The 144179-nt window shown below is 46.6% G+C and overlaps 3 protein-coding genes across 3 annotated transcripts; 2 read left to right on the forward strand and 1 right to left on the reverse strand.

The window, feature by feature from the left end:
* Positions 1-39279: 39279 nt before the first annotated feature.
* On the reverse strand, positions 39280-85713 carry GMPR2 (guanosine monophosphate reductase 2). The gene is made up of 10 exons (XM_075319005.1): positions 85622-85713; positions 61042-61134; positions 56979-57098; positions 54477-54560; positions 54193-54366; positions 54031-54112; positions 53130-53236; positions 49368-49410; positions 40071-40230; positions 39280-39982 (listed from the first exon to the last, which is right to left on the reverse strand). Exons 2-10 carry the CDS (start codon positions 61126-61128, stop codon positions 39796-39798), a joined length of 1044 nt encoding a protein of 347 aa, XP_075175120.1. The 5' UTR covers positions 61129-61134; positions 85622-85713; the 3' UTR covers positions 39280-39795.
* Positions 85659-100456, forward strand: NEDD8 (NEDD8 ubiquitin like modifier). The gene is made up of 4 exons (XM_075319013.1): positions 85659-85766; positions 93626-93673; positions 96617-96699; positions 100190-100456. The coding sequence occupies exons 1-4, from the start codon at positions 85749-85751 to the stop codon at positions 100272-100274; spliced, it is 234 nt and encodes a 77-aa protein (XP_075175128.1). The 5' UTR covers positions 85659-85748; the 3' UTR covers positions 100275-100456.
* Positions 100457-111447: 10991 nt separating this feature from the next.
* Positions 111448-131993, forward strand: TM9SF1 (transmembrane 9 superfamily member 1). The gene is made up of 6 exons (XM_075319021.1): positions 111448-111517; positions 125144-125460; positions 128944-129544; positions 129632-129817; positions 130601-130874; positions 130978-131993. The coding sequence occupies exons 2-6, from the start codon at positions 125146-125148 to the stop codon at positions 131369-131371; spliced, it is 1770 nt and encodes a 589-aa protein (XP_075175136.1). The 5' UTR covers positions 111448-111517; positions 125144-125145; the 3' UTR covers positions 131372-131993.
* Positions 131994-144179: the final 12186 nt, after the last annotated feature.

The following is a 144179-nucleotide window of genomic DNA, read 5'->3' on the forward strand; positions in this document are numbered from 1 at the left end:
GGGGGATGGAGCACAATGGGGGGTGCGCAGCATGGGGGATGGAGCACAATGGGGGGTGCAGCATGGGGGATGGAGCACGATGGGGGGTGCGCAGCATGGGGGATGGAGCCCGATGGGGGGTGCGCAGCATGGGGGATGGAGCACGATGGGGGTGTGCAGCATGGGGGATGGAGCACGATGGGGATGTGCAGCATGGGGGAAGGAGCACGATGGGGGGTGCGCAGCATGGGGGATGGAGCACGATGGGGGGTGCGCACCTCCCCCCAAAACACACACACCGCCACACGCGCACCGCACAACACACCACACACACACTGGGAACCACAAACACCGCCCTACACAGACACCCACACACACACAGACAACACTGCACACACACAACATCCAACACACAAACACCGCGGCATACATAAATATACGCACATACCGCGCAACACACACTGCACAAAACATACCTCCCCCCAAAACACACACACGCACTCCACACCCACACAAACCGCGCAACACACACAGCACCACACACACAGAACGCTGCAGACACACAGCGCTCCACAAACAACGCAACACACACAACGCAACACACATACAACACCGCTCTCACACACTCCCACACCCAGACAACACCCAGAACATTTATAGCGCCCTACACAAACACTTGGTAACTACACACAACAACATCTATATATATATATATATATATATATATATATATATATATATATATATATATAAAACAAAAATCATACATTAACTACACAATACGTAAATTCTAGAATACCCGATGCGTTAGAATCGGGCCACCTTCTAGTTTAATATAATTGTCCAATTACTTTTGGTTCCTTTAAAAAGAGGCAGCTACATGTTAAAGAGCTGTAATTCCTAAACTCTTAAGGGGGCTTTACACACTACGACATCGCTAATGCGAACTCGTTGGGGTTACGGAATTGGTGACGCACATCCGGCCGCATTAGCGATGCCGTTGCGTGTGACACCTATGAGCGATTTTGCATCGTTGAAAAAACATGCAAAATCGCTCATCGGTGACATGGGGGTCCATTCTCAAAAATCGTTACTACAGCAGTAACGAAGTTCTTCCTCGTTACTGCGGCAGCACACATCGCTCCGTGTGACGCCGCAGGAACGAGGAAGCTCTCCTTACCTGCGTCCCGGCCGCTATGCGGAAGGAAGGAGGTGGGCGGGATGTTACGTCCCGCTCATCTCCGCCCCTCCACTTCTATTGGGCGGCGGTTCAGTGACGTAGCTGTGACGCTGAACGAACTGCCCCCTTAGAAAGGAGGCGGTTCGCCGATCACAGCGACGTCGCCGGGCAGGTAAGTACGTGTGACACGTCTGGGCGATGTTGTGCGGCACGGGCAGCGATTTGCCCGTGTCGCACAACAGATGGGGGCAGGTACCCACGCTAGCGATATCGATACCGATATCGCAGCGTGTAAAGCGGCCTTAACTCCAATTAGGATGTGAATACCCTCAAATTAAAGCTGAGAGACTGCACTTAAAAACACAAATTAATTACATAACTGTATATTGAAAATGTTTTGGTAAACAGATAAAATACCAAAATTTGTGTCACAGTACAAATAGTTCTGTACCTAACTGTATGTAAATAACATCAAGTATTTTCCTATACTACGACTTTATCTAGAAAAGAAAGAGGAGATAATATAGACTTAGCCTACTACCTGTAAACATACAATTTCACTAGCCAGGCCTATAGAAACATTTTTTCTTTTTTACAACTATGTTGTAAAATACTTCAGAGTGATTCTCTCAGTGAGATCTTTCAAGTTTTTACTATGATCATATACCATATTATTTGTTCATATGTGTGTGATAACAGTGCCACCAGTTGGCAATTAGTGGTAAGTGTCTGTTACTACATAATAATATTCAAATTGTCTCTCCAGTAAAGGAGACAAACTCTAGCACAGCGCCACCTATTGGAAGTAGCGATCCTAAAAGTCACAAGTGGATTTTCAACAATCCATTGCAATATGACTCAGGATATATAAGCCAGATCAGAATCCCAATTTGCAGACACGGTGTTTCGGGGTGCTTGCCCCTCGTCAGTGCAAAGTATGGGGGTGTCTGATCTGGCTCATGAGAAAGCTATGTGGGGACCACGGGGGAACACTATTCTCCTTAAGGAGACTTTGCAAGCCAGTCTGGCTGCCAGGTAAGGGGACTTATAGCTGCAATGCCCCTCTGGGAAATATTCAAATTGTCTCTCCAGTAAAGGAGACAAACTCTAGCACAGCGCCACCTATTGGAAGTAGCGATCCTAAAAGTCACAAGTGGATTTTCAACAATCCATTGCAATATGACTCAGGATATATAAGCCAGATCAGAATCCCAATTTGCAGACACGGTGTACATAATAATAATCATTTTATTTATATAACATCTACTTTACAATTGGGGGAACATGTACAGACAATAAAGACTAACACATAGTTGAAAAGTTACAGGAGGAATGAGAGCCCTCTCTCCCAAGCTTACAGTCTATAAGGAAATGGGGTTGGGGGACACAATAGGAAGAACGTGCTTGTCAAGTATGGTCCAGCCATCATTATAATAAATAGGGTTTATGATATAAAGCTTCATGAGCCGTCATCAGCAGGTATCTGTCTAAGTACAGTTAACAAGTTCTATTCGGTGCATGGAGGATGTAAAGAGGAACCAGATTCTGAGGAAAAATTAGAAGAGGGAAGAGTTAGATTAATGAAGTGAGGTAATAGGCCTGTATAAAAAGAGATGTGTTTTTAAAGCACACTTAAAAATGAGTGGGCTAGGTATTAATCAGATCGCCTGGGGTAGTGCATTCCAAAAAACTGGCGCAGCTCAATAGAAGTCTTGGAGACAGAAGTGGGAGGTTCTGATTAGAAAGGATTAAGTTTTCGTTCAGTTCCAGAATGAAGAGAATGGGTAGGGTGATAGACACAGATGAGGGAGATGTATGGTGATGCAGAACTGTGAACAGCTTTGTGAGTGAGAGAGATAAGTTGGTATTGCACTCTGTGGCGGATGGGGAACCAGTGGTTTATTGTAATTTATCTTCAATTTGAAAATGTTGGGATTTTCCCTTTTTAAGACTTATTAATAAAGTATTGCATTTTAGAAGTTTTTTTGCCTTAGGTTTATACACTTGTACTTCTAAGCTATTTTTTTTTGAGTTATTGCACTCTGTGGCGGATGGGGAACCAGTGCACTGACTGGCAAAAGGTGGAGGCATCAATGTAACGGCTGGAAATATGGTCCTGGCTGCTGCATTCAGGACAGATTGGCGTGGAGCACGCTTAGTAAGAGGGAGACCAATCAGTAAAGAGTTGCAGTAGCCCATATCAGAATGAATCAGTGACTGTAAGAGTTTTTGCGGTTTCAAAGGTGAGAAAAGGTTGCAATCTGGGGATGTTTTTTAGATGCAGGTGACATGAGTGAGGGAGTGATTAAATATAGGGAATAAAGGAAAGCTCTGTATCAAATATTACCCCAAGACAGCAAGCATGCTGCTTGAGGGTTATGGTTGAACCACCTAAAGAGATTGATATATTGGGTATAGATAGCTCAGTAGAGGGAGGGGGGAGAACAAATAGAAGTTCAGTTTTAGAGAAATTCAATTTCAAATAAGGGGAGGACATAATGTTAGAGGCAAGGCTGTGGAGTCGTGGAGTCGGAGTCGGTGTTCATTTTGGTGGAGTCGGAGTCAGTTTAAAATGGACGGACTCCAACTACTAAAATATATAATACATTGGGTACGGTAGCTCAATGCAGAATGTGCTGAGTATTTTTTTCATAGGAATTTGGGAAAGTTATGAAATGTCCTACAAATGGTTCTATTCCTGATCTAAGGCTACATTCACACACAGTGTTTTTGCTGCGTTTTTGAGGATACGTTTTTCAGCTGCAAAAGCAGATCAGCTTTTTAAAAAACCCCATCACCTGAAAGGTTTTTGAGCCCATAGATAATGTTTTCAATAGCAAAAGCAATTAGAAAAAACGCCACACAAACTGACATACTCTTTCTTTGTGAGGATCTGTTTTTGAGCCCAAAAACGGATCCTCACAAAACGATGTGTCTGAATGTCATATCTTGAAACCCATTGACTATGCTGGGATGCCCAGAGTCACTGCATTTCATTTAAAAAAACGCTGTGTGTGAATGTGTGTAGCCTGAAGATCTAGGCTTTGTCTGAGCTGAGATAAGGCTGTGCTGCACTTGAGCACCAATGAAGCTCCTCCTCTACAGGCAAGGGTAAAAAGTAACCACACTCAGAAAGAAGGAAGGCTGCACTCATCTCAAAATTGCTAGAATGAACAGGATAACAAGATTAAGAGAATTACTTTTTAAAGCATATTTAAACTCTCAATAAACTGTGCATAAATCAATAGTCCAGTATAGTGTATGTTCTCTCTCTATGCTGGATGCTTGTTTTTTCTTTGAGCTCATGTACGTTTGGGAGGATAGCTTCTTTATAATAGACATACAATATACAGGGAATGTGCAATACAGGGTAATATTGGTAATAATTAGTCTCAGTAATTCATTTGTAATTTGTCTGAAGAAGGAGCCTTTGTGCTCTGAAAGCTTGCTAATATAATTTTTCTGGTTAGCCTATAAAGGTATCACTCCTAAAATACTTTTGTCATTCTTGGGACATAGTATTTCAATTAATATACAGGGAAAATACAGCAACAGGGTTGATGAGGACTTATATGAGGACTTGTATAGGTATAGAAGCCAAAACATCAAGTTATTAGTTCTGTTATCAGTTTCTTTGTTCCTGGAGTATGACACACAACAAACTTGCTCCCGCCCTCTTCCCCTCTTCATAGACTGAAGCAATCTTATGGGAAACATTTAGTGATCTGTACCTAAGAAAAGCCTGAGATTGGAAATTCAAAGTAAAGCTATCTAATGACATATTTTACAAACTTTATATTTGTCATCCATACTATTGATTTCTGTAAAGTTTGTTTTATTTCTATCTAAAATTATACAGTGGGGAAAATAAGTATTTGATAAACTGTCGATTCCCACCTACAAAGAATGGAGAGGTTTGAAATTTTTATCATAGGTACACTTTAACTGAGAGAAACAGGATCTATAGGAAATGTCTGACCTCTGTAATTGCAAACAAAGGTTTCTTTACCAAATATTAAGTTATCTTTTTCTAATGTAATATAACTTTTAATATATATCACTAAAAAATTAAAACACACACACAACATATATACAGTGCCTACAAGTAGTATTCAACTCCCTGCAGATTTAGCAAGTTTACACATTCGGAATTAACTTGGCATTGTGACATTTGGACTGTAGATCAGCCTGGAAGTGTGAAATGCACTGCAGCAAAAAAGAATGTTATGTCTTTTCTTTTTTTTTTTTTTTTTTAAATTGTGAAAAGTTTATTCAGAGGGTCATTTATTATTCAACCCCTCAAGCCACAAGAATTCTGTTTGGTTCCCCTTAGTATTTCAGGCACAAAGAACAATGAGCTTCACATGTTTGGATTAATTCTCTCTTTTTCCAGCCTTTTTTGACTAATTAAGACCCTCCCCAAACTTGTGAACAGCACTCATACTTGGTCAACATGGGAAAGACAAAGGAGCATTCCAAGGCCATCAGAGACAAGATCGTGGAGGGTCACAAGGCTGGCAAGGGGTACAAAACCCTTTCCAAGGAGTTGGGCCTACCTGTCTCCACTGTTGGGAGCATCATCCGGAAGTGAAAGGCTTATGGAACTACTGTTAGCCTTCCACGACCTGGAAAGCCTTTGAAAGTTTCCACCCGTGACGAGGCCAGGCTTGTCCGAAGAGTCAAGGCTAACCCAAGTTCAACAAGGAAGGAGCTCCGGGAACATCTCATGGTAGTGGGGACATTGGTTTCAGTCAACACCATAAGTAACGTACTCCACCGCAATGGTCTCCGTTCCAGACGAGCCCGTAAGGTACCTTTACTTTCAAAGCGTCATGTCAAGGATCGTCTACAGTTTGCTCATGATCACTTGGAGGACTCTGAGACAGACTGGTTCAAGGTTCTCTGGTCTGATGAGACCAAGATCGAGATCTTTGGTGCCAACCACACACGTGACGTTTGGAGACTGGATGGCACTGCATACGACCCCAAGAATACCATCCCTACAGTCAAGCATGGTGGTGGCAGCATCATGCTGTGGGGCTGTTTCTCTGCCAAGGGACCTGGCCATCTGGTCCGCATCCATGGGAAGATGGATAGCACGGCCTACCTGGAGATTTTGGCCAAGAACCTCCGCTTCTCCATCAAGGATCTTAAGATGGGTCGTCATTTCATCTTCCAACAAGACAACGACCCAAAGCACACAGCCAAGAAAACCAAGGCCTGGTTCAAGAGGGAAAAAATCAAGGTGTTGCAGTGGCCTAGTCAGTCTCCTGACCTTAACCCAATTGAAAACTTGTGGAAGGAGCTCAAGATTAAAGTCCACATGAGACACCCAAAGAACCTAGATACCTTGGAGAAGATCTGCATGGAGGAGTGGGCCAAGATAACTCCAGAGACCTGTGCCGGCCTGATCAGGTCTTATAAAAGACGATTATTAGCTGTAATTGCAAACAAGGGTTATTCCACAAAATATTAAACCTAGGGGTTGAATAATAATTGACCCACACTTTTATGTTGAAAATTTATTAAAATTTAACTGAGCAACATAACTTGTTGGTTTGTAAGATTTATGCATCTGTTAATAAATCCTGCTCTTGTTTGAAGTTTGAAGGCTCTAACTTATTTTCATCTTATCAAACCTGCTAAATCTGCAGGGGGTTGAATACTACTTGTAGGCACTGTAATTAGTTGCAAAGCAACCAATATATAGGATAGTAGAATATGGAGAGGAACTTGCTAGACAAATATCACAGTGACCTCTCCATCAGTGGCGTAACTAGAGTTTGATGGACCCGGTGCAAAGTTCGGACCTGGGCCCCCCCTCTACGTACACCGACACTTGGGGTATGGGACAATGACACTGACACTCGGGGGATGGGATAATGACACTCACACTTGGCTCTTAGGCCGGCTTTGCACACTACGACATCGCAGGTGCGATGTCGGTGGGGTCAAATCAAAAGTGACGCACATCCGGCGTCACTAGCGATGTCATAGTGTGTAAAGCCTTTTTGATACGATGAACGAGCGCAAAAGCGTCGTTATCGTATTATCGGTGTAGTCTCCGACATTTCCATAATGCCGGTGCAGCGACAGGTACGATGTTGTTCCTCATTCCTGCGGCAGCACACATCGCTGTGTGTAAAGCCGCAGGAGCGAGGAACATCTCCTACCTGTATCCCGGCTGCTATGAGAAAGAAGGAGGTTGGCGGGATGTTTACATCCTGCTCATCTCCGCCCCTCCGTTGCTATTGGCCGCCTGCCGTGTGACGTCGCTGTGACGCCGCACAGCCCGCCCCCTTAGGAAGGAGGCGGTTCGCCGGCCAGAGTAACGTCGCAGGACAGGTGAGTGCATGTGAAGCTGCCATAGCGATAATGTTCGCTACGGCAGCTATCACAAGATATCGCATGTATGATGGGGGCAGAGACTATCGCACTCGACATCGCAGCATTGGCATGCGATGTTGTAATGTGCAAAGCCAGCCTTACCTCAGCACCCAGATTTTCCATGATCTGAAATCCCTCTATTAGCACCCAGCTTTCCTATGTTCTGATATCCATCTTGTCCTCGGCACCCAGCTTCCCCATGCTCTGTTATTCATCTTTCCCTCAGCACCCAGCTTTCCCATATCAGAACATGAGAAAGCTGGATGCTGAGAGATGTATAGCAGAGCATGGGAAAGCTGGGTACTGAGGGAAAGAGTCCTTTTCCCTCAGCACAAAATGTTCCCATCCCATGCTTGTATCTTTGTCCCCCCTTGTATATAGTTCTCCAAATACTATAATGGCCCCCACATAGCCTTCCATATTGTATAAAAGGTCCCACATAACCCTTCATATATTAGAATGTAGCTTCATAGTCCTCCATGTATTATAATGCATTTCCCATAGTTCTCCATATATTGTAATTCACCCCATAGTACTCCATGTATGATGCAGCCAGCCCCCTATGTATAATGCTGGCAGCCCCCATGCTCCATGTATAATGCAGCCAGCCCCCCATGCTCCATGTATAATACAGTCAACCATGCTCCATGTATAATGCAGCCCCACATGCTCCATGTATAATACAGGCCACCATATTCCATGTATAATGCAGCCAGCCCCCCATGCTCTATGTATAATGCAGCCCCCCATGCTCCATGTATAATGCAGCCAGCCCCCCATGCTCCATGTATAAGGCAGCCAGCTCCCCCATGCTCCATGTAGAATGCTGGCAGCCCACCATGCTCCATGTATAATGCAGGCAACCACCCCATGCTCCATGTATAATGCAGGCAGCCCCCCATGCTCCATGTATAATGCAGGCAGCCCCCCATGCTCCATGTATAATGCAACTGTATAGAACTGTGGAAAAAAAGCGCAGATAGGGTATTACCCCAATAATATGGGGTGAGGGATGGGGAGTGAATACTCACCAGATGGAGTTGTGCAAGTCACAACCCCTTTGACAGCATGAGAATCGTTGATCCAGGCAGCAGCCACCCGACGGCAGATAACAGAGAACAGTAGAGATAGGTGATAAAGCCGCGCCACAGATCACTTCAGGAACAGTAAGATTAACGTATCTTTATTGGCATAGGTCTACGCGTTTCAGGAGCCCCGCTCCCTTCCTCAGGACCGTGAAGAACCAAGAGACATCAAAACTAATGATAATTAGTTTTAATCTTAAAAAATAAAAAAAAACAAAACAAAAAAAAAAACTGTATAGAACTGTGGAAAAAAAGCGCAGATAGGGTATTACCCCAATAATTTGATGTCTCTTGGTTCTTCACGGTCCTGAGGAAGGGAGCGGGGCTCCTGAAACGCGTAGACCTATGCCAATAAAGATACGTTAATCTTACTGTTCCTGAAGTGATCTGTGGCGCGGCTTTATCACCTATCTCTACTGTTCTCTGTTAGTTGCCATGTATAATGCAGGCAGCCCCCCTTGCTCCATGTATAATGCAAGCCCCCCATGCTTCATATATAATGCTGGCAGCCCCCCATGCTCCATGTAAAATACTGGTGCCCCCCCATACCCCCCCGGCTTCTGGCCACCGTGTACGCACTAATTCTTTAAAAAAACAAACAATAAACAAACAAGTTCTTACCTCTCTCCTCCGTTCTCCCGCTGTTCCGTCCTCCCCTCTCCTTGTTCCCCTGCTGCTGCAGTCGGCGTCCTCCCGTCGTGCGCTCTGAGCACAGCAGTCACACAGGAGTGACGTCACCACGCAGGCACAGGGGGAGAATGATTTAGCGTGGAGCTGCACGGGCCGCTCCATGCTGCATTGTTGCTGTGTGTGATGACGGGAAAAGAGGGCCCGGTGCTGCCGCCGCTGACAACAAGCAGGGGGGCCCTATATCAGCGGCGGTATCGGGTCATATGGCGGCCTCGTAGTCTGCGCCAGAACAGCGCAGCTCCTCTCTCACAGAAAGGAGCTGCTTGCTGATATGCAGAGCGGGCCCCTAAGCTGCCGGGCCCAGTCGCAGTCGCGACCTCTGCGACCGCGGTAGTTACGCCCCTGCTCTCCATTAGTTCCACAGATGAGAAAAAAACACAAAAGGGGGAAAAAATACCAATGGTTACAATCAATAAATACCAATGGTTAGGAATAATAAATACCAAAGACTGTGTTGTCCAAAAACAGGGGGGGGGGCAATTTTTCAGCCTCACAGTACCCCTTAATGGCAACACTCTGACCTTATATGCTCCTGGACCTCCCGACACGTTTCATAATTCATATAATCATCAGGGGACAGTGGCCAAGGGAGCAGAAACGTAATAATCATTCATAACGGACCTCCATGAAATGATGATCGGGCATATCAAAGTGCTTCGGATTCTCAATGTCTGGACATTCAAACACATGAATATGCATTGATATAAATCATTCCATTGTAGCTCTGACACTATGTTTAGAGTTGTTATACTGTCGGCAGAGGGTAAACCTACACCCCAGTTAAGTCTGTTGCAGCGGCCTCTAACAGGTTTTCCTCCAGGATTGCCTAGTATTTAGCTCAATCCATCTTCCCATCAACTCTGTCCAGCATACTTGTCTTTGCTCTACAGCATGATGCTGCCACAAGCGGCCCTGATGGTGGTGGCACAATAGCTATTAAAGGGGTTAATACCAGCTTTGTATTCTCAGCTGGTACTAAGCCTGAAATTCAAGGTGTCATGCCAAATTAGACATGTTTACCATGAATTTCTAGTAAACAGTAAAAAAAAAAAACCCACAACACAAAAAATTCTTTTTTTATTAGAAATAAAACAAAAAAAAATTTAGAGACTCCATCTTTATTATAACAAAATCCTTAGTCCGACGTAGTCCACAGGGAGAGTAATGTCAGCTCTGCTTTATCGCTCTGTATAGACAAGCGTCTCTACAGAGCGAGAAGCAGGCTGACACTGAGGGTGTGATTCCACTTGAGTATTAGGGTATGTGCGCACGTTGCTTTTTACCTGCTTTTTACCTGCTTTTTTTGCTGCTTTTTCTTCTGCGCTGTTTAATGCCAAAATGGATGTGTTCTTCTATTCAAGCAAAGTCTATGGGAATTTGGGTTTCTTGTTCACACTATGTTGTTCAAAATGCTGCCTTTTTGTGGCAGAACTTTGGTCAAAACCTCAGCTTTTCAAAGAAGCAACATGTCAATTGTTTTTGCCATTTGGGTTTTGCACTGCAAAGCTGAGTTTTTGACCAAAGTTCTGCCACAAAAAGGCAGCATTTTGAACAACATAGTGTGAACAAGAAACCCAAATTCCCATAAACTTTGCTTGAATAGAAGAACACATCCATTTTGGCATTGAACAGCGCAGAAGAAAAAGCAGCAAAAAAGCAGGTAAAAAGCAGGTAAAAAGCAACGTGTGCATATACCCTTACTCCTGCAAGTCTCGCATCGGTATCACCCAGCATGGCACAAACTCTCCTTATAGGAGCGCCTCAGTTGCATATAAATAAATACAACCGACCATTGCACGGTGTGCACCGTGCCGGGTGATACCGATGCGAGACTCGCACAGTGACAGTCAAAGTTCAAACGAGTCCATGGCTCATGGACTCGGGTGAACCCTGATGTCACTGCGAACACGCCCGAAAAAAGCCAAAAACTGCCGAGTGATGAGCAGTGCAGTGAATACCGCCAGAAGTTAATGATCGGACCTGTAAGCAGAAGCGGCCGGGAGATAGAGTCTGCAGGACGCGTCACAGGACCTGTAAGTATAATCATAATGTTTTTTAATAACCTGCTTTTTTTTTTACAGCCCCTGGACGAGAACTGGACCCGAACTGTAACACAAGTTTCCCAGGAAAACTCGTGTTTGGAACCGTGTGCACGAACACTGTGTGTTCAGTACGGACCCTGAACTTTACAGTTTGGGTTCACCCATCACTAATCCCAATACTTTATTTAACTGTTCATTTTGCATTTTTCATGTCCATGTTCTGCATGCTCTCCGTGCACCTGACTGCTGCGCCTGTGCCCACATGTATACCCGGACGAGCGAGTTTAGAGGGTCCATGCCACAGTGTGAGCCCAACTCACGTAACAATATTATGGAGTAGATTAATTATGTATAATATATTATTACTAGCTGTAGTACCCAGGCGTTGCCCGGGATAGTAACTAGAGATGAGCGAACCGGCCGTGGTTCGGCTCGAGTTCGGTTCGTCGAACGGAGGTCTCGTTCGAGTTCAGTTCGGCGAACGTTCGACGAACCGAACTCGAACCAATAGGAAATAATGGGAGGCAATCACAAACACATAAAAACGCATTATAAATGTACACATACAGTTAATAAACATTGCCATAACACTTACCGGTCCCCGCGATCCCTCCTGCACTCTGTCTCCTGCCGCTATTCCATCCGATGATCGCTGAATCCTCCCGGTGACCAGCACTGTCAGCAGTAATGCAGGACCTATCGTGACGTCAAAATAGCCATGTGACCAGTCACGTGGCTATTATCTCATTGGCTACAGACTGGTCACATGGCTTTGACGTCATGTCCTGTCCTAGGTCCTGTCATTGCACTCTCCGGTACACGGTGCACATTTGTGTATCGCCGTGTACCGGCGACATGCTCTAGCACACGGTCGACTCCCCGTTCCGTTAGGGACCGGCTGACACAGCCGGTCATTAACGGAGATCACCGTTGCCAGAGCAACGCAGTTAGCGGTGACGTCATGATCGGAGCACCATTGCTATGGTAACGCGTCTGTCAGCGTTACCGCTGTTACCGCTAACAGCCAGCAGCACTGATCACTCACGGAGTGAAGGCTGCACGCTGCTTCCCGTGCAGCCTTCACGGAGTGAAGGCTGCATGGGAAGCAGCATCTTCCCCCATGCAGCAGTGATGGAGCAGAGCTGCATTTGTTGAACGAGAAAGACAGAAGACCATGGATCGTGGAGGGCTGACAGGGGGTAATAAAGATGGAGTCTCTAATGTGTCTGTGTATTTATTTCTATTAAAGTATTTTTTCTCTGTGTGGTGTCTTTTTTTTAACCCTTTATTGGAGATTCTTAATGGCCGGGTCAAACGTGCCTGACATTAAGAATCTCTGGCTTAATACTAGCTAGTAAAACAAAGCTAGTATTAATTCATTATTACCCAACAAGCCACCCGGCTTCAGGGCTGTTGGAAGAGTTGGATACAGCGCCAGATGATGGCGCTTCTATGAAAGCGCCATTTTCTGGGGCGGCTGCGGACTGCAATTCGCAGCAGAGGTGTTTTTTAAATATTTCATGAAATAACTGAAATAATTAAAAAAAACGGGCTTCCCTATATTTTTGGTTCCCAGCCGGGTACAAATAGGCAACTGGGGGTTGGAGGCAGCCCGTGGCTGCCTGCTGTACCTGGCTAGCATACAAAAATATGGCGAAGCCCACGTCATTTTTTTGGTGGGCAAAAAACTTCTGCATACAGTAAAATAATTAGAAAACAAATGACGTAGGCTTCGCCCCATTTTTGTGTCCAGCCAGGTACAACTAGGCAGCTGGGGATTGGAATCCGCAGCACAGGTTGGCCTGAGCTTTCTGGGCCCCACTGCTTCAATTGAAGTCTGCAGCCGCCTCAGAAAATAGCACTTTCATAGAAGCGCCATTTTCTGGCGCTGTATCCAACTCTTCCAGCACCTGCCTGCTATACCTGGCTAGCATACAAAAATATGGCGAAGCTCAAGTTATTTTTTTGTAGTTTTTTGGCAAAAAAAAATAAAAATGCTTCCCTGGATTTTCCATTGCCAGTGAAGGTAACACCAAGCAGTGGGGGTTAGCAGCCAGTAGCTGCTTGGATTACCCTTAGCTAGCAATACAAAAAATGCAGCGGGAGCCCATATATATTTTTTTTAATTATTTATTTAAATAACTAAAAACAAAATGGGCTTCCCTGTATTTTGATTGCTGGACATCACAGTGCTGTAAAAATAAATCTTTAAAAAAATGACGTAGCGCTCTGCGGTATTTTTGATTCTCAGCGCAGATAAAGCAGACAACTATAAGTTGCCACCCCCATCTGCCTGCCGTTACCTTGGTTGGCAATCAAAATATAGGGAAGCCCATTAATTTTTTCTATTTAAAAAATAGTTTAAAAAAAAATGACGTTGGGTCCCCCCATTTTTGATAGCCAGCTAGGGTAAAGCAGACGGCTGTAGCCTGAAAACCACAGCTGGCAGCTTTACCGTGGTTGGGCATCCAATGTTGAGGTCCCCCCAGGCTCTTTTTTTATATTTATTTTATAAATATTAATAATTACACAAAAAAAGTAGGCTCCCCCCCAAATTGGATCACCAGCCAAGGTAAAGCGGACAGCTGTGGTCTGGTATTCTCAGGGTGGGAAGATCCATAGTTATTGGGCCTTCACAGCCTAAAAATAGCAGGCCGCAGGCACACCAGACGTGGCGCATCCACTAGATGCGGCAATCCTGGCGCTTCACCCCAGCTCATCCCGTGCCCTGGTGCAGTGGCAAACGGGGTAATAAATGGGGTTGATACTAGCTGTAAAGTCACCTGAGATCAAGCCCAGCAGTTTGTGATGTCATGGCGTCTATTAGATACCCAACATCATAAACTGTCAGTACTAACAAAAAAAAATCGACAAAAGAAATTTATTTAAAAAAACAGTCCCCAAAACATTTCCTCTTTCACCAATTTATTGTAAGGAAAAAAATAAAGGGGTCCCACGATGACTCTGGACCGTCTAGAATATGGGGGGGAGACACTCACGGAACGTATCCCCCATTTTCTAGGAGTGCAGACCCTTCATGTGAGGAGTGTGGGTGCAATGAATCTGCACTCACTCTCCCCGGGTCCACAGCAGCAGAGTCCATGTCGTAATGGTTGCTACCAATGCTGCAATGCCCTGCTCATGAGGTAAGGGCATGCCTAATCAGGAGAACTATTCTACATTTCCAAATATTGGTATTTGCTGATATTATTGCTATTCCACCTACTATATATTGGGGATAGGATCTTGGAGATGGAATACCCCTTTAAGTCCAGTTATCCAGCTGAATGAATACTTAACAACAGAGCTCGCTATTTAGATGTGTTTTCTTGTGGCGTATAACGGACTCTCATGTTTGGTAGTCGTTCAGCAGGGAAACTATAAAACCAAATCCCTCCATTTGGAAATGTAGTATATAGCTCTCCTGATCAATTATGTTCCTTACCTCATGAGCAGGGCATTGCAGTAATAATAATACTTTATTCATTTATATAGCGTTATTAATTCCATAGCGCTGTATGTCTTTGGAGTGTGGGAGGAAACCGGAGTACCCAGAGGAAACCCAAGCAAACACGGGGAGAACATACAAACTCCTTGCAGATGGTGTCCTTGGTGAGAATTGAACCCAGGACCTCAGCGCTGCAAGACTGCAGTGCTAACCACTGAGCCACCGTGCTGCCCATTTAGCTTACAGATGCATAACCACCACTCACTGTGTCTGAACACAGGAAGCTGAGCTGACAGCCGCTCTGTGCATGCGGAAGCATCTATTGTGAAGGAGAGGACCGTGGGGGGATCAACGCTGCACAGGTACCGTGGGACACCGGGGAACACCGGTGGGGTTATAGGGGGTGACCTGGTAGGGCCTGGGGAGGAGTTTTCTGTCGCATGTGTCATGGCACATGCGACAGAAATCAGAGGAGTAGGGTGAATGCGGCCGGCGCGCTGCAGTGCGCGCGGCCATCTTGGATTTCTGGGAGGGCATCAGGGGGGGCACTTTGGCGACACCGGGGGACCGGAGGGGACCGGGGAGGAGATTTATCATGTTTGTTCATGCCAGATGGGAGATAAATAATTTTTTACCGGCGCTGTCATTTACTGTAACGTGATCATCGGTGTACGGTGTATACCTGTGATCACGTGAGCGGGGACCGGAAAAACCGTCCTGAATCATGATCTCTAGGGTCTCAGCTAGCCCTGAAACCCCGGAGATTTTCTGACGCTGGGGGGCGCTATTCACTTATTTCTGCCTGCTGTTTATAAACGGCAGATCAGAATAAGGCTACATTAACACGACCGATCCATTTTTGCGGTCTGCAAAAAACAGTCAATTTTTTTTCACGGGTGCATCTGTGTGGCATCCGTTTCCGTTCTGTAGACGGTCCGTATGTCATCTGTTTGTCATCCGTGTGCCTTCCGTTTTTTTTGTGTACTGCAAAAAAACTGAAGGAGGGAAAATACATAAATTTACCCAGGATCCATAGCTTCATCCTACATGAGGCGGTCACATGTTCACTCCAGTGCCATTTTCTACTGCTTTTCACAGCGTAGAGCGCTCTGGTGATTTTCCTGTGCTTGTACACTTCATATCAGTCTTTTCTGTTATTATAATGGCAGAAAGACACATAATGTCCCACTCTCCTGCATTTTGTAATTTTGCACCCTTTGGTGCCTTTCATGTGGCACTAAGGGGTGCTTAGCTTTGTATTTAGCCAAAAAAATGAAAAAAATTAAATGACGTAGGGTTCCCCCTATTGTTGTAGCCAGCTAGGGTAAAGCAGACGGCTGCAGCCTGCAGACCACAGCTGGCAAACTCACCTTGGCTGGTAATCCAAAACTGAGGGCACCCCACGCTGTTATTTTAAATTAAATAAATAATTAAAGAAAAAAAACACGTAGGGGTCCCCCCAAAATTGGATCACCAGCCAAGGTAAAGCAGACAGCTGGGGTCTGATATTCTCAGACTAGGGAGGTCCATGGTTATTGGACTCTCCCCAGCCTAAAAATAGCAGGCCGCAGCCACCCCAGAAGTGGCGCATCCATTAGATGTGCCAATCCTGGTGCTTCGCCCCAGCTCATCCCGTGCCCTGGTGCGGTGGCAAACGGGGTAATATATGGGGTTAATACCAGATGTGTAATGTCACCTGGCATCAAGCCCTGGGGTTGGTGAGGTCAGGCGTCTATCAGATACCCGACATCACCAACCCAGTCAGTTTTTTTTTATTTGAAAAAACACTCCCCAATACATTTCCTCTTTAACCAATTTATTAGAAAGAAAAACAAATCCAGGTCTGGTGTAATCCAAGGGGTTCCCATGACGATCCACACTGTCCCAGTCAATGAAGAGCAGGATGTTCCCCATTGGCTGGGAGAGCAGTGCAGTGACCTGAGCTAACATCAATGGGTCAGCCCAGGTCACTGCAGGGGATGACAAGTGCTGCTGTCAGCGAGGTACATTACCTGCGCTGATCTCCTGCACTGCTGACAGCACCTGTCACTGAGTTCAATGACCGCCGCCTTCACAGCCAAGTATCGCGAGCGGCCCGTGACGTCACCGCTAGTCAGTCTCGGGTCGGAAGCGAGAGAAGGTGATGTGACAAGCGGCGGCCATGGAGGACAGTGACAGCGCTGAGGTCGGGACTTCATCACCGCAGGTAAGCCGAGCGGGACCATGTGTGCAGAGTGCAGGTGGGCGGAGCCATGTGTGCTGGCAGCGGAGTGCGAAGCGGGTGGCGCTGAGGACGTCAGTGTTGTGGACTGCTTGGCTGGGGACAGGTGAGTGTGAGTGTGTGTGTGTGTGTGTGTGTGTACATGCCGCGTGCAGGAGGGGGCGGAGTGAGCTGAGCGGGGAAGTGTGGGCTTCCTGCACGTAACTAGGATAAACATCGGGTTACTAACCAAAGCGCTTTGCTTGGATACCCGATGTTTATCTTGGTTACCAGCTTCTGGCAGGCTGCCAGCGATGGCTCCTGCACACTGTAGCTGTAAAAAGCCCTGCTTTTTGCTGCTAGAACCGTTCTCGAACGTATCTAGAACTATCGAGCTTTAGCAAAAAGCTCGAGTTCTAGTTCGATCTAGAACAGCCCCCAAAATTACTCAAGCCGCGAACTAGAGAACCTCGAACCGTGAACCGCGCTCAACTCTAATAGTAACTATCTCTCTTCGAGTTTCTGTCTGTCTCTGTCTGTCTGTCTCTGTGTGTCTGTATCTGTCTGTTTCAGTTTCTCTGTCTGTCTCTCTCTATCTCTATCTCTGTGTATCTCTCTTTCTCTGTGCCTGTCTGTGTCTGTCTGTCTCTCTCTGTCTGTCTCCTTCCAGGGCTGTCTCTTTCCCCTTCCAGGGCTGTCTCTTTCCCCTTCCAGAGCTGTCTCTTTCCCCATCTGTCTCTTTCCCCGTCTGTCTCTTTGCCCGTCTGTCTCTTTCCAGGTCTGTCACTTTGCCCGTCTGTCTCTTTGCTCGTCTGTCTCTTTGCCCGGCTGTCTCTTTGCCCGGCTGCCTCTTTTCAGGGCTGTCTCTTTCCCGGATGTCTCTTTGCCCAGTCTGTCTCTTTGCCCGGACTGTCTCTTTGCCCAGCTGTCTCTTTGCCCAGCTGTCTCTTTGCCCGGTTGTCTCTTTGCCCAGCTGTCTCTTTACAGGTCTGTCTCTTTACAGGTCTGTCTCTTTCTAGGGCTGTCTCTTTCCAGGTCTGTCTCTTTCCAGGTCTGTCTCTTTCCCGGTCTGTCTCTTTCCAGGTCTGTCTCTTTGCCCGTCTGTCTCTTTGCCCGTCTGTCTCTTTGGGCGGCTGTCTCTTTGCCCGGCCGTCTCTTTTCAGGGCTTGCCGGGTTGTCTCTTTGCAGGGCTGTCTCTTTGCAGAGCTGTCTCTTTCCAGGGCTGTCTCTTTCCAGGGCTGTCTCTTTGCCCGTCTGTCTCTTTCTAGGTCACATGGAGTGTCTGTGCAAAATTTTGTGATTGTACATGCGACGGTGCAAATTCATTTAGCGGACATACACACATACACACATTCTATCTGTCCCAATCTCTGTATCTGTCTGTCTCTCTCTCTCTCTCTGTCTTTTTGCCCGGCTGTCCCTTTGCCCAGCTGTCTCTTTGCCCGGCTGTCTGTTTCTAGCTCTGTCTCTTTCCTGGTCTGTCTCTTTCCTCATCTGTCTCTTTCCAGGTCTGTCTCTTTCCAGGGCTGTCTCTTTCCAGGGCTGTCTCTTTCTAGGGCTGTCTCTTTCCAGGGCTGTCTCTCTCTAGGGCTGTCTCTCTCCAGGTCTGTCTCTTTCCTGGTCTGTCTCTTTGCCCGTCTGTCTCTTTGGGTGGCTGTCTCTTTGCCCGGCTGTCTTTTTTCAGGGCTTGCCGGGCTGTCTCTTTGCAGGACTGTCTCTTTCCAGGGCTGTCTCTTTCCAGGGCTGTCTCTTTGCCAGTCTGTCTCTTTCCAGGTCTGTCTCTTTCCAGGTCTGTCTCTTTCCAGGTCTGTCTCTTTGCCCGTCTGTATCTTTGCCCAGCTGTCTCTTTGCCGCCTGCCTCTTTTCAGGGCTGTCTCTTTCCCGGATGTCTCTTTCCCGGATGTCTCTTTGCCCGGTCTGTCTCTTTGCCCGGCTGTCTCTCTTCAGGGCTGTCTCTTTGCCTGTCTGTCTCTTTCCCCGTCGGTCTCTCTGTCTTTTTCTGTCTCTCTCTATCCGTCTCATCATGGACATCTTTTTACCTCACACATAAGCTTTGTATACTAACAGTTTATTTTGTTCCTATAGCAACCACTGACAGTTGCTATTTATAGCCTATAGCTCCCAGCTCCATTCAGTTTAATGGCTGCAGGATTTTTGTAGAGTAACTGGAAAGAACGGGGTTAAATTTTCCCGCCCAAACATAGTCTATTATGTTCCCTGAGTCACATGGAGTGTCTGTGCAAAATTTCGTGATTGTACATGTGCAAATTCCTTTAGCAGACATACATACATACACACATTCTCTCTGGCCCCCTTCACACATCCGTGAAAAACACGTGCGTGTCTTACTTGCCGTTTTTCGGGTTCGTATTCCGCCTTTTTTGTCCGCTTTTCTGGTACGTGTGACATCCGTGTGATTGTGTATGCTAGCCGTGTGTGCGTGTAGAATGTCCGTGTGTGTGTGAGATACGCAAGTGTAATGTCTGTGTGTTTGTCTGTGTGAAATGTTCTGTGTGTGATGCACAATGACGTTGTTATATGCCGGCTGACAGCAGACAGACAGCGTCGCGCGATGAGAATGAACTCGGGTGACTTCACCCGACTTCATTGTCATCCTGCGGCTCTGTCTGTGTTGCGTACTGATTAGCGGACACCCGTGAAGGAATCACCGGTGACTGCTAATCCCCTGAGTGACTGAAGTGAGCAGCGCGATAGAAGTAGAACACCGACGCTCCTGTCAGCTCCACGCAGCAACTGAGGTGAGTAGCGCGATTAGCGCTGCTGTCACGCGGGTAACCTGAGTGACATCATCGCTGATCGCGCTACTCACCTCAGTTGCTGCGTGGAGCTGACAGGAGCGGCGGTGTTCTACTGCAGCTCCTGTCATCTTCATGTAGCAGAGCTGAGAGCGTCGCGGGACCTCCGTGGATTACGCCGGAGCTGGAGGGGTTTTCGGGGCTTCAAAAAGTGCTGAAAGAGGGTGTTTTTTTGTTTATTATTTCAAATAAAGGATTTTTCGTTGTGTGTGCTTATTTTCTTTAACTTACAGGTTAGTCATGGAAGGTGTCTCGGGTGCCATTAACTCCTTATTACCCCGATTGCCAACGCACTGGGGCAAATCGGGATGAGCCGGGTACAGTCCCGGGACTGTCGCATCTAATGGATGCGGCAATTCCGGGCGGCTGCTGGCTGTTATTGTTAGGCTGGGGGGCTCCCCATAATGTGGAGCTCCCCATCCTGAGAATAACAGCCTTCAGCCATTTGGCTTTACCCTGGCTGGTATCAAATTGGGGGGACCGCACGTCGTTTTTTTTTAATTATTTATTTTTTTTACTGCTCGATATTGACACGCCTACCGGCGGCTGTGATCGGTTGCAGTGAGACAGCTGTCACTCAGCGTGGGGGCGTGTCTCACTGCAACCAATCATAGGCACTGGTGGGCGGGGAAAGCAGGGAATACGAGATTGAATAATGAGCGGCCGGCTTTTTCAAAATAGTAAAAGCCGCCGGAGTTTTTTGAACAGCTGTGCAGCGTCGCGGCAGTGATCGGGGAACGGTGAGTATGAGAGAGGGAGAGACTGACCGACGGACTGAGAGAGGGACAGACAGAGAGAGAGACCGATCGACGGACTGAGGGAGATTGACTAACATACACAGAAAAAAAAGATTGACCGACATCGCTTCAAAAAAGCACAAAATGTACACGGACCATACGGAGATGCATCCGTGTCACGTACGTGTGCTCACGGACCCATAGACTTTCATTGGGTGCGTGTTCCGTGCAGAAAACGGACATGCATCCGTGTTTTACGGACAAACAAACGTATCACGCACACGGACACACGCACCTTATGGAAAAACGCACGTGTAACTCCATACAATGAATCACATTGGAGTATGTGTGTCCGTGTCTCCGGTACATACGGAAACGGACCTATCACGTACCGGAGACACGGACGTGTGAAGGGGGCCTCTGTCTGTATTTGCATCAGTCTGTCTCAATCTCTGTATCTGTCTGTCTCTCTCTCTCTTTTTGCCCAGCTGTCTCTTTGCCCGGCTTGTCTCTTTGCCCGGCTTATCTCTTTGCCCGGCTGTCTCTTTCCAAGGCTGTCTCTTTCCAGGGCTGTCTGTTTGCAGGGCTGTCTCTTTGCAGGGCTGTCTCTTTCCAGGGCTGTCTCTTTGCAGGGCTGTCTCTTTCCAGGGCTGTCTCTTTCCAGGACTGTCTCTTTGCCCTGTCTGTCACTTTGCCCTGTCTGTCTCTTTGCCCATCTGTCTATTTGCCGATCTGTCTCTTTCCCCGTCTGTCTCTTTCCCCGTCTGTCTCTTTCCAGGTCTGTCTCTTTGGGCATTTGTCTCTTTGGGCATTTGTGTCTTTGCCCGGCTGTCTCTTTGCCCAGCTGTCTCTTTCCAGGGCTGTCTCTTTCCAGGGCTGTCTCTTTGCCCGTCTGTCTCTTTCCAGGTCTGTCTATTTCCAGGTCTGTCTCTTTGGGCATTTGTGTCTTTGCCCGGCTGTCTCTTTGCCCGGCTGTCTCTTTGCCCGGTCTGTCTCTTTGCCCGGTCTGTCTCTTTCCAGGTCTGTCTCTTTGCCCAGTTGTCTCTTTCTAGGGCTGTCTCTTAGCCCGGTCTCTCTCTTTATCCGTCTCACCACCGACATCTTTTTACCTGACACATCGGCTTTTATACTAACAGTTTATTTTGTTCCTATAGCAACCACTGACAGTTGCTATTTATAGCCTGCAGCTCCCAGCTCCATTCAGTTTAATGGCTGCAGGATTTTTGTAGAGTAACTGGAAAGCACGGGGTTAAATTTTCCCACCCAAACATAGTCTATGATGTTCCCTGAGTCACATGGGGCGTCTGTGCAAAATTTCGTGATTGTAAATGCGACGGTGCTAATTCCTTTAGCGGACATACATACATACACATATACATACTTAGACACATACACTGAGCTTTATATATCAGACTGGCGGTAGTACCCGGGCGTTGCCCGGGATAGTAATTGTCTCTCTCCCAGTCTCTGTCTGTGTGTCGCTGTCTGTCTGTCTCTTTCCCCGTCAGTCTCTTTCCCCGTCTGTCTCTTTCCAGGTCTGTCTCTTTCCAGGTCTGTCTCTTTGCCCGGCTGTCTCTTTCCCCGGCTGTCTCTTTCCAGGGCTGTCTCTTTCCAGGGTTGTCTCTTTCTCCGTCTGTCTCTTTCTCCGTCTGTCTCTTTCCCAGTCTGTCTCTTTCCCCGTCTGTCTCTTTCCCTGTCTGTCTCTTTTCAGGGTTGTCACTTTCTAGGGCTGTCTCTTTCCAGGGTTGTCTCTTTCTCCGTCTGTCTATTTCTCCGTCTGTCTCTTTCTCCGTCTGTCTCTTTCTCCGTCTGTCTCTTTCCCCGTCTGTCTCTTTCCCCGTCTGTCACTTTCTAGGGCTGTCACTTTCTAGGGCTGTCTCTCTCCAGGTCTATTTCTTTCCCCGTCTGTCTCTTTCCCCGTCTGTCTCTTTTCAGGGTTGTCACTTTCTAGGGCTGTCTCTTTCCAGGGTTGTCTATTTCTCCGTCTATCTCTTTCTCCATCTGTCTCTTTCTCCGTCTGTCTCTTTCCCCGTCTGTCTCTTTCCCCGTCTGTCACTTTCTAGGGCTGTCACTTTCTAGGGCTGTCTCTCTCCAGGTCTGTCTCTTTCCCCGTCTGTCTCTTTCCCCGTCTGTCACTTTCTAGGGCTGTCACTTTCTAGGGCTGTCTCTCTCCAGGTCTGTCTCTTTCCCGGTCTGTCTCTTTCCAGGTCTGTCTCTCTGCCCGTCTGTCTCTTTGCCCGGTCTGTCTCTTTGCCTGGCTGTCTCTTTTCAGGGCTTGCCGGGCTGTCTCTTTGCAAGGCTGTCTCTTTCCAGGGCTGTCTCTTTGCCCGTCTGTCTCTTTCCAGGTGTGTCTTTCCAGGTCTGTCACTTTGCCCGTCTGTCTCTTTGCTCGTCTGTCTCTTTGCCCGGCTGTCTCTTTGCCCGGCTGCCTCTTTTCAGGGCTGTCTCTTTCCCGGATGTCTCTTTGCCCGGTCTGTCTCTTTGCCCGGACTGTCTCTTTGCCTGGCTGTCTCTTTCCAGGGCTGTCTCTTTCCAGGGCTGTCTCTTTGCCCGGTTGTCTCTTTCCCCGTCTGTCTCTTTCCCCGTCTGTCACTTTCTAGGGCTGTCACTTTCTAGGGCTGTCTCTCTCCAGGTCTGTCTCTTTCCCCGTCTGTCTCTTTCCCCGTCTGTCACTTTCTAGGGCTGTCACTTTCTAGGGCTGTCTCTCTCCAGGTCTGTCTCTTTCCCGGTCTGTCTCTTTCCAGGTCTGTCTCTCTGCCCGTCTGTCTCTTTGCCCGGTCTGTCTCTTTGCCTGGCTGTCTCTTTTCAGGGCTTGCCGGGCTGTCTCTTTGCAAGGCTGTCTCTTTCCAGGGCTGTCTCTTTGCCCGTCTGTCTCTTTCCAGGTGTGTCTTTCCAGGTCTGTCACTTTGCCCGTCTGTCTCTTTGCTCGTCTGTCTCTTTGCCCGGCTGTCTCTTTGCCCGGCTGCCTCTTTTCAGGGCTGTCTCTTTCCCGGATGTCTCTTTGCCCGGTCTGTCTCTTTGCCCGGACTGTCTCTTTGCCTGGCTGTCTCTTTCCAGGGCTGTCTCTTTCCAGGGCTGTCTCTTTGCCCGGTTGTCTCTTTCCCCGTCTGTCTCTTTCCCCGTCTGTCACTTTCTAGGGCTGTCACTTTCTAGGGCTGTCTCTCTCCAGGTCTGTCTCTTTCCCCGTCTGTCTCTTTCCCCGTCTGTCACTTTCTAGGGCTGTCACTTTCTAGGGCTGTTCTCTCTCCAGGTCTGTCTCTTTCCCGGTCTGTCTCTTTCCAGGTCTGTCTCTCTGCCCGTCTGTCTCTTTGCCCGGTCTGTCTCTTTGCCTGGCTGTCTCTTTTCAGGGCTTGCCGGGCTGTCTCTTTGCAAGGCTGTCTCTTTCCAGGGCTGTCTCTTTGCCCGTCTGTCTCTTTCCAGGTGTGTCTTTCCAGGTCTGTCACTTTGCCCGTCTGTCTCTTTGCTCGTCTGTCTCTTTGCCCGGCTGTCTCTTTGCCCGGCTGCCTCTTTTCAGGGCTGTCTCTTTCCCGGATGTCTCTTTGCCCGGTCTGTCTCTTTGCCCGGACTGTCTCTTTGCCTGGCTGTCTCTTTCCAGGGCTGTCTCTTTCCAGGGCTGTCTCTTTGCCCGGTTGTCTCTTTGCCCGGCTGTCTCTTTACAGGTCTGTCTCTTTACAGGTCTGTCACTTTCTAGGGCTGTCTCTCTCCAGGTCTGTCTCTCTCCTGGTCTGTCTCTTTCCCGGTCTGTCTCTTTCCAGTTCTGTCTCTTTGCCCGTCTGTCTCTTTGCCCGGTCTGTCTCTTTGCCCGTTCTGTCTCTTTGCGCGGCTGTCTCTTTTCAGGGCTTGCCAGGCTGTCTCTTTGCAGGGCTGTCTCTTTGCAGAGCTGTCTCTTTCCAGGGCTGTCTCTTTCTAGGGCTGTCTCTTTGCCCGTCTCTCTCTTTCCAGGTCTGTCACTTTGCCCGTCTGTCTCTTTGCTCGTCTGTCTCTTTGCCCGGCTGTCTCTTTGCCTGGCTGCCTCTTTTCAGGGTTGTCTCTTTCCCGGATGTCTCTTTGCCCGGTCTGTCTCTTTGCCCGGACAGTCTCTTTGCCCGGCTGTCTCTTTCCAGGGCTGTCTCTTTGCCCGTCTGTCTCTTTCCAGGTCTGTCTATTTCCAGGTCTGTCTCTTGGGGCATTTGTGTCTTTGCCCGGCTGTCTCTTTGCCCGGCTGTCTCTTTGCCCGGCTGTCTCTTTGCCCAGCTGTCTCTTTGCCCGGTCTGTCTCTTTGCCCGGTCTGTCTCTTTCCAGGTCTGTCTCTTTCCAGGTCTGTCTCTTTGCCCAGTTGTCTCTTTCTAGGGCTGTCTCTTTGCCCGGTCTGTCTCTTTGCCCAGCTGTCTCTGTCTGTCTCTCTTTATCCGTCTCACCACCGACATCTTTTTACCTCACACATCGGCTTTTATACTAACAGTTTATTTTGTTCCTATAGCAACCACTGACAGTTGCTATTTATAGCCTGCAGCTCCCAGCTCCATTCAGTTTAATGGCTGCAGGATTTTTGTAGAGTAACTGGAAAGCACGGGGTTAAATTTTCCCACCCAAGCATAGTCTATGACGTTCCCTGAGTCACATGGGGCGTCTGTGCAAAATTTCGTGATTGTAAATGCGACGGTGCAAATTCCTTTAGCGGACATACATACATACACACGTACATACATAGACACATACACTGAGCTTTATATATCAGACTGGCGGTAGTACCCGGGCGTTGCCCGGGATAGTAACTGTCCCTCTCCCAGTCTCTGTCTGTGTGTTGCTGTCTGTCTGTCTCTTTCCCCGTCAGTCTCTTTCCCCGTCTGTCTCTTTCCAGGTCTGTCTCTTTCCAGGTCTGTCTCTTTGCCCGGCTGTCTCTTTCCCCGGCTGTCTCTTTCCAGGGCTGTCTCTTTCCAGGGTTGTCTCTTTCTCCGTCTGTCTCTTTCTCCGTCTGTCTCTTTCTCCGTCTGTCTCTTTCCCAGTCTGTCTCTTTCCCCGTCTGTCTCTTTCCCCGTCTGTCTCTTTTCAGGGTTGTCACTTTCTAGGGCTGTCTCTTTCCAGGGTTGTCTCTTTCTCCGTCTGTCTATTTCTCCGTCTGTCTCTTTCTCCGTCTGTCTCTTTCTCCGTCTGTCTCTTTCCCCGTCTGTCTCTTTCCCCGTCTGTCCCTTTCCCCATCTGTCACTTTCTAGGGCTGTCACTTTCTAGGGCTGTCTCTCTCCAGGTCTGTCTCTTTCCCCGTCTGTCTCTTTCCCCGTCTGTCTCTTTTCAGGGTTGTCACTTTCTAGGGCTGTCTCTTTCCAGGGTTGTCTATTTCTCCGTCTATCTCTTTCTCCGTCTGTCTCTTTCTCCATCTGTCTCTTTCCCCGTCTGTCTCTTTCCCCGTCTGTCACTTTCTAGGGCTGTCACTTTCTAGGGCTGTCTCTCTCCAGGTCTGTCTCTTTCCCCGTCTGTCTCTTTCCCCGTCTGTCACTTTCTAGGGCTGTCACTTTCTAGGGCTGTCTCTCTCCAGGTCTGTCTCTTTCCCGGTCTGTCTCTTTCCAGGTCTGTCTCTCTGCCCGTCTGTCTCTTTGCCCGGTCTGTCTCTTTGCCTGGCTGTCTCTTTTCAGGGCTTGCCGGGCTGTCTCTTTGCAAGGCTGTCTCTTTCCAGGGCTGTCTCTTTGCCCGTCTGTCTCTTTCCAGGTGTGTCTTTCCAGGTCTGTCACTTTGCCCGTCTGTCTCTTTGCTCGTCTGTCTCTTTGCCCGGCTGTCTCTTTGCCCGACTGCCTCTTTTCAGGGCTGTCTCTTTCCCGGATGTCTCTTTGCCCGGTCTGTCTCTTTGCCCGGACTGTCTCTTTGCCCGGCTGTCTCTTTCCAGGGCTGTCTCTTTCCAGGGCTGTCTCTTTGCCCGGTTGTCTCTTTGCCCGGCTGTCTCTTTACAGGTCTGTCTCTTTACAGGTCTGTCACTTTCTAGGGCTGTCTCTCTCCAGGTCTGTCTCTTTCCCGGTCTGTCTCTTTCCAGTTCTGTCTCTTTCCCCGTCTGTCTCTTTGCCCGGTCTGTCTCTTTGCCCGTTCTGTCTCTTTGCGCGGCTGTCTCTTTTCAGGGCTTGCCAGGCTGTCTCTTTGCAGGGCTGTCTCTTTGCAGAGCTGTCTCTTTCCAGGGCTGTCTCTTTCTAGGGCTGTCTCTTTGCCCGTCTCTCTCTTTCCAGGTCTGTCACTTTGCCCGTCTGTCTCTTTGCTCGTCTGTCTCTTTGCCTGGCTGCCTCTTTTCAGGGTTGTCTCTTTCCCGGATGTCTCTTTGCCCGGTCTGTCTCTTTGCCCGGACAGTCTCTTTGCCCGGCTGTCTCTTTCCAGGGCTGTCTCTTTCCAGGGCTGTCTCTTTGCCCGTCTGTCTCTTTCCAGGTCTGTCTATTTCCAGGTCTGTCTCTTGGGGCATTTGTGTCTTTGCCCGGCTGTCTCTTTGCCCGGCTTTCTCTTTGCCCGGCTGTCTCTTTGCCCGGCTGTCTCTTTGCCCGGTCTGTCTCTTTGCCCGGTCTGTCTCTTTGCCCGGTCTGTCTCTTTGCCCGGTCTGTCTCTTTCCAGGTCTGTCTCTTTCCAGGTCTGTCTCTTTGCCCAGTTGTCTCTTTCTAGGGCTGTCTCTTTGCCCGGTCTGTCTCTTTGCCCGGCTGTCTCTGTCTGTCTCTCTTTATCCGTCTCACCACCGACATCTTTTTACCTCACACATCGGCTTTTATATTTATTTTGTTCCTATAGCAACCACTGACAGTTGCTATTTATAGCCTGCAGCTCCCAGCTCCATTCAGTTTAATGGCTGCAGGATTTTTGTAGAGTAACTGGAAAGCACGGGGTTAAATTTTCCCACCCAAGCATAGTCTATGACGTTCCCTGAGTCACATGGGGCGTCTGTGCAAAATTTCGTGATTGTAAATGCGACGGTGCAAATTCCTTTAGCGGACATACATACATACACACATACATACTTAGACACATACACTGAGCTTTATATATCAGACTGGCGGTAGTACCCGGGCGTTGCCCGGGATATTAACTGTCTCTCTCCCAGTCTCTGTCTGTGTGTCGCTGTCTGTCTGTCTCTCTCCCAGTCTCTGTCTGTGTGTCGCTGTCTGTCTGTCTCTTTCCAGGTGTGTCTCTTTCCAGGTCTGTCTCTTTGCCCGGCTGTCTCTTTGCCCAGCTGTCTCTTTCCCCGGCTGTCTCTTTCCAGGGCTGTCTCTTTCCAGGGTTGTCTCTTTCTCCGTCTGTCTCTTTCCCCGTCTGTCTCTTTCCCCGTCTGTCTCTTTCCCCGTCTGTCTCTTTCCAGGGCTGTCACTTTCTAGGGCTGTCTCTTTCTCCGTCTGTCTCTTTCTCCGTCTGTCTCTTTCTCCGTCTGTCTCTTTCCCCGTCTGTCACTTTCTAGGGCTGTCACTTTCTAGGGCTGTCTCTCTCCAGGTCTGCCTCTTTCCCAGTCTGTCTCTTTCCAGGTCTGTCTCTCTGCCCGGCTGTCTCTTTTCAGGGCTTGCCGGGCTGTCTCTTTGCAGGGCTGTCTCTTTCCAGGGCTGTCTCTTTCCAGGTCTGTCTCTTTCCAGGTCTGTCACTTTGCCCGTCTGTCTCTTTGCTCGTCTGTCTCTTTGCCCGGCTGTCTCTTTGCCCGGCTGCCTCTTTTCAGGGCTGTCTCTTTCCCGGATGTCTCTTTGCCCAGTCTGTCTCTTTGCCCAGACTGTCTCTTTGCCCGGCTGTCTCTTTACCCGGCTGTCTCTTTCCAGGGCTGTCTCTTTGCCCGGTTGTCTCTTTGCCCGGCTGTCTCTTTACAGGTCTGTCTCTTTACAGGTCTGTCACTTTCTAGGGCTGTCTCTCTCCAGGTCTGTCTCTCTCCAGGTCTGTCTCTTTCCCGGTCTGTCTCTTTCCAGTTCTGTCTCTTTGCCCGGTCTGTCTCTTTGCCTGGCTGTCTTTTTTCAGGGCTTGCCGGGCTGTCTCTTTGCAGGGCTGTCTCTTTGCAGAGCTGTCTCTTTCCAGGGCTGTCTCTTTGCCCGTCTGTCTCTTTCCAGGTCTGTCACTTTGCCCGTCTATCTCTTTGCTCGTCTGTCTCTTTGCCCGGCTGTCTCTTTGCCCAGCTGCCTCTTTTCAGGGCTGTCTCTTTCCCGGATGTCTCTTTGCCCGGTCTGTCTCTTTGCCCGGCTGTCTTTTCAGGGCTGTCTCTTTGCCCGGCTGTCTCTTTCCAGGGCTGTCTCTTTGCCCTGCTGTCTCTTTGCCTGTCTGTCTCTTTCCCCGTGGTTCTCTGTCTTTTTCTGTCTCTCTCTATCCGTCTCATCACGGACATCTTTTTACCTCACACATAAGCTTTGTATACTAACAGTTTATTTTGTTCCTATAGCAACCACTGACAGTTGCTATTTATAGCCTATAGCTCCCAGCTTCATTCAGTTTAATGGCTGCAGGATTTTGTAGAGTAACTGGAAAGAACAGGGTTAAATTTTCCCGCCCAAACATAGTCCATGATGTTCCCTGAGTCACATGGAGTGTCTGTGCAAAATTTTGTGATTGTACATGTGCAAATTCCTTTAGCAGACATACATACATACATACACACATTCTCTCTGGCCCCCTTCACACATCCGTGAAAAACACGTGCGTGTCTTACGTGCCGTTTTTCGGGTCCGTATTCCGTTTTTGTGTCCGTTTTTCTGGTACGTGTGACATCCGTGTGATTGTGTATGCTAGCCGTGTGTGCGTGTAGAATGTCCGTGTGTGCGTGAGATACGCAAGTGTAATGTCCGTGTGATGTCCGTGTGAAATGTTCTGTGTGTGATGCACAATGACGTTGCTATATGCCCGCTGACAGCAGACAGACAGCGTCGCGCGATGAGAATGAACTCGGGTGAGCTTCACCCGACTTCATTGTCATCCTGCGGCTCTGTCTGTGTTGCGTACTGATTAGCGGACACCCGTGAAGGAATCACCGGTGACCGCTAATCCCCTGAGTGACTGAAGTGAGCAGCGCGATTAGCGCTGCTGTCACTCAGGTTATCCACGGCTAGCTGTATCCTCCACCCGAGACCACAACTCACCTGTGACTTCATCGCTGTCACAGTTGGAGGATCCAGCGGTGGCCACGGGTAACCTGAGTGACATCATCGCTGATCGCGCTACTCACCTCAGTTGCTGCGTGGAGCTGACAGGAGCGGCGGTGTTCTATTGCAGCTCCTGTCACCTTCATGTAGCAGAGCTGAGAGCGTTGCAGGACCTCCATGGATTACGCCGGAGCTGGAGGGGTTTTCGGGGCTTAATAAAGTGGTGAACGAGGGTGTCTTTTTTGTTTATTATTTCAAATAAAGGATTTTTCGTTGTGTGTGCTTATTTTCTTTAACTTACAGGTTAATCATGTAAGGTGTCTCGGGGAGACGCCTGTCATGATTAATCTTGGACTTAGTGGCAGCTATGGGCTGCTGCCAATAACTCCTTATTACCCCGATTGCCAACGCACTAGGGCAAATCGGGATGAGCCGGGTACAGTCCCGGGACTGTCGCATCTAATGGATGCGGCAATTCCGGGCGGCTGCTGGCTGTTATTGTTAGGCTGGGGGGCTCCCCACAATGTGGAGCTCCGCATCCTGAGAATAACAGCCAGCAGCCGTTTGGCTTTACCCTGGCTGGTATCAAAATTGGGGGGATCGCACATCGTTTTTTTTTAATTATTTATTTTTTTTACTGCTCGATATTGACACGCCCATCGGCGGCTGTGATTGGTTGCAGTGAGACAGCTGTCACTCAGCGTGGGGGGGGTGTCTCTGGTGGGAGGGGAAAGCAGGGAATATGTGATTGAATAATGAGAGGCCGGCTTTTTCAAAATAGTAAAAGCCGCCGGAGTTTTTTTAACAGCTGTGCAGCGTCGCGGCAGTGATCGGGGAACGGTGAGTATGAGAGAGGGGGAGACTGACCGACAGACTGTGAGAGGGACAGACAGAGAGAGAGACCGACCGAAGGACTGAGGGAGATTGACTAACATACACAGAAAAAAAAGATTGACCGACATCGCTTCAAAAAAGCACAAAATGTACACGGACCATACAGAGATGCATCCGTGTCACGTACGTGTGCTCACGTACCCATAGACTTTCATTGGGTGCGTGTTCCGTGCAGAAAACGGACATGCATCCGTGTTTTACGGACAAACAAACGTATCACGCACACGGACACACGCACCTTATGGAAAAACGCACGTGTAACTCCATACAATGAATCACATTGGAGTATGTGTGTTCGTGTGAAGGGGGCCTCTGTCTGTATTTGCATCAGTCTGTCTCAATCTCTGTATCTGTCTGTCTCTCTCTCTCTTTTTGCCCGGCTGTCTCTTTGCCCGGCTTGTCTCTTTGCCCGGCTTGTCTCTTTGCCTGGCTTGTCTCTTTCCAGGGCTGTCTCTTTCCAGGGCTGTCTCTTTCCTGGGCTGTCTCTTTGCAGGGCTGTCTCTTTGCAGGGCTGTCTCTTTCCAGGGCTGTCTCTTTGCCCTGTCTGTCTCTTTGCCCATCTGTCTCTTTGCCCGTCTGTCTCTTTGCCGTCTGTCTCTTTGCCCGTCTGTCTCTTTGGGCATTTTGTCTTTGCCCGGCTGTCTCTTTGCCCGGCTGTCTCTTTGCCAGTCTGTCGCTTTCCAGGGCTGTCTCTTTACCCAGTTGTCTCTTTCCAGGGCTGTCTCTTTGCCCGGTCTGTCTCTTTGCCAGTCTGTCGCTTTCCAGGGCTGTCTCTTTACCCAGTTGTCTCTTTCTAGGGCTGTCTCTTTGCCCGGTCTGTCTCTTTGCCCGGCTATCTCTGTCTCTCTTTAGCCGTCTCACCACCGACATCTTTTTACCTCACACATCGGCTTTTATACTAACAGTTTATTTTGTTCCTATAGCAACCACTGACAGTTGCTATTTATAGCCTGCAGCTCCCAGCTCCATTCAGTTTAAAGGCTGCAGGATTTTTGAAGAGTAACTGGAAAGCACGGGGTTAAATTTTCCCGCCCAAACATAGTCTATGACGTTCTCTGAGTCACATGGGGCGTCTGTGCAAAATTTCGTAATTGTAAATGCAACGGTGCAAATTCCTTTAGCGGACATACATACATACACACGTACATACATAGACACATACACTGAGCTTTATATATCAGACTGGCGGTAGTACCCGGGCGTTGCCCGGGATAGTAACTGTCTCTCTCCCAGTCTCTGTCTGTGTGTCGCTGTCTGTCTGTCTCTTTCCCCGTCTGTCTCTTTCCCCGTCTGTCTCTTTCCCCGTCTGTCTCTTTCTCCGTCTGTCTCTTTCTCCGTCTGTCTCTTTCCCCGTCTGTCTCTTTCCCCGTCTGTCTCTTTCCCCATTTGTCTCTGTCTGTGTCTCTGTCTGTCTGTCTTTTTCTGTCTCTCTATCCATCTCTCCACCGACATATTACCTCACACATAAGCTTCAACTAAGGGGGGCTTTACACGCTGCGACATCGCTAGCATTTGCTAACGATGTCGAGAGCGATTGCACCCGCCCCCGTCGCACGGCCGATATGTGGTTATCTCTGCCGTAGCGAACTTTATCGCTACGGCAGCGTCACATGCACATACCTGCTCTGCGACGTCGCTGTGACCGGCGAACCGCCTCCTTGCTAAGGGGGGGAGGCGGTTCGTTCAGCATCACAGAGACGTCACAGCAGCGTCACTGAACTGCCGACCAATAGAAAAGGAGGGGAGGAGATGAGCGGCCGGAACATGCCGCCCACCTCCTTCCTTCCTCCTTTTCTGGTGGAGGAAGGTAAGGAGAGGTTTGTCGTTCCAGCGGCGTCACGCATAGCGATGTGTGCTGCCGCAGGAACTACAAACAACATCGTACCTGCAGCAGCACCGATATTATGGAATTGAACGACGTGTCAACGAGCAACGTTTTTTCACGTTTTTGTGCTCGTTGATCGTCGCTCATTTGGTTTACACGCTGCGATGTCGCTACCGGCGCCGGATGTGCGTCACTAACGAGTCGACGTGACCCCAACGATATATCGGCAGCGATGTCGCAGCGTGTAAAGTACCCCTCACAGTTTATTTTGTTCCTATAGCAACCACTGACAGTTGCTATTAATAACCTACAGCTCCCACCTCCATTCAATTTAATGGCGGCAGGATTTTAGAGACTAAAGGGGGCTTTACACGCTACGACATCGCTAATGCGAACTCGTTGGGGTCACGGAATTGGTGACGCACATCCGGCCGCATTAGCGATGCCATTGCGTGTGACACCGATTAGCAATTTTGCATCGTTGCAAAAACGTGCAAAATCGCTCATCGGTGACATGGGGGGTCCATTCTCAAAAATCGTTACTGCAGCAGTAACGAGGTTATTCCTCGTTCCTGCGGCAGCACACATCGCTCCGTGTGACGCCGCAGGAACGAGGAAGCTCTCCTTACCTGCTTCCCGGCCGCTATGCAGAAGGAAGGAGGTGGACGGGATGTTACGTCCCGCTCAGCTCCGCCCCTCCGCTGCTATTGGACGGCCGCTCAGTGACGTCGCTGTGACGCCGTACGGACCGCCCCCTTAGAAAGGAGGCGGTTCGCCGGTCACAGCGACGTCGCCGGGCAGGTAAGTATGTGTGACGGGTCTGGGCGATGTTGTGCGGCACGGGCAGCGATTTGCCCGTGTCGTACAACAGATGGGGGCGGGTACCCACACTAGCGATATCGGGACCGATATTGCAGCGTGTAAAGCCCCCTTAACTGTAAAGCACAGGGTTACATTTTTCTGTCAAAACAAAGTCTACAATGCTCCCTAGGTCACTTGAGGCGTCTGTGCAAAATTTCGTGATTGTAAATGCGACGGTGCGGATTCCTTTAGCGGACATACATACATACATACACTCAGATTTATATATTAGACTAGCTGTAGTACCCGGGCGTTTCTCGGGATAGTAACTGTCTCTCTATCTCTCTCCCAGTCTCTGTCTGTGTGTCGCTGTCTGTCTGACTCTCTGTCTGTGTCTTTCTTTGTCTGTCTGTGTCTATGTCTCTGTCTATCTGTTTCTATCTCTCTGTATTTGTATCAGTCTGTCTCCATCTCTGTGTCTGTCTGTCTCTATCTCTGTGTCTGTCTCTATATGCGTGTCTGTCTGTCTCTCTCTTTCCCCATCTGTTTTTGTCTGTCTCTTTCCCCGTCTGTCTCTTTGCCCAGTCTGTCTCTTTGCCCAGTCTGTCTCTTTGCCCAGTCTGTCTCTTTGCCCAGTCTGTCTCTTTGCCTGTCTGTCTCTTTCCAGGTCTTTCTCTTTGCCTGTCTGTCTCTTTCCAGGTCTTTCTCTTTGCCTGTCTGTCTCTTTCCAGGGCTGTCTCTTTCCGCTGTCTCTTTCCCGGTCTCTTTCCAGGTCTGTCTTTTTTCAGGTCTGTCTCTTTTCAGGTCTGTCTCTTTTCAGGTCTGTCTCTTTTCAGGTCTGTCTCTTTTCAGGTCTGTCTCTTTTTAGGTCTGTCTCTTTACCTGTCTGTCTCTTTCCAAAGCTGTCTCTTTCCAGAGCTGTCTCTTTCCAGGGCTGTCTCTTTCCCCGCCTGTCTCTTTCCCCGTCTGTCTCTTTCCCCGTCTGTCTCTTTCCCCGTCTGTCTCTTTCCCTGTCTGTCTCTTTCCCCGTCTGTCTCTTTCCCCGTCTGTCTCTTTCCAGGGCTGTCTCTTTCCCCATCTGTCTCTTTCCCCATCTGTCTCTTTCCCCATCTGTCTCTTTCCCCATCTGTTGCTTTCCAGGTCTGTCTCTTTTCAGGTCTGTCTCTTTTCAGGTCTGTCTCTTTTTAGGTCTGTCTCTTTTCAGGTCTGTCTCTTTTCAGGTCTGTCTCTTTACCAGTCTGTCTCTTTACCCGTCTGTCTCTTTCCAGGGCTGTCTCTTTCCAGGGCTGTCTCTTTCCAGGGCTGTCTCTTTCCAGGGCTGTCTCTTTCCAGGGCTGTCTCTTTCCCAGTCTGTCTCTTTGCCCATCTGTCGCTTTCCAGGGCTGTCCCTTTCCAGGGCTGTCTCTTTGCCCATCTGTCGCTTTGCCCATCTGTCTCTTTCCAGGGCTGTCTCTTTGCCCATCTCTCTCTTTGCCCATCTGTCGCTTTGCCCATCTGTCGCTTTCCAGGGCTGTCTCTTTCCTGGGCTGTCTCTTTCCAGGGCTGTCTCTTTCCCCGCCTGTCTCTCTCCAGGGCTGTCTCTTTGCTCGGCTGTCTCTTTGCCCGGCTGTCTCTTTGCAGAGCTGTCTCTTTGGCCGTCTGTCTCTTTCCACATCTGTCTCTATCTGTCTGTCTCTTCACACATAAGCTTCTTAAACTAAGTTTATTTTGTTCCTATAGCAACCACTGACAGTTGCTATTAATAACCTATTGCTCCCACCTCCATTCAGTTTAATGGAAGCACGATTTTGGAGATTAACTATAAAGCGCGGAGTTAAATTTTTCCATCAAAACATAGTCTATGACGCTCCCTAGATCACATGAGGCGTCTGTGCAAAATTTCGTGATTGTAACACTCCTCATATACTACTCGACATCTTGAAAAATGACATGCTGTTACAATGCCATATTCTGGAGGTACTCAGTATTGCTTATGGGTTAAAATGGCTTTGTGACATACAGAACATACAAATGCAAAGCCTTCAGCACACAGCTCAACAATACATACATTCTATACATATAGTGTAAAAATTACAAATTTGAAGGGTGAATGCAGAATAGAAAGAAGTGAACAGTTTCACCAGGTTTTCAAATCTGCAATTTTAAATTCTTTCAATGATCGATTTAATTCTACTATTATTTTCTTAATACCTTAAAGTTTTTTAAAAAGGATTTCCAAAATGCTGTTACAATCTTACAACTCTTGCAATAAACATAGGCACTGAAGAAAGTACATTGTATGGTGAGGGCAACTAAAAGAACGGCCCTGGGCACTACTCAACTTAAAGGGAATCTGTCAGCAGGTTTATGCTCCCCCATCTGAGAGCAGAATAATGTAGTGACAGAGACCCTGATTCCAGCGATGTGTCACTTACTGAGCTCTTTGCGGTAATTTTGATAAAATCAATGTTTTCTCTGCTGCAGATCTAGCAATTATACAGAGCGCAAGAATATGCTAGACTACCTGGCAGAGGCCAAGTACTCCTCTAATGATAATCTACTGCTGATTAATCAGTGATTTTATCAACACTGCCCTGAACAGCCCAGTAAGTGACACACTGCTGGAATCAGGATCTCTGCCCCTGCGTTATGCTGCTCTCAGATTAGGTAATAAACACCTGCTAACAGATTTTCTTTAACCTCAAAATGGAATTCTTCTTTAGCAATGCTCGATCACTCAAACAATTAAACTTTATCAAACTTTTTAATATACTGTATTGTGTGTTTACATTTTAATCACCCTTTGCAAGTCACTTTTTCAAGTTGGTGAATGAGAACTTTATTCACCTCCATGGATTAGAAACCTGAACTAGAGATTATAAACTCCTGTTAAGGCCCCGTCACAAACAATGAGATTGCTAACGAGATCGTTGCTGAGTCACAGTTTCTGTGAGGTAGCAAGGATCTCGCCAGTGATCTCGTTATGTGTGACACCTATCAGCGATCAGGTCCCTGCTGTGAGATCGCTAGTCCTTGCTGAATGGTTGGGACCATTTTCTTCAAAGGTGATGTCCTGCTGGGCAGGACACATCGCTGTGTTTGACTCTTACCAACGACCTCCTAACAGGGTCCCAATGCCCGCCGAGGTCGTTATACAGGTCGCTGATCGTTACTGCGTCGTTGGTAAGATGTGACTGTGTGACATCTCACCAGCGACCTCCCAACGACTTACCAGCAATCCTTATCAGGTCGCATCGTTGTCGGGATCGCTGGTAAGTCGTTGTGTGTGACTGGGTCTTTAGGCTATTTGCACACACTGAATATGTGGTTGCAAACATTTCTGCACCAAATCTGCATCTCCTGGCAGGAAAAAAAAAAACGTGCATTTTTGTGGCATTTTCGGTGCATTATTTGCATACGTTTTTTCCATGTGGAAAAATACAGGCAAAAACGCTGAAAAAATTGACATGCTGCAGATTATTTTCTGCACCAAATCTGCAAGGGAAAAAAAGCAACATGCGCACAACACTTCAGAATTCTCATTGACTTTGCTGGCATAAGGATAGGTATGCAGTTTAGTGACAAAACTGCACCCAAGAACGCATCAAAAACTCAGTGTGTGTACATAGCCTAAAAGAGTTTTCAACTTTAAAAAAGTGGTCCACAAACTAATGGAAACTTCTAATAGAAGTATTCACACCGCCTCCCTACCGCTACTCTGATCTCTGTTTTGGCTGCAGCGGTGACCTCACAAATACTGCACCATCACTACTTCAGCCAATCAATGGGCTGATGCAGAGAGCAAGAACCCCCGAGCTCCATGATTGGCTTCAGTGGTGATGTGCACTGTAGTTGTATATCACTGCTGCAGCTAAAACACAGAGACAAAAGGAGCACCAGGAGACCAGCAAGGAATCGAGAGGGGAAGAAGAGGGGGGAACTGAGCAATAATTGTGTGTTTTTTGTTTACAAGTGTCCCATGGTTTGGGAACTACTTTTTAAAAAGTAGAAAACCCCTTAAAGCTGGCCCTGGTTACATCACTGTGTGACATTATTCTGGATGACAAGTCACGTGGCCAGAAAGTACGGTAAACACGGAGGAGATCCAGAGAGCCCAGTAATTTGGAATTAAGGGGATTTTTAAATTAAGTAATGTATGGCAGTATATCAATATATGACGTATTAGATTTAATAAAAAATGTGCCTTAAAATACAAAAACTTTTAAATACAGTATAACTACTAGTCATTGCAGTGGCACAAAGGACATTTGCTGAATTAAGTTATTTTTTTTTCAGATAATTTCCTTTTCGTGCACTGAAACAAACACTACAGGCACCCTCTTTGAATAAAGGTGGTGTCACACACAGCGACTGCGACAATAACGTTGCTGCTATGTCACCATTTTCTGTGACGTAGCAGCGGTGTCCCGTTGCTGTCGCTGTGTGTGACATCCAGCAACGAGCTGGCCCCTGCTGTGAGGTCGCTGCTCGTTGCTGAATGTCCTGCTTCATTTTTTGCTCGTCGCTCTCCCGCTGTGAAGCACACATCGCTGTGTGTGACAACGAGAGAGCGACGAACTGAAGCGAGCAGGGAGCAGGAGCTGGCTTCTGGCAGCCTGCGGTAAGTTGTAACCACGGTAAACATCGGGTAACCAAGAAGCCCTTTCCTTGGTTACCCGATATTTACATTAGTTACTAGCACCGCGCTCCCCCGCTGCCAGTGCCGGGTCCCTGCTCCCTGCACTCCTAGCCAGAGTACACATCGGGTTAATTACCCGATGTGTACTCCAGCTACGTGAGCAGGGAGCCAGCACTGGCAGCGTGAGAGCACATCGCTTAGCGCTGGCTCCCTGCACACGGAGCTGGAGCCAGAGTACACATCGGGTAATTAACCCGATGTTTACCCTGGCTAGGAGAGCAGGGAGCCAGCGCTAAGCGGTGTGCGCTGGTAACCAAGGTAAATATCGGGTAATGGTTACCCGATATTTACCTTAGTTACCAAGTGCAGCATGGCTTCCACAGCGACGCGTGTCGTTATGATCGCTGCTGCGTCTGCTGTGTTTAACAGCTAAGCAGCGATCATAACAGCGACTTACCAGGTCGCTGTTGCGTCACAGAAAATCGTGACGTAACAGCGACATCGTTGTCGCTGTCGCTATGTGTGAACCCAGCTTAAGGCTCACATCACACATAACATTCAATGTTTGCCAAGATAGGCACTGAAAATATCTATAGGCCCCATATGACCTGGTGTATGCAGAACAGTAGACTTTAAGGATAAAACATGCTGGTATAATATTCCATGCAAAAATATACAGTGAAAAAGTAATAACTTGCAATATAGGGTTTTCGTTTTGATTATTTTACAGGAACCTATTATTATTATTATATTATTAGCCCTTTGTTTGTCTACACAGTATAATACACGGCATCGCAGGCTTCCGATATAGTATTATAACGGGAGATCCTCCTAACATATACCTTTGATGTGGTGCTAATCAAGACTAAAGCCTGCTTTACACGGGACGACCGATTGTGCAATTTCACAATCGATCGTACCCGCCCCCGTCGTTTTTGCGTCACGGGCAAATCGCTGCCCGTGGCGCACAAACTCGTTTAACCCCCGTCACACGTACTTACCTTCTGGACGACCTCGCGGTGGGCGACGAACATCCACTTCCTGAAGTGGGAGGGACGTTTGGCGTCACAGCGACGTCACACAGCCGCCGGCCAAAAGAAGCGGAGGGGCGGAGATGAGCGGGACGTAAACATCCCGCCCACCTTCTTCCTTCCGCATAGCCGGCGGTAGCCGCGGGACGGAGGTAAGCTGCTGTTCATCGTTCCCGGGGTGTCACACGGAGCGGCGTGTGCTACCCCGGGAACGATGAGCAACCGGCACCAATTTAATTAAAGATTATGAAACCGAGCGACGAGTACACGACTCACGATTTGTGAGCAATACTGCGTCGCTCGGAGGTGTCATACAGCCCAACGTTGCAAGCGATGCCGGATGTGCGTCTTAAAAACCGTGACCCCGACGATCTATCGCACAATAGATCGTCTCGTGTAAAGCACCCTTAAGATGACTAATTTGGGCTCCTTGTTGGTGGAGCTGCATATATGCATCTATGGAAAATGTTCAAGCAAAGTAAAAGAATTTAGTAATGAACTGTTATTTTTAAATGTTTTTAATTAAAACATAGTCTTAAATTAATTTTAAGATTTAAAGCACATAAACAATACATACTGCTGGGATAATAATCAGCAGTATGACATTGGCCCCTGCACAGAAATGTTACATGTAAAACATACAATGTAGATCACCTTATGGAAATGTGAGCCTTTCAGACCAGAAGTGGAATGCAATGAATAGGCAGCAATAGGCATAGATGTGAATTGTAAATAGCATCATATACTGTATATGATTTGGTTAAAAGACTTAATGTGAACTTTGCACATTGAACATGGTGATCTATTTTCTGGGCAAATTCATACCTTGTGAGAAAACATTCAGTAAAACATGCAACTTAATGATTTTCTCACTAATGGTTAAGGAGTCCAGTGGATAGTCCTATTCAGTCACATTTATTCAGGAAGATCATCCACTAAACTCAGAAGCAAATAGAACACCAAGTTCAATGTAATCGGTTCTCTTGAAATTAAGAACGACCTACTAAATAAATTACACTCATGGGTTGCTAAAAGTGGGGTTAAGTTGTTGGGTCACTCTGATGAAGGTTGTTCTTCGGCTTAGTTCCTTTAGTTTGCCAGCACCTACGTAGGTGCAGGTGGAACGAATTCCACCAAGTATGTCTCTAACGGTCTCTTCCACATCTCCTCGGTAAGGGACCTCCACGGTTTTTCCTTCAGAAGCTCTAGATTCAAGCAAACAAAATTAAGGGTCTTATGACTTTTGGGTTCTAGCGTAAAATCACACTGGTAAAGGAATGGCAAACTACCTACCTGTACTCTGCCACTCCGCCAGCATGCTTCTTCATTGCCGTTTCTGAACTCATACCATAGAATAATTTATACTTCTTCCCATTCTTCTCAATGGTTTCACCTCCAGATTCAGTGTGACCTGAGAACATGCCCCCCAGCATGACAAAGTCGGCTCCAGCACCTACAACAAAAATAGGAACTTTTTTTAGTCTTTATGCAGTATATATTAGACATGTAGACCTCACTGGAGGCAAACGTGAACCCCTTCAAGGTTTTTTTTCCATTTTTGTGCTTTTTTTTCCTCCCCTTCTTTCAAGTGCTATAAGTTTTACATTTTTTGGCCATATAACCATATGAGGGTTTGCTTTTTGGGGGTCGAGTTACAGTTTTGAAAAACACAATACAATTTATTTGAAAACAGGGAAAAAAATCCAAGTCCTGTGAAAAAACCCACAATTCCACCTAAAATGGCCAATGTGATTCTTTTGCTACACCAAAATTGTATTTGTTGTTATTTTATTGGTGAATTTTCTTTGAAATTTTAAATAAATTAGCGACAAATAGTGTATAATTGATCAAGAACTTGACGGACCTATGTCTTTTCTTCCACCTATGTAAAAAAAAACCAAAAAAAACAACATTTGGTGTGTGTCACCATATTTTGGGACATTTTCATTTTTCAGTTGATAAAATTGTATGAGGCTTGTGTTTTGCTTGGCAGACTGACTTTTATTAGTATTATTGCAGATTATATGACGTTTTGAATGATTTTTATTGTATTTTTTGAGGAAGGTGCATCAACTAAAAAAAAAGTAATTTTGGTGTGTTCATCTTTTTTTTTTTAACGGCGATTACTGTGTGTTAAATAATTTTATAGCTTCATAAATTAGACTTTTATACATGTTAAAAAAAATTTCTTTTTTTTTTACTTTTTCTTTAGTTTCTATAGAGAAGTTGAATCTGCGATTGGTTGTTTGATTGTTCCTTATATTGCAATGTCACAGGCTGGGTTTCACAAGAGTACTAAGATGGATGCCATCATAACCCATCAACACATCACGTCCTTCCCCCAGATCACACCCCTATACGTTCTATGTCACAAAGAGGTTAATGGATGTGGTTAAAGCAGTATGCTCATTTGAAAGCATATTATGCGTTGCACATAAATTTTATAGTCAGAACCTGAAATTCCAGTTTTATTAGTGGATGCCGACCGTGATAAACTTAGAAGTCATGGTCAATAGTAAACAGTCAGACAGATATAGGAAATAGATATAGGAAAGCCCCTCTCACCCCATCGCCCTCTTTGCTACCAAAAATCAATCGCAAGGTGCCAATGGGTTGTCATAACAGCTAGGTGTCTACTGAAGACATCTTTGTACTACTTAACCCCTTCAGCCCCAAGCCTATTTTGACCCTAAAGACCAGGCCATTTTTTGCAATTTTGACCAGTGTCACTTTATGAGGTTATAACTCTGGAACGCTTCAACGGATCCCGGTGATTCTGAGATTGTTTTTTCGTGACATATTGGGCTTCATGTTAGTGGTAAATTTAGGCCGATATTTTTTGTGTTTTTTTGTGAAAAAAACAGAAATTTTGCAAAAATTTTGAAAATTTTGTAATTTTCGAACTTTGAATTTTTATGCTCTAAAATCAACGAGACATATGACACAAAATAATTAATAAATAACATTTCACACATGTCTACTTTACATCAGAACAATTTTGGGGAAAAAAAAAAAATTAAGGAAGTTATAGGGGTTCAAGTTTATGAGCAATTTCTCATTTTTTTACAACAAAATTTACAAAGCCACTTTTTTTTAGGGACCACATCACATTTGAAGCGATTTTGAAAGGTCTACATGACACAAAACACCCAAAAGTTACACCATTCCAAAAACGGCACCCCTCAGGCTACTCAAAACCACATTCAACAAGGTTATTAACCCTTATGGTGCTTCACAGTAACTAAAGCAATGTGGAAGGAAAAAATGAACATTTTACTTTTTGCAACAAAAATGTTAATTTAGCCTCAAATATTGCATTTCACAAGGGTAGCAGGATTAAATGAACCCCCAAAATTTGTTGGGCAATTTCTTCTGAGCACGCAGATACCTCATATGTGGCGAAAAACCACTGTTTGGGCGCACGGCAACACTCGGAAGGGAAGGAGCGTAATTTGACTTTTTGAACAGAAAATTAGCTGGAATCGTTAGCCGCACCATGTTGCATTTGGAGAGCCCCTGAGGTGCCGAAACAGTGGAGCTCCCCCACATGTGACCCCATTTTGGAAACTAGACCCCTCATGGAATTTATCTAGATGTTTATTGAGCACTTTGAGCCTCTGGAGGCTTCACAAAAGTTAATAGAGTTGAACCGTGAAAATAAAAAAAAAAATTTTTACCACAAAATTGTTACTTCAACCAGGTAGCTTTTTGTTTTCACAAGGGTATCAGGAAAAATTGCACTATAAAATGTATGGTGCAATTTCTCCTGAGTACACATATACCTCATATGTGTTGGAAATCAAATGTTTGAGCGCACAGCAGGGCTTGGAAGGCAAGGAGCGTCATTTGACTTTTCAAACGCAAAATTGTCTGGGATAATTAGCGTATTCCATGTTGTGTTTGGAGACCCCCTGAGGTGCCGAAATAGTGGAGCTCCCCCACATGTGACCCCATTTTGGAAACTAGACCCCTCATGGAATTTATCTAGATGTTTATTGAGCACTTTGATCCTCTGGGAGCTTCACAAAAGTTAATAGAGTTGAGCCGTGAAAATTAAAAAAAAAATTTTTTTACCACAAAATTGTTACTTCAACCAGGTAGCTTTTTTTTCACAAGGGTATCAGGAAAAATTGCACCATAAAATGTATGGTGCAATTTCTCCTGAGTACACAGATACCTCATATGTGGTGGAAATCAAATGTTTGGGCACACAGCAGGGCTCGGAATGCAAGGAGCGTCATTTGACTTTTCAAACGCAAAATTGTCTGGGATAATTAGCGTATTCCATGTTGTGTTTGGAGAGCCCCTGAGGTGCCGAAACAGTGGAGCTCCCCCACATGTGACCCCATTTTGGAAACTAGACCCCCCCATGGGATAGAAAAATAAAACAGGGCGCACGCACGAATGTTCTGCAAAAAAGGGGGGGGGGACTAGGTGGGATGGAAAAAAGTCCTGTCCAAAGTCGAGTACGACTGCAGGACGCTTGCTGATCAGGTACCTAATTGTTCAAGTTTTTTTTTTTTTTTTTATTTGGGGTGCACAAAAAAAGCAAAAACTAGAGCAACAATTACGTACCTGATCAGCCAATCACGTAGCTGATCAGCACTTGGCGGCAAGCGGGTGGGGGAGGAGGGGGGGAGAGGGAGTGGGAGATGCGATTGGGGATAGTTAGAAAAGAGCCACGAACAATACTTACAGGATGGATCAGAACAGCGGCAGATGGGGGGGGCAGCGCCATATAAAGGGAGCATCTGTGATTGTGAGACAGAGGCGGCTGGGATAGGGTGGGGGCGGATGGGAGAGGGCGCAGTGGATGCAGGAGCGGCAGAGGATGGGGTGAAGGGGGGATGGGGAGTGGGAGGTGAGATTGGGGATAGCTACCTTACAGGATGGATCTAGGCAGCAGGATCACAGGAGATGAAGGAGGCAGCAGATCGGGGAGGGTGAGAGGTGGGGGAGGGAGCGCAGCGCAGATCACGGAGGAGACAGGTGAGCAGAGCACAGATCACAGGGGTGAGAGGTGAGGGAGAGTGGACAGCAGATCACGGGGGTGACAGGTGAGGGAGCACAGATCACGGGGTGACAGGGGAGGGAGCACAGATCACGGGGGTGACAGGGGAGGGAGCGCACATCACGGCGGTGACAGAGGAGGGAGCGCACATCACGGCGGTGACAGGGGAGGGAGCGCACATCACGGCGGTGACAGGGGAGGGAGCGCACATCACGGCGGTGACAGAGGAGGGAGCGCACATCACGGCGGTGACAGAGGAGGGAGCGCACATCACGGCGGTGACAGAGGAGGGAGCGCACATCACGGCGGTGACAGGGGAGGGAGCGCACATCACGGCGGTGACAGGGGAGGGAGCGCACATCACGGCGGTGACAGAGGAGGGAGCGCACATCACGGCGGTGACAGGGGAGGGAGCGCACATCACGGCGGTGACCGGGGAGGGAGCGCACATCACGGCGGTGACAGAGGAGGGAGCGCACAGCACGGCGGTGACAGGAGAGGGAGCGCACATCACGGCGGTGACAGGGGAGGGAGCGCACATCACGGCGGTGACAGAGGAGGGAGCGCACATCACGGCGGTGGCAGGGGAGGGAGCGCACATCACGGCGGTGACAGGGGAGGGAGCGCACATCACGGCGGTGACAGGGGAGTGAGCGCACATCATGGCGGTGACAGGGGAGGGAGCGCACATCACGGCGGTGACAGGGGAGGGAGCGCACATCACGGCGGTGACAGGGGAGGGAGCGCAGCGCAGATCACGGGGGAGACAGGTGAGCAGAGCACAGATCACGGGGGTGAGAGGTGAGGGAGCACAGATCACGGGGGTGAAAGGTGAGGGAGCACAGATCACGGGGGTCAGAGGTGGCGGGAGAGCGGACAGCAGATCACGGGGGTGACAGGGGAGGGAGCACAGATCACGGGGGTGACAGGGGAGGGAGCACAGATCCCGGGGGTGACAGGGGAGGGAGCACACATCACAGGGGTGACAGGGGAGGGAGCACACATCACGGGGGTGACAGGGGAGGGAGCACACATCACGGGGGTGACAGGGGAGGGAGCACACATCACGGGGGTGACAGGGGAGGGAGCACACATCACGGGGGTGACAGGGGAGGGAGCACACATCACGGGGGTGACAGGGGAGGGAGCACACATCACGGGGGTGACAGGGGAGGGAGCACACATCACGGGGGTGACAGGGGAGGGAGCACACATCACGGGGGTGACAGGGGAGGGAGCACACATCACGGGGGTGACAGGGGAGGGAGCACACATCACGGGGGTGACAGGGGAGGGAGCACACATCATGGGGGTGACAGGGGAGGGAGCACACATCACGGGGGTGACAGGGGAGGGAGCACACATCACGGGGGTGACAGGGGAGGGAGCACACATCACGGGGGTGACAGGGGAGGGAGCATACATCACGGGGGTGACGGGGGAGGGAGCACACATCACGGGGGTGACGGGGGAGGGAGCACACATCACGGGGGTGACAGGGGAGGGGGCGGGTAGCCGATCACGGGGGTGAGAGGTGGGGGGGAGTGGGCAGCACATCACGGAGGGGAGGGGGCGCCAGCCGATCACGAGGGGGAGTGGCGGGCAGCGCATAACGGAGGAGAGGGGGCACGCAGCGCATAACGGAGGAGAGGGGGCGCGCAGCGCATAACAGAGGAGAGGGGGCGTGCAGCGCATAACGGAGGAGAGGGGGCGCGCAGCCGATCACGAGGGGAAGGGGGCCGGGCAGCAGATCGGGGAGAACGGTGACACTGTGGCAGACGGAGGAGGGCAGCGGCGGATCGGGAGGGGTGGGGGTACAGGCAGCAGATCACGAGGGGTGAGGGTGCGGGCAGCAGATCGGGGAGACAGGTGGCAGATCGCGGAGGGCAGCGGCGGACCGGGAGGTGGGGGGGTGGGGGTGCGGGCAGCAGATCACGAGGGGTGGGGGTGCGGGCAGCAGATCGGGGAGACAGGTGGCAGATCGCGGAGGGCAGCGGCGGATCGGGAGGTGTGGGGGTGGGGGTGCGGGCAGCAGATCACGAGGGGTGGGGGTGCGGGCAGCAGATCGGGGAGACAGGTGGCAGATCGCGGAGGACAGCGGCGGATCGGGAGGTGTGGGGATGCGGGCAGCAGATACGAGGGGTGGGGGTGCGGGCAGCAGATCGGGAGACAGGTGGCAGATCGCGGAGGGCAGCGGCGGCGGCGGATCGGGAGGTGTGGGGGTGAGGGTGCGGGCAGCAGATACGAGGGGTGGGGGTGCGGGCAGCAGATCGGGAGACAGGTGGCAGACCGCGGAGGGCAGCGGCGGATCGGGAGGTGTGAGGGTGTGGGCAGCAGATCGGGAGACAGGTGGCAGATCGCGGAGGGCAGCGGCGGATCGGGAGGTGTGGGGGTGAGGGTGCGGGCAGCAGATACGAGGGGTGGGGGTGCGGGCAGCAGATCGGGGAGACAGGTGGCAGATCGCGGAGGGCAGCGGCGGATCGGGAGGCTTTTCGCCGGTTTCATACAGTGCAATGGCGGCGCGGCAACTTTCGGGTACCATGCTCCGGTTACATAACAGCAAGGGACCGGAGCTTGTCGCCCTGCCATTGCACTGTATACACTCACTGTGCTGGCGTGCTGCAGGGACGACAAGTGACGGTGACGGTCACCGGCAACAGGTCCATGGCAATTGGAGAGATCGGTCACAAGGCCGATCTCTCCAATCAGAGCTGCTGGAACTGGGGGAGGGTGATCCAGTGAGGTCACCCAGCTCCAGCCAATGGCCAGTGCTACAGCTGCACTGGTCAGGGCTGGATTTCAATGTTTCAGTCATTTTAAATGGCTGGAACATTACAGTGGCTGTGATTGGTTGAGCGGCGTTCGTCAGCCAATCACAGCCTCCGTAGGTCCGGGGAGGAGGCACCACCCCTCCTGAGGTCAGGTACAGGTCCCCTCCTCCCCGAATCTGCGGTTTATGCTAACTTTTCGCAGTCACCGGAGGCTCCGGTGCCGCGATTACACCATGACGGAAAGATCCGTCCTTGGTCGTTAAGGCCCAGGGCACCATGACGGATCTTTCCGTCCATGGTCGTGAAGGGGTTAAAGGACCAAGCAATGCATTGTGGAACTTGCACCAGTGATCAGTTAATCACTCGTTCTCGTCTCATAGGGAAAATAAAAAAAAAATCTAAAAAATTTTAAAAATATTTTTGAAACAAATTCAAAACAAAAATGCAGTTAGATTTAAATTTCCTCCTTTTCTCTTCCCTCATGAACTATAAATTGACTCATGATTATAAAACAAAAAATACCCTACCAGAGGAAAAATGTAATCCTTGAGACTGCAGAGATTCTGAATCATTCTAAGCTGTTTATATATATATATCGATTAATGCTCAAACACCTGAAAGCATTCACTTCATGACTGACAGTCTTGTTAATAGACACTATCGTACAGAGGGAAGACTGGGAATTGTTAACCCCTTCAGCACCCAGCTCGTTTTCACCTTCAAGGCCAATTTTTCAATTCTGACCAATGTCACTGTGAGGTAATAACTAGAGAGGCGTGATCCCATGGAAGTTCAGTTCAGCGCATGCAGACAAACCATATCTCCACGTGTACAGACTTTGCCTGATCCACAATGGAAGTCACTAATTGGCAGTGCGGGTCTCCGCCCACATGCAGCCAGCCATAAGCAGATTACTTCTGGGGGAGAGTGGGCAGGGTTTTTCCTTTTTTTTTTTCGGGGGGAAAGGGGGGGGGGTTTACACTACATCCGATAACACTGTTGTTACCCCCAGCGTGAGTCACTCAACCACTGCAAGCGGCTCACACTGGGCAGAGCACCGAGAATACCGAGCACAGAGATGCTTGCGTGCATGACTCTCATACGTAAATCATCCGAACTCTGTTTTTTTTAAAGAAGTCGGTGTTCGGCCGAAAGACGAACCTCAGGTTCACTCATCTCTAGTAATAACTCTGGAACCTTCAATATATTCAAGTGATTCTGAGATTATTTTTTCATGACATCGTACTTCATGTTAGCGGTAAATTTAGGTTGATATTTTTTGCGTTTATTTGTGAAAACATCAGGATTTTGGAAGACATATAAAAAAAAATAGCAATTTTCAAACTTTTAATTTTGATGCCCTTAAGCAATTTACCACATGTTTACTTTACATCAGCACCATTTTCTTTTTAAACATCTTTTTTTGTTTTTAAAAAGTTAGAAGGATTAAAAGTTTATCAACAATTTATCATTTATCCAACAAAATTTACAGAACAAATTTTTTTTAGGGACCACATCAAATTTGAAGTGACTTTGAGAGGCCTATGTGACAGAAAATACCCAAAAGTGACACCATTCTAACCCCATAACGACCAGCGACTTACCTATATGTCCTGGCTGGGAAGGAGTTCCCGACCAAGGATGTATAGGTATGTCAGAGGAGCAGTGCCTGATACTATCGGAAATGGGGACGCGGCTTTCACGACAGCCGAAGCCCGGTTCTGCGCCGTCCCTGGCTGTTTAACCCCCTAAAAATGCCACGATTGATACTAATCGCAGCACTTAGGGGATTGGGAGAGGGATCGCACTCTCTCTCCCCTCTGATCGGCGCCCCTTCTACATGATCACAAGGGATCGATCATTACCATGGTGACCCGGGGTCGTCAAAAGCATTGCAATGGATTATACCTGTCAGTGTTACACTGACATAAACCATTTAGACAATGCTCATGGGATGGTCTAACAGGCTACCGTAGCTGGCAGACATGGAGGTCATCCTGATGACCTCGAATTGCCATGAATTCCATCAGGCCCTCACGATGACTTTGTGGGCGTCCCGATCGGATGGGTGAGAGAGAGCACTCCTGTTCCCAGCATCCTAAATGCTGCTATCGATATTGATCGTGGCATTTAGGGGGTTACAACAGCCACAGTCAGTGTGGGGACCATCCCTGGCCAAGACATCCGGAGCTCAGCTATCCCTTAAGCTGAGCTACTGGTGGCAATCATGCGGGCACAGCTACTGTGCCCCGCGCGATAACCAAGACATACCTATACATCATCGGTCAGCAACCCGTTTGACCATGACGCATAGGTACAGGAAATGTCGTGGAGAGGTTAAAAGGCTGTTTCATGAAGACAACCTCAGCCCATATATCCTACTAAAACAAAAGGACAACTAGGAGCTAAAAGCACTGTCCCATAAATGAAAATGAAGACTCCAACAGATAAAGCAATGTTTGCAAACATTTGGGTGTAAAACTACTTGAAATGTTGTCAAATTGTTGCGGGACTCAAACATTTTGCAGCTTTGGTGTTTTTACACCACTTGTCTACATTGATTGAAAATGGCATACAAAATGCCAGTTTTAATGAATTGGGACCTAAGATTGCATTACACTGAAAGATTATTATAACTATGAGTTCCTATAAGCAATAATTTAATGATAATCTGACAGTATAAACCAGCTGCAATCACCTGACAAAACAAGCAAAATCATTCATTGGGTAAAATGATCGTTTGTGCTACACAAAAGATCATCACTCTCAGCAGCGCATCGTCCTGTGTAAACAAGTTTAGAAACTCACCAAAGGCCTTTGCCACATCCCCTGGACAAGTGCAGCCACCATCCTGAAAAGAGAAAATGTCATGCTCTTTAGAATTCAGTATAGCTTTTTACCCAACTGCAATTAATAACGTTTATTAAAGGGGTTACTCAAGATATTATTTATGTGTCCCTCAGCTTTCTCTGCAATGTAGACAGTATATCACAAAAGTGAGTACACCCCTCACATTTTGATAAAAATTTCATTATACCTTTTCATGGGACAACACTGAAGATATGACACTTTGATACAATGTAACGGAGTCAGTTTCAAGTTGGTATAACAGGGTAAATTTGTTGTGCCCTCTAAATAACCCAGCATACAGCCATTAAGGTCTAATCCACTGGAAACACAATTGAGTACACCCCTTAAAGAAAATGGCCAAATTTTGCCCAAAGTGTTAATATTTTGTGTGGCCACTATTATTTACAAGCACTGCCTTAACTCTCTTGGGCAAGGAGATCATTAGAGCTTCACAGGAGCCCCTGGATTCTTCTTCCATTCATCCATGACATCACGGAGCTGGTGGATGTTAGAGACCTTGCGCTCCTCCACCTTCCATTTGAGGATGCTCAATAGGGTTTATGTCTGGAGACATTTTACACTCAGTTTCTGTAGCAAAGCAGTAGCCGTATTGGAGGTGTGTCATTAACATGTTGGAATACTGTTCTGTGGCCCAGTTTACAAAGGGAGAGGATCATGCTCTGCTTCAGTATGTCACAGTACATGTTGGCCTTCATGGTTCCCTCAATAAACTGTAGCTCTCCACAGCCGGCAGAAATCATGCAGCCCCAACCCATAATACTTCCACCATCATGCTTGACTGTAGGAAATACAAACTCTTCTTTGTATTCCTCACCTGGTTGTTGCCCGACACGCTAAACACCATCTAAACCAAATTTGTTAATCTTGGTGTTATCAGATCACAGGACATGGTTCCCGTAATCCATGTCTTTAGTCTACTTGTCTTCAGCAAACTATTTGCGGGCTTTCCTGTCCATCATCACTAAGAGAGGCTTCCCACTGGGATGACAGCCATGCAGATCAATTTGATGCAGTGTGCGGTATATGATCTGAACCTTGGCAGGCTGACCCACCCTACCCCTGTAATCTCTGCAGCTATGCTTTCAGCACTCATATGTCTATTTTGAATAGACAACCTTTGGATATGACGCTGAGCATGTGCACTCAACTTTTTTGGTCGAGGCCTGCTCTGAGTGGATCCTGTCTTGTTAAACCGCTGTATAATCTTGGACACTATGCTGCAGCTCAGTTTCAGGGTGATATCAATCGTTTTATAGCCTAGGTCATCTTTATGTAGAACAACAATTCAATTCTTTTTATTCAGTTACCAGTATGATAGCATGTCTAAGTGATAACACCAAATTTAACAAATCTGCTCCCCATTCACACCTGAGACCACGTAATACTAATGAGTCATATGACACCGGGGAGGGAAAATGACCCGATTCCCCTCATGCACTGTCAGCATGCAGAGAAAGTAGAATATTGCATGGACACTGTTTTAGGGCTTGTTGTAATTCCTCTCAGGTCTTGTTCTGATTTCCCTGCACGCCCTCTCCAATTGTAATCATCTCTGCCTGTCAGGAGTCCAGTATCAAGTGAGAGTATGGGGATTGCGCTCCTTACTCATTCATTTATGTCAGAAAAGTGATGCACACCAGGATGGCGCTGAGAAAAGCATATACTGCATGATGAGGCTCTATATACAATGTCTGAGTGAAGCAGTGTACTGCAGGATGGTGCTGTGGTAACAGAGGCTGATAAAAGCAGTGCTTTGAAGGATGCGGCAGAGAGGGGTAATGTACTGCAGGAATGGAATATATATGAAGATGGGTGCTGTACTTCAGGATGGGTCCAACTTCCATAGGTGGACAGAAGTGGTAAGAAGCAGGAAACTGAGAAAGGTGTATTGGAATATCAGTTTTAGACAGCAGCAGAATGGTGCAGATCCTCACAGAAAATGTACAGAGGTTGTACTGACACAGGGAACACACAGAGGGAGTTTCAGCAGCGGTGTGAGGTCAGAGGGCTCAAAGGAAAATACTGATTGAAAAAGTAGTGTGTGAAGACAAGGGAACACGTTCATTACCAGGATGTAAACCAACAAAAGAGAGGACTGTCTTTACCTGCAGAGAAAGATTTTCCAGCTATATAATGTCACGGATGTGTCTGGACCATCAGGTACTGCTACTGGGACCAGGTGCAGAAGGGCCCGTCGATCGTCCAGACATTAATGGATGCTGTCCCTTTAAGTTTAGGGGTTTTTTTCTGTTCCTTGCCAGGTTGGAGGAGCCTTTCCTCCAGCTGGTGATTAAGGCCACCAGTGTGGGTTATACTCTTCACTTGGAGAAGTTGCTTGCTCTGGTGTGCATATTGCTTCAGACTTCTGTATTTTCTGAAGATTCCCTCTCAAAGATAAGTTGCTGTTTTTTCCTTTTTCCCCTTTTGCTGGTTATTTTTGTGTTTGTTTTTCCCTCCGTTGATTGGTGAGTGGTGGGATTTAGTCCTAGGGACTGGCTAGGAGACAGGAGCACGTTGGCGGGCCACACCTCCTAACCATTACAGGTACCTGTGGTTTGAGGGTAAGCGCAGGGACCCCCTGCAGGAGCCCTTAGTCCCCCCCCATTCTTTGTGTTACAGCCTCCCTTATTCCTTGGAGTCCACTTGCTGGGTGTCTCTCCCCACACCCAGCGTGACATATATAAATTTAGAAAGCAGAACTACTTATGGAGATTATAGGCATTTTGAAGATTTTTCATGGATTTTGGGTTCCGAAACCCATCTCAAAATCTAAAAATATCCAAAATGCCTAAATAGATAGTTTTCCTTTGATTATTTATGAAAATCCTTCTCTGCATGGGAACACAGTCCACTCCTTTGTTGGTTTATATCCTAAAAATGGACGTACCTTTGTCTTCACAAACTACTTTTTCCATTAATCTTTTGTTTCTCTGATCGCTCTCAACTCTCCTCACCCACAAACTTAAGGTACCGACACACTAAGCAACGCTCCAGCGATCCCACCAGCAACCTGACCTGGCAGGGATTGCTGGAGCGTCGCTACACGGGTTGCTGGTGAGCTGTCACACAGGCAGATCTCACCAGCAACCAGTGACCAGCCCCCAGCCAGCAGCGACGCGTGGAAGCGATGCTGCGCTTGGTAACTAAGGTAAATATCGGGTAACCAACCCGATATTTACCTTGGTTACCAGCGCACACCACTTAGCGCTGGCTCCCTGCACTTCTAGCCAGAGTACACATCGGGTTAATTACCCGATGTGTAGTCTGGCTATGTGTGCAGGGAGCAGGGAGCCGGCACTGACAGCGTGAGAGCGGCGGACACTGGTAACGAAGGTAAATATCGGGTAACCAAGGAAAGGGCTTCTTGGTTACCCGATATTTACATTGGTTACCAGCGTCAGCAGAAGCCGGCTCCTGCTGCCTGCACATTCAGTTGTTGCTCTGTCGCTGTCACACACAGCGATCTGTGCTTCACAGCGGGAGAGCAACAACTAAAAAATGGTCCAGGACATTCAGCAACAACCAACGACCTCACAGCAGGGGCCAGGTTGTTGCTGGATGTCACACACAGCAACATCGCTGTTGTGTCACAAAAGTCGTGCCTCAGCAGCGATGTTGCTAGCGATGTTGCTTAGTGAGACGTGGCCTTTATATTTCCTGTGTAAACAAATGGATAAATACAAGTATATTTCTACTAACTGATATAATATGGCCATTTAGTCCATGAGCAGCATCTGCACACTCAATCACGGCACTCAGTTGTGGATATCCAACTCCTGTCTTCTTGCGGGTGGTGCAAACAGAACCTAATGGAAGGTAAATTGTTATATGTGAGGCACTGATACAATACTGTTATTCTAACACCATGAGAAATGAAGGGGTTGTTATGTAAAGATGCCTCCTGTCTACATACCTAATTACAGCATATGAAAGTCTTAGGGACCTTCCTGTATGAGCCAGAAAGTAGATCCACTGTTCAAGAGCAGCTCTCACTTTAGCATATTAACCAATTCACGCATTACATGGATCGTCTATCTACTTGTGTATAGTCATATTCTAATGTGTCCTAATTACCTAATATAATCCATGGTCTTTTAAAAGTCAAAGAGGATTTCCACGCAAAATGGAAAAAATACATTGCTAAATCAGAAGAGTAAGAAGCAAATGCTGATACAAGACCATAAAATGTCAAAAGTATATGAATTCTAAGACATGTGACATCATTTCTTATGATTGTGGAGTTTAAATATCTAATCAAAAGAAATGATTAGATGCGAGAATAATATAAATTCAATTCACATACAATTAGGTGAATAAATACATCTTCAAAAGTGCCAATAGTTATTAAAAGGAAATAAAATATTGCAGTTTAGTGTATAAAAGATAGCATCTGAATTTCTCCAATCCTCAACGTTTGTGGCAGCCACAGGAACCTAGGCAGGTTCTCAGATAATGCAAGTCGTAAATTTCAAGGAAAAAAGAGGCAATGTGTGTGGGTTATTCTTCTCCGCACACCATTGTATTTATTTCTTGGAGCGTCAAGTTCTTCTATAGCTACTAATTTCACTTTTTCATCATTAGAACATTAAACAGACAGTACCTGGCCCTATTCCGACCTTGATTATATCTGCGCCTGAAAGGATTAGCTCCTCAACCATTTCTCCAGTTACGACATTCCCAGCCTGCAGACATAAATGATATGTCAGAAAATGGAAGGCTAGAAAAACAAACGGACAGGAGAGGACACACTGTATGTTCTCACCATGATTGTGTGCTTGGGGAACCTTGCTCTCACATCTTTTACGTGCTGGACAAACTGCTCAGAATATCCATTAGCAACATCAAGGCAGATGTAACGTATCTGAGGGACGGCCAATAAAACCGCCTCTAAATGCTGGAAGTCGTTTTGGCCAGTGCCAGCGCTTGCAGCCACATTCTACGAGGTAAGCAGGACATTATGTTAAGAAAATCAGAGGTTTAGGAGACCACTATTAGTTTTCTTGAGTTCACTAGAACTCCTACCAGCGCATTTTCTCTATTACTTACATCAAGACATTCTGGAGAAGCGGCAGCAAATTCCTTCCATTCTCCAACTGAGTAGTGCTTGTGTATCGCTGTGAAGAGAGAAAACTGAAAAAGAATATAAAATTAGAAATAAACTTATAATCTGCTTATTCAGAATTAAAGGGAACCAACCACCAGGATTTTCCTATATAACCTAAAGCCAGTGCTATACTGGCACTATCAGGCTGATGCTATACATACCCTTAGTTGTAAGGTCGGATGTATACTTTCTGAAACACAGGCAAGTAAAGTTTGTGAAATGCACTGTTATTTGATTGATAGAGGTTGCAGAATATCTAATAGGTGGGTTGGATTTTGCTAATTATTCCTGCCCTTTCTGCCTGCCTGTCCCCCCCCATCCCCTGTAATGACTAAGACAAGGGGAGGAAAGACAGGCAAGTAAAGAAGGTGGGAATAACTAGCAAAACCGTCCCACCAATTAGATATTCTCCAACACCTATCAATCAAGTAATAATGTATTTCACAAACTTTACTTGCCTGTGTTTCAGAACTATACATCCGATCTCACAACTAAAGGTATGTATAGAATCAGCATGATAGCGCCAGTATAGCACTGGCATTAGGTTATATAGGAAAATCCTGGTGATTGGTCCTCTTTAACAACATAACTTCAGAACTCTTCTGCTGTGTCATATAGATTTGCTAGTCACTAAACAGCAGCTGACTGGTTGACCTGACTGTCAACTTGCTGTACATTGCTGCAAGATCTCTGCTACCTTAAGTGAATGAAATACTGAAACTCAAAAATGGAAAAATGAAGTAGCCACTCCAGCAATAAGCACTGAATGCTTGGCTAAGGTCATAAAAGGGAATCTGTCAGTAGGATCAACCCTACTAGGTCACCTATATGGGTATCTAGGTCATAAGAAGCTGAACGCCTTGATATCTGCGATCTGTTGTCTTATTTCAGAGAAATTCCAATTTTTAATATATGTAAATGAGTTGTTCCAGGCCGTGGGCCAGAAACTGATCTGACTGAGCAGGGCCGGTGTCAGCACCCAGCCAAGTGCCGGGGCCCTGGACCGCTGGGGGGGGGGCACTCGCCATCGTCAGTGGCGGTGATCATTTCTGCGAATTCCTGGAACTTCAGTTTTCAGGTCTGCATCCGCACTTTCCTGGCTCCCGGCCCTGCACTTGCTCCAAGTATTAATTGCTGAACGCTGGGAGCATGTGTACAGAAGTTCACCTGTGGGCGGAGCTAGAGTGCCGTGCGCTCCTGTCCCACAAATGAAGAAGAGCTGCAGTGCAGCACCAGACATCTGGCCCAAAGCTGTATATGCCCTCCCACCCACTTCCTCCCTTAGCTGTATGGCCCCACCCCCTCATAGCTGTATGTGCCCACCACCCCCGAGTTGTATGTGCCTCCCGAGAGCCATGAACCCTCCCTCAGAGCTGTATGTGCCCCCCCGCAGAGATGTATGAGCCACCCCCAAAGCCGTATGGGCCCCCCAGAGCCGTATGAGCCACCCCCCAAAGACCTATGGGCCCCTCACAGCTGTATGAGTCACCCACCAGAGCAGTATGGGCGCCCCATAGCTGTACGAGCTACCCCCCAGAGCAGTATGGGCCCCACAGAGCTGTGTTGGCCCCCTTGAGCTGCGTGAGCCACCCCCAGAGCTGTATTTGCCCCGCTTCAGAGCTGTATGGGCCCCTAGAGCTATATGAGCCACCCCCAGAGCTGTATGTGCCCCCTGAGAGCTGTATGACCCCCCCAGAGGAAACGAGGGACAAAACACAAAAAGAAGTGACATGGTGCATCTTGGCTCCGTCTTCAAAAACGCAGCCTAAAAAAGATGCACTGTGCAGACAGCAAATAGAAATCTCATACACTTTGCTGGGGGAAGGAAATACACGCATTTTGGTGCTTCTTTGTGATCACAAAACTTCATTAAAAACCCAGTAAAAGACACAGCATGCACATATAGCCTTTTGCATGCATAAAAATCAAATCTCCAAATGAACATGAATAATAATCATATCCATAGAAGAACATGTTTTGCTTGTTGTCTGGGTGATTACCAGCATATTCACATCAGCAGAAAATTGTGAACAGGTGTTCCAAAAAAAGTCGACTGTTGATTTGCATCAAAGGGTCATTAGGTATGTGCACCACCCACTGACATCGATGTAAGGAGTTCTCAAAAAGAGAGCGATGTCCAGGAGATAACAACCATTAGTAAAGGGATGACCGAGTAACAGGTCATGGCGTATTGGAGATGGCAGTCAGTTCAGTATCTGAAATATGTAGTAACAAAAAATAAGGGAGTAAAACAAAATGTAAAAGTAGGGAACAAACACTGGGCAACAGTTTATAGTCCTGATAATGGTGTAAATATGTAGGACCCATTAATCATAAGAAACGAATAACATTTCTGACCCTGATGACAATGTGTTAGTTTCACATCTTCCAGTATAACAAGACTCTCATCCATATTTCTGTTTATGGGTGTAAATATTTTTCACCTTGCACAGCGCTCTTGCCATATCAAAGGTGCCCACTGTGTCCATATTTGCAGCAATTATTGGAATCCCTTGATAGCTTTGACCTGAGTTCCTGAATGTAAAGGAACGAGAAAGTTCCACCTGGAAACAAAAATCTAATTTACAATTTGGTTCACATGACTACATCGCCCACAGTAATAATGATACAAAGAAATAATGTATCTGAAATGAACAATTTGGCACCAACTACTCAAGACCGGTGATTATCTCACTAATCCTGAAGAGGGTGAGTGTTGGTGTCCTGATTCATTAAAGGGAATTGGTCAGCAAGGTTTGACAGTATGCTGTAAGGGTTAACACACAGAGTTCACGCATGACTCTTATCACGGTCCATGGTGTTGTTTACTTGCAATGTTTGTTTAAGCACCAAGAGCTTATCATTGCTGGGACTAGCTGACAGACAGGCACTTGTACGACTCTGCCCCCTTATGTGATTAAACACCAATAGTTAGAGGATGAAATCCATACCACACTAAGACCATTAATAAATATTAGATATTAAATATAAAAATCAATAAATATTTTCACAAAGTGTATGGATATAGGATCAATAGGACCATTCGGAATTAAAGTACTATACGAAAAAAGAAAAACCGAACAAGAGTCACTGAATATTATATCTTTATTAATACATGATTAAAATGCACACATAATCAAAACACAGCTATTGACTGGAAAAAGGGGCGTCAAAAACCTGCATAGCATGTATAAATATGGTACAAAATATATGAGGCAAAGGGGTTAGTGTTAAAGGATTCAAACAGGATGAATAAATAAGTAAACACAATACACAACTAAAATGTCAAGTGCTAAGAAGTTGTGGCCAAAGGTCATGCCACAAGAATGATTATTCAGCTGATAGTAACCAGCAGGGTAACCATCATAGTAAAAATCCACAGGACACTAAACCTGAAGCCTCAAAAGCAGGTAGAATGCAAAAGAGGAGACGGCTCAAGACAGTGTCAACCAGTAGGGGAAAACATATAATTGAAAAAGTGTCAGAATCGCCACAGAGTGACACTAAATAGTGGTATAATGATATTCACCTAATAGGTAAGAGAGCACGGCGTCCTCAGAGTAACGAGACGCCTTCCCCGACGCGCACACGTTTCGTCTTCTTCAGGGAAAGACGAAAGACGACGCAACGAAACGTGCGCGCACTGGGGAAGGCATTGCGTTACTCTGAGGAGGCCGTGCTCTCTTACCTATTAGGTGAATATCATTATACCACTATTTAGTGTCACTCTGTGGCGATTCTGACACTTTTTCAATTATATGTTTTCCCCTACTGGTTGACACTGTCTTGAGCCGTCTCCTCTTTTGCATTCTACCTGCTTTTGAGGCTTCAGGTTTAGTGTCCTGTGGATTTTTACTATGATGGTTACCCTGCTGGTTACTATCAGCTGAATAATCATCAGCTGATCTAAGGGTACCTTCACACTTAGCGATGCAGCAGCGATCCGACCAGCGATCTGACCTGGTCAGGATCGCTGCTGCATCGCTACATGGTCGCTGGTGAGCTGTCAAACAGGCAGATCTCACCAGCGACCAGTGAACAGCCCCCAGCCAGCAGCGACGTGCAAGCGACGCTGCGCTTGCACGGAGCTGCCGTCTGGAAGCTGCGGAGACTGGTAACTAAGGTAAACATCGGGTATGGTTACCCGATGTTTACATTAGTTACCAGCGCACAGCTGTGTGTGCAGGGAGCAGGGAGCCGCGCACACTGAGCGCTGGCTCCTTGCTCTCCTACCATAGCTACAGTACACATCGGGTTAATTAACCCGATGTGTAATGCAGCTACATGTGCAGAGAGCAGGGAGCCGCGCACACTGCTTAGCGCTGGCTCCTTGCTCTCCTAGATGCTGTACACATCGGGTTAATTAACCCGATGTGTACAGCAGCTACATGTGCAGAGAGCCGGAGCCGGCAGCACAGGCAGCGTGAGAGCTGCAGAGGCTGGTAACTAAGGTAAATATCGGGTAACCACCTTGGTTACCCGATGTTTATCTTGGATACAGCTTACCTCAGCTGTCAGATGCCGGCTCCTGCTCCCTGCTCGCTTCATTTGTCGCTCTCTTGCTGTCACACACAGCGATCTGTGTGTCACAGCAGGAGAGCGGCTTTGAAGAAAACGAACCAGGGCTGTGTGTAACGAGCAGCGATCTCGCAGCAGGGGCCAGATCGCTGCTCAGTGTCACACACAGCGAGATCGCTAATGAGGTCACTGCTGCGTCACAAAAAGCGTGACTCAGCAGCGATCTCGGCAGCGAGCTCGCTGTGTGTGAAGCACCCCTTACTCTAATTCTTGTGGCATGACCTTTGGCCACAACTTCTTAGCACTTGACACTTTAGTTGTGTATTGTGTTTACTTATTTATTCATCCTGTTTGAATCCTTTTACACTAACCCCTTTGCCTCATATATTTTGTACCATATTTATACATGCTATGCAGGTTTTTGACGCCCCTTTTTCCAGTCAATAGCTGTTTTTTTATTATGTGTGCATTTTAATTATGTATTAATAAAGATATAATATTCAGTGACTCTTTTGTTCGGTTTTTCCCCTTATGTGATTAGCAGATCACTATCTACAGATATTGTATAAAGAGAGCATGGTGTGGGCAGGGCCAGCTCTCTGAGCACTGCTGCATTGGTAAATCTAAAACTTTTGATTGTCTCAGAGCCCAGTAAACTAAGTGGTTTGGATTCAGGATCTCTTTGCCTACATCATACTGCTGTCAGGTGAGGTAGCAAAAATCAGCTGACAGATTCCCATTAAGGGGCAGCTATTATTTTCTGTACTACTGAAATAGCATTCAGGATAGTGGAATGGATGATCTCTGAAAAAACAAAACAGATTACTGCCAGCAACTGGCACAGGAGCAGTAGCTGCAGGACATTGTACTTATAACATACCTATATCTGCTGACAAGACTTGTACCTAGGGTCTGAGATAAGAGAGGAGTGGTCCAACCATTTGTATTAAACTAGTTAATTCTTGGGAGCTTTTCAAGTAACTTTCACAGCTTACATATCGTCCTTGTCAGATGAGAGTCTAGTCTGTGTGCCTAAATTCTAGTGCTAATCCATATTACCAAGCCATCCCTTTACATTTAATTAAAGGGCTTATCTGGGACTATTTTAATTTTTTTACTATGTGCCTATGAACTAACAGGCAGGCACAGAGCAGGCACAGAGCAGTCACAGACGGCTCCTGCTGGTGATCCTGCAGCTTCTGCTGATCACGTGGAAAGAAGCTGCATCTCTTCCCCTTTACACTGTGGATGGGGCGAGACTGCCGACGTCATGCTGACAGCTGGCTCCCCGCTGCCTAACTACAGGGAATCAACAGTCCATTTGCATGACGTCGGCAATCAAACCTCGTGGACAGATAAGCCCGGAAGAGGAAGTCAGCCAGATATGATCTAAACTATTTACCTGCAGATTATCATTATATTCTGCAGGTGAATAGTGTTTTTGGAAGTGACAGGTTCCATTCCCATTAATATCACTGTCAATCTCTGACAGCAGCATTTAAGTGGCACAATCCGGATGGGTGCATCTACTTGGGTGCCCACACCGCAATGGCAGGGTGCCGAAGGACTGCCATTGCAGCAGGAGCCTGCTAAAGGTCCCTGTCACAGCCATCCTGATACTACTTTGAAGCCCTAGCTACAGGTTGGGCTTCATAGGAGACCATGACTGTCACCTTATACTATAATACGTAAAGGGAATCTGTCACCAGGTTTTTGCTCCCCCCCCCTCTGAGAGCAGCATACTGTAGAGACAGAGACCCTGATTCCAGCAATGTGTCACTTACTGAGCTGTTTGCTGTTATTTTGATAAAATCAATGTTTTCTCTGGTGCAGATCTAGCAGTTATACAGAGCTCATGAATATGCTGGACTACCTGGCAGCAGGCCAAGTAGTAGTCCTCTAATGCTAATCTACTGCTGATAAAACAGTGCATGGTTCGCACAACATTTTCAGGAATATAAAAAAGAAATGAATCTGAAATAGGCTCACCTCACTGCGAGACTTCAAAGTACTTCTCTTTGGTCTAAGTAAAACATCCTTAAAATCCAGCTTAATATCATTGTCTATTCGTGGCATGATTACCTGTAAATGAGCAAAGACATATATAAACCTGGAGATTTAATGAAAGTAGGAAGATATCTGAAAACAAGAGGATGTAAAACACAAAAAGAATATGTGGGTTATTCAGTATGTTTAGTAGGTAGGCCCGTTCCATAATTGTCTTAGACCCTTTATTTTCTGGAGTAAAAATGGTTCAAACAGCGACTTTTATGATTGCATTTCTCATCTTAATGGATGTGCCACTTTCCATTAGGATATGAAAAGTCACTGAATCTTTACCCTAAAATCATGATCCCAGGTGTGCAGCTGCCTATCAGCATATAGTTGCCCCTGCTAGCAAAGAGAATTGAGCATTTTCAGTGTTTACAGCAGCTCAATTAACTTTTTACATGCCGTGTTCAATAGCGACCGATGCATGTAAGGAGTGTGACAGAAGGAGATCACTCCCCCTGTCACTTCATTGGCTCACCACAGAGCGAGACGTTAGCTAGGGCAACTGAAAGTCTAACAACTGTCTTCCTGTCCATCATAAAGTCTAATAGATTGTGTCTGAGCCATGGTCTATTGGGCAGCGTCTCAGTAGAGAGTGTGATCGTACTGCGTATTTTTTTTCTGGAGATCAAAAACATGTATTTTTCAAGCAGAAGATGCTTTAAAATAAAAAATAAAAAAAAAAAAAAATCGATCCTGCTCCTTGACATTTTGTTCTCTTGAATTGTTGTTTGGGGGTTTTTTGTTACGGTTTATTGGTCATTTGCTGAAGCACTTTTGTTAATGTTTTTTACATCCGTTTTTGGCTAACATTTTTTCAGTGCTTTAATTGGTGTTTTTCTGATGGCTTTTGTAATCCATTAAAGAAGCACACCCATTAAACGTTTTTATCCATCATATTACTGTGGCATGGTGCGTGGCTCAAAACTTGCCATGTGCCAGAACTACATCTGACACTGTTCACACAGCAGTCGGACATTCCACATGATGCTGCTTTTGAGCTGCACAGACAGGCTTGGCGTCGACCTGCTGTGCTCTTGTCAGTAACTGGGTTTGCAGGAGTTAGTTTCTGCTAGACTGTGAATTACTGCTTGAGAAACGTGCAGAGATCTATCACAGTCGCCTCCACCCTTTTAAAGATAGTAGAGCCTGGCCTCCCATGCCAATGATAGCTTATGCGATCCCGGTCATCGTGCTTTGTTATCGTGCTGCTGGTGAGCTTCTGTGTGCTGTTTGGTGTGTTGTGGAAATTCTCTTGTTTGATTATTTCCTCCCTTCCTTTAGTTTCCTCCTGAACACATATTGTCGTATTGTGAGTGATTGCTGTCAGTTTGAGTTTTGGTTTCGCCCTCTGTTTATTTGTGTATTAACTACTCCTGTCCCGGCCCTTTCCTGGGTGGAGGGAGGGGGACCACTAGACCATGGTTGTTCAGGAGCTAGGGTTAGGAAGGTGGCCCAAACATTGTCACCATCAGACGTATCTTTATGGTTCCCCTAGCCTGAGGGCCAGTTTAGGCTCCCCTGTTCCTAGTGATCCCATCACACTCTGTAACAATTATATAACAATGTCTACTTACAATTGCTCATTTTGCCCTTCTACCCAGTTAATTCTTCTCTTTTCCATTGTCTATGACATCATGTAATTAAAAAATCACTAGTTGAATCCCTTTAGGCGCTATGTAGAAACAAGAAGTCTCTTTTTCCTACATCCTATCTCTTCAACTCCTGGCCCTGCTCCTCCTCCTGCCAGGAACTTTGCAGTAATTACTCATGCAGGGAAAAAAGACTTCCTGACTCTACGTAGAGCTTAGAAGGATTCAGCTAGTCTGTTTTTAATCACCTGATGACATAGACCTAATGGAAAACAGAAGAATTAACTGGGTAGAAAAGCAAAATGAGCAATTGGAAGTGCTTATACAGTGCTGTATAAGATGATGATTGCAAAATATTAAGAGGACATAAATTTTGATGGGAATGCTTATTTAAGCAATGATTAAATTGGTAGATATTTTTGTGGAAGCAGCAATAACAAAATGCTCAGAAAGATGCCCAGGCATGACAGAGACATGTTTTAAGCCTTCCCATTGACTTGTATTGTCATACAGAGTGACACATAGAGAGTGACTGCAGACTTGTCATTATGGACCGAACAACCCATTTAGAAACCTTTTGGAATGGACTGAGAGTGAAGTTTCAGACTTTGCTAATGACACAAAACGATGCAGGATAATAAAAACTGAGTTTGATTGTATAATATTAGAACATTATCTGCATAAGATGTCTATATTGCCAAACACTTGGCAGATGAGGTTTAAAGGGAACCTATCACCAGGTTTATTCCTTATGAGCTGCAGCCACCAATAGTAAGCCCTTATGTACAGCATTTTAGAATACTGTATTTAAGAGCCTTAGGGGTACTTTGCACGTTGCGACATCGCATCAGCTAGCGATGCCGAGCGCGATAGTACCCGCCCCTGTCGCACATGCGATATGTGGTGATTGCTGCCGTAGCGAACATTATCGCTACGGCAGCTTCACACGCACATACCTGCTCGGCGACGTCGCTGTGACTGCCGAACTATCCCTACTTCAAGGGGGAGGTGCGTTTGGCGTCACAGCGACGTCACCAATCGGCCGGCTAATAGAAGCGGAGGGGCGGAGATGAGCGGGATGTAACATCCCGCCCACCTTCTCCCTTCCGCATTGCCGTCGGGACGCAGGTAAGGAGATGTTTGTTGCTCCTGAGGGTTTACACACAGCGATGTGTGGTGCTGCAGGAGTGACAAACAACATCGTACCTGCGGTCGACCCGACATTATGAAAATGACCGACGCTACACAGATCACCGATTTTCGACGCTTTTGCGATCGTTTATCGGCGCATCTAGGATTTACACGTTGCAATGTCATTACCGGCGCCGGATGTGCGTCACTAACGAAGTGACCCCGACGATATTTCGGATGCGATGTCGCAACGTGTAAAGTACCCCTAAGCCGCTATATAACGTAAAAAACACGTTTAAAATAGTCACTTAGGGGCTGTCCGGTCCAATGGGCAACAGTGGTCTCGGTCCGGCATCTCCTCCATTTTGTGGTGCAGTCACCGTCCTCCTTCCCACTACATCATCCACACAGGGGCCTTCATTATGCTCCTGCATAGCACACTTTGAAATGCCCTGCTGAGGGCAGATCAAAGTATTGAAGTACACATGCACGGGTGATCTTTGACCTCTCCTTGCGCCTACGCATTACAATACTTTGCAAGGGCAGATCAAAGTGCACTGGAGGGCAATGGCGGACTCTGTGTGGATGACATAGGATGCATCACCCACATGGGGTGGGAAGGAGGACGGCAATCACACAAGATGGAGGAGGCACCGGACCGGAGAACAACACCACCCATCGGCCCCAACCACCCTCTAGGTGAGTATAATAAAGGTCTTTTTTATGTTCTACAGAGCGGCTCTTATGTACAATATTCTGTAATGCTGTATATAGGGGACAAATCTGGTGACAGGTTCTCTTTAATGTTGATAAATATAGAGTAAAGGACCCAGGATGGCGTAATCCTATTACTCCATATTCATGGAAATAAACTCGGGACTACAGAACAGAAGAAGGACTTGGGTATTCTGGTTAAAAGTATGCTGAGTAGCAGTACTCAATGTCAAGTAGCAGCTGCTAAAGCAAACAACATATTAGGGTATAAAAAGAGCTAAAATCCTGTGATTCCAATTTATTATTATCTCCATTATTACTATAAATCACTCGTAAGGCCACATCTAGTTTATAGGATCCAGTTTTGGGCCCAACGTTTTAAAAAAGACATTCGGACATTAGGCCACGTTATTTGCTGACTTTTTACCTCAGTATTTGTAAACCAAAAGCAGGAGTGGGTAATAAATGTAGAAGTGGTGCCCGTGTTTCTATTAGGCCGGGGCCACACGGGGCACTAGTGCGATGCTCGCATGACACTCGGCTCACGCTGGCAGCGCAGCAGGAGCCGAGTGTCATGCTAGTATCCCTGCGACTGAGTCCGACTATGCGATCGGACCTCAGCTGTGGGGAGTGGACCGGCGCTGCGGAGGGGCGGGCCGGCACGGAGGAGAGGAGGGATTTATCTCCCTCTCTCGTCCGTAGCCGGCTATTGCGATTCTCGCTCTGCACGCGCGGTACACCGGTGTACCGCGAGTACAGTGCGATTTTTCTCTCGCCCTATTCACTTGAATAGGTGTGAGAGAAAAGAGTCTCGCATTCCAATCGCAGCATGCTGCGATTGTTTTCTCGGTCCGATTAGGGCTGAGAAAATAATCGCTCATGTGCGCTGACACACAGGCTAAAATTGGTCCGACTGGAATGCAATGTTTTATCGCACTCCACTTGCACCGATTTTCTCGCCGTGTGGCTTAGGCCTTATACTTTTCCTCTCATTGTTTCTGGTTTTGGCTATAAATACTTAGGTGAAAAAAAATCACCAGCTTCACAATGTGTGAACATGGCCTTAAGTCACTTTTCTTTTTATGTTTTGTTTGCATCAAATTCTTCAAAATGGCGCTTGTGGTTTATAAATTTTGTTCAAAAAACAAATGCTTAATTTCTATTTTCAATCTTTGTCACTTTTCTAGCACAAAAATATTCATGTTGCACTAAAATATTGCACGATATATTCAGTAATCACTTGTAGGCCCTGTGCGCATGCTGCGGTTTTTGATGCAATTTTTTTTTAAAATCTGCACAAAAATCTGCATGTTTCTCCTGAAGCCAGCAAAGTCTATGAGATATCTGAAGTGCTGTGCTGACGCTGTGCTTATTTTCCTTGAAGACTTGGTGCAGATTTTGATGCAGAAAAAAATCTGCAAGATGTCAATTATTGGTCCGGATTTGCAGCGTTTTTTTACCCATTGACTTCAATGTTGTGATGAAAAAAATGCTTCAAATCCACAAGTGTGTTCACACAGTGAGCTTTTGGTGCAGATTTGCTGCCTTTTTGCAGCATTTTTTAACACAAAAAAAGAATGGTTAAAATCGGATGTGATGTCATCAGGATCAGGACAATGTAAAATTAAAGGGGTTATCCGGCTTATTTTGCCGATTTTTTTTTTTTTTTATTTCACTATTGGGCTACATTGGGGCAGGGAAGTAGATAGCAACTACCTACCTGCGCTGCTGTCATCCTCTCTTCCTCGGCTCAGAGCCGTCACGTGACCACTCCTGCCGGGATTTTGCTGCTTCCTGTGACGTCACGTTGACAGGGGCAGGACCTTGTTGATGGGCATCATCACAGCCGCATCATGTTGCTGCCCAGGTACAGTGCGACGGAGCCCCCGCCCCTCCTCACATTCTGTACTCTTCCCCCGCCCCCTTTGCGCTGTTATCTGTGAGTGCACTGTCTTCTCCCCTGCACTGTATGTGCCAGGGCCCTTGACAAACAGGGGGCCCACCGTCAAGACTGTTTCCTGACAGTGTCCCCAGGCCTTTATGATGTATGGGGCCTGGGTAACTGTCTCTCTGCACTATGTGATGAGCGCGGCGTCCTGAGCTCCTGGCTTTTGAATACTGCCGGGAGCAAAGACCAGGGACACCACCTGACACCAGCGGTCAGCAGCACTGATCTGCATCTCTGGGACACCGTTTAGCTGTTAGGACGCTGCGCTCATCATGAGGGAGAAGAGAGAGAAAGGAGTGAGAGACTGGACAGGGGAAGAGAGACTACGCTGGGTGGGGCAAAGGAGACAGTGCAGGGGGGGAAGAGAGATCACGGGGGAGAGAAGAGAGGCCGCAGGGCGGAGAAGAGAAACTGCAGGGGGGAGAAAAGAGTGCACGAGGGGCGACTGTATTACATAACATTCTATAACTCCAGGTGTGTATGTGTGTGCATTATATATATATATATATATATATATATATATATATATTGTGAGGTAGCGCGGTCGGCTGCGCAGCAGAAGACACGGGATCCAGGCATATAGGTTCACAGCACACGGTGTTTAATGTCCAAACAAAAATCCACAGCAATATACATGTCTCTCCAGCAGAGACTCAGGGAGTTGTGATCACTCCCTCACACCCGGCACACCTGCCCCTCGTTCCTGTTTCCATTTAACCCTTCCTTCAGCCTGTAGGGAAACAGCATTAACCCTAGAGTGGATTTACTTTCTATCATGGAGTGAGCACAACCGGGGCGAGACATACCGGCCGTCATAGATAACCCCGGTCACAGTCTCACATACCCCCCCCCTCAGTTCAAGCGTGCGGGGTTGAACTCCCGCCATCAAACACGGGCCGCGGGACAAGGCATCGGCGTTGACCTGCAACCTACCGGCCCGGTGTTCAACCGTAAACCGGAAGTTCTGCAGAGAAAGGAACCACCGGGTAACCCGGGCATTCCGTTCCTTGGCGGACCTCATCCAGACCAGCGGAGAGTGATCAGTCACCAAGCGAAACTGCCGTCCCAGCAGGTAATAGCGTAGGGACTCCAAGGCCCATTTAATCGCCAGGCACTCCTTCTCCACTACGCTATAATTCCGCTCGGGAGGGGTGAGCTTCCTACTCAAGAAGGTGACGGGGTGTTCCTCCCCCTGAACCACCTGAGACAGCACTGCCCCCAGGCCGACCTCAGAGGCGTCAGTCTGTACTATGAACTCCTTCCGGAAATCAGGGTTGACCAGAACGGGTTGTCCGCACAGGACCCCCTTCAGGGCCCGGAAGGAGTCCTCGGCCTGCGGAGTCCAGCGCACCATGACGGACTTCTTGCCTTTGAGAAGGTCCGTCAAGGGGGCTGATAGTCCCGCAAAATCTCTTACAAACCTCCTGTAGTACCCCACGATACCCAGGAAGGCCCTAACCTGCTTTGTGGTCAGGGGTCTAGGCCACTTCTGGATCGCCTCAACCTTGTTAATTTGGGGCTTTATCACTCCTTGGCCTATCACGTAGCCCAAGTAGCGGGCTTCCGTGAGTCCCAACGCACATTTCTTGGGATTGGCTGTCAATCCGGCTGTTCGAAGCGCGTCCACCACCGCTTGTACCTGTTCCAAGTGGGTCTGCCAATCGGGGCTGTAAATAATGATGTCATCAAGGTACGCTGATGCATACGCCTGGTGGGGTTCCAGCACTAAGTCCATCAACCTCTGGAACGTGGCCGGAGCGCCATGTAACCCAAAAGGCAAGACAACATAGTGGAAGAGACCCTCCGGCGTAACAAAAGCGGTTTTCTCCTTGGCGGACTCCGTCAGTGGCACCTGCCAGTACCCCTTGGTCAGGTCGAGCGTGGTAAAATATCGCGCCTGTCCCAGCCTATCAATCAGCTCATCCACCCGGGGCATGGGGTAGAGATCGAACTTGGATATTTCGTTCAATCTCCGGAAGTCATTGCAGAACCTTAAGGAGCCATCGGGTTTTGGTATTAGGACAATGGGACTAGCCCATTCACTCCGGGATTTTTCGATGACCCCCAGGCGTAGCATTGTCTTCACTTCTTCTGATATGGCTTGTCTTCGAGCCTCCGGCACGCGGTATGACTTCAGGCGTACCTTCAGGTGAGGCTCGGTGACAATGTCATGTCGTATCAGACTGGTCCTACCCGGCAACTCGGAGAAGACATCGGGGTTCTGCTGAACCAGCCGTCTGGCCTCTCGCCTCTGTTGCTTGGTGAGGGCTTCTCCGATCTTTACTTCCGGTTCGTCCTCTCCGGAGGTCGCTGAAGCCGGGAGTGAACGACCCGAAGAGGAGGGAGATGGGGGAAACTCAACCATCAGGCTTTCCCGTTCCTGCCACGGTTTTAATAGGTTGACATGGTATATTTGTTCAGGTTTCGCCTACCGGGCTGCAATACTTTATAGTTGACCACCCCGACTTTTTCCTTTATCTCGTAGGGGCCTTGCCACTGAGCCAGGAATTTACTCTCCGCCGTGGGGATTAATACCAACACCCGATCCCCGGGTTTAAAGGTCCGCACGGTGGCTTGTCTATTATAGCGGCCGCTTTGCGCGGCCTGAGCCTCCTGTAAATGCTCCTTCACAATTGGCATGACCGCGCTTATGCGGTTCTGCATTCCTAAAATGTGTTCAATCACACTTTTATGGGGGGTGGGCTCTTGCTCCCATGTTTCCTTTGCCAGGTCCAACAATCCCCGGGGATGTCGCCCGTATAACAATTCAAAAGGCGAAAACCCCGTGGATGCCTGTGGCACCTCTCGGATGGCAAACATCAAATAGGGAAGCATCATATCCCAGTCCTTCCCGTCTTTGGAGATCACCCTTTTTAGCATGGTTTTCAGGGTTTTATTGAATCGTTCTACTAACCCATCCGTCTGAGGATGATACACAGACGTACGCAACTGCTTGATCTGGAGTAGCCGGCATAGTTCTTTGGTCACTTTAGACATGAATGGGGTCCCCTGATCCGTAAGGATCTCCTTGGGCAACCCCACCCGGCAGAACACAGAAAACAACTCCCGAGCTATAAGCTTCGCCGCAGTATGTCTGAGAGGTATCGCCTCTGGATACCGGGTGGCATAGTCAACGATCACTAGGATGTGTTGGTGCCCTCGAGCAGACTTTACGAGGGGCCCCACCAGATCCATCCCTATCCGTTCAAAAGGGACTTCTATAATGGGTAACGGCACCAACGGACTGCGAAAGTGGACCAGTGGTGCGGTAAGCTGACACTCCGGGCAGGTTTCGCAGAACCGTTTTACCTCCCCAAAGACCCCGGGCCAATAGAACCTTTGCAATATTCGCTCCTGCGTTTTCTTGACCCCTAGGTGGCCACTCATCAGATGTTTATGAGCCAAGTCGAGGACCCGCCGGCGATACGGCTGGGGCACCACCAACTGCTCCACCCCCACGCCCCGTATTTCATCTACCCGGTAGAGTAAATCCTGTTTAAGAGCGAAATGGGGGTACCTTACCTGGGCACCGGGCAGCTGGGCCACCCCGTCAAGTACTAACACCCTATTCCGGGCATGTATTAACGTAGGGTCCTGGAGTTGGGCTGTCCCAAACGCATCCGGGGATGCCTCCAAGTCCGGGATGGGCTCGACCGTCTCAGCCTCTCCTGCCAATACCTCTAGGGGCGACCTATCGGGTTCACATTCTGTCCCTATCATGGGGACCCCTACGGCAGGTGTCCCGGATTCAGGATTGTAGGGCTCAGGCCCCGGACTGACCAATATCGGAGGGGACCTAGGGGTTCCCTTCCATAAAGTCCAAAAATAGGGCAGATCCCGTCCTAGGATCACGTCATAAGGAAGAGTGTTAAGCAGTCCCACCTCATGTTGCACCTGACCGCAAGGTGCTGTGATGGTGACAATCCCCGTGGGATAGTCTCGGCGGTCCCCATGTATGCAAACCACCCCCACGGTACGTCCTGTGGCCTTTACTTTAGCCCTCAAGGTGGATCGCACAAGGGTCACTAAGCTTCCGGAATCCAACAATCCTGTAACCGGACATCCATTCACCTGTATTTGGCACAAGTGGGGCTCAGTCTCTGGGGGAACCAGGTCAGCGGTACACACCACCTGAGCATACATTGAACCCCGCCGGGTAACCCCACAATCCATGGGCTCCGTGGTCAGGGGACACTGGGCTTCCATATGTCCCACCCGCTGGCACCGCCAACATCTAATAGGGAAGGAAACCCCCTTGACAAGTTGTCGTTTAGGGTACATGGCCTTCCGGACCTCAGGAACGGCGGGCGCGGCCTCAGCCAGGATGGTAGCGGACTCCTGTACCGGTGTCGGCGGTGGGTCCTTGGCCCTAGGCTTGGAGGGGCCGGACCGACGGGCGGTACGCAAAGTCTCAGTGTCCCGTATCAAGTCCTGCGTAGCCACATGCCGCTCTACCAGGGACACTAATTGGTCCAGGGTACTCGGGTCACCCTGTCCTACCCACCGTTGAACGGTGACGGGTAAAGTGCGCACAAAACGATCCACTACTACCCTTTCCACCATTTGCGCCGGGCTCAGAGTGTCAGGCTGCAACCACTTTTTTACAAGATGTAATAAGTCATAGGCCTGGGAGCGTACGGGTTTGGCTTCCTCATAGAACCACTGATTTACCCGCTGAGCCCGTACATAGGTATTCACCCCCAACCGAGCCAGTATTTCGGCTTTCAGGGTCACATAGTCAATGGCGTCCTCGGTACCGAGGTCCAGGTACGCTTTTTGGGGTTCCCCCGTCAGATAGGGCGACAATACCTCAGCCCACTGGGGGGTCGGCAGCTTTTCCCGCTCGGCCACCCGCTCAAACACTGCCAGGAACGCTTCCACATCATCCCCCGGGGTCATCTTTTGCAACGCTTGTCTCACCGCTTTCCGGACGCTGCCGTCGTCACCCGGTCCCGGGGTTGTTGCTGCCGGTCCGGCACGGATTGACTTGGCCAGGAGAACCATCTGTTCTTGGTGCCTTTTTTCCTGCAATTTCAAGGATTGCTGGTGCTGTTGCTGCTGTTGCTCCAACGTCCGGAGCAGGTGGGTATTCACCTGTTGTTGCTGTGCATTAGCCTCTTGTTGTTGTGCATTAGCCTGAGCCAAATGCCTTAGTATGTCCTCCATGGCGTCGCTGGGTTTGGGCCGTAGTATAGCTGCTTGAATCCAGGACATGTGCTACCGGATCACCAGAAAAGGAAGTACACCTCACCGGGCTGGCATGCCCGCATTCTCCACCATATGTGAGGTAGCGCGGTCGGCTGCGCAGCAGAAGACACGGGATCCAGGCATATAGGTTCACAGCACACGGTGTTTAATGTCCAAACAAAAATCCACAGCAATATACATGTCTCTCCAGCAGAGACTCAGGGAGTTGTGATCACTCCCTCACACCCGGCACACCTGCCCCTCGTTCCTGTTTCCATTTAACCCTTCCTTCAGCCTGTAGGGAAACAGCATTAACCCTAGAGTGGATTTACTTTCTATCATGGAGTGAGCACAACCGGGGCGAGACATACCGGCCGTCATAGATAACCCCGGTCACAGTCTCACAATATATATATATATATATATATATATATATATATATACACGTACATACATACATAAACATACAGTGATGGCCAAAAGTATTGGCACCCCTGCAATTCTGTCAGATAATACATAGTTTCTTCTTTAAAATGATTGCAATCACAAATTCTTTGGTATTATTATCTTCATTTGCTTGCAATGAAAAAACACAAAAGAGAATGAAACAAAAATCAAATCATTGATCATTTCACACGAAACTCCAAAAATGGGCCAGACAAAAGTATTGGCACCCTTAGCCTAATACTTGGTTGCACAACCTTTAGCCAAAATAACTGCGAACAACCGCTTCCGGTAACCATCAATGAGTTTCTTACACTGCTCTGCTGGAATTTTAGACCATTCTTCTTTGGCAAACTGCTCCAGGTCCCTGACACTTGAAGGGTGTCTTCTCCAAACTGCCATTTTGAGATCTCTCCACAGGTGTTCTATGGGATTCAGGTCTGGAGTTATTGCTGGCCACTTTAGTAGTCTCCAGTGCTTTCTCTCAAACCATTTTCTAGTGCTTTTTGAAGTGTGTTTTGGGTCATTATCCTGCTGGAAGACCCATGACCTCTGAGGGAGACCCCGCTTTCTCACACTGGGCCCTACATTATGCTGCAAAGTTTGTTGGTAGTCTTCAGACTTCATAATGCCATGCCCACGGTCAAGCAGTCCAGTGCCAGAGGCAGCAAAGCAACCCCAAAACATCAGGGAACCTCCGACATGTTTGACTGTAGGGACCGTGTTCTTTTCTTTGAATGCCTCTTTTTTTTTCCTGTAAACTCTATGTTGATGGCTTTTCCCAAAAAGCTCTACTTTTGTCTCATCTGACCAGAGAACATTCTTCCAAAACGTTTTAGGCTCTCAGGTAAGTTTTGGCAAACTGCAGCCTGGCTTTTTTATTTCTCGGGGTAAGAAGTGGGGTCTTCCTGGGTATCCTACCATACAGTCCCTTTTCAGACGCCGACGGATAGTACGGGTTGACACTGTTGTACCCTCGGACTGCAGGGCAGCTTGAACTTGTTTGGATGTTAGTCGAGGTTCTTTATCCACCATCCGCACAATCTTGCGTTGAAATCTCTCGTCAATTTTTCTTTTCCTTCCACATCTAGGGAGGTTAGCCACAGTGCCATGGGCTTTAAACTTCTTGATGACACGGCGCACCGCAGACACAGGAACTTTCAGGTCTTTGGAAATGGACTTGTAGCCTTGAGATTGCTCATGCTTACTCACAATTTGGATTCTCAAGTCCTCAGACAGTTCTTTGGTCTTCTCTCTTTTCTCCATGCTCAATGTGGTACACACAAGGACACAGGACAGAGGTTGAGTCAACTTTAATCCATGTCAACTGGCTGCAAGTGTGACTTAGTTATTGCCAACACATGTTAGGTGCCACAGGTAAGTTACAGGTGCTGTTAATTACACAAATTAGAACAGTGCCAATACTTTTGTCCACCCCCTTTTTTATGTTTGGTGTGGAATTATATCCAATTTGACTTCATGACAATTTTTTTTTTCATTGAAGACAAATTAAATGAAGATAATAATAGCAAAGAATTTGTGATTGCAATCATTTTCAAGAAGAAACTGAGTATTATCTGACAGAATTGCAGGGGTGCCAATACTTTTGGCCAGCACTGTATATATATATATATCTCACAATCATTGGAAAAGAAGAGGGGAGGGAAACATATCCAGCACCATGTCTTTAAAAAAAAATTCAAATTTATTACTTTCAAGTAAAAAAAAATGTTCTTATATGGACTAAGACAATCTCTCCATATGCCTTATAGCACCTTACATGTTTCAGAGAAGAACTCCTTAATCATAGGCAAATGGTATTTTCCTATCCATTATCCATGTACATGAAAGAATGAATGGGGCCATGTATCGTGAGATTTTGAGTGCAAACCTCCTTTCATCAGCAAGGGTATTGAAGATGAATTGTGACTGGGTCTTTCAGCATGATAATAATTAGTGATGAGCGAGTATGCTTGTTACTACTCGGTACTCGCACGAGTATCACTGTACTCGAGCTACTCGGCGGGTACCGAGTAATCTCGCGATACTCATGCTGTACTCGTGGTCTTCATCCCTGCATGTTGGTGCTCTTTTAAGAGCCAGCCCTCATGCAGGGATTGGCTGGCAGACCACTGCAATGCCACAGCCCTGTTAGATGTGGAATTGCAGTGATTGGCCGGCCCGCACAGCGTGACCGAGCCTTTATACCGGCGGGCGCGCTGTGCTCTGCACACAGCCATCTCATATTCCCTGCTTTCCCCGCCCACAGGCGCCTATGATTGCTTGCAGTGAGACACGCCCCCACGCTGAGTGACAGGTGTCTCACTGCACCCAATCACAGCAGCCGGTGGGCGTGTCTATACTGTGCAGTAAAATAAATAAATAATTAAAAAAACACGCGTGCGTTCCCCCCAATTTTAATACCAGCCAGATAAAGCCATACGGCTGAAGGCTGGTATTCTCAGGATGGGGAGCCCCACGTTATGGGGAGCCCCCCAGCCTAACAATATCAGTCAGCAGCCGCCCAGAATTGCCGCATACATTAGATGCGACAGTTCTGGGACTGTACCTGGCTCTTCCCGATTTACCCTAGTGCGTTGGCAAATCGGGGTAATAAGGAGTTAATGGCAGCCCATAGCTGCCAATAAGTCCTAGATTAATCAGGTCAGGAGTCTCCCCGAGATTCCTTCCATGATTAATCTGTAAATTACAGTTAAAAAACACACACACCCGAAAAATCCTTTATTAGAAATAAAAAAACAATAACAAAGTCCCTCATCACCAATTTATTAACCCCGACAAAGCCCTCCATGTCCGGCGTAATCCACGGACCTCCAGCGTCGCGTCCAGCTCTGCTGCATGCAGGTGACAGGAGCTGCAGAATACACAGCCGCTTCTGTCAGCTTCACACAGCAACTGAGGTGAGTAGCGCGATCAGCTGCTGTCAGGTAGCTCACGGCCACCGCTGGATCCAGCGGTGGCTGCGATTAACCTCAGTGACAGCTCAGCTGATCGCGATACTCACCTCAGTTGCTGCGTGGAGCTGACCGCTGCGGCGGTGAGTAGCGCAATCTGCTGAGCTGTCACTGAGGTTACCCGCGGCCACCGCTGCATCCACCGCTGGATCCAGGTAACCTCAGTGACAGCTCAGCTGATCGCGCGGCTGTCTTCAGTTGCTGTGTGAAGCTGACAGGAGCGGCGGTGTATTCTGCAGCTCCTGTCACCTTCATGCAGCACAGCTGGATGCGACGCTGGAGGACTGTGGAGTACGCCGGACATGGAGGGTTTGTCGGGGTTAATAAATTGGTGATGAGGGACTTTGTTAGTGTTTTTTATTTCTAGGATTTTTCGGGTGTGTGTGTTTTTTAACTGTAATTTACAGATTAATCATGGAAGGAATCTCGGGGAGACGCCTGACATGATTAATCTAGGATTTAGTGGCAGCTATGGGCTGCCATTAACTCCTTATTACCCCGATTTGCCAACGCACTAGGGTAAATCGGGAAGAGCTGGGTACAGTCCCAGAACTGTCGCATATAATGTATGCGGCAATTCTGGGCGGCTGCTGACTGATATTGTTAGGCTGGGGGGCTCCCCATAACGTGGAGCTCCCCATCCTGAGAATACCAGCCTTCAGCCGTATGGCTTTATCTGGCTGGTATTAAAATTGGGGGGGACCGCACGCCGTTTTTTTTAATTATTTAATTATTTATTTCACTGCACAGTATACACACACCCACCGGCTGCTGTGTTTGGGTGCAGTGAGACACCTGTCACTCAGCGTGGGGGCGTGTCTCACTGCAACCAATCATAGGCGCCGAAAAGCAGGAAAGCAGGGAACATGAGATTGTTAAATGAACGGCCGGCTTTTCAAAAGAGGAAAAGCCGCCGGAGTTTAGTGAACAGCTGTGCAGCGCCGCGGCAGTGATCGGGGAATGGTAAGTAAGAGAGAGGGGGGAGACTGACCGACAGACTGTGAGAGGGGGACAGACAAGACAGAGAGAGACCGACAGAGCGAGACCGACCGACGGGAGATAGAATGAAAAAAAAAATGACCGACATCGCTAGTAAAAAGCACAAAACGTGCGTTTTGGACATCGGAGAGACACACAACGTTTTACGTAAAATCTTTCATGTATTAATCTCAAAAAGTAACATACACCAGCTCTATCTCACTATTGGGTATGTGCCCTTAACATTTCCGCCATGAAAAGAAGGGAATTTTGTTTACTTACCGTAAATTCCTTTTCTTCTAGCTCCAATTGGGAGACCCAGACAATTGGGTGTATAGCTATTGCCTCTGGAGGCCACACAAAGTATTACACTTAAAAGTGTAAGGCCCCTCCCCTTCTGGCTATACACCCCCAGTGGGATCACTGGCTCACCAGTTTTAGTGCCAAAGCAAGAAGGAGGAAAGCCAATAACTGGTTTAAAGACCAATTCAATCCGAGGAAACATCGGAGAACTGAACCATACCACATGAACAACATGTGTACCCGAAAAAACAGAAAAACCCCGAGAAAACAGGGCGGGTGCTGGGTCTCCCAATTGGAGCTAGAAGAAAAGGAATTTACGGTAAGTAAACAAAATTCCCTTCTTCTTTGTCGCTCCATTGGGAGACCCAGACAATTGGGATGTCCAAAAGCAATCCCTGGGTGGGTAAAAGAATACCTCATGATAGGGCCGTCAAACGGCCCTCTCCTACAAGTGGCCAACCGCCGCCTGAATGACTTATCTACCTAGGCTGGCGTCTGCCGAAGCGTAGGTATGCATCTGATAATGCTTGGTAAAAGTAAGTAGACTCGACCAGGTGGGTGCCTGACACACCTGCTGAGCCGTAGCCTGGTGCCGTAATGCCCAGGATGCACCCACGGCTCTGGTAGAATGGGCCTTCGGCCTTGAGAGAACCAGAAGCCCAGTAGAACTGTAGGTTTCAAGAATTGGTTCCTCGAGCCCCCGAGCAAGGGTGGATCTGGAAGCTTGCGACTGTTTACGCCGACCAGCGACAAGGACCGTGTCTTCCACCCACATCAGAACCTGCCGGACTTCCTGGAAGGCTTGCCGGTTGCGCGTTCTTCCTTGGTGGTTGATGTATGCCACCGCTGTGGAGCTGTCCGACTGAAGTCGGATATGCTTGCTTTCCAGCCGCTGTTGGAAGGATTGTAGGGCAAGATACACTGCTCTGTGTTCAAGAACATTGATCTGAAGAGTGGACTCTTGCTGAGTCCACGTACCCTGAGCGCTGTAGTGGAGAAAAAACTGCTCCCCACCCTGATAGACTCGCGTCTGTCGTAACTATCGCCCAGGACGGGGATAGGAAGGACCTTCTTTTTGACCAAGAGGTGAGAAGAAGCCACCACCGTAGAGATTCCTTGGCCGCCTGAGAAAGAACGACGACTCTGTTGAGGGACGTCGACTCCTCGTCCCATTGGCGGAGAATGTCCCATTGTAGTGGACGCAGTAAAACTGCGCGAAAGGAACTGCCTCCATTGCTACCATCTTACGTAGGAAGTGCATGAGGCGTCTCAATGTGTGCGACTGGTTCTTAAAGAAGAGCTTGCAGCCCGTAGTGAATGCTGTTTGTCTAGCGGCAGCTTCACTATCGCTGAGAGAGTAAGAAACTCTATGCCTAGATTGTTATCGATAGGGTCGGGGTCGGATCTGACTTTAAAAAGTTGATGATCCACCCAAAACTCTAGAGAGTCTCCAGCGCAACGTTCGGGCAGTGTTGGCATGTTTCCTAAGAGAGTGCCTTGACAAGTAGATCGTCTAAATACGGGACCACAGAGTGACCCTGAGAGTGCAGGACTGTGACTACTGCTGCCCTGACCTTGGCGAAGACCAGTTGGACTGTCGCTAGCCGGAAGGTAGAGCTACGAACAGAGGGTGTTCGTCTCCTATAACGAAGCGTAGAAACGCTAGTGCTCTGGATCAATCGGCACGTGTGGATAAGCATCCTTGATGCCTAATGATGCTAGGAAATATCCTTGGGACCTTGAGGCGATGACATGGCGGAGGGATTCCATCCGGAACCGCCTGGTGTCCACGAGCTTGCTGAGCATTTTTAGATCCAGAACGGGACGGAACGGCCCGTTGTTATAGGTACCGCAAAGAATTTGGGGGTAAAAACCGTGACCTTGTTCCTGAAGAGGAACGGGGGTCATCACTCTTTCTGCCTATAGAGTGCACCCTGTTTGCAGAAGAGCAGCGGCCCGGCCGGGAGGTGGAGAAATTCTGAAGAATCGAGTTGGAGGACGAGAAGTGAGCTCTATCCTGTACCCGTGAGACAGAATGTCTCACACTCAATGGTCATTGACCTATGGCAGCTAAATATCGCCAAGGCGGGAGAGCCTGCTACCGACCGAGGCCGCAAGTCATGAGGAAGCCGCCTTGGAAGCGGGTTTTCAGACTGTCGCTTTTTTGGGCGAGACTGAGCCCGCTAAGTTAGCTCCTCTGATCCTTTTGAGTCCACATTGGACGAGGAAAAATGGGACCTGCCCGAGCCTCGAAAAGGCCGAAAACCCCGACTGCCTCTTGCTCTGTTGGGGTTTGTTGTGTCCGGGCTGAGGAAAGGATGAATCCTTACCCCTGGACTGTTTGATGGTTACATCCAACGCTCACCAAACAGTCGGTCTCGCGTAAGAAACAAATGCAGACATTTGAGAGGTTAAGGATGCCACCTGCGGCACAGATGTACGTGTAACCGTGTCAATCTGTGTAAGACAAGCTGAAATAGCTTGGAGTGCCCCAAGGGAGAGAATGCCGGAGCCAACGGTGCGCCGACAGCCTCATAGATGGCTTTCGACCAGAGATCCATCTGTCTGTCAGTGGCATCTTTGAGTTTGCAGTTCCATCTCCCACTGCAACTATGGATCTAGCTACAAGCCTGGAGATTGGAGGATGCCGCTCGGGACATTGGGTCCAGTCCTTGACCAAGTCAGGGGACAGGGATAACGTGTATCCTAAGCCGTTTGGAGAAGCGCATATCTGGATAAGCGTGGTGTTCCTGGACTGCCTCTCTGAAAGCAGAGTGGTCCAGAAAAATACGTGAAGCTGACTCCTCCACTGGAGGAGCTGTGAAAAATAACCCACATTCTATAGATGGACGCTATAAGATTATTTACTATGGCGTCACAATCAGGTGTATCCAGATTGAGAGCGGTCTCAGGATCAAAATCCTGAGCCGCTACTTCCGCCTCATCACACAGCGAGTCCTTCTGTTAGGACCCTGATGAAACCGAGGCCGCTCATAGCGAGCCCACTTAGGCTGTCTGGGACTGACGTCCGTGCAGAGCCGTGACTCTGGGATGCGTGTGACATTCCCGGAGCTGTTAGTTATTCACACTGAGGGGGGCCATGGATCAATGATTCAACAGTGCCCATATTGTGAGAGACATGTCCGGACTGCTAGGCTTCTAGTATCATAGCCATAGTCTCAGAAAAACTGTCAGTAAATACTGCAGACACCGTCCTCGTCCCATGGCCATTAGTGCATACAATGGGAGTCTATGTACCTGCCGGCCGTATAGCCGTACATGCTGTACCAGCTGTATAGAAAAACATGTGGTTCTGCACCTTTGTTTTACACAGAGAATATGCTGATAACTCCTCCGCATAATCCAGGAGGGTATATACAACGTGCGACCAAACAGTGCAATGTATATAGTATAAGCATATCTATAAGTGCACTTCTGCACTAGTGGGGTTAGCACCACAGGTGCTGCTTAACGCCTGTTACAGCGATTGTGTGACTATCAGAATGCCAGGGTCTTCCACACTTGTCTCTGTATCGTACAGAAACTGACACTAATGGCTGCCGGTGTCCTTGTAGAGAAGGAAGCCGTGGGCGTGCCTGAGAAAGTGCGGGAATCCGGATTCACAGTGCACACAGTGAGAGGGGTGGAGTATGCAAAACATACTCCAGCTCTCAGCTCTGCTCTATGCAGCGTCACGCCCCTACCCTGACTGTCAGGGCTGTGGGCGGTAACGAAGGGAGACTAGGCCCAGAAGCCGGGGACTCGAGTTAACAGCGCGGCCGCCGTAAAAGCGCGGGCCGCGCTGAAGTCCCCGGCGCACTACAAGTGCCAGCCCCGCCGCAGTTCCAGCGGCCGGCGCGACCGATTCATAGAAGTGGCCAGCGTCCCGCCCCTCTCCTGACTGGCAGGTCTGGGGGCGGGAACGAACGGAAGCAGGCCGCAAAAGCCGGGGACTCTAGTTATCAGCGCGGCCGCCGTAAAAGCGCGGGCCGCGCTGAAGTCCCCGGCGCACCACAAGTGCCAGCCGCGCCGCTGCCAGCGGCCGGCGCGACCGATTCCTGGAAGTGGCCAGCGTCCCGCCCCTCTCCTGACTGGCAGGTCTGGGGGCGGGAACGAACGGAAGCAGGCCGCAAAAGCCGGGGACTCTAGTTATCAGCGCGGCCGCCGTAAAAGCGCAGGCCGCGCTGAAGTCCCCGGCGCACTACAAGTGCCAGCCGCGCCGCAGTCCCAGCGGCCGGCGCGACCAATTCCCATAAGTGAGCCTGCTTCAGCAAAGCTGAATGAGGCCATGGCACAGGCGCCGCAGCGCTGATGTCCCCCGGCGCACTACAACACCCAGCATGCTGCGGTGTGAGCGCCAAATGCACGGGGACACAGAGTACCTTAAGGAAGCAGGGCCATGTCCCTGATGTACTCCGCTCCATCCAGCATCTTCTCCAGGGGCTGTAGATGGAGCACGGTCTCAGTGCCTGGAGACCGGTAAATCCCACTTCACCCAGAGCCCTGTAAAAAGGGATGGGGAAGGAATCAGCATGTGGGCTCCTGCCGCCGTACCCGCAATGGGTACCTCAACCTTACAAACACCTCCGACATACAGTGGGGTGAGAAGGGAGCATGCTGGGGACACTATATGTGTCCTCTTTTCTTCCATCCGACATAGTCAGCAGCTGCTGCTGACTAAAAAGTGGAGCTATGCGTGGATGTGTTGCCTCCTTCGCACAAAGCACAAAACTGGTGAGCCAGTGATCCCACTGGGGGTGTATAGCCAGAAGGGGAGGGGCCTTACACTTTTAAGTGTAATACTTTGTGTGGCCTCCAGAGGCAATAGCTATACACCCAATTGTCTGGGTCTCCCAATGGAGCGACAAAGAAATTCATTTTGGTGTCATTTTGGAAGGTTTTCTGGTGAGTCCGGAAAAATGGCGTAAAACTCGGACAAAACTGTTCACAGCTGTGACTTTTGAGTGATAAATGCTTCAAGGGGTCTTCCCCATGCTGTTGCCATGTCATTTGAGCACTCTTCTGAGACTTTTGTGACATTTTTAGGGTTTCTACATGCTGCCGGGGGTCATTTCAGAAAAATACTCGGGTCTCCCATAGGATAACATTGGGCTCGGTGCTCGGGCCGAGTACACGAGTATCTTGGAATGCTCAGCCCGAGCCTCGAGCACCTGAGCTTTTTGGTACTCGCTCATCACTAATAATGATCCCAAGCACACTGCCAGGGCAAAGGGTGGGCTTTGTAAGAAGCATATGAAGGTCCTGGAGTGGCCTAGCCAGTCTCCAGATCTCAACCCCATAGAAAACCTTTGGAGGGAGCTGAAAGTCCATGTTGCCCAGTGACAGACCCAAAACATCACTGCTCTAGAGGAGATCTGCATGGAGGAATGGGCCAACATACCACCAGCAGTGTGTGCCAACATTATGAAGGCGTACAGAAAACGTTTGACCTCTATCATTGCCAACAAAGTATATATAACAAAATATTGATGAACTTTTCTTATTGACCAAATACTTATTTTCCACCATAATTTGCAAAAAAATCTTGCCAAATGAGACACAGTGATTTTCTGGATTTGTTTTCTCATTTTGTCTCTCATAGTTGTGGGCTACCTATGATGTCACTTACAGGCAAATCTCATCTTTATAAGTGGGAGAAATTGCACAATTGGTGGCTGACTAAATACTTTTTTTCCAGTTTTAATTACACAGTATTCATTTATCTATAAGGTGCTGGGGCAGATTACTGACAGGCAGTGAGTGTGATAAGAGTGGGGCTGGACACTGAAGCTGGGCGGTGCCAGCTCTGACTGTGAGTTTGGCAAACAAGCATAGGAAGATTTCATGTTTGGTTGAGCTGCAGGTAAATAAAGCGGCTGCAGAGAATAAAGTGATAATTCAAGAGGAACAAAAGTTAGAAAACAAAAACAAATAATGTAGGGATGTTTTATATGACAATACAGCACAGATTAGCTTAAACAGTTTTTGGGTTTTGTACAACTTCTTTAAACAGAAGAACGATTGAAACAGGAAATGACATCAACAAAGCTTCTTTTTTCTTAGGCTGCTTTCACACCTCCGGTTTTAGCAGAGCCGGCCAATCCGGCTCTAAAACCTATGCAACGGATAAGGTGACAAAACCGCATCCTTTGCATACGTTTTTTTACATGTGGCCCGTCCGATTTTTGCCGCTTGCAGCACGCTACTGAGCATGCGCAGTGGAAAAAAACGCATGCGGCGTCCATAAGCATGCATTGCAAATCGCGCCACATCGGCCGGATGCGGCGCAATGCGTTTTTTTTTTTTGCCGGACAAAAAAAATGTGCCAGGCAACGTTCCATCCGGCCGCCGCATCGGCTAAATCTGCCGCATGTGACAAAAAACGGACGGAACGCAAGGCCATGCGGCACAATCCGGCACTAATGTAAATCTATGCAAAAAAAACGCAACCGGCGGCAAAAAAAAACGGTTGCGTTTTTTCTGCAGAGTGCCGGATTGTGCCGCTCAGGAAAAACCGGATGTGTGAAAGCAGCCTTACCTAGCTTTATTGTCTTTTCCTTGTTGCATGCAAAAAAACGAGCTGCAAAAACAACAATTTTCAGTACCAAATCTGTAGCGTGCACACATAGCCTTAAGCTGCGGCCATTGCCCGTGAGCTCTTATACACAGCATTCCAAAATACTGCATATAGGAGTACAGGCCACTCTGTAGAACATAAAAAATACCTCTATTATACTCATGAAGGGGGCGGTTTGCTCCAATGGGTGTCACTGCTCTCGGGTCCGGTCGCCCCTCTATCTTGTGTGATTGCCGTCCTCCTTCCCAGCCTCGTTTGGATGACACAGCCTACATCATCCACACAGAGGCCTCCACTGTGCTCCTGCGCAGGCGCACTCTCTCTACCTTGCTGAGGGCAGATCAAAGTATTGTAGTGCGTATGTGGTCTTTGACTTTTCCTCGCACCTACACATTACAGTACTTTTTTCTCCCCATCTAAGGCTATGTGCGCACGTGTGCGCTCTGCACCGCACACAAAAGGTCCGCTTCAGAGCGCAGCTGAAAAGCTCCGTTCTGAAGCGCCTGGTGCCTGCAGAATTCGTGCGCTCTGGATGCTGCCTCTCCCTATAGACAGCATGCAAACCGCACGGAAGAAGTGAAATGTCACTTCTTAGAACGCACGCTTCGGGCAGCAGCCGAATCGCTGCTTTCTAATACGCCACGTGCGCACGTCTCATGTACAATCTTCATAAATTGTGCTGGAGCCGCAGGGCGCATGCAGTTAAGCATGTTCTGCACCGCAGCGTAACTGCATGCAATACGCACACGTGCGCACATAGCCTAAGAGCTGCATAATGTAGAGACAGAGACCTTAATTCCAGCAATGTGTCACTTACTGAGCTGTTTGCTGCATTTTGATAAAATCACTGTTTTCTCTGCTGCAGACCTAGCAGTTATACAGAGCTCATGAATATGCTGGACTCCCTGGCAGCAGATCAAGTAGTAGTCCTCTAATGGTATTCTACTGCTGATTAACAGTGATTTTATCAAAACTACACTAAGCAGCCCAGTAAGGGACACATTGCTGGAATTAGGATCTCTGCCACTACACTATGCTGCTCTCAGAGTAGATAGCAAAAACCTGGTGACAGATTCCCTTTTAAAAAGTCACAATTGATGAATAAGCCAAAAACATATGGAGACTCAAAACTCCACCCAAGATAGTTACCGTACATAGGTTGAAAAAAGACCTAGGTCCATCGTGTTCAACCTTCCTCCACTAATTATACATTTTGTCACTAAGTCATTTATAACTGACAATGTTGTGTGTACTGAGGAAATCATCCAGCCCTTTATTAAAAGCTGTTATAGTATCTGCCATTACTACCTCTTGTGGTAGGGCATTCCACAGTCTGACTGCTCTACCTGTAAAGAACCCTTTCCTCTTTAGATGACAGAATTGATGACAAACATAAAAACTAAAAAAAAAGACAAACACATAACATTGATTTCAAAAAATGAAAAACTGGTGAGAACATAAAATAAATACATGTGTAAATGCTTTAATGAATCCGACCCAGAAAGATCTGGCCTTAAATGAAAACAACAAAAATGGTAAAACCTTATGTGTGAATAAATCTTGACGCCTGATTTTCAGTGTTGTGGCTGTACACCCATGTGGCCAGGTATGCCCAGAAGACTACCCTGTAATTAGCTTTTGGACAGCCCTTAGGTTCTGAGTTGTAGTAGATGGCAGTTTGTAGTAAGATTCTGAGTTCCATCAATGTCACAGGTACAACTGCCATCTGTGACGCTGCGGGCAACTCTGTCTACACATCATGATTGCTATGGCTCCATCCAAACCTCGCCATCACTACTGTCTCCTATGTCTGCAGCGTGACGCTGCTGAACAAGGAGCACCAGCATGGTCCCCACTTATAATAATGTAGAAATTACTGACCAATCCTCAACATGTGCATGTTCTATTTACTGACTTCAGTGGTAACTTCACAACTACTGCGTTCGCCACCGCTGCAGCCGATCGCTGAACTCAGTAGCTGCTGCTGTCTACATTGACACTGCCACTGAGCAGTGATTGGCTGCAGTGGTCACACACGCTGTAGTCATAGCGTCACCACTGAAGCCAGTGGACCCAAGCAGGGTGTGCAATCGCTGATTTTTTTATTTTCACCCTGCATAGCCTCCTATAGAGGATACTGGAGACCACAGAGTTCTGCAGTGACTCTCATCTCTTGTACGGACATCAATGTGTGTGAACAGAACCATAAACGCAGTTCGGACTTGTACCATTCTAGTGTATTTTCAGGAAAAACAAATAATATAATACAGTGCATGGGACTGGGTGTGGGGGGTCCTTATGAAAACATTTGTAGGAATCCGACTGACTTGTGTTGTGGAGCATGCTGGGAGTTGTAGTTCACAATGCAATGAGAGTCATAGGTGCAGTCCACTGTCAGATATAGATATATATATATATATAGATATCTTTATAAATGTCATATAGCTTTAGTGTCACGCTAAAGAGACCAGCAAACATATAATGTCGCACAGGACAGAGAGGAAAAGGCGCATTATATGAAGAGAGAATGTCAGGAGAAACTGACAGCCTGAGGAAGCAATGAAAGAACAGAAAGATGGCAGCCTAATACCAGCACTGGCAGGCGCGAAATATGGCGGAGGAAGCAGGACGACAGGGAGATGTGACAGAGCGGAGCCGTTATACACACCTATGGAGCGGACGAAGTGACGTCAAGCCTCTGTCACCGCTCACTTCCTGGCAGCTGACCTTCGGCCCCGGAAGTGATAGCTGGAAGCCCGGCTGCTGCTGCTGCGAGAGATACAGACGCCGCCAGCATGCTCATTAAAGTGAAGGTTGGTCGGAAGCCTAGTGTTCACAGCGGGCCTGGGCATCGCCGGCCAGGCGGATAGCACACTGAGGACGGGGAGTCACACCGGGGGAATGGAAAGTCATACGGGGAATGGTGTCTCACACTGAGGATGGAGAGTCACACTGAGGATGGGAAATCATACGGGGGGATGATGTCTCATACTGAGGATGGAGAGTCACACGGGGGAGTCACACTGAGGATGGGAAGTCATACGGGGGGATGATGTCTCATACTGAGGATGGAGAGTCACACGGGGGAGTCACACTGAGGATGGGAAGTCATACGGGGGGATGGTGTCTCATACTGAGGATGGGGAGTCACACTGTAGTGGGGGGGTGGATGGAGAGTCACACTGTGGAGGGGGGGGATGGAGGGTCACACTGTGGAGGGGGGGGATGGAGAGTCACACTGTGGAGGGGGGGGATGGAGAGTCACACTGTGGAGGGGGGGGATGGAGAGTCACACTGTGGAGGGGGGGGGATGGAGAGTCACACTGTGGGGGGGGTGGATGGAGAGTCACACTGGGTGGGGGTGGATGGAGAGTCACACTGGGGGGGTGGATGGAGAGTCACACTGGGGGGGGTGGATGGAGAGTCACACTGTGGGGGGGTGGATGGAGAGTCACACTGTGGGGGGGTGGATGGAGAGTCATACTGGGGGGGTGGATGGAGAGTCATACTGGGGGGGTGGATGGAGAGTCATACTGGGGGGGTGGATGGAGAGTCATACTGGGGGGGTGGATGGAGAGTCACACTGTGGGGGGGGGTGGATGGAGAGTCACACTGTGGGGGGGGGTGGACGGACGGAGAGTCACACTGTGGGGGGGGTGGACGGACGGAGAGTCACACTGTGGGGGGGGGTGGTCGGACGGAGAGTCACACTGTGGGGGGGGGTGTGGACGGACGGAGAGCCACACTGTGGGGGGGGGGGGGTGGACGGACGGAGAGCCACACTGTGGGGGGGGGTGTGAACGGACGGAGAGCCACACTGTGGGGGGGGGGGGGGTGGACGGACGGAGAGCCACACTGTGGGGGGGGGGGGGGTGGACGGACGGAGAGCCACACTGTGGGGGGGGGGGGAGGTGGACGGACGGAGAGCCACACTGTGGGGGGGGGGGGGTGGACGGACGGAGAGTCACACTGTGGGGGGGGGGTGGACGGACGGACGGAGAGTCACACTGTGGGGGTGGGGTGGGAGGACGGACGGACGGAGAGTCACACTGTGGGGGGGGGTGGACGGACGGAGAGTCACACTGTGGGGGGGGGGGGGTGGACGGACGGAGAGTCACACTGTGGGGGGGGGTGGACGGACGGAGAGTCACACTGTGGGGGGGGGGGGTGGACGGACGAAGAGTCACACTGTGGGGGGGGGGGGGGGTGGACGGACGGAGAGTCACACTGTGGGGGGGGGGGGGGGGTGGACGGACGGAGAGTCACGCCGAGGGATCCAGTCTGTGCTTTCTGTGCAGCACAGCTCTTTACATCTCTGCTTTCAGTGAATGGGAGCAGTCTGTGGGCACAGTTGTCTCCAGGCTGGCCAGTGTTCACATGTGCGCTGTAGTCACTACGGCCCTGATTCATCCAGGAATGACCATGTTCCCACCACTCTTGATGAGGGGGGTCTCTACCTAATGAGCCAGAGGTGCTTTGTCCAGTTCCAGGTTCCAGTAGGATTTGTGGCTCATCGTGACGTAGAGACGTTGTAGGAAGGAACCATGGCAGGAAGTGCTGTTTTAGAAACTCCACATAGATTATGAAGTTCATCTTTACCCCTTCAGGGATCCTAAAGGGGCCGACAATCTCTCTCCCCATGATTCCAGCCCAAAACATTACTCCACCTCCTCCTTGTTGGCGCCTTAGGCCGGAGTCACACTTGCAAGTGCCTCGCTTGTAACTCACGCGAGTCTCTGATTGCATCACCCGGCATGGCTACATACTCTCCTGACAGGAGCATCTCAGCTGCATAGAGATACATGCAACCGACCCGCTCCTGTCAGGAGAGTATGCAGCCATGCCGGGTGATGCAATCAGAGTCTCGCGCGAGTCACTTGCAAGTGTGACTCCGGCCTTAGCCGTGTTTTCATGGGGTGTCCATCAACCAGCCATCCTCCACTCCATCCATCTGGACCATCGAGCGTTGCACGGCATTCATCGGTGAATAAAACAGTTTGGAAGTCGGTCTTCATGTATCGTTTGGCCACTGGAGCCGTTTCTGCTTGTGTGCAGTGGATAGACGTGGCGACAGGATGGCTTACGCACAGCTGCAAACCTCTGAAGGACCCTGCATCTTGTTGTTCGGGGGACGTTTGAGGCACCAGCAGCTTCAAACACTTGTCTGCTGCTATGACAAGGCATTTTAGCAGCTGCTCTTTTAACCTGACGCAATTGCCTGTTGGAAAGAGTCCTCAATTTCTCCTTATCAGCACGCACACGTGTGTGCTGTGAATCAGCTACATACTTCTTGATTGTGCGATGATAACGATGAAGGTTCTTGGCAATGTTGATTGTAATCATGCCTTGACCTAAATACTCCACAATTTGTTGCTTCTCAGCAGCCGACACATCCTTTTTCTTTCCCATTTTGGCAAAAAATGTAGGCTGCTTAATAATGTGGAACAGCCTTCTTAGGCTATGTGCGCACGTTGCGTAAATTCATGCAGTTACGCTGCGCTTTGCAGCGCAGCGTAACTGCATGCGTCCTGCGTCCCCTGCACAGTCTATGGAGATTGTGCAGGGGCCGTGCGCACGTGGCGTCTCAGAGCGCAGCGCTTCGGCTACTGCCGAAGCGCTGCGCAAAAAGAAGTGACATGTCACTTCTTCCGTGCGCTTTGCCGGCAGCTCCTGCTCTGTCTATGGCAGGAGCTGCAGGCAGAGCGCACGTTCTCGCCGGCACCATGCGCTTCAGAACGGAGCTTTTCAGCTGCGCTCTGAAGCGCACCTTTTACGGTGCTGGGCTAGTACGCAACGTGCGCACATACCCATAAGTAGTCTTGCCGTTATTTGGACACACCTGCCAAACTAATGTGCACAGGTATCTGCAATTGCTTTCAGTGATATGAAGAGCCCTGACACACATCACCACCAATGAGTTTAAATGACAAAACATTTCTAACCTTATCACTCCTAAACTCTTTTTGCATAATAATTTGGAACACCGTGTAAGTGGCTGATGACTGAGAGTATCATATACATGGGGTCGCATAGCCGCCATCTAGCAAGTGAAATCCCGCAGAATCATGACAGTGTGCACAATGTATGCTGTCAGCATTCAGCAGACTTTAGTCCTAAGGCCCTGTGCGCACTAGAAAATGGAATTTTCTTAAGAAAATTCCGCAGGTTGCGGGAAAGAACCGCAAAAAATTCGCACCAAAATCCGCATGCGGTATTTTGCGTATTGGTGTGGATTTGGTGCGGAATTGCCGCAGGTTGTTCCCTGCGGGATTTCACAGTTCTCCCTGCTCCTGCTGTCTGTGGTACTGAAGTCTCCGGGCCGTGCTTTTGTCCCGCTCGGCTGCCTCTGGCGCTCTGCTACTTACGGGTCGGCTGTGCACTGCATATGCGTGAGCCGGCCTGGAAGCAGGAGAGCAGTGTCCGGAGGCAGCCTCGCAGGAGAAGGTGAGTATAAGATCAGCGGTGACTTCAGTCAGCTGATGTGCAGTCCTCCACCTGTCACTGCAAAGCACATCAGTGAAGTCACCGCTGATCCCGGCGACTCACTTCACTTGCGTCCTGACCCTCACAGTGAGCAGTCATGGTCTATGGCGCTCACTGTGAGTGCCAGGTGTAGCAGAGCTGCAAGCGTCGTGGGACATCTTGTGGATTACGTCGGACCTGGAGGGCTGTTATTAGGGGTTAATAAAGTGGTGAAAGAGGGGGCTTTTTTGTCTTTTATTTCAGATAAAGGATTTTTGGGGTGTTTGTGCTTATTTACTTTCACTTAGTTTAGTGATGAGGGGGCGTCATATAGACGCCTGCCATCACTAAGCTAGTACTTAGTGGCAGCTATGGGCTGCTGCCACTAACTCCTTAATTACCCCGATTGCCACCGCATCACGGCAACTGGAAGAGCCGGGAAAAGTCCGGGACTGTCGCATCTAATGGATGCGGCAATTCCGGGAGGCTGCTGAGTGATATTTTTAGGCTGGGGGGCTCCCCATAACATGGGGCTCCCCAGCCTGAGAATACCAGCCCCCAGCTGTGAGGCTTTATCCTGTCTGGTTATCAAAATTGGGGGAGACTGCACGCCGTTTTTTTTTTATTTATTTTACTGTACGCTATAGACCCGCCCACCGGCGGCTGTGATTGGTTGCACTGAGACAACTGTCACTCAGCGTGGGGGTGTGTCTGCCTGCAACCAATCACAGCCACCGGTGAGCAGGGAAGGAGTGAATAAGAGATGAATAATGAGCCAGCTCTGGAAGATGAAAGAGCCGCCGCGGGAGCAGTGTGAATATGAAGCACTTGCTCCTACCCCTTTGGGCTAGATTCTGTTCCCCATAAACTTTATATGGGTAGCAGCATCTGGCCAGATATCGGGGATCAATCCTCCGCCGACCCAGAGTCAGCGGGTGATTGATCTGCCAGCCCTCGAAACTGCAGGGACCTGCGGAAAAGAAGTGACATGTAATTGTTTTTGCTGCGGGAATCCCACAGCAAAACATGCAGCTGTCAAAATCCGCATAGTGTGCACAGCATTTTTTTTCCCCATAGGATATGCTGGTGAATCACTGCAGAGATGTTCTAAACATTTTCTGCAGCAAATCTGCGGGAAATCCGCGGGAAAAACCGGCAAGTGCGCACAGGGACTATAAGGCTATGTGCGCACTGGGAAATGGAATTTTCTTGAGAAAATTCCGCATGCTCTCAAAGATTACCGCACCCGCGGTAAAAAAAACGCGGCAAACCGCACCCGAAAACCGCATGCGGTTTGCTGCGGTTTCACCGCGGTATTGTTCGCGGTATTGCCGCGGTTCTGCCGCGTGCGGGTTGGGATGTGCTTTATTGCATTCAATGCAATAAAGCACATTGAAAAAAAAAAAATAATAATTTAATTCTGAGATAGTAGATAGATAGACAGAAGAATAGATAGAGGGATAGATAGATAGCTAGAGGACAGATCGCTGCATTTCCCACGGTCGGCAGTGAGTTCACATTACTGGCGGTGGGAAATGACTGGTAATTACCTCTGCTGTCTGCTGCTTTCATTCAGCGCTGTGTCTGTGACAGTCGCGGCTGGATGTAAGCAGCGCAGGACGTTAGAGCTGTGGATTACGCCGGAGCTTTGGTGCGGGAGGGGTTAATAAAATGGTGAACGAGGCTTGTTTGTTTTATTTAAAATAAAGGATTTTTCGGTGTCTGTGTTTTATTCACTTTACTTTCGGGTTGATCATGTCAGCTGTCACATAGACGCTGCCATGATCAAGCCTGTAGTTAATGGCGGTGATCCCCCACCATCATTAACCCCTTGTATTACCTTGCTGCCACTGCTACACGACAGCAAGAAGAGCCGTGGACACGCCGGTGCTGCCGCATAATGTATGCGACAGTGCCGGGACAGCTGCGGCTGATATTCTCGGCTGCGGGAGGGGGAGTGAGGCGGGGGACATTAACCCTGCCCCTCTCCCTCCCCAGCCTGAGAATACCGGGCCGCCGCTGTGTGCTTACCTCGGCTGGACGGTAAATATGCAGCGGAGCCCACGTTTTTTTTTTTCTTTTTTTTCTATATTTCCGTTTTGTTTCTATGTGTGTTGTGTGTTCTATGTGTCAGTGTTCTATGTCTGTGATGTCTGTGTGTGTGTGTGATGTGTGTGTGATTACTCTCTGCTCCGCTTCCTCTTCCTGTAATGACATCACTTCCCTGCAAAACCGCAGACAGGTGATGTACATTACCGGAGGTAAACCGCGAAATACCGCAGGGAATAACGCAGGAAAACGCAGTGAACCGCACAGAATTTGCTGCCTGCGTTATTCCCTGCGGGATTTTCCGATTACATTGGAGTCAATGGAGTGAAATCCCGCAGCGACGTGCGGAAAAGAAGTGACATGCAATTGTTTTTGCTGCGGGAATCCCGCAGCAAAACATGCAGCTGTCAAATTCCGCCCAGTGCGCACAGGATTTTTTTTGCCCATAGGTTTTGCTGGTGATTCACTCCAGAGATGTTATGAACATTTTCTGCAGCGAAGCATGCAGCAAAACCGCAAAAAATTCGCGGCAAAATCCGGTAAGTGCGCACATAGCAGACTGGACAACCCGTTTTAAAGAGGACCATTCACAAGCTGCTACAGGGAGTTTTTGCTCTTATTTTATTCCCACTGCTCATCTGAATATTCCGTTTTTTTGTTTTAATCTGTCACAGTTGTATGGATTTGAGGTTTTACATTTATTGCTACTTTCCTATGGTTTTGTGGCTTATAGGGACGTTGGTTTAGACTTTTACTCTTAGGGTACCTTCACACTTTAGCGATGCAGCAGCGATCCGACCAGCGATCTGACCTGGTCAGGATCGCTGCTGCATCGCTACATGGTCGCTGGTGAGCTGTCAAACAGGCAGATCTCACCAGCGACCAGTGAACAGCCCCCAGCCAGCAGCGACGTGCAAGCGACGCTGCGCTTGCACGGAGCCGGCGTCTGGAAGCTGCGGACACTGGTAACTAAGGTAAACATCGGGTATGGTTACCCGATGTTTACATTAGTTACCAGCGCACATCGCTTAGCTGTGTGTGCAGGGAGCCGCGCACACTGAGCGCTGGCTCCTTGCTCTCCTAGCTACAGTACACATCGGGTTAATTAACCCGATGTGTACAGCAGCTACATGTGCAGAGAGCCGGAGCCGGCAGCACAGGCAGCGTGAGAGCTGCGGAGGCTGGTAACTAAGGTAAATATCGGGTAACCACCTTGGTTACCTGATGTTTATCTTAGTTACCAGCCTCCGCAGCTGCCAGACGCCGGCTCCTGCTCCCTGCTCGCTTCATTTGTCGCTCTCTCGCTGTCACACACAGCGATCTGTGTGTCACAGCGGGAGAGCGCCTTTGAAGAAAACGAACCAGGGCTGTGTGTAACGAGCAGCGATCTCACAGCAGGGCCCAGATCGCTGCTCAGTGTCACACACAGCGAGATCGCTAATGAGGTCACTGCTGCGTCACAAAAAGCGTGACTTAGCAGCGATCTCGGCAGCGAGCTCGCTGTGTGTGAAGCACCCCTTACCCTGTGAGCCACATCCCCTTATAGGAACACAAAAAATTAGCATACAAATAGAAAAGCCTCTATCTCTGCAACACTATGGGGGTTATTAAAAAAACAAAATCTGGAGCAGCAGGACTAAAAAGGGCAGAAACTAGGCAATTTTGTCATAACAAGCTAAAGCGTCAATTGCAGATTTGGGCAAATATAGTTGTCGGTAACACACCATGCTTCTTTGTTTTGTCCTAGAAATTGGTGAAAACCATAACAAACCATATGTCCCCACATTTTTCTTAGCAGGGTCTGATGGGCGCCCCGGTTTAGTCAGTTTTCCTATCATAGAGCAGAACAATAGACATGAAGACCAGTGTTGTGAAGTGATCTCAGGGGAAATGGCTCGCACTCCAGGCAGTTACTGTAGCAAAATCTCAGCTGTGAGCAGTGTGTTCATCCTCTCAATGTAAACTATGTCCTCATTCACTGACAGCAAGCAGACTGCAAGCGAGATGGGACTTGTCAGACGTTTTCGTACTGGTTGATCAGATTTCCTTTAGAGCTGACGTTTCTCACTATAATCTCCGGACACATTACTAACGCTTACATTTTATGCTCCTATGTCTTTCTGGCCATGTGCATAATGGTTTTATATTTTTTCAATTCTAGACGCTGACCGGGAAAGAGATAGAAATTGATATTGAGCCCACTGACAAGGTATTGTGCTTAGCTTTACTCGAAAAATATTGTTTGCCATTTATGTGTCTTTCTGGTGCATGTCACCCATATAATGAAGGTGATAAAGTAGAATAGAGCCTGATCACTGCATGGTTATTGAAGTGGAGTATGAAAATTCTTCTTGTGTTAAAGGGGTTGTCCAGGTTTATCACAAATGACTGCAGTTACTTTGTGACTCCACACTTGAGTGGTCCGGTCACCACAAGTATATATTCATACTCCAGGCCACATTCCAACTAGACGTGCGCTGCCTCACTCCATTCACTTGTATTGAGCAAGACTGCACAAGTCTAGTTGATATGTCACTGTTTGCATACTTGTGATCACATAAATGGTCAGTCTCATCGCGAGGATTCACAAGTCTGCAGTCACAGAATGACTGCCGACTTTTGTGATAAACCTGGACAACCCCTTTGAGATCTTACATGAAGATATGATCTTCTTGTACACTTATTACAATGGTGACCTAAGGATATTTAGAAACTATAAAGTCCCAAACAGTGGTTTGGGATACACATGATTACATATAACTAGTGATGTGCAAGCACTACCAAGATCGGGTGTTCGAAACAAGCAGGTTGAACAGACTCAAGTACAGAGAATAATGGAATTCAAATGGGAACTTAAGTATTTTTCCTGAAGATCTTTTGGAAAAATGCTTGAGTTCCCCATTGACTTCCATTATACTCGCAACAAGCCCATCAGTGTCTGACTGCCCTTAACGACCGCGTGCAGTAATAGTACGTCCTAGCGGTCATAGTGTTACTGCCTGCGGTCTGCTGTCGGAAGCTTGCAGCGATCAGCGCACATCTCAGCTGATTTTTACAGCTGAGATGTGTGCCTGCCAAGCACGGCGGTAAACATTTACTCACCGGCCGATACTGGAAGCTGGAAGTCACATGACATGATCACGTGACTTCCGGTGGTTTTCATGGTAGCACAGGGTCATGTGATGACTCCTGTAGCTCACATGACTTGCTTTCGGTTTCACCCGGCCCTGAGCTGGGTGAGGCAGAAAATGAGCATATCGGCTGTTTATAGCTGTGATCAGCAAATATGGCAGAACTATCAGACTGCTGATCCATATAGTCTCCTAGGGGTACTAGTAAAGTTAAAAAAAAAAATAGTTTTAAAAAATGTAAAAAACCCTAACAGTTCAAATCACCCCCCCCCTTTCGCCCCTTTGAAAATGAAAGGGTTAAAAAAATATAAAATCAATTAATCTGATTGAATTTTTTTGCCGCTACGCCGTTTACCAAACTCAAAGTTGTTTTTGGATCGCCACAAATTTTGCGCTAAATGAAATAACAGGCGCTCAAAACATAGCATCTGCGCAAAAATGGTACAGTTAAAAATGGCAGCTTGAGACGGAAAAAATAAGCAGTCATTGAGCCATAGATCCTGAACAGTTTGTTAGTACAATAAACCTCATTTCAATCCAGAAATATTACTCAGTCCATCAGTTATTAGATATAGGAAACTGAAATAGCTGTTGCAAAAACCCAAATTGTTATAAAGAAAAAAGGTTAACATTAATAGGGGTGCCCAAACTTTTTCATATGACTGTATATTAATGTTATTCCCTATCTGACCATAGAGACATAAAAAGCCGCTAATCCAGAGAATCAAGGAATCTAAGTGCACTAATTATTGACATTTATTTAAAATGTATAATGAAAGTTACATTTTAACTAGTTTGGAAATATAAGGATTTATTTTTCTTCTAGTATTGCCTGCAGACAAGTGTTTGTGTGAATTGGTGTGTTATCCTATACCAAACCATAGAGTAACATTGATTATTTTTTACCATATATAACACCCACATAATTATGCTTAGAGCGCATAACTGTAGAGAAGCTAGGTGCTGATTAAATGGTTGTTCATTACTGAGACAACCCCTTTCGCAATCACTGTGTCCGCCAAGTAAAATAATAATTCGGGATGATCGAATACCTCAAATATTCGGCTTCGCGAATATCCAACGAATAGGTCGCCGCTATGCGAATATTCAATGTGCAATGTAAGTCTATGGGAAGCTCGAATAGTTGTTGTTCTGGTTTCCCATAGACTTACATTGCACATCGAATATTCGCGATAGTCGAATAGCGGCGACCTATTCAGCAAATATTCGCGAAGCCGAATGAGGTATTCAATCATCCCTAATAATAATTCCTGTACTCACCTGTTCCAGCGGTGTCGGCACTGGCTCTCTTAGGGCTTGAGTGACATTGTCGTGTGATCTCTGCAACCGCTTCACTTTCCCCCCCACTTCGGGCATAATTGGCAATCAGTAGAAGTGAGAATGCTGTGGCTGCTCTCTCACTTCCTCCGAATGTCTGATTTGTTAAAATAGAACATTAAAAGAGCAGCTGATTGGCCACAGGGATCACATGACATAACACTCACGCACAAGCCTCAGTTGAGACAGTGCCAACACAGCTGGAATAGCACCATAGGTGAATGTAGGAGTTATTTTACTTGTGGCAAACACGGTGATTAAGCAGGGATTGTTTGAGTCGTGGACATCCCCTTTAAATCTTTCATTTCTAGCTTTACAAAATTCCAAATCTTGTCCTGCATTCGTTTTTAAAAAGTATGTGGGGTTTGACCGAACTGTTAGCTGGAAGAAGCATGGCAAAGTGGCATAAATGTCCAAATATATACTCCAGCTTGCATAGATTGCAGTTCATGGCACATGGGCAGTATGATACACCAAATGAATTTTTGAGGTTGGTGCTACTTATTTTGGCAAGTTTCTACTGTGGGCTTTCTCAACACTGGCATAAGAGACTCCCAGTCTTGATGAGTCGGGCACATTGTCCTTATCTTGTCTGCCTTCATTTCTGTGTTTCTCAGTGACCAGTCTGATGACGTATTTCTGGCACATGCTCCACTTTTCAATACATTTTATACTTTCCGCAGGTGGAAAGGATTAAAGAACGAGTGGAAGAAAAAGAGGGAATTCCTCCACAACAGCAGAGGCTGATCTATAGCGGCAAACAAATGTGAGTACTTTACATGTGCAGGCACTTCTACTCTAAGTGACGTGTACCATGCTAAGCATTGGGAGCCACAAAGAATGCCTTCATATTTTTTTTCTCCTTTTGTCACTATCAGGGTGCGTGCTCACGATCAGTGTTTGCAGCATGTTGGCTGTAGCATGTTTCAGCTGCATCCAAAACGCTGCGGTGTACAGTACAAGCACAGTGGATGTAGTTCTAGAAATCCCGTGCCCACTGTGCTTGTTTTTTCCGCAGCAACCACTGACCTGCGGTGCATCTTTCCAGACCGCAGCATGTCAGTTGTTTGCTGTGGATATGCGTCCTTCATAGGGAGAACACAAGCGATAGACCGCAGTGCACTGAACCCTGATCATGGGTACGAGCAGCTGCGGTCTCTTGCGGAGGAGACTCGTGGACCCGCAGGTCAAGACCCGCTGCGTCAGGATGCACATACTCTCACTATAAACTATTTTCATGTGAGCATTTTTCCGTAGTACAAGACAATAGAAATATTGAAGTTTTAGTCATGGCCACCAGAGGACATGTTGTTTCCAGCATTATCTTTAACCCCTTCAGCCCCCGGGCACTTTCCGTTTTTGCGTTTTTGTTTTTTGCTCCCCTTCTTCCGAGAGGCGTAACTTTTTTATTTTTCCATCAATCTTCCCATATTAGGGCTTGTTTTTTGCGGGACGAGTTGTACTTTTAAATGAAACCATAAGTTTTACCATATAGTGTACTGGGAAACGGCAAAAAAATTCCAAGTGCGGAAAAATTGCAAAAAAAGTGGGATTGTACAATAGTTTTTGGGATATTTCATTCACCGTGTTCACTATATGGTAAAACTGATGTGTGGGTATGATGCCTCAGGTCGGTGCGAGTTTGTAGACACCAAACATGTATAGGTTTACTTGTATCTAAGGGGTTAAAAAAAATTCACAAGCTTGTCCAAAAAACGTGGCGCACGTTTACGCCATTTTCCAAAACCCGTAGCGTTCTCATTTTTCAGGATCTGAGGCTCAGTGATGGCTTATTTTTTGCGTCTCGACCTGACGTTCTTAACGGTACCATTTTTGCGCAGATGCTACGTTTTGATCGCCTGTTATTGCATTTTGCGCAAAATTTGCGGCGACCAAAAAAACGTAATTTTGGCGTTTGGAATTTTTTTGCCGCTACGCCGTTTACTGATCAGATTCATTGATTTTATATTTTGATAGATCGGGCATTTCTGAACGCGGCAATACCAAATATGTGTGTATTTTTTATTTTTTTAACCCTTTAATTTTCAATGGGGTGAAAGGGGGGTGATTTGAACTTTTAGGTTTTTTTATTTTTTTTAAATTTTTTAAAACTTTTTTTTCTTTTTATTTTACTAGTTCCCCTAGGGGGCTATAGCGATCAGCAATCCGATCGCTCTGCACTATCTGCAGATCTCAGCTACAGAGCTGAGAACTGCAGATTTGCTGCTTCACTTTCAATGCCGGCTGTATTCCGGCATTGAGAGGAAGTGACTCATGTTAGCTACAGGCGTCATCACATGACCCTGTGCTACCATGGCAACCGCCGAAAGTCACGTGATCATGTCACGTGACTTCCGGTGGGGGCGGGGTAAGTCACTGTCATGGCGGCGCCCATATACATATCGCTGCCAAGACTTTGGCAGCGAAATGTAAGGGGTTAATGGCCGCGGGTGGAAGCGATTCCACCCGCGGTTAGCAGGCACACATATCAGCTGTTGATAACAGCTGATATGTGCGCGTCTCGCTGCCGGCGGCAGGGGGCGGGGCTTACCGGCACACGATCCATGACGTATCTAGTACGTCATGGGTCGTTAAGGGGTTAAACTGTCACTGGTTTATTGAAAAACAAGGAAGCCGCAGAGACACCATCACATGTTTCTCAACGCTGGTAGGTAACTAACCAGGTCTTTCACCGGGAAAGAACAACCACGGGAAGGGCAGTCTCCAGTCAAGGAAACCATCTATGCCAAAACATGGTATCCATCCACAGACAGCTGTTTCGGGGTATTTGCCCCTCATCAGTGTGGAGTAGCCATTGCTCCCACTAGCCAGTTTCCTACTCCACACTGATGAGGGGCAAATACCCTGAAACAGCTGTCTGTGGATGGATACCATGTTTTGGCATAGGTGGTTTCCTTGACTGGAGACTGCCCTTCCCGTGGTTGTTCCTTCCCAGTGAAAGACCTGGCTAGTTACCTGCCAGCGTTGAGAAACATGTGATGGTGTCTCCGCGGCTTCCTTGTTTTGCATATTTCCCAGGGGGCATTGCTCTAGAATCACTGCGTTGAGAAAACACATGATGGTGCTCTGCAGTGCTGGATGTTGATCTCCCTAAGGTCAACCATCCTTACCTAACTGGTTTATTGAAAGCTGTGCAATGGCCGACACTGACGTGATGGTGTAGGATACTATGCTTGACGACTAGGAGCACTTGATTGGCGGAAAGAGCCGACATCTGGATAAAAAACATACTATATGATGGTGACACTTGGAGGGGTTATCATGACCTAACATTGACGAATGCATTCTTCAGCAAATCTGCAGCAAAAAATCTAAGGATCTATTGGAACCTACCTTTTAATTCTCTCTCACTTGCTGCTGAGGGTTTGATATTGCGATATCTGAAAAGTAAGCATTTTACAGGGGATATTTAATCAGGAAATAACCCATTGTATAAAATAGGTTTTATGCACATTTTTTTTCCCCTTACATATCAGCCAGTAGAGTTATTGAAATGGCGAGGAACTGATCCACTAAATGATGTACAAAGTTTTTATTTTCCTGTTTTTATAAAGTTTTTATAAAGCTTTCTTATGACTGCACAACCCAAAAATAAAATCATTCAGATGGGAAAATTGAGAAAAATGCTAACAATTCTTCCCTTATGTGGGTGCTATGTGCATGGAGATAATGGGTTAAGTGTTACTATTCAACTAATATATAATACCCGCTCACTTTAGGTCATTGTGCGAGACTCTTGGGACTACTGCTTGCCATATTAGAGAAACAGAAGTCTTTATGAATCAATCATGAAATCTACAAAAACTGTCCTAATATTAAAGGGAACCTGTCAGGTCCCCAGTACACCCAGGACCATGAGTGGCTCTGCACATATCTATATTCCCTGCCTTACTGTCCCAGCATATAGTAGAATACATACTTTCTCTAAAGATCTGTGTATTTCTAAAGACTTTATAAGACTCTAATTAGGCCTGTGACTAGTCACACGGGCGATAGTTCCCCCGACTATTCAGCCCATTTAACATGTTATCACGCCCCTGTGTATGTATGGTACTACATGAAGGGAATTTTAGGTAGCGAATAGTAGATATGTGCACAGAACTACGTGCACAAGGGACCTGACAGGTTCCCTTTAAAGAGTGGATGAACCCCATGGAAAATCTTGACATTAGGAAATAATTACTCTGGCTAGTATAAAATCCTAAAATGACTAACTTCTCTTTTTCTCCTAATAGGAATGATGAGAAGACTGCCTCAGACTATAAGATCCAAGGAGGTTCAGTGCTACACTTGGTCCTTGCACTTAGAGGGGGTTGCTGATGGCTCATCGAGCGCCCTATGCAGTCCTTTTATAAGTTTCAGCTGTTGAGGTTCCGCATCCCGGGGGTCCTGCGGGGGAGGACTGTTCTCTAAACCTTCTGCAGCTTGTTTGTATTATAATGAGATTGTGTTGTTCTAGCCTGTTATGTTTGTTTGCCCTGAAATAAATGCTCCTCCAAACATTCTGCCTGTCGATTATTACTGATAGTAAGGAGATTCTACAAGCATATTCGCAGATTGGTGCATGGCCACTTTCCGGCTGGATGGTTACTTATTTAGGAATGATCGAATACCTCAAATATTCAGCTTCACGAATATTTACCGACTAGGTCGCCGCTATTCGCGAATATTCGATGCGCAATGTAAGTCTATGGGAAACCCAAATAACAACTATTCTGAACTATTCGGGCTTCCCATAGACTTACGAGGGGCGATCCAAAAGTAATGATCGGTTATTTCTATTGCACACAGAAATTAAAATAAAAAGTTTTCTTCTCTCTTAGCTACCCACTAGTCCAGGAAAAAAAAATCACTTAAATAGGCCACGATTCCCGGGAGCTACATTCAGTTGAATATGAACTGCCGAGGAGTGAACATCAAAATGGAAACGAGCTCAGAGCTGTCATCAAATACTTCTGCTTGAAAAAAGACTACCAAAGACATACACAGCGACTTGGTGGAAACATTGGAGACTCTTCTCCTCCATATTCCACAGTTGCACGCTGGGCCAAGGAATTTAAGCTGGGAAGAACATCGACGGAAGATGAACATCGTGAAGGACGCCCATCCAAGTCCCTCAATGAAGAAAACGTGAAAAAAGTGGAAGACGTTGTATTGGCAGATCGAAGAGTGACTATCAGGCATGTAGCTGAGGTCACAGGGATCTCATATGGCAGTATTCAAAGAATCCTTGCAAAAGAATTGCATATGAGAAAGGTCTCCGCGCGTTGGGTGCCAAAAATGTTAACCAACGAGCAAAAGAAGCAACGAGTTGACATTTCCATAGCAAATCTCGAAAAGTTCCAAGCAGACAAGGAGAATTTTGTCACGTTTTTTGACCATGGACAAGACCTGGATCCACCAATTTGATCCCGAAACTAAACAACAATCGATGACCTGGAAACGAGCTGAAGAACCGACGCCGAAGAAATTTAAAGTGTCAAGCTCAGCAGGGAAGTTTATGGCGTCCGTTTTTTGGGACGCTGAAGGAATTATTATGGTGGACTATTTGGAGAAGGGAGCCACTATTACGGGCTCCTAGTACGCAGAACAAATAAGAAGATTGCGGGAGGCTATCAAGGAGAAAAGGCATGGCAAACTGCGGGCTGGAGTGCTGTTTCACCAAGATAACGCGCCGGCTCACAAAGCTGCAGTTGCCATGGCAACAATTCAAGATTCAATTCCACCTATTCGCCAGATCTAGCCCCCAGTAACTTCTTTCTCTTTCCTCGCCTCAAAGAACACCTCCGGGGCAAGAAATTTGACAATAGCGACGTGATAACTGCTGTTAGGGATTTTTTTCGAAGGGAATTCTAAGTTTAGAAAAGAGATGGACTAAATGTATTGACTTGTTAGGAGACTATGTAGAAAAATATTATTTTTTTTTTTTTATATATATATTCATTGTGTTTATTATTGATTATCATTACTTTTGGATCGCCCCTCGTACATTGCGCATCGAATATTCACATACCGGCGACCTATTCGTCGGATATTCACAAAGCCGAATATTTGAGGTATTCGATCATCCCTATTACTTATTTTAATTAAATGCTTTTACATGATTTACGTAAAATCAAGCTACAAAAAACAAGTTTCCAAATCTAATTAAAGGGGTATTTCCTTCATCAAGACCTAAAGGGAATCTGTCAGTTTTTTAGTATGTAATATGAGAGCAGCATAATGAAGGGGCTGAGACCCTAATTCCAGAGGTGTTCCTGTTTTCTCTGCTGCAGATCTAGCAGCGCGCAGAATGCTGAGCCCTGTATAACTCCACCCACACCACTGTTTGGCTGCTTTCTGTGTACACTGTACATAGGCACATAGCAGCTAATCAGTGGTGGGGGTTACATAGAGCAGTTGACTAGGACACACCAAACACCTAGATCTTCAGTGATAATATCCTGCTGATAAAACACAGATTTTATTGAAACAGCAGAGCACAATCTAGTAAGTGACACATTGCTGGAATCTGAGTCTCAGCCCCTACACCATGCTGCTCTCAGATTACATGACAAACAACTTCTGACAAATTCCCTTATATGCATATTCACAGGATGTATCGTAAATACTTCATAGGGACAGTCCCACCTCAGACTTTAAGAAGCACTCTAGCATTTTTCTTTTTCTTATATAAGGCAGCATATACCTATTACTTAATGTTTTATTCCTGTATTGTCGGCAATCTTGATTCACGCTTCATTCTTAAACTGTTCTCTTAACCCCTTCACTACCAAGGACGTATATACTGTATATGTCCTTGGTTGTGTTATGGTCCTTTTAATATGGGCTTGCACTCTGGGCCCACATTATTCTCCGCACATGTCTGCTGATCTGATCAGCAGACGTGCAGCTAACAGACACGGGTAGATCGGAGATCCACCAATGCCTGTTAACCCCTTAGATTGCGCTCTCAAACTCTGACAGCGCGATCTAGCACACTCTGGCGGGGATCAGTCATCACGATCACGGGGCACCATTGGGTTGTCATTGTAGTGCAGGGGGTGAGCTGATTACCCGTGATGATACCTTGACTCACTTCCTGAGACAGCAGACAGTGCGCCGGTACTCATAGAAGATGAGCATTTCTGCTGATCAGAGTGATGACGCAGCTTCGGTCCGAACAGCAGAACAGATTAGACAGTACAGGCATAAAGTCCCCTAAGGACACTTGTAAAATCAATAAAAAATAAAAAACCCTAAAAGTTCTGATACTCCTTTTCTGCCCCATTGAAAATTAAACAATAACAATAATAAAAAATAAAATACACCCAGCCAGGTGAAGATCTGCTATTAGATGCCCCGACAGTGTCGTGTTTCACCCAAGATCCCGGAGCATGGTTTGGAAGTTTAAGAGCCGGTGCCATCATGACACGGGGACAGAGAGGCGAGCGAGAGTCGCAGGACCACGAGGTGCCGCTTTACAAGATGGTGCTGGAGCCTGGCGCTGCCGGACAGAGCAGGAGATCTCTCCCTCCGCATGCCCCTGTGCGGTGGAAAAGCTGACACGGGGACCGGAATTATCTGATGAGGATGTGCAGCTGGATCCTGTGAGTACAATGGCGGGCGCTGGCAGCGTGGAGCTGTGGGACATTAACCAGCAGTGTTCCATGAGGGGGCACCCTGAGGCTATGGACTCCGGCGCACATCCTGAGACATCTGAGCCTACCCTCACTGATATGTTGCTGGCAGTGAACTGCTGCAATACCATGCTATCTACCATGAATATGCAGATGGGAGGTATAAAAGCTGATATCTACTGTATTAAGCAAGAGTTGCAGGGAGTTAATGTGCGGGTGGGGGCCCTGGAAGACCATGTTAGCTCTTAAGAAGATAAAATCACCCCTCTAACTCGGGACCTTGATAGAGTAATTGATAACATCTCATTGCTCACTGCTAAGGTGGGCAACCTGGAGGAGCAACCTCCGCTTGGTGGGAGTCCCGAAGAAAGCGGAAGGCAATAACCAAGTAGCCTTATTTGAAATGTGTCTCCCCAAGATCCTGGGTAAAGGTCTCTTCTCTCCATTTTTCACAATTGAGCGTGCACACAGGGTCTCCACTTGCCCCCACCACCAGGGGCACCTCCAAAAACTATCCTCAAGTTACTACTTTTTAGAGATCGTGACGCTGCCCTGCGGAGGGCCTGAGAACTTAAGGTTTGGTAATTGACAGCAACAAGATTTTGTTAGTCCCAAATACCTCAGCCAAAATCCAGCAGAGGAGAGCGCAATTTATCGACGTGAATGATTGAGATAATTGCAAGTTTCATACGCAATGATGCACCCTGCCAGATTGAGAGCGGTGGCAGAATGTGGGGCACAATCTTTTGACTAAGGATGCGGCAGCGTGGATCGATGCTAATGAAAAAAAACTCAGGAATACCCGCTAAAGATTTCTGCCATCATCTGGATCTGCGATATATGGAAGTGAATGTAATATGTTACCCATTAGCAGACGGTTGGCGAGAGACACCCTGATATGCTATGTTACAGTCAAGAATGACTTTTCAGGCATTTATCTTGTTATATGCATTCTGGGTTATCTTTAGCCCCTTCTCTCTGTGTTTGAGTGGAATGTTATGTTTATTTTGGTGTGTGTTTTATATGTTGTCTGTCCTTCCTGTTTTGGTCACCTGGTTGGTCTATACCACTGTATGGAAAGGTATTGCAGACAGGTTTGTTGTTGTCCCTCTGATGCAATCCGCTAGTACTTATGTATGCCCACCCCGATGGAGACAGAGGCCAATATAATAGCATGAATGTGCAGGGGCTAGGTGACGCAACTAAGCGATGTGCTATCTTTATGTTCCTTGGGCAGCTAAAGCTAGCCTTAATATTTCTCTCAGAAATGCACTTGGTGAAAGGATTTATTTGCTACGTAAAAGATGGATAGCCACAAATACCACTCTGTGTACCCCACACATTCCAGGGGAGTGCGCATTCTACTGCACAGGACAGTTGCATTTTCAGGTCTTAAATCCTCTGTAGACCTGGAGGGAAGGTATGTGTGTCCTTACTGTGTTCTTTGCAATGTGCACTGTATCTTAGTTGCAATATATATTTATTCCCCACTATATGCGACTGAACCGCTAAAACGTATATTTAACTTAATCAGCCCCTTTCATGAGGTCCCTACCCTACTGGTAGGGGACTATAATAATTATTTGCACCTCCACTGGTTCAAGTTGCACAAAGAAAGTATCCCTGTGGCTGCTGCATCTACTTCCCTGTCTAGATTGATAGAACAGGTGGGGTATGTAGATGTTTGGTGTATTAGGAACCTACAGACCAGACAGTTCTCCTGTTACTCCAGTGCCCACCAATCACTGTCACAAATAGATTTAGCTATAGGCAATTCCCGAATGATGCCCTGCATAGCCTCAGTCACATATTTGGCCAGGGGAGTGTCAGACCATTCCCCACTCAGGTCCGTGTGCAGCTCGGAGACTGGAATCCGTTGGTAGGTGTCCCCTGGCAGTTTAATCCTTTTTGGATCCAATTGATAGGCGGCACTCTGAATGATGGTACAGCGTCTAAACATACTGTGTATGTTCGCAGGCCGTAGATCCAAGAAATCTGTACCTGTAAGACCAAAACAAGAGAACGCACTAAAAACCTGACATGCGCTGTGGGGGATGTGGAAAAACACCTAATAGCCAATCCCAATGAGGACACCAAACGAGATCTTGAGAGGGCCCAGAGAGATTTGAGGGACCATATGATCATCTTGGCTACTAACAAACATTTTTTTTTCTTAAACAACAATACTTCACTGAGGGGGAAAGTGTGAGTCATTTACTGGCTACAATTGCCAAGGCACAGGAGGGGTTATCATACATCACTAGACTGAGTCTAGAGGGACCGCTAGAATTGTGCAGGTTATTCAACACTATTATATCCAATTATACACTTCCAAATCGAACTTTTGGGATGAGGAACTAGAGGACTTTCCCCTCCCTGGCTTGTCAGACAGTGAAAGGAACTCCTTGAATAGGGATATACAAGTGCAGCTCAATAAATTAGAATATCATCAAAAGTTAATTTATTTCAGTAATTCTATACAGAAAGGGAAACACATATATTATATAGAGTCATTACACATAGAGTGATCTATTTCAAGTGTTTATTTCTATTAATGTTGATGATTATGGCTTACAGCCAATGAAAACTCAGTCGTCATCTCAGAAAATTAGAATAATTACCACAAAACACCTGCAAAGGCTTCCTAAGTGTTTAAAATGGTCCCTTAGTTTGGTTCAGTAGGTTACACAATCATGGGGGGGGAACTCTCTGCCTTTATTCAGATGGATGTCTGTTGACACATGGTGAGGTTTTAATATTAGAAAGTCTACAACACTGTCGCGGTGGGATGGCTTTACGCTTTTTTGATCAATAGTGTTTAGTAAGTACCCTATGTTCATTTATATGCACTATGCTTTTATTTTAGTTACAGCAGGGTATATGTTCATAATATTATCTTTTGTTTTTTTACAATCATGGGGAAGACTGCTGACTTGGCAGATGTCCAGAAGGCAGTCATTGACACACTCCACAAGGAGGGTAAGCCACACAAGGTCATTGCTAAAGACGCTGGCTGTTCACAGAGTGCTCTATCCAACCATGTTAATGCAAAGTTAAGTGAAATAAAGTGTGGTAGAAATAGGTGCACACGCAATCGGTATAACCGGTAGCCTTGCTAAGATTTAAGAAAGGACCATTCAAAAATTTTTGTGAGATTCACAAGGAGTGGAGTGTTGCTGGAGTCAGTGCTTCAAGAGCCACCACACACAGATGTATCCAGGGGACCGGCTACAACTGTCGCCTTCATTCTGTCAAGCCACTCATAACCAATAGACAATACCAGAAGCATCTTACCTGATCCAAGGAGAAAAATAACCGGACTGTTGCTCAGTGGCCCAAGGTGTTGTTTTAGATGAAAGTAAATTTTGCATTTCATTTGGAAATCAAGCTCCCAGAGTCTGGAGGAAGAGTGGAGAGGCCACAATCCAAGCTGCTTGAGGTCTAGTGTGAAGTTTCCACAATCAGTGATGGTTTGGAGAGCCATGTTATCTGCTGGTGTAGGTCCACTGTGTGTTATCAAGACCAAAGTCAGCGCAGCCGTCTACCAGGAAATTTTAGAGCTCTTCATGCTTTCCTCTGCCAACAAGCTTTTTAGAGATGGAAATGTCATTTTCCAGTAAGACTTTGCACCTGTCCACACTGCCAAAAGTACCAATACCTGGTTTAATAACCACAGTATCACTGTGCTTGATTGGCCAGAAAACTCGCCTGACCTAAACCCCAGAGAATCTATGGGGTATTGTCAAGAGGAAGATGAGACACCAGACTCAATAATGCAGATGAGCTGAAGGTTGCTATCAAAGCAACCTGAGCTTCCATAACACCTCAGCAGTACCGCAGGCTGATCACTTCTATGCCACGCTGCCTTGATTCAATAATTCATGCAAAATGCGCCAGAACATCAAAGTATATTGAAGGGCAGTATTGAACTTAATTCAACAAATATTTAGTATATGGCTGCAGCCAAAACCAGATACATGTGCTTTGGGATTGGACTTGAGCTCACCTGTGGCGCTGGGTATTTTACTTCTTATATCAGGCTAGTAAGTTGTTGGCCTATCACTGGCTAGATCTGGGTCCTCCAGCCATAGGTGAGCTTAGGGATAGATTCAACGCTTTACTTCGGCTGGAGAGGGGTGTATACCTTAAACGAAACGCCTTAAAGAAGTTATAGAAGATCTGAGGGGCATGGCTGCATATCCGTGGTCTCCCCTCCCTGGCGATGCTTCAGGAGTGTTGGGGACCAGATCCTCCTTCTTTTAACTGGTTAATAATTTATAAATAGGTAAACGATGTATTAGGCGGGCTTTGCACGTTGCGACATCGCAAGCCGATGCTGCGATGTCGCACGCGATAGTCCCCGCCCCTGTCGCAGGTACGATATCTTGTGATAGCTGGCGTAGCGATAATTATCGCTACGCCAGCTTCACATGCACTCACCTGCCCTGCGACCGTCGCTCTGGCCGGCGACCCGCCTCCTTCCTAAGGGGGCGGATCGTGCGGCGTCACAGCGACGTCACACGGCAGGCGGCCAATGGTGGCGGAGATGAGCAGGATGTAAACATCCCGCCCACCTCCTTCCTTCCGCATAGCCGCTGGCGGCAGGTAAGGAGATGTTCCTCGTTCCTGCAGCTTCATACACAGCGATGTGTGCTGCCGCAGGAACGAGGAACTACATCGTACCTGTCGCAGCACCGGCATTATGGAAGTGTCGGAGCCTGCACCAATGATATGATCACGACACTTTTGCGCTCATTCATCGTATCATCTAGGATTTGCACACTACGACATCGCAAGTGACGCCGGATGTGCGTCACTTTCGATTTGACGCCACCGACATCGCACCTGCGATGTCGTAGTGTGCAAAGCCGCCCTTAGAATTAATGCCATGAGGATAATATATGCAATTGATTAGAAGCCTATGGGCTTTTTTCCACTTGTGTACCGCTTCCGATGTGAGAGCATCGGAAGCGATATGCTAATGAACTTCTGCTGCAGGTGTCAGCCGAGGGTCATGCGATCTTGTGATCACTGCGAGTGCAGTGCGATTTTACACACGGGTGAGCCGAGACTCGGTGCAAAACGCAGCATGGCGTGATTGCACCGAGAGCCCGATTCGTGTGGAGAAAAAACAGGACAGGAAACTGCCTCATTGATTAACACTGGTGCGAGTGCAATCAGATTTTTTTTCGCACTCGCACCAGGAAATCGCGAGCGGAAAAGAGCCCTAAATCTTGAAGTTGTGTTTTGGGTGTAGACCACAGGGACACTGGTTATTGTTTAGTTCAGTTTATATATGTAAGTGAATGATTTTTCAAATACAAAAACAAAAGTATTTTATTTTATTGTCTCTTTATCTGACATTGTTGGTTTAATAACAATGAACATGATTAAAAAAATAAAAAAAATCCTAGCTAGCCCTGGTAAATGATACAAGTTCGCCAATACTTGGTTTGAACAACCATTCTGCGGTGATCGAGTCCCTTTTAAAGGGGTATTCCCATCTCCAAGATCCTATCCCAATATGTAGTAGGTGTAATTAATAATAAGAATATTAGCAGATGCCTCCAATTGTAGTATAGTTCTGATATAGCTATGTCTCTTGCCTCATGTGCAGAGTATTGCCACTAGCAACTAATTATCCCTATATATGTGGTCACAACCATGGATACCTAAGCTATTGCACTGCCTGTACATGAGATAAGTGACATAGCTAATAAGGACTTTAGTACATTTCTAATTGGAGGCATTTGCTAATGGGGATGAGCGAACCCGAACTATAACGTTCGGGGTTTGTACCGGACACCTAGTGTCCAAGACCTTGAACATTGGAAGGTTGGTGTCTGCGTTTGAATGCTGAGTAACGCTTGTAAGGCTGCAGTGCAGCCAATCAACAAGCTTTTAGCATGGGCAAGATGCCTGGATGTTTCTATGAACCAAATAAATAAAACATTTAAAAAAATATGGGGTCCCACTTTTTTGATATCCAGCCAAGGTAAAGCAGATAATGGTGATAATGTCCAACGATGTCCATTAAATCCTACGGAGCCTTGCTCTAAGGCCTAAGACACACGGCATGAAAATCAGAGCGAGTGGCATGCGATAAAACATCGCATTGCACTCTGACCAATATTAGTGAATGAGGGAGAGCAGTTGGTCAGCTTTTCATCCAGATTCTGGATGCAAGATAAGTAGTAGCATGCTGCGATTTTCTGCGAGAGCCGTATTAAAGTGAATGGGTGTGAGAGATACATCGGACTGCACTCTGATGTTATCCCAGTGCAGTGCGATATACACACAGGCTGACAATGGAGGAGATGGGGGGATTAACCCCTCCCTTTCCTCTGCAGCGCCCATCCTCAGCTTCACAGCTGTGACCTGATTGCAGGATCGCGTCATAGTCACATGACACTCGGCTCACGCTCGCAGCAGAGCCTGAGCCGGGAGTCATTAGCATATCGCATGCGATGATGTCGCATTGGATGCCATATGCTCGAGTGAGTCCAGCCTAAGAACGAGGTTCCAAAGGTCACTCGTCAGCGGCAGGCACAGAATTTATCCCGAGCGTGAGAAATTCCATACCTGCTGCTGACCAAGAGTGACCGATGAAGCATTGTTCTCAGAATGAGCCTCCATAGGAATCGATAGCCATCGTGGGACATAACAGAATTGGATTACATTGTAACTTTCAGGGGTTTTTTAGTTAATAAATTGAGTCTTTATTTAAATAAACTTTTTCTTTTACTGTGTTTTTTTAACTCTACACTTACCTGGTTAGTAATAGGGGAGGGGGGTGGGTGTCTCTGATAGATGCCTCTCCATTACAAACCCCTGGGCTTGACACCAGCTGTCAAGTTACAGCTGACTTTAAAACCATAAACCATTACTTCTATTGCCAACACTCATGGGCAATCGGGAAGGGCCGGGCAATGTGCTGGAATTGGACCATCTAATGTGATGCACCACTTTTGGGGCAGCTGCAGGCTGCTATTTTTAGGGTGGGAAGGGCCAAATAACCATGGGTCTTCCCAGCCTAATAATGCCAGCCCTCAGCTGTCTGCTTTACCTTGGCTGGTTATCAAAAATAGAGTGGACCTCAGTTTTTTTTTTATAAATGAGGAAAAAAAAAAAGCGACATGCGTTTGATAGCCAGCCAAAGTAAAGCTGACGGCTGAGTTACAGCCCCCAGCTGTCTGCTTTACCTGCTCTAATTATCAAAAAAGAGGAAGACCTGGGTTTCCCCCCCCCCATTCCCTAGCCACAATTGTTTGCTGAGCAATTGCCCTATTTTGCAGCCCCCTAGCCCTTACTACAAGCATTTTACAGCACAGTTCAGGTCTCCATTGACATTTATGGGCCCCGAGGTCCAGTCCAGGTCACGAACCGAATTGTTAAGAGTCCAGCCAAATCCGAACATCCACAGTCCGCTCATTGGTTACTCTTATTATTATTTATATCTACTACATGTTGGGATGGGATCTTGGACTATCCCTTAATCGTGTACGTTTTATCTTACACTATGTGAAACATATTCAGGGAGAGCGCGGTCCTGTGCTTACACTTCAGGAACCATATAACGATTGGCCATGTCGTCCATACGAGCACTAGTCTCCTTCCAACACATTCCTGCGTGAAGCGCTGCCCCGCAGAACACCTCACAGGTACCGCCCCCTCCAGGACACGGCTGCTGACGTGTTCGGGGTGTCTAACGCACTGCCTGAAGGACTCCTGTGCTAGGACATTGTGTGCTAGAGGTAATGAGGGGCCCGGGGTGGTTTATACAGAACTGATAATGGGATATTTCTAATGTCACATCTCCAAACACTCGGAAAGCTGCGGGGTTGTTAGTGCGATACATCAGGCGGGCTGAAGACAGACTCCTGACGTCACGAGAGTGGAGGCCCCCGGGATCTGTCAGAGAGAATCCTGGAGGACCGAGTGCAGGTAAGCAGTGGGCGGCAGCAGGATCTCCTGCGGGGTGTGTGCCAGCTCCGCGGCCCCTGCACAGTACCCGGCAGTGTGCTCCTACCCAGGGGAAGCGGCGCTCTATGGATGCCAGCCATCATTATACCGTCACCAGGAAGTGAGCCCACTCACTGTCACTAGTGGCCACACGGATCTAGGTGGGATCAGTCACCTGGGTGCAGGTGTACAGGAACCTCGGTGCATGCCTGGCATCTGTGCCCACGGGGCAACTAGCCCATGAAAGCTGGTATTGCCAAGCCACTGAAAACAAGCCAAACTGGCTGCTGGCACCTCTCACTGCTGTCATCAGCTGCTCCCTGCAGTGGAGCCCTTACACCAGTGGCACTACTCAGCCTGGCGTTATGCCATCATACAGGATGGGAGGAATGGCAGCTCTAGTGCACCAGTCCACCACTGGCACTACTCACCATACAGGAGGATGGGAGGTATGGCAGCTCTAGTGCACCAGTCCACCACTGGCACTACTCACCATACAGGAGGATGGGAGGTATGGCAGCTCTGGTGCATGAGTCCACCACTGGCACTACTCACCATACAGGAGGATGGGAGGTATGGCAGCTCTAGTGCACCAGTCCACCACTGGCACTACTCACCATACAGGAGGATGCGAGGAATGGCAGCTCTGGTGCACCAGTCCACCACTGGCACTACTCACCATACAGGAGGATGGTAGGAATGGCAGCTCTAGTGCACCAGTCCAGCACTGGCACTACTCACCATACAGGAGGATGGGAGGTATGGCAGCTCTGGTGCACCAGTCCACCACTGGCACTACTCACCATACATGAGGATGGGAGGAATAGCAGCTCTGGTGCATGAGTCCACCACTGGCACTACTCACCATACAGGAGGATGGGAGGTATGGCAGCTCTAGTGCACCAGTCCACCACTGGCACTACTCACCATACAGGAGGATGGGAGGTATGGCAGCTCTGGTGCACCAGTCCACCACTGGCACTACTCACCATATGGGAGGTATGGCAGCTCTGGTGCATGAGTCCACCACTGGCACTACTCACCATACAGGAGGATGGGAGGTATGGCAGCTCTAGTGCACCAGTCCACCACTGGCACTACTCACCATACAGGAGGATGCGAGGAATGGCAGCTCTGGTGCACCAGTCCACCACTGGCACTACTCACCATACAGGAGGATGGGAGGAATGGCAGCTCTGGTGCACCAGTCCACCACTGGCACTACTCACCATACAGGAGGATGGGAGGTATGGCAGCTCTAGTGCACCAGTCCACCACTGGCACTACTCACCATACAGGAGGATGGGAGGTATGGCAGCTCTGGTGCACCAGTCCACCACTGGCACTACTCACCATACAGGAGGATGGGAGGTATGGCAGCTCTGGTGCACCAGTCCACCACTGGCACTACTCACCATACATGAGGATGGGAGGAATGGCAGCTCTAGTGCACCAGTCCACCACTGGCACTACTCACCATACAGGAGGATGCGAGGAATGGCAGCTCTGGTGCACCAGTCCACCACTGGCACTACTCACCATACAGGAGGATGGGAGGTATGGCAGCTCTAGTGCACCAGTCCACCACTGGCACTACTCACCATACAGGAGGATGGGAGGTATGGCAGCTCTGGTGCACCAGTCCACCACTGGCACTACTCACCATACAGGAGGATGGGAGGTATGGCAGCTCTAGTGCACGAGTCTGTCACTGGCACTATTCATCATACAGGAGGATGGGAGGTTTTGTGACCTCTGTGTTACCCCAATACACTGGATATACCTGCTAACTAGAAACGGGTAGGAGAGACGGGCTCCACCATGCAGATAGAGGGGACGCAACGTGCACTTTCAACTCATTTGCTACATACCGCTTTTGTTGATGTGTAATGGGTGGTCGCACTTCTACGGTGAACACAACTGCAGTCATTTTTCTGACCTGATTATTTCTTCGTAAACTGCAGTACAACAGAAGAGGTAGCACAATAAATAGAACCTGTCTGCACAGTATTGTAATGTAATAGTGATGTAACGCTGATTACATTGATACCTTTGGTGAAGTAATCCACTTTGTTGTTCTTTAATCACCATTTGAAGTTTTCTTCTAATTAGACTTTAATGCACACTGGTACACACTTCGAATTGTACACTGGGTCTTCTCCCTATTTGTGATTTCCCCGGCCCCTCCGCCTCCCTCTGGTGTGTGATCTCCCCGGCCCCTCCGCCTCCCTCTGGTGTGTGATCTCCCCGGCCCCTCCGCCTCCCTCTGGTATGTGATCTCCCCGGCCCCTCCGCCTCCCTCCGGTGTGTGATCTCCCCGGCCCCTCCGCCTCCCTCCGGTGTGTGATCTCCCCGGCCCCTCCGCCTCCCTCCGGTGTGTGATCTCCCCGGCCCCTCCGCCTCCCTCCGGTGTGTGATCTTCCCGGCCCCTCCCTCCGGTGTGTGATCTCCCCGGCCCCTCCGCCTCCCTCCGGTGTGTGATCTCCCCGGCCTCTCCGCCTCCCTCCGGTGTGTGATCTCCCCGGCCCCTCCGCCTCCCTCCGGTGTGTGATCTCCCCGGCCCCTCCGCCTCCTTCCGGTGTGTGATCTCCCCGGCCCCTCCGCCTCCCTCCGGTGTGTGATCTTCCCGGCCCCTCCCTCCGGTGTGTGATCTCCCCGGCCCCTCCGCCTCCCTCCGGTGTGTGATCTCCCCGGCCTCTCCGCCTCCCTCCGGTGTGTGATCTCCCCGGCCCCTCCGCCTCCCTCCGGTGTGTGATCTCCCCGGCCCCTCCGCCTCCCTCCGGTGTGTGATCTCCCCGGCCCCTCCGGTATGTGATCTCCCCGGCCCCTCCGCCTCCCTCCGGTGTGTGATCTCCCCGGCCCCTCCGGTGTGTGATCTCCCCGGCCCCTCCGCCTCCCTCCGGTGTGTGATCTCCCCGGCCCCTCCGCCTCCCTCCGGCGTGTGATCTCCCCGGCCCCTCCGCCTCCCTCCGGCGTGTGATCTCCCCGGCCCCTCCGCCTCCCTCCGGCGTGTGATCTCCCCGGCCCCTCCGCCTCCCTCCGGCGTGTGATCTCCCCGGCCCCTCCGGTATGTGATCTCCCCGGCCCCTCCGCCTCCCTCCGGCGTGTGATCTCCCCGGCCCCTCCGCCTCCCTCCGGCGTGTGATCTCCCCGGCCCCTCCGGTATGTGATCTCCCCGGCCCCTCCGCCTCCCTCCGGTGTGTGATCTCCCCGGCCCCTCCGCCTCCCTCCGGTGTGTGATCTCCCCGACCCCTCCGCCTCCCTCCGGCGTGTGATCTCCCTGGTCCCTCCGCCTCCCTCCGGCGTGTGATCTCCCTGGTCCCTCCGCCTCCCTCCGGCGTGTGATCTCCCAGGCCCCTCCGCCTCCCTCCGGCGTGTGATCTCCCAGGCCCCTCCGCCTCCCTCCGGCGTGTGATCTCCCAGGCCCCTCCGCCTCCCTCCGGCGTGTGATCTCCCAGGCCCCTCCGCCTCCCTCCGGCGTGTGATCTCCCAGGCCCCTCCGCCTCCCTCCGGCGTGTGATCTCCCAGGCCCCTCCGCCTCCCTCCGGCGTGTGATCTCCCAGGCCCCTCCGCCTCCCTCCGGCGTGTGATCTCCCCGGCCCCTCCGCCTCCCTCCGGCGTGTGATCTCCCCGGCCCCTCCGCCTCCCTCTGGTGTGTGATCTCCCCGGCCCCTCCGCCTCCCTCTGGTGTGTGATCTCCCCGGCCCCTCCGCCTCCCTCCGGCATGTGATCTCCCCGGCCCCTCCGCCTCCCTCCGGCATGTGATCTCCCCGACCCCTCCGCCTGCCTCCGGCGTGTGATCTCCCCGACCCCTCCGCCTGCCTCCGGCGTGTGATCTCCCCGACCCCTCCGCCTGCCTCCGGCGTGTGATCTCCCCGGCCCCTCCGCCTGCCTCTGGGAGGATAAGACCCAGTGTACAGTCCGGCCCCTGTGCACAGAAATCTAATTGGCAGAAAACTTCAAATGGTGTTTAAAGAACGACAAAAAGGATTTCTTCACCAAAGGTGTCAAAATAAACAGTATTACATCACTATTACAGCCATGGCTTTACCTTACATTACAAAATCTTGCCGACAGGTTCTCTGTAAGCAGGATAGTATGCTTCCTTAAAGGGGTTGTACCAACTCTATAGTTCTAACAAACAAAACAGTCAGCTCCCAGTTAATCTTTGCTGACCAGGACCTCTTGTGCTCAGACATCCAAGACTCAGACGGACCAAACTTGTATATGAAAACGACAAATTCCTGCAACAAGGAGAAATCCTTATAAATATGGCCAGTTTACTTTAGATATAATATGTGAAAGCCATGCTGCCATATTGTTTTTCCATATACAGCTTTTATAGTTATGGCCCAAAATCACATGTCTTTACTTCTCGAAGGGGAAGAAGTCACACATTCTCACCCCTGCAGACATGTCATCCAGCATCATTGGTTTCTCTTAGTGCCCATGCACACATCCTGCTGTGGTCTCCAGGCTAACAGGCCGAGCATGCGCACATCTTCCCAGCAGAGCGAATCTTCTATCTGTGTGATGCAGCAGCAAGCTAGTTCTCATTGCACAGGTCATCCTCGCCTGTCCTGGTCCAGGTCATTCTCACGGGTGGGCAGGGTCATGTGTCCCATCTGCAGGACCACCAACATGGATCAGAAATAGCCAGTTCTATTGGAGCTTCTAGGGGGATTGAATTTGGCTAGGAGAAAGCTATGGATAGGTTGGTCAATGCACACTTGGTGCGACTCTACATTATCCCCTCAATTTAAGGAGTTAAATAGGAAAATGATAATGTAGACCATCTCTTTACAGAGGAGCTTTCCTGACATGTTTATTTTCCAAATACCCGTATGACACATGAAATAAGAACTTTGGAGCATTTGTTCTGTAATTGCTGTTCCTGCGTTATTCTTCTTGGAAGAATATTAATACATTAACAACTGTTCCCTTTGCCAAAAGGGTGTGCCCGCAGTCTGATGTTGCCAGCACTGATTGTATAGTAAGGACACATTTCCATCTAGTAACTTCCAGATATCAATTTATTACTCTGAGGATTAGCACAAAGCACAGGTCTAAGAGAATAATTATTTCTTGGGGAATGCTTATATTTCTACATATAGAAGCGCGAGCTCACAGGTCCACTAATATCCTATTTCTTGTCGGTGTATTCTACGTCTTGTGACCACTTTATAGGTGGTGGCGCAGTTTACAATATAAAGATGTACCGATTACTAATGAGATGACATGGGTCTGTCCACTGTAAACAAGACATATTAGAAGCTCTATGGAAATGGTACTTCAAGGTCTCGTATATGAAAATTGTTGGAGTGCTAGAAGCTTGATCACTTTCCTCCAATCATAGAAGGCTTCTACCAAAGGAGAATATACCGTATGTGTTCCTCCACGTGGAGTTTGGAGCCCCTTCCTATACACAGTCTAAGCGGTTTGATTAGTTGTCTTGTGACAAATTGCATGCTTAAAGTCTCATGCCGACTAGGTGCTGTTACACATTCCCTGACCAGGTTTTTGCTATGTAACCTGGGAACAGCATAACGTAGGGGTAGATAACAATTCCAGCAATATGTCACTTACTGGGCTGCATGTCTAAGGGTACCGTCTCACTAAACGACGTACCAGCGATTCCGACCACGATACGACCTGGTCAGGATCGCAGGTGCGTCGCTACATGGTCGCTGGTGAGCTGTCAATGAGGCAGATCTCACCAGCGATCAGCCACCAGCGACTTGTGTAACAATGCTGCGCTTGGTAACCAGGGTAAATATCGGGTAACTAAGCAAAGCGCTTTGCTTGGTTACTCGATATTTACCCTGGTTACTAGCGTACAGGCTGCCAGCGCTGGCTCCCTGTATACATAGCTAGGGTACACATCTGGTTACTAAGCAAAGCGCTTTGCTTAGTTACCCGATATTTACCCTGGCTACGCGTGCAGGGAGCCAGTGCTAAGCGGTGTACGCTAGTAACCAGGGTAAATATCGGGTAACTAAGCAATGTGCTTTGCTTAGTTACCCGATATTTACCCTGGTTACCAGCGTACGCTGCTTACACAGTCGGTGCTCGTTGGTCTCCCGCCGTCAAACACGCCGATGTGTGCTGCACTGCGGGAGACCAACGAGCAAAAAATGAACCAGAACAGTGTGTAACGATCAGTGATTTCAGAGCAGGGGCCAGGTTGCTGCTTAGTGTCACACACAACGAGATCGCTGATGAGGTCACTGGTACGTCACAAAACTGGTGACTCAGCAGCGATCTCGCTAGTGATCTCGCTATGTGAGGAGTACCCCTTAGTTTGTTGTTTTTTGTTTTTTAAAAGTGTTTTATCAGAGGATATGTATAACCCTCCCCCACTACTGATTAGCAGCTTTCTGCAAAAATATAGTGTATATAGAAAAGCTGCCAATCAGAGGTAGAATCGAGGTTATACAGGGCTCAACATTCAGAGGACTGATAGATTTGCCGAAGAAAAAAGTGATTTTATCAAAATTATAACAAGCCCAATAAGTGACACATCACAAGAATCAGAGTCTCTGTCCCTGCAAAATCCAGCTTCCTTTAACCTATAAGCCCTGGAGCATATGTTAAACAGAGATCACAAGCGTCATATGAACAAAGGATTGTCCAAGATCGTTAATTCCACAGGACTGCAGACCTATAAAACCCCATAAACTCTATTATACACAATCTCTGTAGGGCCAGCTCTGCCTTCATTGCTCCTCCAGTCATTGTTGACAAGCTACAGTGTTGACGCCATGACTACAACTCACGAGTTCTGCATCCAATCACTAGACTCAGCCTTTATTGTGCTGACTACCTTGACATGATTGGCTGCAGCGGTGATGAAGGCTGTAGTTGTGACTACACAGAAAACCTGGTACACAGATTCGTACTGCCAAGTCTATCCACTGAGCCTCCTCTTTTCACTGTTCTTCATCTCTGCATACCTTCCCACCTACTGTGTCCTCACACTGTCCCCCTCTGTTGCCCCTGCTATATACTGGCCCCCCATATTTCCCAGGTTCTGAAAATGCAATTACAATTATTAGCTGGGGGACTGGAATTGTACTGGTTCTCCAAGATGATTGTCAGTGAACGGCCGAATCCCACTCACCACACCTCAGAATGCCAATCAGGATCCTACAGTAGTCGTGGCTAATGCTAAACATGATGGCTCGGCACACATTACAACATAGTGACACAGTCGGTGACAGTACTGTTATGTGCAGAGCTCATGGTATTCTGCTGCCTCAGGAGAGAATTGAACCTGGTAACAAATGACACCGTACTGTGTAAGTGAACAATACCGCTATATAGTGATATGTAAAAGCACTACGATTATCTTCATTCAGTGAGTACATGACACCAATATACAGCAAATACACACATTTTATATATATATATATATATATATATATATATATATATATATATATATATATATATATATATATATATATATATATATATAGCATTTGCTGTTATGTATCTTGCTGTTATGTTGTATTAGTTACATACACTACACTTATACACATGACAAGCTCCCTACCTCGGCACTCTCCATCTTCACTAGGACAATAGGGTTTATTTCTTGAAAAAATAACAAGTGCTGGCAATGCTGCTGAAACCTGGGGACTGGGCCCAAGATCTACATTCCCTGACAGAGGTTCTTATCTATGTAATGTAAATAAAAGCTTATAACCTGACTTTAAATTCATCCATTAGTTTTATAAATTACTCTTTTGAAAGCTGAAACCCTCCCAAATTTGGGTTAGGTTATGAAAATAAAGTTGCTGGAAAGCTGAAATATTGATCATTTAATGAACACAGAAAGGTCAGATTTTGGCAAGACAAAAGTTTTGTCGCCCACAGAAAGTAATGTGAAATTCAAACAAATAATTAACTTCTAATGCAAAGATATGTTGCATAACATTGGTGATTGAAGTTGTGGTGCTATTAGAGCCATATTTAATATTTTGTGTGACTTCCATGAGCCTGAAGGACTGCATCCATGCGGTTCAACAATGATTCATACAATTTATTGATGAAGTCATCAGGAATAGCAAAGAATGCAGTCTTACATGTCTCCCAGAGTTCATCTAGATTCTTTGGTTTTGTCTTCCCAGCTTCCTCTTTCATCCTACCCCAAACATGCTCAATGATGTTCATGTCTGGTGACTGGGCTGACCAGTCCTTGAGCACCTTGATCTTCTTTGCCAGGAGGAACTTTGTTGTAGAGATGGATGGATTAGATGGACCACCATCCTGCTGCAGAATTTCACCCCTTTTATGATTGGGAATGTAAGAGGTAGCTAATACTTCTTGATATTTTAGGATATTGATATTGCCTTCCACCTTGCAAATGTTTTGCACACCCCTATACTGAATGTAACCCCAGACTATGATCTTTCTGGGTGTATTTCAGATCCATACGGGCTCCAGTAGGTCTCCAGCAGTATTTGCAGCGACTGTGGTGTAATTTAACTGAAGATTCATCAGAGAAATCCACCTTCTGCCACTTTTCCAGCATCTATCAGTTTAGCAGGCTGTGGGACTTGGCAAATACCACACAGTTTTTTAATTGCCTTTTGTTTAGTGCTGGCTTCTGGGCACTGATTTGACCATGGAGGCCATGTCGACACAGAATCCTACAAACTGTTCTAGTTGACACAGGGACTTGAGGTGACCAGGCCTGTTGGAGCTCTGCTGCAGTGTTAGAGGGGCTGGCTTTGGATTTTCTAACCAACAAACGTTCCTCCGGAGCAGTTGTCTTGCAGGGTCTGCTGGACCTGGGCTTGTCAAAAACATCTCCAGTCTCTTCAACTCTTTTTTTTTAATTCTTTGAACTTGACGTTGAGACACATTAAAGGTGCCAGCCACCTCTGCAGTGGATCTGGTCTTCAGCCTCTTGATAATCAAGGCTTTGTTCGCAGGGTGGATTTTTGGCATGTTCTCAGAGGTCAAGTTGCAGTTCAAAAGAAGGTCTGGGGTGCTGGATTTCTATTTATACACACCCACTAATTAATTGATCATTTAGTGAGCACAGGTGAGGATGTAAACTAGGATAGGGTGCATGCATATGACAAGGGGACAAAACTTTTGTCTTGCCAAAATCTGACCTTTCTGTGTTCATTAAATGATCAATATTTCAGCTTTGCAGTAACTTTATTTTCATAACCTAAACCAAATTTGGGAGGGTTTCAGCTTTTAAAAGAATAATTTATAAATCCAATGGATGAATTTAAAGTCAGGTTATAAGCTTTTTTTTACCTAACATGGATAAGCGACAGAACTTCTGTCAGGGACTGTACGTGTCTAGCAATGCCTCTGCCGCCACATAAGATGCTACTCTTGCCTCATGTCAGAAGCAGCTTGATGGCACTCCCTGCTAGCTATTCTAAGGGTGTGGGAAATGCCCTGCCTGAGCTCTCCTTTCTTAGTGACGCCCCTATTCTGCTGATATACAGCCCCCACCTCTGAATAGCTATTCTGGGTCTGTGGGTGCCCTTGAATGAACCACTGCCTAGGATACTGATTAGCTCCTCAATCTAGCAAGTAGCAGCAGTGGCCAAATCATGCAAAGTGCTTGCAAGCTGTCTCCATCAGAGCTTGTAAGCGCTGCTCTGAAGGTGGCCCGGATCTCTGGAGCACTTAGCGTCCAATCCCTGCTTCAGTGCCATCGCTCTCCGATGCTGGAGAGACAAAGCTGCCTCGTTTAGCAGCATGTGAGAGCTGGTGTAAACTGTCAGTCGTAGAGCATGTGACAACCATTCATTGAATACATTCCTAATTTGAAAAGGGGTAGATCCTATTTATCTGTGCATGATGCTGAGATTTGGTTGTGATTATATCCCATATCTTCTGTGTAAGTCATTGATGAGATTGCCACCGTATATTTCTTTTGTACTTCAATATACATGTGCTATGATGAAACTGTACCCCAAAGTCCAAACTATTAGAAAGTTTAATTTACTGTTTTTTATGGCTACTTTATTATAAACCTATTTCTTTAATGTCAACCGAAGTAGTTTCTCGCTCAGTGCACGTCACAGAGGAGAGCTGCCAATTTCATTTGGTGCTTTGGACACCAGCAATGACTGCCATAGTGCGAGGGTGCGTACCCCAGACTTGATGAATCGGCCCCCTGTGTGTAAGGCTGCTTTCACACTACGTTTGTTTAGCATGCGTCATGAAAGTTTTTTTGCTGCAAAAGCGGATCCTGTTTTTGCAGAGAAAAACGCACGCTAACGCATGTGTTATTTTGCAGGATCCTGTCACTTGAAGTTTATGGGCGGGCATTGGAGTCATGTGATCGGGAGTGAGGGGACTGAACGTGAGACTGGGAGCCGGCATCTGACAGCTGCGGAGGCTCGTAACCAAGGTAAGCATCGGGTAACTTGCTTGGATACCCGATGTTTACCTTGGTTACGAGCGTCTGCAGCTGCTAGGAGCCGGGCTCCCTGCACATGTAACCAACGTAAACATTGGGTATCCAAGCAAGTTACCCGATGTTTACCTTGGTTACGAGCCTCAACAGCTCTCAGGCGGGGGAGAGAGGGACTGATCACGCCAGGCTGGTTTCTGGGCATGCTCAATAGAGCAAGCAGGATCCTGTCTATCAGCATGGCAGCGTTCACATGCGTTTGCGTGCTGTTTAGTCAGGATCCAGCAATTTGCAGTATTTGGACGCAGCTCAAAAACGCTACAAGTAGCGTTTTTGAAAAAAGTTAAAAAACTGCAAGCCGCTGGATCCTCACTATAACGCACGCAAACGCAGGTGAACGCATGTTGATGCGAGTCCATTGCAAATGCATTGAAATGAAAACGCATTTGCACTGGATCCGTTTTTGTGTTAAAAAACGTTCAGGACGCATGTTAAAAAAACGTAGTGTGACAGCAGCCTTAGTAACATATTTCAAGCATATCTGTTACATTGTGTGTGCAGTACAAGTATAGTATGGCAGCCAATGGAACATGGGTATTATATTCTTTTTTTTATTCGTACCAGGAGCATAGAGAAATGATGTATGTTCTCACGTTGATTATTTCAGCACAATTTTCTGCCCCACAAACTAGGAAAAAACACTGCCTAGAAAATGTTTTGGGTTTTTTTCATGCATTTTTGTTGTCTTTTCACTTGCGTGATTTTTCCCATTTATTTGAAGGGGTGATAAAAGCTGCAAAAACACATAGTATTGCCATGTTGCTGTGCATTGATTGTTAAAATTCGCAAGGAAAAAATCTGCAGCATATCCATTAGATTTCAGGAATCTCATTCATTTTTCTGGCACTGGAAACTTTAAAGACATGCCAAAAACGCAACATGAACAAACACGAAGTTGTGACGCACGTTTTTGTATGCTAGTGTTTTCGCAATAGCATAAAAAATTTGTCCAAAGGAGGAACTGGCATGAAATAACAAAAGAAACTATTATTAACTGTTAAACCGCTTACCTCAATTGGGCTTTGTTTACCTGGTACAGCGTTGACATTATTTATTATTCTTCATTATTATTATAATCGTGTCATTTATTCTATGGCGATTTACAAGTGAAAAGGGTATACGTAAAAAACAAATACAATAATCATGAACAATACAAAACAGACTGGTACATGAGGAGAGAGGACCCTGCTCGCGAGGGGGAATAGGTGAGGATACAGTAGGGGAGGACAGAGCTGGTGGGGCAGCGGTATAATAGACTGAGGATTATTGTATGTCATAGGCTTGTCAGAAGAGGTGGGTCTTCAGGTTCCTTTTGAAGCTTTCCAAGTTAGGCAAGAGTCCGATATGTTGGAGTAGAGGGTTCCAGAGTATGGGGGAGGCGCAGGAGAAATCTTGTGTGCAATTGTGGGAAGAGGAGATAAGAGGGGAGGAGATAAGGATCTCTTGTGAGGATCTGAGGTTGCGTGCAGGTAGGTACCAGGAAAGTAGGTCACAGATGTATGGAAGAGAGAGGTTGTGAATGGCTTTGTAGGTCATGGTTAGTGTTTTGAACTGGAGTCATTGAGCAATGGAAAGCCAGTGAAGGGATTGGCAGAAGGGAATAGCCAGGGGAGAGGTGAATTAATCGGGCAGCAGAGTTTAGGATAGAATAGAGGAGCGCAAGAGTGTTAGAAGGGAGGCCACAGAGTAGGAAGTTGCAGTAGTCGAGGTGGGAGATGATTAGGGCATACACTGGTGTTTTTGCTGATTCTTGGTTAAGGAATGCACAAATGCGGGTGATATTTTTGAGATGTCGTCTGCAGGAGTTGAAGAGGGCTTGGATGTGTGGCTTGAAGGATAGAGCAGAGTCGAGAGTTACCCCGAGTCAATGAGCTTGTGAAACTGGGGAGAGTGATCAGCCATTGACTTTGATGGATAGGCTTGTTGGGTGGGTTGAGGGAGGAGAAAGAAAGATAATGAATTCCATTTTGTCCATATTATGTTTTAGAAATTGCGCAAAGAAGGATGAAATAGCAGAAAGACATTGTGGGATTTTGTTTAGTAAGGAGGTGATGTCAGGTCCAGAGAGGTAGATCTGCGTATCATCAGCATAGAGAGGATACTGAAAGCTGTGGGACTCTGAGCTGTTCCAGGCCGAAGGTGTAGATGGAAAAGAAGGGGGGTCCAAGAATGGAACTTTGGGGGACACAGAGAGATAGGGGAGAAATGAAGAGGTAGTGGTGTAAGAGTGGGAGATGCTGAATGTCCGGTCGGTTAGGTATGAAGAGATCCAAGATAGTCCACTGTGTCGAAGGCAGTGAACAGATCCAGGAGGAGCAGGACAGAGTAGTGTCACTTGTCTTTGGCGGTTAGTAGGTCATTGGTGACTTTAGTTAATGATGTGGTCGGAAGCCAGATTGTAACTGGTCAAAGAGGAAGCAGGAGGAGAGGTGGGAGGACATTCCCATTTATCTATGGTGATTGCTGCAGGCAATCACAGGCCTCAATAGTGTTGCGCTATACCCAGCTGAGGCCTGTGATTGGCTGCAGGTCATGTAGGTAGACGAGATGTAATCACTTCAAGCAAGTAAACAAAGAACAGAGGTGAGGTCAGGAGCAGCAGGAGATTTAACAGGGAAGTCTGGTTTCTTTTGGGCTCTATGATCTTGGAAAACTGTACTGCTCTGGGAATCTGTCAGCAAGTTTTTGCTATGTATGCAAAAGATAGTATGCTGCAAGGGTTAAAACAGAATTCAGGGATGCCTGTCTTGTCAAGGTCCTATGTGCTGTTTGTTTAGGCAGCAGGGCCCTTATCATTACATGACTTCAAAGTAATAGGCACAGCAGTCCAGCACGCCTCATCCTCTAATTAACAGCTCACTCTCAGTGTATAATCTATAGAGACCCTGGTGTGGGTAGGGACAACTCTCTCAGCCCTGCTACATGACTAAAGCTAAAAATTCTGATTGTTCAGAACAGCTGCACCCAGTAACCTAAGTGTAACATCGTTGGATTCAGAGTCTCTTCGCCTACATCATACTGCTCTGAGGTGAGGTAGGAAAAACCTGCTGACAGATTCCCTTTAATATATGAATCAGACTGCTGTCCGTTTTAATACCCTGCCTATGTATTGTCAGACTTTCCTTGACATGTTCTATTCCTGTTTTTCTTTATTTTAGACATGTATGTCTTGCACTCTCTGGCGGTTCTTTTTGTGTGGAGTATGCTTCTGTCACCCATAGCTGGAGACAAGAGATACAAGCAGGGTGATACAGTAATGCTGTATGTAAATAAAGTGGGGCCGTATCACAACCCGCAAGAGACGTATCACTACTATCAGCTGCCGGTGTGTGCCCCCACACAGATCCGCCACAAGAGCTTGACCTTGGGAGAGGTGCTTGATGGCGACCGGATGGCAGAGTCCATGTACAAGATCACATTTCGGGTCAACATGGAGAGAGAGCCCCTGTGCGAGCTGAAGCTGGGCCTGAATCAGGTAAGACCATACAGCTGATATACTGTATATAGTGAAGAGACTACACTGATTTCCTAGTTGCCTCCATAGTTATCCTTTTACTATGGCAATATAATTTCTATATATAAGAGTCTTTGAGTGATCTACTACAAGCATGTTCCAAAAGGCCAAACTAACTAGGGCATGGCTCATTTACATACACTGGCAATGACGGCTTTCATGATGGTTCAGGTGACGATAATTCATTACACACAGGCATTTTACTTGTGTTATTAGAGATATAACAAACGTAGGAAAGAGTTTCCCATAGCAGCCAATCAGGTCACTGGTTTAATTTTCCAAAAACTTTTCAGAAAAAGAATCTACTAGCCTTTGGAAGGTGCCGGATCCCAATTCTGAGAGTCTGGCACCTGGGAGAATATGAACCGTGTTCCTTCTGTGAAGCTACCGGCTCTCAGTCATACAGGAGTGCCGACGCGGCTCCAAACAGGATCCCTTTAGGAGGAGTGACAATATTTCTCTACATTTCATTTTTTTTTATTTTTACATCCATAGAATGAAACATATAAAGGGAACCTATCAGCGGTTTTTTCAATATTAAACCAAAAGTATCACCTTCTGCAGCTCTTTAGCTGCATTCTATGAAGCTGCACCTTGTTCCCTGACTCTCCTTGCAGACCCCACAAATACCTTTATAAAATCTTCCACCACATATGTAAATGAACCGTTCTGGTCGAATGGGCGTCCTCTTTTTCGGCTCCTGTCCCTCCTTTTGCTGGTCTCCTTTGATGATTGACGTGGATGACGCCTCCGTCATCATCCACATAGCAGTGCAAAATCACGTGTTTGCGCAGTCATTCCCAGCTCACGCATGCGCATTTCCCTCTGCCACATTGTGGGCAGAGCTGAAAACATAGGTGTGCTTGCGTGAGCCGGTGAACTCTCTCACAATCTCGCGCCTGCGCAGAGTGCTCACCGGCTCGCGCAGGGTGCTCACCGGCTCGCGCAGGGTGCTCACCGGCTCGCGCAGGGTGCTCACCGGCTCGCGCAGGGTGCTCACCGGCTCGCGCAGGGTGCTCACCGGCTCGCGCAGGGTGCTCACCGGCTCGCGCAGAGTGCTCACCGGCTCGCGCAAGTGCACCTATGTTTTCGGCTCTGCCCGCAATGAGGCAGAGTGAAGTGCGCCTGCGTAAGGCAGGAATGACGTCGCAAGCACACGATTTTGCCCAGCTATGTGGATGATGACGGAGGTGTCAACCATGTCAATTATCAAAGGAGGAAGCTAAAAGGAGGGACAGGAGCCGAAAAAGAGGACGCCCATTCAACCAGAACGATTGATTTACACACGTGGCGGCAGATTTTATAAAGGTATTTGTGGGGTCTGCAAGGGGAGTCGGGAACAAGGTGCACCTTCATAGAATGCAGCTAAAGAGCTGCAGAAGGTGACACTGTTGGTTTAACACTCAAAAAACTGGTGATAGGTTCCCTTTAAAAGGGTTTCTGGAATGTTTAAAAAATCGTTTGACATCAAGAATTTTGTAAATAATAATTGTTATTTGTGACAAAATACAATAAGATCAGCACCCAGTAAAGTAAGTGATACATTGCTGGAATCAAGGTCTTTGTAAATTATGCTGTTCTCAGATTGAGTAGCAATGACCTGACGATTCCCTTTTATAAACACCCTAGATTACCTCGTTGGTAAATGCCACTGTTTTCTTTCATTTCCGGTGAACTTACACACTGTAGTAATGGTGTTATTTTCTACTAATTACAATTCTGCTCTCCAGCATAGCAGTGTATCAACAATCCTGTGTGACTAGTTAGATATCAATCACAACTGTTCTCCCATGGTAAAAAATGTTGATTTTAAGATTGAAAAATGTCAGTGTGTAAATACCATTGTTTTAACACTTGTGTGATCATACCTAGTGATCCATGTGACCATGGGATCCTTTGTGAATATACAGTATTGTGGCCTGCACAGGCGTTCTGCAGTGTTTTTATTGCTGCATGTAACGTCACCATTAGTCTGCACAATGTTGTGTCTTCAGACAAGGATTTAAAGGGGTGTTCCCATCTTATATTTCTGGCATATCTAAAAGATTCCATAAATGTGTAGTGATTGCAGATCCTTCCAATGCAACCAACATTATTTGTGAGAACGGGGATACATCACACAGTGTGTAACGGGGTCCTTCTCCCATATCACAAAATCAACAGAGCGAGAGATGAGTGAGCAATCCAATAAGCATTTATTCCAAGCAAATCAAACGGTCCATAACGTAATCCACAAAACCGAGGGTAAAATTTTGTAAAGAAACACGAATATAGTCCAGAAAGCGATAAATAAATGTCCAGGTCTCTCTGAGAAGCCACAGCTTCCCTCAGAGGTTCAATCTTCTTCTTCTCCAACAGACTCACCCCCAGGTAAGTTTACAGTAGGTGGATCCCAGGCCCCCTCCCCCAGACTTGGGGACAGAAACACTACAAGGGGTAATTACCTACAGACAATACAATATACACACAAGCAGTACAAATAATGGCCAGTGAACCAAGCGTAAAATACGAACCTACACAACATGATACACCATAGAGAGGTGTGTGTTAGGGTCCTACTCTCAAGATACATGCAGGCCTTGTGGTGCCTAACTTGCTGATTGCTGGGGTTCCAGTTAGTGGGTTCTCCAGCAATTCAGAGATTGGGGCTTTGTAGCCTTCATCATAAATATAGCAGTAGTGCATGTGCTCGACTTCCGTTCCATTCATGTTCTGTGTCACAGTATTTGGCTATTTTTGGCAGTCCCATACACAATGAATGGTGCGGAGGATAAACATGAGTACCACCACTCCATTCCAAATGGGGCGCCAAAGCCTTGTTCTCGAGATTTCTGGAGGTCTCAGCAGCCAGACCCTGAGTGATTAGTAAGCTTTCCCTTATCCTATAAATAGGGGATAAGCTGCTTTTTGGAGGGATACAATCTTTTAAAGGGTTTTTCAGCAATCCGCAAACATAGGTAATGTATGTCTGTTACCTGATTTACCTCCTTCTCCTCACTGCAATATTATTTTAGTATGTGAAGTCTAAATGCTGAGGATAGGATCTTGGAGATGGGAATAATCCCTTAAAGTTATAATAATCAATATGCGTTTCAGTGGTGGGACCTCAGAAATCAAACCGTTCTCATCTATTTTGTGCATGGAGAGGTGAGAAATGTTCTATGCCGCACAGGACCTTTAATTTTGAGGCTGTTCTGACATAGTTATAACTCTCATCATTATCATTTGTTTATCATGATATTATTATTATTACTAGTAGTATTGTTGAATTCTTTATATGTTCTAGTGATAACACCTATGCTTCAGTCATGTTCTGCTTACCTTGCCTATTCTAATGAACATGTATAGGAAGTCTGTATGAGTAATCCTTATGTGTGAAAGTATGAAAAATTGTTTATTGGTATTTTTCTTTTAATAATATGCAACTTGTTTGTTCTTTTTAAGGTAGAGGAGCTGCGACAAGCCATTGAGGAGCTCTACTACTTTGAGTTTGTTTTGGATGATATACCAATCCGTGGTTTTGTTGGATACATGGAAGAAAGTGGCTTCTTACCACACACTCATAAAATTGGTTTGTGGGCTCACCTGGACTTCAACATTGAGTATAATGATGACCACATCATATTTGCCAATGTTAGTGTCCGAGATGTGAAACCGTTCAGTTTGGATGATGTGAGGGAGACGCTCAGCTTCACCCACACTTACAGTGTACGCTGGTTCCCCACAACTGTGACGTATGAGAGGCGTGGTGACCGCCTAAGAGATTCTAGCTTCTTCCCCAAAAGCTTGGAGATCCATTGGCTTTCCATCATCAATTCCATGGTGCTAGTTTTCTTGCTTTTGGGTTTTGTGGTCATTATACTCATGCGTGTTCTTAAGAGCGACCTAGCACGGTACAATTTAGATGAAGAAGGAACAGATGACATGGAACAAGGAGACAATGGATGGAAGATCATCCACACTGATGTTTTCCGCTTCCCTCCTTATCGAAGTCTCCTTTGCGCTGTACTTGGAGTAGGGTCCCAGTTTCTCGCACTTGGCACAGGTAATGTTTCAAGGCTGATCTTTGTTCTTTCTCTGTCATTATTTTGTTCTCTACAGTATTCATTTATTGTCGTTTCTTTCCTTTTAGGTATCATTGTAATGGTTCTTCTTGGCATGTTTAATGTGCACAGACATGGTGCTATCAATTCTGCGGCCATCCTGCTATATGCCCTCACTTGTTGCATCTCTGGCTATATCTCTAGTAATTTCTATCGACAGATGGGTGGAGATCGCTGGGTATGGAACATCGTCTTGACTACTAGTCTTTTTTCAGGTATTTACTGTTTTATATCGCCTTCTTTATTATTTATCTTATTGTTTTTCTTCTTTCCAAGCTTTACATTATCTCTGTTCGGATAAGTGTAACTCTATATAAGTTTGATTTTATTCATGACTTAAAGGGTTATTCCCATCTCCAAGATCCTATCCCAATATGTAGTAGGTATAGTAATAAGATTATTCGCAAATAACCCTAATTAGAAATGTAGTATAGTTCTCCTGATATAGCCATGTCACTTACCTTATGTGCAGGGCATTGCAGTTTAAGTATCCAGGGTTATGGCCATGCATATAAAGACAGTTAGTTGCTAGTGGTCGTAACTAGGGATGATCGAATACCTCAAATATTTGGCTTCGCGAATATCCGACGAATAGGCCGCCGCTATGCGAATATTCGATGCGCAATGTAAGTCTATGGGAAGCCCGAATAGTTCCAAATAGTTGTTATTCGGGTTTCCTATAAACTTACATTGCGCATCGAATATTCGCAAATAGTCAAATAGCGGCGACTTATTCGTCAATTATTTGCGAAGCCGAATATTTGAGGTATTCGATCATTCCTAGCCGCAACTATAGATACCTAAGCTCCTGCCATACCTGCACATGAGGTAAGTGACATAGCGTATCAGGAAAACTATACTACATTTCTAATTGTTGGTATTTGTTAATATTCTTATTATTACACCTACATCTTGAGATAGAATCTTGGAGATGGGAATACCCCTTTAAGTAACTTTCCACTTCTCAAAATGACTCGGACCTTTTTATATATACGCAGCGCCATTTTTCTTCACATGGAGTGTTGTAAATTCAGTTCATTGGGCCAATGGTTCGACACAAGCTCTTCCAGCAACCACTATCCTCCTCCTTCTCACTGTCTGGCTTCTGGTTGGATTCCCCCTTACTGTAATTGGAGGCATTTTTGGAAAAAATAACGCAGGAAATTTTGAAGCTCCATGTCGGACTAAGAACATTGCTAGAGAGATTCCTGCTCAGCCGTGGTACAAGTCTGCTCCAGTCCATATGGCCATTGGTGGATTCCTACCATTCAGGTAAGAGGACTCTCTTTATCCTTCTTTCTTGGCTGTTACATAGTCGCCTCTCACTTTATCCTCCCATTCCTTTACTGATGTGTTTTTTTCTGTTTCGTTACAGTGCTATCTCGGTGGAGCTGTACTACATTTTTGCCACTGTGTGGGGACGAGAGCAGTACACCCTGTATGGGATACTGTTCATTGTGTTTGCCATCCTGCTAAGTGTTGGCGCATGCATTTCCGTAGCGCTGACATACTTCCAGCTATCGGGTGAAGATTATCGCTGGTGGTGGCGGTCCATTATGAGCACAGGATCCACTGGAGCTTTTATCTTTCTGTACTCTGTTTTCTACTACTGGCGTCGTTCTAATATGTCAGGGGTCGTTCAGACTGTAGAGTTCTTTGGCTACTCTTTCCTTACTGCATATGTCTTCTTTCTTATGCTTGGGACGGTCAGTTTTACGGCATCCCTTCGATTTATTCGCTACATATACGTCAACCTTAAAATGGACTAAGGTAGTGAGCCAGGGACCTTTAAATGTGCTTTTAAGTGCTACATATGGAAAAATGGACCAAGAATGGAAGAGACTATGCAAAGAGGGGCTGGAGATCATGCAACTGCAGCTAGAGGGAAGTAATCCAATAAATGACAAGGGGAAATGGGAGAGAGATTCACGTAGGGAATTATTTAGCACAATAATTGGTTTTTGGTGTCAAGTAGTGAGAGATGTAAAAGGCAAGTAAAATCCGGAGCGCAAAAATAGAATCTAGGTCCTCTGTGTTTTGTGCAAAGGTACGATACACATCTGTTACTTTGCTGCCAGTCTTTTTCCATTCCTGTCTCTCTCAGACGCCTAATGTCTGACTGTAAAGAACGCTTCCAATGCCTACCTGTCAAAATCTGCTATCCTGATGCTGCTGGGGGTTGTCTGCTTTTCACAGCCCTGCGTTCCCTCTGGCCTGTACCATGTGTCAGGTGGTCAACTGGAATGAATTTGGCCCGGATTGTTTACATGATCTCCTGGGTTCTATCTGACCTGTCAGACAGTCTCTCACTCTCTATTGGACTTCTGTACAAATATATTTATATCTTTTGATTTTTCCTTTTTACAAAATAAAAAAAAATATATATCAAAACATGACTACATTTAATTTTAGGTATTGCAGATTTGGTATCCAGAATAGATGATTTCCTGTGATAGAGTTTCAGTTTCACCAATTTATTATGCATATTGGCCAGCATCTCTAGGAGACAATTTGTTATGCAATTTTGGGTGTTTTCACTAGTACAATCAGGTTCTGGATAATGAAGAAAGCCTTTTCCAAAACATTTCTTTTAGAGAATGTCTTCATCTTCCATTAAAAAAAGTTGATTAAATATTTTACAATAATCATGTAAATGGCTGATGCACTAAGCCTTAAAGGGAACCTTTCACCTGGTTTTTGCCACCTACCGTATTTTTCGCTTTATAAGACGCACTTTTGTTCCCCCAAATTTTGGGGGAAAGTAGGGGGTGCGTCTTATAATCCGAATATACGGATTTTATACTGCAGGGTCCAGGGGAGGTGGGGCCGTGCTGGAGGCTGGTAGAGGCTGGTGAGCTGGGGAAGGCTACAGCGGGAGATCTCCTGCTCCCGCTCATATAATATGCACAGCCGCTGTCCATCACCATGGTGCTGAAACCGCACCGCGGTGACGAGCTGGGGGAGCGGCGCATATTATATCTGCCTGTGCTCCCTTTGATCGCACATGCACCACTGTGTTAGCTATGGCCCCCATGCTGCTGCCCATAGTAAAATAAACTCTTTCCTTACCTCCTCCTGCGTGTCTCCCCGGTCTCCCTGCTGCCGCTGTGATCATGCACGCAGAGACATCTCTCTGCTGTGCTGATCACATGACCGCACCGAGAACCAGGAAGTAGGAAGTGCAGGAGACAGGAGGAGCTCAACCCCACTGAGGGAGACACGAGGGAAGACAGTGCTGGAGAAGGTAAGGAAAGAGTTTATTTTACTTAAAGCAGCAGCATGGGGGCGATATCTAACACAGGGTGATGTGTGCCAGCCACAGTGGGCCGTGTGCCAGCCACAGGGGGCCGTGTGCCAGCCATAGAGGACGTGTGGCATAACTGGGGGCCGTGTGTCAGCCACAGGGGGCCATGTGTCAGCCATAGGGGTCGTGTGCCAGCCATAGGGTACATGTGGCATCACTGGGGGATGTGTGCCAGCACAAGGGGGCTATATTCAATATAAGGTGGCCATATCCAGATTAAGCGGGCTAATTTTAGGATGGGGGCGCTATGAGGGACATATACTCTATATGATTTGTTAGACGGACACTGGCATTATAAGACGTACCCCATTTATTAAAAAATTCTCTATTCCTTCACCAAATTTGGGGGTGCGTCTTATAATTAGGTGCGTCTTATAAAGCGAAAAAATACGGTAATTTAAGAGCAACATAATGTAGGGGCAGAGATTCTGATTCCATCAATGTGTCACTTACTGAGCTGTTTAGTGTAGTTTTGATAAAATCACTGTTTAATCAGCAGGAGATTATCATTAGAGGACTACTTGGCGTGTTACCAGGTAGTCCAGCATATTCATGAGCTCTGTATAACGGCTAGATCTGCAGCAAAGAAAACATTGATTTTACCAAAAGTACAGTAAACCGCTCAGTAAGTGACACATCGCTGGAATCAGGGTCTCTGTCTCTATTTTATGCTGCTCTCAGATGAGGTAGCAAAAACCTGGTGACAGACTCTCTTTTAATATGGCAATGTGCATAAGCTATTAGTTTGTATAATTTGCCTACATAATTACTAATGCGTGTTTGTTTGATAGACTACAATGGCATGCAAAAGTTTGGGCATCCCTGGTGAAAATTACTGTTCTTGTGAACAGTGAAGTAAGCTGAAGGTTAAATTATCTCTAAAAGGCATAAAGTTCAAGATTACACATTTTGTTTGTATTTTAGGCAAAAAAAAAATAAAATCATCTTTTACATTTTTAAATTAACAAAAAAGGAAAATGGGCCGATGGAAAAGTTTGGGCACGCTGCATGGTTAATGTGGATTCATGTTATGATAGGCCATGACTGATCAATCATATATATATAAAAAAAAATATATAACTATACTTCGCTAGACCTAAAAAGAAATGCAAAAAACAAATCCGGTCACCATATGATGTCCTCTAAGTTGATGTCTTCTTATCTCCGATGTAATCCGGCATAAACACAGTCTCTTAGAAATAAATCCTTTGATAAAAATGGATGGTTACCAATTTATACAGTCCCATATTGCGTTTATCATTGTTAGATCAAAGTCCATAAACTTTATGTTTTATTGCAAAGTCCATAGCCAATGTTGATAAACCACAGTTCATGAGTGTAGAAGAAGAATAGCAAAAGTCTTTGATGTCTGTGCAGTGTGATTTACACTAGTCACCTTTCATGCTGCCTGTTGTCAAATAACCCAGGAACAGATGTTAAGACGTTCTTGGTCAGCACGACAGGGGTTAACTTTAACACGTCATTGCTCTTCTTAGTAACTTTAGGGAGGTCTTAATGCACAGACCATGTGTCATTGTCCATCTTGGAACCATAGGACCACTATGTTTGAGGTGCAAACGCGGTAAGTGTATTTTGTATGTTTCACAGTCTTATTTGAGACGTTACCTTTTGGACCTTTTTGCAGAATTCCTTTTAACTTTAGGAAAATTATAAAGTCTTTTTTTTTTTTTCAAAAACTTTTTATTGATTTTCCAATTTTTTATAAACATAACAAGATATTCAAGGTTACACAAGGAAAAACATTTGTCTGACAATATGTGACATAATAGGGTGCAATGCCCCAACTTGATATTTTAAACTGTTTATCTGATTGATATGGTCTCTATTAAACCAAGGCAAAAGTACTAAGAAATAACAGACGCGATACAAGTCAATTAGAATCATTAAGCCCCTAAGCCAACCCCGAATACTTCCAAATTTTCTGGCACGTCTTGTTGCTACCTTAGCGTCTCGTCTCCCTTTCCTCCGGAACCCACACCTCCGTGATTTTCAATTTACCCAGTTTGTCCTGGCTATCATTCAGAAGGTACCATTCCGATTGTATAAAAGGTGTCATCAGATTATTTATTTCTTCCTGAGTAAATTGACTTTCAATGAAATTTCTCCATTTCCCAAAGAACTTGGGTGTCAACCTATCTTTGTCCCTTTCCGCTTCCACTTTCTCCAGCCTCAATAAATTATGTAGTTCACCGATGACCTCTTTTATGAATGGTCCCTCCCTTTGTATCCAATGCTTTAATATGGACCGTTTGACTATCATGGCTATGTCATGTACTATTGTATATTTCTTCTTTCCCGGCATGTCCGATCCCCCTCTTACTCCTCCCTCAAAGGAATGGAAAATCCACACCATTAGCTCTAGATTTCCAGAAATTCCCCATGTTGCCTGGACAAATAATCTAACTTGATTCCAGAACCTGTGAATTTCCGTACACTCCCATAGTCCATGTAGCATATCTGTTTTTTCTCTTTGACATTTAGGACACCGCATATCTCTTCCCGGAATGTTGAAGCCCATAATAGCTCTGTGTAAAATTCTAAATTGGGTGTCTCTCCATCTCTCATTGGTAACATGTTTCCGCATCTGTACCCATCCCTTCAATATATCCCCTACAACTTCCTGCCCTTTCAATTGTTTCCCCCACGCTGTTAGAGTACGGCTATCCTCCCCAGATATAAGCATTCCCCGAAATGTTCGGTAAATTTTGGAAACATTTACACTTGCTACATCACTTTCCATAAGCTCATCAATCAAACTCTTATTCAATTCCTTTCCAAGCTCCCCCAAATCTACAAATACTCCATGCTTCAGTTGTTCATACTGGATGATATGTGAGCTATTAAGTTCATACTTGTCAAGCACTTCCCGTCCTGTCAGCCACCTTCTCTCCTCCACATTCATGACATCCTTCATTCTCTCGACGCCCTTCTCTTTCCATCTAGTAAATAGCTTATTTTCCCGTCCCATGGGAAAGTTCGGAGATGCCCAGGGATTTAAGTACTTAGATACTTTCCATGACAGTCCCAATTTCTTTCTTACCAGTTTCCATGTTAGCATAGTGTCTCGGAATAAGATTGAGTTCCTTATATGCCCATCCGCCCTGGACAATGGGGAGTGTAAAATGGACGCCAAATCCCACGGTGATGCATACTTGGCTTCCATGCCATAGTCTGAGTGCCTGCTCGTTCCTCTCAACCAATCAAACACATGTCTCATTATACACACCAGGTTATAACCCCGAACATCCGGGAAACTAAGACCTCCTTCCTCCGTTGACTTCATCAATGTTCGTAACTTTATTCTAGGTTTCCTTTCCCGCCATATAAAATCCGCATACGCTGAGTTGAGCCTATTTACGTCCCTCATTTTTAGCAATATCGGGATCGTCTGGAATGGGTACAACAGTCTAGGAAAGCTCATCATTTTTATCAGGTGGCACCTTGCCAGTAGTGGTAGAGGCAGACCCTTCCATCCCTTTAGTTGTGCTATAATTTTCCTAATTAGTGGGCCATAATTCATCTCGTAAATTGATTCCACCGTTCTTCCTATATGAATTCCCAGATATTTAAGTGATGTCTGTGCTATAGGAATGCCACATATACAACCATCTCTTACATTCCCCCCTTTTAGGAACAGGATCTCACACTTTTTTTTATTCAATTTGAATCCTGAGAGTAATCCAAATTTTTCAATTAGGGCTAGAGTCTGTGGCAGATCCACGTTAGGGTCCCCCATATATAGTATGACATCATCGGCAAAAAGTGCTGTCTTTATTTCAGTTCCCCTTACCTTAATCCCTTTAAAACTATTCGGGCCCTGCAGTATTCTTGACAATGGTTCAATGGCCAAGTCGAATAAAAGGGGAGATAGCGGGCAGCCTTGTCTTGTTCCCTTCATCAAAGGGAACACGTCTGATAAAAAACCTGGAGTGTGTACCCTAGCTCCCGAGTTAGCGTAAAGATTCCTAATGTAAAGCCTCATTTTGCCTACAATCCCTGTGGCCTCTAGTACTTTGTCCAGCCAGCTCCAATTTACATTGTCAAACGCTTTTTCTGCGTCGAGTGTAACTAGAGCGGGTCTTTCCCCCCTCTCTGTCTGTTCCAATCTCACCGCATCCACCACTAGTATTGTCTTCCGGATATTAGTGACAGCGTTTCTCCCTTTAATAAACCCTACCTGATGCTCTGTAATGATCCTTGGAAGAATCATGGCCAATCTATTAGCCATAATCTTAGATATTATTTTTAAATCCTGGTTTATAAGTGATATGGGTCTATAACTAGAGGGATCATCCAGGTCTTTAGTTCCCTTAGGGAGTAATTTGATATATGCTACGTTTGAATTTTTAGGAATTTCCTCTCCTTCCAAAAATGCATTAAATACCGCAGTTAAATCTGGTGAGATCAGATCCCTCATAGCCTTATAAAACTCGCTGTTAAAACCGTCGGGGCCTGGTGCCTTGTTGGTGTTAAGCTCCCCGATTGTTCTAGTCACCTCCTCAACTGTGATATCTGCATTTAGGTCACTCAGATCTTCCTCTGTTACGCTAGGCAAGTGCGCTTGTCTTAACCACTCTGCCTCGTCAGTCATGTCGTTGTTTCCTGGCCCATATAATTTTCTATAAAAATGTCCCAGCAATTTATTAATTTCCTTAGGATCTGTGGTCACCTCCCCCCCCTTTCTTTTTAGTTTGGAAATCACTTTCATTTTCCTGCTACCCCTTGCCAAATTTGCCAGCATCCTCCCCGCCTTGTTGCCAAATCTATGTAGCTCTGCTTCCCTGTGCGACCAAAATAATTGTTCCTTTTTTTTAGCCCATTCGTCAAACCCCCTTTTTGCCTCCAACCATCTGTCTTTCGTCGTGGGAGATCTATTAGCCAAAAACTTTGTGTATGCTACCCGCACTGCTTCACTCTGGGCATTATAATTCTCATTGGTTTTCCTTTTGATCATGGCCGCATATCCAATCAGGCGACCCCTCAAGACCGCTTTTGCCGTTTCCCAGTATAGCACTGGGTTCCCTTTGTGTTCCTTGTTTTCCTCTGTGAATTCTCCCCACCACTCTCGTAATACCCTGTGGAAATTATCTTGTCTGAGAAGAAACGATGGAAATCTCCATATGATATCTGTACCTCTCTTGAACTGCTCTCTGATACCCAATCTCAACGGACTATGATCAGATATCACCATGTTTTCTATCACACATTCTTGTGCCCCATAAACTAGGCCTTGAGAAATCCAAAATTGATCAATACGCGACCAGCTATCATGAGGATGCGAGAAGTGTGTATATTCTCTATCATGCGGGTGAGCTAATCTCCAGATGTCCTTCAAACCCACGTCTTCTAATGTCACATCCCTATGGTCCGGCCTTCTGTCCACATCCTCTGTCCTCTCCTTCCCCCTCCTCCTGTCTTCAGCTCATAAAGTCTTTTTTATCTTCTATAATCTTGATTGAAGACTTCATCCCTAATCTAAATACCAAATATGGCAATAACTATCACTAATAAATGTCACAGCGTATCATAACTCTAATACTATAATACCATGTCATTATTAGTTATCGTAAAAGTATTAATATAATTGATACTCCGAATGATAAAATACTGCATAATGGTATAGACAATAGTATTTTCTTGTAATGACCTTTTTTGTCATTGGTGCATTACCCTTCCAAACCCATAGGTGGCAATGTGTTGAATGTAACCAAAATATAATATAACGTATGAAATAATATAATGTGTACCTATAACATGTATCATATTATAAATATGAAAGCAACAATGTGGCTTTTTTTAGTTAGATCATTTGTAAATTATAAACCAAAGCAAATAACCTTTTAGAAAAGACTGGATGATACCATCAAAACACAATAATACCCATTATAAATTATTATTGATTAAAAATATAATATATATTATTTGTAAATATAGGTAGGTAAACCTAGATGTACCTCAATCTTCCATCTTTATTACTCTAATTTAATTTATTTGATTTGTCTATTATTTATTAAATAACCTACTATAAGGAAATGTGTAACTATAAGTAATACTTCATCCTTATTGTGTTAACATACTAATATAAAAATAATGTATTACCAGAAAGTAAACAATTGTATATATTGATGAAGGAAGTATCTTTTCTTCCAAAAATGGAACTTTCCCTTTTAATATGATTCATATTTAATAAAGTAATATTCTTATATTAGATATTACTGAACTAAATATTGAAGTGTTTTCTCAATTGAGATATTTAAAATCTGAAGAAAAAATAAAATTGTAGAATTAAGATTTTGATTAAAAATGTGAATATTAAATAATAATTAATATAAAAAAAAATAGGAATAAAAATAAAACTTGAAATAAAAATAAGGCCTTCTATGTATATAACACCTATGTCTTTAATAATACATAACCTTAATGTTACCAGATAACCTTAATATTACCAGTATCTTATAAAATTACCAAACCTATCAGTAACCAATAAAAATAATTAAGTCATGTAACCTTGCAAATAATACACTTCTCTTAGTATATAAATGCATTCTGATATACTTTATATAAATGCATTATGATATACTTCAAATATACTTTTTTATTCCCAATTCTTCCTTTGTACTTGAAATATTAATTATTAAAGTATCCTGTAAACACATATATTTATCAAATATAAATGTGTGTGATTGAGACCAAACCTCTCCCTTTCAATATCATGAAATATGATATTATAAAAATTAATATGTTTAGATTAAATTGAATTCAAATTTGTGTTGTAAATCTTCAAGACCATTTATAAATATCACTTCCATTTTTGAAAAGAAAAATGATTTCCAATCTATGTACCAATAAAAGAAGTGACTTACACAAAAGATATAAAAAAAAAAATCAAAACGTTATAACCTTATTCTAGAATGTAACTCTTCAGAATAAACCCTTAATAAAAAATCCTAATATCTCTATACTAAAGAAATATGTCTAAGAATTTAAAATATATATCTTGTATAACTTCCTTCATTATTAATACTTATGTACTATAACTTATTTATTCTAGATAATATACATATATATCTTATAACTTCTAAGTTAAAACAAAAATTCCCCTTTTTTTTTTTTTCTCTCTCTCTCTGGATCCAAGTACTTAACATTGACATTAGCAGCTGCTCAAACAATCAATCATTCATAGACACCTCTATGCACACAAGACTGTCATGTTTTTTTCCAACATACACTTCTACATAGAAACTGACAAACACATATCCCTTTTTTTCCAATTATTCTATGCGCATTTCAAAAATTATGTTACTAATTTGAAGTACTTCTTGAAAAATACAAATTCCAATGTATTACATATTGTACATTTGACCATGGAACCGACAGACATTTATTATTAGCTTTAGTACATCAAGTCACATGCTCTAGTACGTGCAAGGAACACCATTCCAAAACAGCAAGCAGTTTTACTACACTTCAAAGCTCAGATTACATTTCTAATAACTCTAAAGAAGATGTATGTATATTCATAAAAGAAACGTTAAAGTAATAGTTCTCTGGCAATTGGTACCTGAGAAAATAAAATTATTAATCGTTCTTTCGCGATTATCCTTACCCAATAAAATATATGTTACCTGATTGAGGACAAGAACAAATGTATAAATAAAAATTAATACTTCATCAATCTGCTTTACTGATAAATTCTGAGGGAAATAAAAGAATAAAATTATTATCATATTTATGATAAAAATGAAACACTTGAAATCTGTTACTTTCTCTTATTGTTTTATTTTAAAAATTATTATTCATATACAGAGATCAAATTATTTATTTATAACATTAAACTATCATTTGACTAAATGAAAATATGACCTTGATTTACCATCACTACTTTTAATATATATATATATATATATAATGTATTGATTCACTGTATATGAATAAGCACATTTGTCAAACAATAAAATTAATTTACCCAGAAATCCACTTTATTTAACTGAAGACCATACCTAATTTTTTCTTCAAAGATTCGATTTATTAGATTCCCTTTGAACTTATAGGAATCTCGGAACTTATGTAATTCAAGGCTTTCTCTTATATGAGAGAGAATGTCTCTCTCTGAAAGACCACCCAGCTGTTGCTGGCTATCAAATCCTAACCCAGGGAAAGAATCTGTACAAGACACCTGTTTCTGGTTTTCAAAGCTTTTACTCATCATTTGTCTGGGATCCTCAATCCCAGTGACCGATCCCGTCACTGGTGACAAGGGTTTTTCCTGTGGAAAAAGACTTTTAGATGACAGAAATTGGGGTGGATTGTATGGTTTATAACACGTATGCATCTTCCTCCGAACTGCATACACCCTGTCACAGAAATATCTGGATCTGGGAGACACTGTTGGTTTTTCACGGAAACTCTCCCTTTTTTGTGTTGGTTTTTCAGAATTAATTAATTTCTGTTTTGATTGACTTTGGCGACTTCTAACAAAATCGATAAATGTCGTACATTCGAATAGGGACTTTTTATTTAATGCCACTGCACAGGCTGCATTATCAAGGAAATTAAATTTCTTGATGAATAAACGTATCATTCCATCCAATCTGACATTTGGAATGACCGCCCTATACAAACGTTCAAAAACGGACATAAATGAGAACGTACTCTCATTCTGTTCAATTTGTAATTCCTTCAACATCTCATAGTTTGGATCAGATTCATTCCTTGTACAGAAAATGAGATTTTTCAGCCTTATGATATCATTATCATTTGAACAATCCAATGTCTCATTGTCAGAAGACTTTTTTAATGCCAATTGTCTAAAAAAATGCTGAGGTATCCACATACGGAATAACTGATTCGTCTCACTATTGGTTAAATTTAACTTCTCGATGGAACTTTCAAATATCTCTGAATTTCTGCAAACATGTATTTTAGGATTATATGCGGGAATTAATTTGCATATGTCCAATAAATTTTTTCTAAGTGTAATCCCTAACTTAGCCTGTTCTATTTTTAGAAACTGATCGTCGCCATTTTCTCTCTCCACGTGTCCTTCTCTGACAGCTTTCTGCCTGTGTCCCATTCTGGCTCCTCCCCCTTCTGGCTTCTCTACGTCATTTCCTGCTTCTTTCCCAGCATGCTGAAAATGACCTTGATTACGTAGCACATGTCTGCCGCCATTATCAAAATTCTGATTTGAATTACAGTCTAAATCATCTGACTGATCATTTACAACATTACAGTCAGAATTCACAATATCACTGCCTGACACTCCAGGTTCTAAGCAGTCTTTGGATTTCTCTATCACTGACTCTCCTGACAATTCAGGTTGTCTATTTCCACCATTTTTACACTTTTCTACGATTAACTTGTGAAAATCATAGACTAAATGACAGACATTTCTGATTTTCTGTTTCTCTCTATTAAAAGACCTTACACATTCTATACGTGAATTCTCAAGTTCACATTCTTCATAAAAGCGTAACCAAATCTCTTCCACATTAGAAATATCTGGATAAGTGAACTGAAGTTTACTTTGCTTAACATATGAAGAGATAAAATCCATTTTCTTACCTGAAATGATCAGATGATCTGATGGATGATCCTGTAAGACTTGATTCACCTTGTTCAACCCGTCCAATACTTCTTATGGACTGACTCTATCTTTCTTGCTCAAAAATACGTCAAAAGTTAACTTCTGTGGCTTTGTAAAGTCTTTAAAGTTCATTTAAAAAAAAAAACAAAAAAAAACATTCATGCAACTTGACTTATACGTATTTCCTAGGTTCTGCGTGATTTTTATAAATTGTCGATTCCTGATCTTTTGCAGGAGATATATGTCTCTGTCTCTCCCCCCGTATGCAAAGTGAAGGAAGAAGCACAAAAAATGTAGAAAAAACACGAATGACCTGGCTCGCCAAAATGTTAAAAAATATACTCTTAAATATATTTTTCGTCAAATACGTAAAAGCGCATGAAAGAAAGAAACTTCAAAAATGTAAAAAATAAATATATTTTATCTATTTAAAAATGGTTGCCAGGGTTCAGTTACAGAAAGGAAAAATAATATACTTTGATAGCTTATGTAAAAAGAGTTCATTTAGTCCATACTGAACAATGGGAAGTCTTTACCCATCTCTCTTTGGCTCCTGAATGGCAAGGCACGGGATGTCATCTTCTTAGCGTGTCTTCATCTTTTTAGCCTCGAGTCTTCACACAGCAGGCAATGTGGAGCAGCCCCCCCAATAGCCCCCTCCATCGTGTATTATATACCAGCTGCTCAGTCCATATAGGGTGTTCTAGTGGAACATAGTTGAATATAGTTCCACATTACGTAACCTTCTGGAAGCTTCGGGAAGAATATATAAATATCCTTCCATGTCAGTACACAAGTATACTCATTATAGATATTTTAATGCTTATCCCTTATAAAACTTAATTAATAAACTATGCCCTCCAACATAAACAGAACTGTGAATTTATATGTCTTACTATAACATATTTGATAACTAGATGTATTAATTTTAATGCTTTTTAACAACAGCAAAGCTCTGTTCAATGTAGGACGCTGGCTTCTAGGTGCTGTAGATTATCGCCTGTTTATGAGAGTAGGAACTCCTCTGCAGTTAAGTCCCAGTCACACACAACGACTTACCAGCGATCCCGAAAACGATGCGATCTGATAGGGATCGCAGGTAAGTCGCTGGGAGGTCGCAGGTGAGATGTCACACAGTCAGATCTTACCAGCGATGCAGCAACAATACAGGTCGCAGTAGAGACCTGTAGAACGATCTCAGCAGTCACTGTGACCCTGTCACACAGTGTCAAACACAGCGATGTGTCCTGCCCAGCAGGACGTCGCCTTTGAAGAAAATGGCCTGGACCATTCTGCAACGACTAGAGATCTCACAGCAGGGGCCTGATCGCTGGTAGGTGTCACACATAAGATCGCTAACGGGATCGCTACTGCGTCACCAAACGGTGACTCATCTGCGATCTCGCTAGCGATCTCGTTATGTGTGACGGTACCTTTAGGAATAGGAAGCTGTAGTATTTACCATATTGACCCAGTGTGAAATCCATGGGGGTCTTCTATCCGCCAATCTCATGGTGATTGTTTTTGCCTTGCAAGACTGTTTCCCTGAGACGAGTTTGAGAGTAATGTGGTCAAGTCTCCTCATCAAATATTCCTAATAACCACACCTTAGGACAGAGTGGTACAGATTATACTCTCTCAATGAGGATAGCTATGACCTAATTCC

The sequence above is a fragment of the Anomaloglossus baeobatrachus genome, chromosome 1 (genome assembly GCF_048569485.1).
Source record: "Anomaloglossus baeobatrachus isolate aAnoBae1 chromosome 1, aAnoBae1.hap1, whole genome shotgun sequence".
In the NCBI taxonomy this organism is placed as follows: domain Eukaryota; kingdom Metazoa; phylum Chordata; class Amphibia; order Anura; family Aromobatidae; genus Anomaloglossus; species Anomaloglossus baeobatrachus.

What these genes read in the sequence shown, in the direction of transcription:
- NEDD8 (XM_075319013.1), top strand. An exon ending in ATATTGAGCCCACTGACAAG is followed by an intron (nt 93,674 to 96,616) that starts GTATTGTGCTTA and finishes TACTTTCCGCAG; the next exon opens with GTGGAAAGGATTAAAGAACG. An exon ending in ATCTATAGCGGCAAACAAAT is followed by an intron (nt 96,700 to 100,189) that starts GTGAGTACTTTA and finishes TTCTCCTAATAG; the next exon opens with GAATGATGAGAAGACTGCCT.
- GMPR2 (XM_075319005.1), bottom strand. Translation starts at nt 61,128, where the DNA reads ATGCCACGAATAGACAATGATATTAAGCTGGATTTTAAGGATGTTTTA. An exon ending in TGGCAAGAGCGCTGTGCAAG is followed by an intron (nt 54,561 to 56,978) that starts GTGAAAAATATT and finishes ATTCTTTTTCAG; the next exon opens with TTTTCTCTCTTCACAGCGAT. An exon ending in GGATGTGGCAAAGGCCTTTG is followed by an intron (nt 40,231 to 49,367) that starts GTGAGTTTCTAA and finishes TTTTTGTTGTAG; the next exon opens with GTGCTGGAGCCGACTTTGTC.
- TM9SF1 (XM_075319021.1), top strand. Translation starts at nt 125,146, where the DNA reads ATGTATGTCTTGCACTCTCTGGCGGTTCTTTTTGTGTGGAGTATGCTT. An exon ending in TGAAGCTGGGCCTGAATCAG is followed by an intron (nt 125,461 to 128,943) that starts GTAAGACCATAC and finishes GTTCTTTTTAAG; the next exon opens with GTAGAGGAGCTGCGACAAGC. An exon ending in GTTTCTCGCACTTGGCACAG is followed by an intron (nt 129,545 to 129,631) that starts GTAATGTTTCAA and finishes CTTTCCTTTTAG; the next exon opens with GTATCATTGTAATGGTTCTT.